Here is a 144,179-nt window from a genome sequence, read left to right as displayed (position 1 = left end):
ACCCCAGAACAGGGGCCAGCTGATGGGCAGACACTCGCTAAGGTGGTATTATTGCCTGAAGTCCAGACCAGGATGGTGGCCAACCTCGTGTCCTTCCAAAGGTAGAAAAGTTTGGGCATAAATGGACAGAAGGAAAAATAATCACTGAGGGACAAGAAATGATTGGAAGGAGGGAAATTCAAGGAACACGGATACCTGAAGAGGCTCAGAGCAAGAGAGGACAGTCTCTCTTAGGTCAATCAGAGCAGATTCCTAAAAAGACAAAGCCATTTGACAAGACCACTTCTGTTTTTGGAACCTGACAAGATCAAATGGAAGCCTGCAAACCTGGTGACCTAGTTCTGGGAAACATTTCCATATGTCTGAAGGGTGGAATGAACTAATTATTAATGATTGAATGGAGTTATAGTAATACCCATGTCTTCTGAGTTGTACATCACCTTGCAGTGAGGGATTTGTGTTTGAAGTCCACTGACTATGATATTGTGGTTGATTGATTGATTGATTAATTTGTGTAGTACTTTGAGTTGAGCCCAGGGGTGCTCTGTCACTGAGTTACATTTGTGGCTCTTTATATTTTATTTTTATGAGGCAGGGTCTTGCTAAGTTACCAAGACTGGCCTCCAACTTGGGATCCTCCTACTTCAGTCTCCCTAAGTTTCTGGGATTATAGACAAGTGCCACCTCTCCCAGCTGACATTGTGATTTATAAATAAAGAAAATATTTTGGAGCCATGCATGGTGGTGCATGCCTGTAATCCTAGTGACTCCAGAGGCTGAGTCAGGAGGATCCCAAGTTCAAGGCCAGCTTCAGTAACTTAGCAAGATCCTGTCTCAAAATAAAAAAGTACCGGGCTGGGGATGTGGCTCAAGAGGTAGTGCGCTTGCCTGGCATGCGTGCGGCCCGGGTTTGATCCTCAGCACCACATACAAACAAAGATGTTGTGTCTGCCGAAGACTAAAAATAAATAAATAAATAGTAAAATTTTCTCTCTCTCTCTCTGTCTCTCTCTCTCTTAAAAAATGAAATAAAAAAATAAATAAAAAAGTACTGGGGGTATAGCTCAGTGATAGAGCACCCCTGAATTCAATCCCCAGTACTATAAAACACACACACACACACACACACACACAGACACACACACACACACACACATTTTGGTCTTCATTCCCAGTTCCTGGCACAGAGTTCCTAAATGCTTGCAATTTCCTAGGTGATAGTGGTGTCTTTTGCTTTAATGAGGTGACTTTCTTGGTAGTTTTCTGGATGGGGACTGCTATCCAACATGATCAAGTCATAATTACAAGTTTGGATCCTTCCATGTCAGTCCTCATCCTCTAGGGAGGGGAGAGGGGCTGGAGATTAGGTTGAAAATAAAGCAGGCCTAGGGCTGGGGTGTAGCTCAGTGATGAAGCGATTGCCCAGTGTTCAAATCCCAACTCTGCTCAATAAGCCAGTCGGTCATACCTCCAGTATAAAACACTCCTAAACATTCTGAACTCTGGGGACTCAGGGTATTTCCAGATTGGTGAATACATCCACGTGCCAAGAGGGCGATGCATCCCAACTCCATGGGAACGGCAGCTCCTGCCCTGAGGACTGGTTCAGAGCTCTACCACTGAGCCCCAGCCCCAGCCCCAGGACTACACTTTTGTTCTTTCTTCTCTCGCATTTTTTCTTTCTTGCTGTTCATTGATGTCTTTTATCATATCCTTTAATGAACCAGGAGGCAAGTTCCCCTGAGTTCTGTGAGCCCTCTTGTTTAGTTATCAAACCTGAGGTAGGCACCGTGTGAACCCCAATTTATTATAGCCAGTTGGTGTGACATATAGGTGACAACCTGTGACTTACAAGGGGCATCTGGACTAGGGTGGGGGCAGGCTTGTGGGGCTGAGTCCTTCACCTGTGAAATCTAACTTACCTCTCAATGGTGTCAGAATTGAGCTGAATGGCAGGTCACCCAGCAGATGTCCATTGGATAAATGTGTGGTGCAGGAAAGCAACCCCCACATCTGGCCACAGAAGTCCTCTGTGCTGGCTGTTGAGAGTGCAGGAAGAAAAAAAAACAGTTTGCTTGTTCTGTTATATAAGCACTAAGTTACTCTCACTTGCCGTCAGCTCCTACGGACTCCCACGAACCCTCCTTCTCCAAGGGCTTTGATCATCTCTGTTTTCTGAGCATCCATGGCAAGGCTGACATTGGGCCAGCATGCCCACATTCCCAGCAACTTCTGCAGCTGGGGCCTGGATCTGTTGGGCTCAGTTGGTGGAGAAAACCTATCTCTTGTGTTTACCCCAGGACTTCAAAGAACCAGGAAATTATTTGTTCAGCCTAGACAGGTCTGAGCTTCAAGGTCTCCCACCGTCGAGCCATGCTCGCTACTTGGGAATATTTTACCCAGAAATTGGGACTGAGCCTATGGCAGGGAATAGGGGTGTGACCACTCTGCCCAGAGACCCACACCCTCTGATAGGCTCAGTTTCCCCCAACTCTCCCTGGACACCACAGTAGCCCCTAGCTCTCGTCCAAGGGCTCATACTTTCTAGAACAAATGGTCAAAGTCATTGCATTAGTTTACTGTTGCTGCTGTAACAAATTTGCACAAATGAGGGATTTAAAGCAACACAAACTTATCTTACAGTCCTGAAGGCCAGAAGTCAGAAGTGGGCCCCAAGCTCCTCCCCTGCCCTCCAGTATTGGCAGGGCTCCATTCTTTCTGGAGCATTCCTGGCCATTTCCAAGTCCTAAAGACCTCTTGCATTCCTTGCCTTGTGGCCCCTTCCTCTATTTTCAAAGACAGCATCTGCAGATCTCTTCCCTCCTCTCCTCTTCTGCCTGCTTCTGCTACTTCAAAGGACCCTTGTGATTACCCTGCCCTGGCCCCCAGTGTAAGAAACCAAGGGCATCTTTTTGTCTTGAGGCCATCTTAGAGCAGCCTTGATTTTATCTGCAAACTTAATTCCCCCTTGCCACCTTATATAACATATTTACAGACTCCCGGAATTAGGACATAGATGTCTCTGGGGGGTCATTATTCTGTCTACCACAGCAAAAGGCACCATGCCTCCCAGCACTGGAAAAAAAAAGAGAGAGAGTGAAAAAAAAGTCACCATGCCCCAGTTAGAAGGCACAGGTGGCAGTTAAGTTAGTTGGCTCTGGAGGCACTCACCTGGGTTCAAGTTCACCAGCAAAATGACCTTGGGCAATTTGCTTCACTTCTCCAAACCTCAGTCTCCTCATTTTTAAAATGGAGGATAATGTGATACATCTATACAATGGAATAATACTACTCAGCAGTAAAAAGGAATAGATTATGACTATATCACAGCAGGGTGGACAAATTTTTATGAGTGAATGAAGCCAGATTTTTGTTAAAAGCACATATCACAGGATTTTGTTTATATATAATTCTAGAAAACATAAACTATTTTATAATGTCAGCAGATTGGTGGTTACTTGTGCTCAGAGGGTGCAATTACAGGTAGCATAAATAAACTTTTGGGCAGAGTACAGTGGTGCATGCATGTTATCCCAGACACTTAGGAGGCTGAGGCAGGAGGATCACAAGTTTGAGGCCAGCCTGGACAATTTAGTGAGACCCTCAGCAAAGACCCTATCTCAAAACAAAAAAAGTAAAAAAAAAAAAAAAAAATAAAGGGGTTGGGAATGTAATGCAATGGTAAAGTACCCCTGAGTTCAATCCCCAGTATCAAAAAAGAAAAAGAAAGAAAGAAAATTTGAGGATGATGAGGTGATGGAGAAGTTCACTATCTTGATTGTGTAGATGGTTTTGTGGATGTATATAATAAATTGTTCACTTTAAAATATGTAGTTGACTATCTGTCAAAAATATGTATTGTTGGGGCTGAGGTTGAGGCTCAGCAGTGGAGCACTCACCTAGCACATGTGAGGCACTGGGCTGGATCCTCAGCACCACATAAAAATAAGAAAACAAATAAAAATAAAGGTATTATGTCCAACTACAACTAAAAATAACATTTTAAAATATGTATTGTTGATTGCACATTGTTTAACCCTCAGTAAAGCTGTTTAAAAGTGAATTCCACTATACCAACATCCATCAAGTCCCACAATGTAATTATGTGAATATCTTCCCGATACTTCAGTCAGGTAGGCCAGCACTGGCCACAGTCGTTCATTCATTCATTCATTCATCAAATGTAACCTCCATTAAGCAGCCGCAGTGCTAGGACATGAAGATGGACCTGCTGAGTGCCTGGTCTGAGGAGAGAAATGGATGAGGAAACAGGTCCACATGGTGAGGAATGGGCTCCTGAAGACTCACACACAGAAAGCCACCAAGGCAAGGAGGAATCAGGGAAGGCTTCAGAGAGGAGGAGGCAACATTTTTATGGGTCTTGAAGAATGTGTAGGAGTTTGCCATGAGAAAAAGAGTTATATATTGTTGTGTAACGAATTACCCACCACTTACAACTTCAAGGAACCATCTTATTATGCTCTTAAGAGTCTACAGGTCAGGGGCTGGGGCTGGGGCTCAGTGGTAGAGTGCTTGCCTTGCACATGTGAGGCCCTGGGTTCCATCCTCAGCACCAAATAAAAATAAATACATGAAATAAAGGTATTGTGTCCATCTACAACTAAAACAAAACAAAACAAAACAACAGTCAGTAGGTCAGGAATGTGGGCAGGGCAGAGTGGAGGGAGCTTGTCTCTGCTCCTTAGAGTCTGAGGTCTCAGTAGGAAAACTAGAGACTGGAGCAACTTAAAAACTGGAGGCTGAAATGATCTGATATCTCCTGTGTCTGGCCAGGGTGACCCAGAGACTGGGACTGCCAGCCCCTCTCCCACAGGTGTGGCATGGGCTCTTTCCCATCAGGGTGACTTGGAGAGGAAGCATTGCACTAGAGAAGAGGCTCTGCACTGCGTTGTGTGACAGCCTTGGAAGTCACAGGCAGAACTCCCCCTGCATTCTACTGGATGAAGCATCCTAAGCCCACCCAGATTCCAGGGGCTCTGATTGGGGAACTGCTCCACTGTGTTCAGGGAGGGTTGCTGATGATGAAAACATCTGATGTATCCTAGGAGCACTTATGTCACATGCCAACACCATTCTGAGTGCTCTTTATGCAGAAACTCATGGAGTCCCCCCATCATCCTGAAGCATGGGGAACTTCTACAAAGTCAGAAAGTGGGCAAGAAGGAGAGCTGAGATTTGTACCCAATGTCCAGGCACCAGCCATTATACCACACTGCCTCCTATCAGGAGAGACCAGCGTGGCTGAACCATGTGGTGCCAGTGGGGAGGGCTGGAGCTGCGTCTGTAGGGGGGCAGGGGGCAAGGGCCTGAAGACCCCTGCCAGACACATGGAAGAGCCTGGAGTTCAGGCCAAGAACAGTAGGGAGCCATGGAGGGGACTTCTGCTGGAAAATAGCGTGACCAGATCTGTGTCTCAGGATGAGCCCTGCAGGGATGGGCAGAGCAGGAACTGAAGGAGCCAGAGCCAGAGATGGGTGGGAAAATCAGCAGTTGTTGCAAGGGCTCAGGGAGGACCTTGATGTGGGGAAGACAGGACAGGCTCGATGAGGGGGTCAATAAGCGCTGTCCTTCAAATGGTCTGCAGTCCTTAAATATCTTGCGTTTGAATGACATTCTTTCTTACTTTCTTTTGATGCTGGAGATTGAACTCAGGGGTGCTCAACCACTGAGCTACATCCCCAGCAACCCCCTTAAAGATGTTTCTTATTTTAAGACAGACCTGTCTCTAGGTTGCTGAGGATCTCACCAAGATGCGGAGGCCGGCCTTGAACTTGTGATCCTCTTGCACCAACCTCCTGAGTTGCTGGTGTTATAGGCATGTGCCACTGTGCCTGGCTGGAAGAACATTCTTATAATATATATACAATTAAAAAAATCTAAATACTACAATACATTTAACATTTCAAAACCTATGTGAAGTATAATAAATAAAATGTTTATATATTATGTAATAATACAGAAATACATAATGTAAATATACAAATAACATAAATGTAGAACATAATATCAATGCATAAATAATGTATAGATACATAATATAAATTATATATATATATATATATATATATATATATATTTGTGTGTATTTGTATTATAAAAGTTATATATATATATATAATTTTTTGGTGCTGGGGATGGAACCCAGGGCCTTGCTCATGCTAAACGTGTGCTCCTCCACTAAGCCACACGCTCAGCCCCTAATTTATATTAATTATAAATTATAACAAGTTAAATTATAATATATATTATTATGCATTTATAATAATATGTATTGTAGTATATAAAATATGGGATATAAAAATTCTTACAATGTATTTTAAGCCCAGCTTAAAATAGAAAGCTCAAACTGTACTCCAATTTATTTCCTTATTATCTATTTCTTTACTTTGGTGGTCTCAGAAAGAGCCTTAAGTGTGCTGAGCGAGTGCTCTACCACTCACTGATTGACATCCCTCTTGTAATCTCAATTTATTTTATTTTATTTATTTATTTTGGTCCTGGGAATTGAACCCAGGGGTGATTTACCACCAAGCTACACTCCCAGCCTTTTTCATATTTTAAATTTTGAGAAAGGGTCAAACTAAGTTGCTGAGGCTGGCCTTGAACGTGCTGTTTTTTTGGTGCATTTCTGGGATTACATGTTTGCAACACCACGTCCAGCACCTTGATCTTTCTTTCTTTATTTTTTATTTTTGTTTCTGTGGTATTGGGGATTGAACCCAGGGCCAGTTGCACTGAGATACATCCACAGTCTTCAGTTTGTTTAAAATGTACTTACCTCCTGTGCAGTTTACTCTCCTCCCGTCTCTACCTACTCTCTTCGCCTCTCTGTCCTCTGGCATTCCTAATACTGCAGATCCCCTCAACCAGGCTCCTCTCTCTTGGGTGTTCTGAGTCCCTCTAGGTAAGGCCACAACTCCTGGTGGCCCTTCTGCCACAGCTCCAGAACTCACTGCATTCTGGCAACACCCCTCCTCACCCCCCAAATGATACAACTACACACACACATACATACACACACACACACACACACAGGTCTAGATGGAAACACTTCAAATTGTAAATAGCACTTATTTATTTATTTTTAGTTGGACTCAATACCTTTATTTCATTTATTTATTTTATATGGGGCTGAGGATCGAACTCAGGACCTCGCACATGCTAGGTGAGTGCTCTCCACTGAGCCATAATGGCAGCCCGGTATTTTGCATTTATTCAGGTGGTAGGATTAGAGGCATTTTTCTATAATTTCTACTTTTCTAATTTTTTTTTGCAATGAACTCCTATAACTTTCATAACTTAACAAAATAGCATTCTGGGGATGGGAGTAGGGCTCAGTGGTAGAGAGCTTGCCTAGCATGTGTAAGGCCCTGGGTTCCATCCTCAGCACCACCCAAAACAAATAACTACAAAAAATTGTCATGCCTCTTCCTCCTGCTCCCCTCTCTCTTGGATCACTGGCTCAGGAGGAAGCCAGGGACCCTGTCATGATGACACTCAAGCAGCCCCATGGAGAAGACAGCATAATGAGGAACTGAGGCCTCCTGCCAACAGCCCAGAGAGCGAGCCACACCACAGCAAATCCTCCAGCCCCAGTCCAACCCTCAGACAACTGCGGTCCTGCAGCCTCATGAGAGACTGATCCAGAAGCACCCAGCTGAGCCACTCTGATTTCTGACCCACAGCCTATGTGGAAGAGGATTTAACATATTGTGTTAATGCCACTTTTAATTTCTAGGGTCATTTGAAACAGAGAAACATCACTAATAGCGCATTATGAATGGATCCCTGGATTCCAGTTTGGATGTTAGGTTAGATGAGATTCAAGATGGGGAACTGTCATGGGGAAGAGGAGCAACTTCAAATCTGCTTGGGGGACGTTGAGCTTAGGGGTCTTGGGTGAAGGTGGCCTGTGAACCATGGGTATAAAGGTTTGAAGGTTAAAAGAGAAAGATCAGGAGAGGGAGAGGTGGGAAAAGAAACTTAGGGAAGAGTTCATGGAGCAGAGAGAGTACAGGGCTGAGGAAGGGCCCGAAAGAAGACCACAGTGGAGGTGGCCTAGGAGAAGCCATCAGAGAGGCAGAAAGAAACTAGGGAACAGAGTAGTGTTTGGGAGAGGGAGAGCTTTGGAAAGCCATGGACTGAGAGGGGACTGTAAAGTCCCCAGTTGCACCATGGTGGCCTTGCTGAGAGAGTAGCTCCAAGTTTTCAGTCTTCTAAGTTCTTCTGGCTGAGGACTTTCCTCAGTGATGTCAATCCTCAGTATCCTGGACACCCTCCCTGTCTTCACATGGATACCAAAATCTCTGGGTGCTCAAGTCCCTTAAACAAAATGGCACAGTATTTTGTTGTCACCTGTGTCTACTTCCTGTGTACTATCAACCACCTCTAGAGGACTTACAGTGCTAATTCAATACACATGCTATGGAAATCACTGTTATAGTGCAATTTTGTTTAAATCATGTTTTCTTGTTGCATTTCTATTTTTAAAAATCTTTTCTCTCCACGGTCCAATTGGTGGATACGGAACCTGAAGGTTGGGCCGACTGTCCATCCTCCCATAGACAAAGGACAACCCACCCTCACCCTGGGCCAAGAATGTTCAGGCAAATTCTCCAACCCTAGGAAACGGATCACCTAGAGCTTGTGGGGAGAGGGGCTCCTCACATAGGTGGCCCCTGTTCCTTGTGCTTACTCTTTTGGGAATGGGTTTGTTTTATTTTTTCATTTTTTTCCTTGTACCTTTCAAGAGCTTTCTCAATTTCTTCTTCCTCTTTCCATGCTCCTGTCTGGGGAATGAAGCGTAGAGAAACCAACCTCTAAACATACACTCCACTGAAACGCACTTATGGATCCAAGTTGGAGGGGCGGGGGTTCCTCTTAAGATCCAGCCTGTTCTTGAGTAACTTCAGTGGTGGCAACTTCAAGGGGAGGGAAGGCTCATTCAAAACTCCATTCAGCATCCACGTGGAACCAACTTTCCTTTCCTGGGTTCTCAAAGCACAATTTAATCCAAGCTTATTAACACATAATATTTTAATTTGCCTTTTCAATATGTTCTGCACTGTATAAGTGTAACAAATTTTATAATATCAGAAGTAAGGATTTCATATGTTAATTACAATGCTTTATGTCTTCAAGTTGGGGGTAACCTCTGTGGAAAAGAGATTGCTGTAAAGAGAGGCAGTTTCTGGTCTTTCCTCCCCCCATCCCCAAATTGCTGTATTGAAAGAAATCCAAAAGGAAAAAAAAATAAATTTCTTAGGTACAAAAAATGAGCTGAAATCTCATGTTCTCCAGTGTCTCCATGTGGGTTGCTCCAGAAGCAGAGAATGAGCTAAGGTTCTCAGTGTATGTTGTTTACTTGGAGCCAGGATGTCCCTGAGGGGAGAGGGAAATTAAGGGGAAGAGGAGCCATCAGTAAAAGATGTATTATGGATCCTGCTGCCCATCCTGATGGGAACTGTGGGACCCAGTGCAGGACATGTCCCACTTCAAAATTATCAACAGAGAGGGGAGGGTCTGTCAATCATTGGTTAAGAGCTATTTCCAGGGGCCATTAATTCCCTGGCAGTCCACTGCATGGTGGCAAACTTGGCCCCAGTTCCCAGATAAAGCCACAGACAAAGGAAGGCAGGTGCAGGCAGCAGAAGTTGGGCTGGAGCATGCTGAAGGGGTCAGAGTGGGGGAAAAGGTGTGGCCCAGAAATCCCCAGGATGATACAGCACAGACCCAAGTGCCCCTTGCACAACCTATAGCCCCAGCATAAGCTTGTTAATTCCTGGATTTTGCCAACATTCAATGCAGGTCTGAATTTTCCTGGGCCAGGAGAGATTCTGAATCTTCAGAGCTAAACCAGCCAGGAAATAATTTTGAGCATTTATAAGGCACTGGGTAGATACTTGGTAGGACTGGAGACTCAGTTATTAGTCTTGATTTTTGTCCTGTACATGCATACAGTGTGCAGACTGTCACATAGAGGTGCAATGTGAACCTCTAGTGGCAGACAGTGTCAATCTAGGGGGTTGCAAGAACACTTTTAATTTTTACTTTGTTAGTTATATATTTATTTCAGTGAGTATCCAAAATGTATTTTACCATTCAACTCTAGTTTGCTTTTCCTTTTCTGTAGCACTAAAGATTAAACCCAGAGCTGGGCATGGTGGCCTATGCTTATAATGCTAGTGACTCAGGAGGATGAGGCAAGAAGATTGAAAGTTCAAGGTCAGCCTCAAAAATTTAGTGAGACCCCATATCAAGATAAAATATTAAAAAGGCTGGAGATGTAATTAAGTGGTAAAGCACCCTTAGGCTCAATTGCCAGTACAAAAAAAAAAAGTTCCCACCCAGGGCCTCATACCTGCTAGGTAAGTAATCTGCCACTGAGCTACATCCCCAGTCCTTGGTTTTCATGGATATTATTGCTTAGGATCTGACTGAGTTTAGAAGGTGAGCCAATCCAAAAGGTTACTTATGGGTGAATAGATTAAAAAAAAAATGTGGTTAACACCAAACCGGGTATTAGCCATAAAAAATAAAATTCTGACACACACTGTAACATAGAAGCACCTTGAAAACGTTATGCTAAGTGAAATAAGTCAGGCTCAGAAAACAAAATCATGGCAAGATTCCACTTGCCTTAGGTATCTCAAGTGGGAATATTTATGGAGACAAAGTAAAATAGATATTACTGGAGGCTATGGGGAGAAGGGAATGGAGTTATTTAATGAGGACAGAGCTTCTGTTTGGGATGATGGAAAGTTCCGGAGATGTGTAGACGGATGGTTGTGTAACTTATTGCCACTGGAACCTGGAGTGAATGATGGTTAGGGGCTGAGGAGGCTGCTCAGTGGTAGAATGCTTGTCTAACCTGGAAGTCGCCTGATGCCAGGAGATGGGCACGTCCACCATGGTGTGTGCGGGGGCTATGACAGGTGCCGACCATGTCTGTGACAATACTGCAGCTCCAGGCCAGGAGTGGTGGTGCACACTTGAAACCCAGCAGTGCAGGAGGCTGAGGCAGGAGGATGGTGAGTTCAAAGCCAGCCTCAGCAACTTAGTGAGACCCTGTCTCAAAATGAAAATCTGAAAAGGGCTGAGGATGTGGCTTCATGGTTAAGCACCCCTGGGCTGAAACCCAAGTACAAAAAATAAAAATAAAAAAGTGGGGTTCCATCCTGGTAATGTTTTATATTGCGACAAGTTCTTCCTGGTGTATGGTGGGGGAGAGAGGAAAACATTGTTCCAACACAGGTGGCTCTGCCCACCATGCTCTCCAGGAGTAAGACCTGCCCTCCTACCTTCTTTGGTTATGGGACACCTGAGACTGCTTCCCTGCATTGAGGACACTTGTAGTGTTTCAAGATGTATATTCTTGATTCCTCAATGCAAAACATAAACATCACCAAGTCCTAACGTAAAGACACTGGCCATGTTGGTTTGTTGGGAGAGACCCAGGGCAGGTAGGGAAGGGGTCTCCAACATGGCACCTACCTGAGACATAACAGATGCCTCCTTCAGGGTGTCCATGCCCCCATACTCTCTCTTGCTCTTCGGTGACCCTGTCTCATTTGTCATCGCTGACAGTAAGGTCCCCCGTGAGTCTCATCTCCACAGAAATAAGGCCAAGGCCATGTCAGTCACACTCACTGCTGTGTCACCACCACTAACCTGGGGCCTGGGGCTACCCATCAAATAAACTCACAGCACATGCTGGTGCCTGACCCCGAGCCACAGGCTTGATGACTGTTCTCTTAACAAATTACAATCAGCCTGTGACATAGAGCTTCTGAATAATTTTTTTTAAATTTTATATTGTTTTGGGGATTACCAGGGATTGAACTCAGGGGCACTTGACCACTGAGCCACATCTGCAGCCCTATTTTGTATTTTATTTAAAGAGGTCCCATCGAGTTGCTTAGCAACTTGGGTTTTTTTATTTTAATTTTTATTCTTTAGTTTTAGGTGGACATCTTTATTTATTTATGGTGATGAGGATGGAACCCTGTTCCTCACACATGCTAGGCGAGCGCTCTCTCAACTGAGCCACAACCCCAACCCTTAGTGCCTCGCTTTTGCAGAGGCTGGTTTTGAACTCACAATCCTCCTGCCTCAGCCTCCCAAGCCACTGGGATTTCATGTGGGCATCACTGTGCCTGGCTTTATCTTATGTTTGAGGCGAGGTCTTGCTTATGTCGACCAGGTTGGCTTCCAACTCCTAGGCTCCAGTGATTCTCATTGTCACAGCCTCCTGTACAGCAGGGACAGCGGGGACTACAAGGTCATGCCACCATGACTGACTTCTTATTTTTAAACAAGGCTGTTCTGGAGCTGAGGCTGGGGCTCTGTGGTAGAGCTGCTTGCCTAGCTTGCAAGAGGCACTGGGTTCGATCCTAAGCACCACATAAAAATAAATAAAATAAAGGTTAAAAAAATACAACAACATGATTTTAAAAACAGACAAACAAGCAAGATTGTTCTGATGTCCCAATTTTACAGATGAAGCTGTGGAGGCTGGGGCTGGGTAACTTGCTATAGCAGAAGCTGTGGGTGCTCCACCCACGACCCCCTCCCATCCCGCTCAAGGCCCTGACTGTGCGGGGGGACAGAGAGCCAAGCCATGTTATTGGTATAGCCTGGGACACATAGGCTGGCAGAAGCTCAGCCACTTTCCTCAGTATCCCCACTTGTCCTGGGGAGTCTGTGTCTTGCAGCATAACAGAAGAGCCATGTCTTGCAGGCATGGTGGACTGTGTCTGGACAGCCAAGGGGGTGGGATTAGAATGAGGGTGAGCAAGAAGAAATAAGGTCCCTGTGGCCCCCAGAGGGAACCTCAGTTTTCCCACTGTCATTACTGGGTTTGGGCAGCCTAAGCCATCCTGTGTCACCGAATCAGAGCCCCCAGGCCCAGCACCACACTTGCCATCCCAAGCAATCCTCCCTGGGAAATCTCCAGTGGGGTGTGCCGGCTGGGTTTTTTGGTGTTTTGGTTTGGGGTTTGGTTTGGTTTTTCAAACACAAAGCAACTAAAACAAACACATAGCAATTAAAACCTCCAAGTGAGGGCAGCCGCTGTCCTCGGGCAGAGGGTGGAGCAGAGTCGGCTCCTGGGAAGCTTGCCTTGTTGTTCCTCAGTGGAACATGCTGGTGGCCAGTGGACTTGTCTGTTTGTCAAGTGTCAATGAAAACAAGTTGACTTACAAAGTACTAAAGTCCCAGATGCGGTGTTGCACGCCCGCAATCCCAGTGACTCGGAAGGCTGAAACTGGGGAATCGCGAGTTCCAGGCTGGCCTGGACAACTCAGTGAGTCCCTGTCTCAAAAACAGAAGGGGCCACACACGTGTGGGAGGCTGAGATGGGAGGATTGCAAGTTCAAAACCAGCCTCAGCCTCGGGGAGGTACTAAGCAAGTCAGTGAGTCCTTGTCTCTAAATAAAATACAAAATAGGGCTGGGGAGGTGGCTCAGTGGTGGAGTGCCCCTGAGTTCAATCCCCTCCCAAAAAACAGAAGGGGCTGAGTGTATGGCTATGTGGTCAAGTGCTTCTCTAGCAGGTGTGGCCCTGGCTCCACATCCAGTACCAAAAAAGAAAGAGGGAAGAGAGAGAGAGGAAGGAAGGAAGGAGGCAGAGAGTGAGGGAGGGAAAGAGAAAGTCCTGAAGTGGTGCTGAATGAATGGGTTTGGAATTGTTTCCAACACAGACTGCGGCACGTTGCAGGGACAGGAGGAAGATGTCTGCATCTGTCACACATGTGGCCAAACACACAATTGCCTAGAACCAGGCAGCAGAAACTAGAACGACGGTGGCCTCCAGGAAAGGCAGGTGGGTGGCTGAGGGCTGTTTTTAATTTTATCCCGTATGCATTCATGAGCAGCCAGTGTTTTTAAAAGTGTGTGTGTCCTCCTTACAACCCTCTGCCCCATCCCCAGGGTGCCCATGTTCCCTTGGGGACAGGGTATTGTGGTGCTCCATCTCGACCTCCTCACTCCAACCTGTCCCTGCTGGGTGGTGGGGCCCTGGAGACATTCTTGGCCTCTCTGGACTCCCATTTCCCTGTGGTACAAGGTGAGACTGGACCAGGTTTCCCCCAAGACCCCTCCCATCCCAATGTCCCATGTGCTGTGACTTGGTAAACCCAATCCAGGGCCAAAAGCTGCCCTGATGGGCGACAAACCTCTCCACCCATCCCACCCCACTACCCCAACCTGGGCTGCTGAAGCCTCCCAAGATGGTGGGACAGCACAGCCAAACAGCAGCAGTGCTTGGGCAGGTGTCCCCGCCTCCAGGCAGCCTCTGCCCCGCCTCTGCTACCAGCACCCTGACTGTGCCCTAAGACCCAACTATTCCCTGTGCGGACCTTGAGGGACTCTCCCTTCTAACCCAGGATAGTGCATATGCTTCCCCAAGCCCTGGTTCTGCAGCCCAGGGATACGGTGACACCAGGACAAGGGGCTCTCCCCACGATGGGGTTCCCTGGAGGGTGGTCCATTCCTTGGACCCCTAGGGTCTGGAGCCACCCAAGCTCTAGTCCTCCTCCCACCCATCCCAGCAGCTCTCCCCGGCCAGGAAATCCCTCTTGGGCCTATGTTGTCACCTCTGTCATGTGCGAACCCTGAACCCTGATGGACAGGAGAGCGCCCTGTTACTAAGACAGCCGCTGAGACCAAGCACATCTCCACCCTCATCCCACCCAGGAGCCACCTGGGAAGGGTGATCTCAGCAGACCCGAGAGCCCACAGCCTTCCACTCCACCCTGGAGAGTCAGGCCCAGGCCCCACCTGGAGGAAGAAAGCAAGCTCTTCCTTCCTGGAGGGCTGTGGGGCTCACTGAGCACCCACTTTTTTCCCTGGAGCCCAGAGCACTCAGGAAGCAGCCAGCGCAGGAAGGGCAGCCTGCGCCCATGGACTGGCTAGAGGCTGCCAGGAGTCCCCAGCTGGGTCCAGGCTCCCCCAGCCATTGGGAACCCAGGCCTGGGATGGATGAGGCCTTGGAAACAGTCACAAGCCCAGCCCTCAGCAGCTGAGGATATTGGCCAGAGCCTATAACATTAACCTTTACAGACATCACCTGTAAATGGGAGGATTCAGCCCCTTTCCTGAGAGGAGATGCAGAGGGGGTGAGCTGCAGGGGGAGCCTGGCAGAGGAGGTTACACTTGCCCTTTCCATCAAAGGGACACAGGCTGGAAGTGGGAATGGACAGGGGTTCTCCTTTCTCAGATGGGAGAACCAAGGCTCAGACAGGACACGCTGGGTCCTGAGAACTACAAGAAGCCCCATTCTCCAGGTTCCTCCTAACAACCACAGCAGTTGTCCGGGCTCCAAAATGTGGCTTGTGGAGCTCGGTGAGCAATTATTACACCTGCAAAGAACCACAAGGGTCTTTTGGCTCGATGGGCCTCGCGTGCATCTCCCTATCCCATCCAAGGGCAGCGCACAGCACCACTGACCCTTGCTGTGCAAGAACTCAGTCCAGGGCTGCCAGATCTCCTGATCACCTGGAGCCTGGGAGCCCAGCCCGGGTCAGCCCTGGGGGAGGGAAGCCTGGTCCTGAGCACACAGCCAGAGGGGGACTTCCCTGTGTGTGCCGATGGCCTGCAAGGAGGGCTAGTGCAAGAGGTGGCAGGGTCTCCCAGGGCACTGGCCTCCCCTTTGCTGCAGGGCACCTCTCTACACCCACCTCCTCCCATGCCACCTAAGGGACAGAAACAGTAGTTAGGGCCTCACTGTCTGCAATGACACAAACATGGGCTCTTGGCCACTTGTAGCTGTGTGACCTCTGGCAAGTTACTCAGCCTCTCAAAACTTCACTTTCTTCATCTGTAAAACAGGGGAGGAGAGCCTCTCTTTGTAGGAGAATAATGCTGCTCATCAAATCCCATCATTCTTATCTATAAACACATTATGGTTCCAGAAGCCTTGGTGCATGCCTGTAATCCCAGCAGCTCAGGAAACTGAGGCAGGAAGATCACCAGTTTGAGGCCAGCCTCAGCAACTTAGAAGACCTTGTATCAAAAATAAAGGAGGTGGAGGCTGTGGATAGAATTCAGCAGTAAAGCACCCTGGGTTCAATCCCCACTACCGCAAAAGAAATAAAAATAAAAAAGGTATTGTCCCTTTCTTGTTCTAATACACCTCAAGCCCCTGGCTATGGGGTTAACACAAGTAGTTACCCGGGAGTTTTCCAACCCTGGATAAACAGGGAGTCACCTAAGCAAAATCTGATGCTCAGGCCTAATTCATAAAGGAGAGAAGGGAGACAAGGCAGCCCACCTCACAGCCTTGCCCTGGCTTAAAGTGGGAAACCACTGATCTAGTCTACTGGCCTCCAGACAGATAGGGAAACTGAAGCACAGAGAGGTGGTGTGACTGGAGCAAAGTCACACAGCAAGCAAGAAGCAGGGCTGGACCAGAAGTTCCATGCTGACTCCTGCCTGCTGCCCCAGCTCATCTAACCCTTAGTGTGTTAGCAACACTCAAGGCCTCCAGGGCCAGACACAAAAGGGGCAAAGAGGACTCGGCTGCACTCTGGAGTCCTGGAAACTGGCAGGACAGTGCCAGCGATCCTTACTGTGTGAGAACTCAGTCTGGGGCTGCCAGATCTCCTGGTGACTTTGAAGGACAGTTAGAAACCTGAGTTTTTGTGCAAACTTTCCTGAATCTTAAGAATTACATTCTAGGGCTGGGGTTGTGGCTGAGTGGTAGAGGGCTCACCTAGTATGTGTGAGGCACTGGGTTCGATCCTCAGCACCACATAAATATAAAATAAAGATATTGTGTCCACCTAAAACTAAAAAATAAATATGAAAAAAGAATTACGTTCTAATTCCAAGCAAATTTTTTAAATATTTATTTTTAGTGGTAGTTGGACACAAGACCTTTATCTTATTTATTTATTTGTATGTGTTGCTGAAGATCAATCCCAGGGCCTTGCACGTACTAGGCGATCGCTCTACCACGGAGCCACAGCCCCAGACCCCAAGCAAATTTTAAACCTGAACAACCAACCAACAAAAACCTGGAGCTAGGTGCGCTTCTCTGGTTACCAGTTTGGGACCTCGGTTCAGGATTTCAGGGTAGGACCTGGGGATAACTTTTTGGCACCGAGTCAGGATAACATGAGAGTTTCTTGGAAAGTATCTTTCTCTATAAATCAGTGTCTGGTCCTGGTGGCTCAAATTCTGCCGTTAGCTATTTGCTCCTGTGAGCCAAACAGTGCTCTCCCTGGATATTCTTGCCAAAAGATTTTGAAGAGTTTATTACAAATATTTTTCTCTAGAGGACAGATCTAGGTAGTGTCCTGGACCTGGAAGAACAGAAAAAATTAATGGAAAGTGCACTTCATCCCATGAGAGGGAGGAACAAAAAAGCCTGTGCTGTGGCATCTTCAGCCTCCCTCCATTGCCTCAGTGTGTAAGAGGGAAAACTGAGGCCCCTTGTGGAGCAGACCCTGAGGTCACATTTCTATCTCAGAGCCCAAAGACCCTTCTTCCCCACTGGGTCAACAGTGACTTCTGACAGAATTACTGGATGCCTCTCCTGACTCCCTTTGCTTCCTGTGGATGCACCCACCATGCCCTCTGCTCCTGCATCACTGCACCTCCTGGTTCCTAGGCTGTGCTCACCTAAGGGGTCCCGGGTGGGATGCTGCTTCCAACGTGCTTCCCCTGTCTTCTCCCCACCCACTGTTCTTATGGGTTGGGCTCCACTCACTCAGCCTGACTCTGCCTCACCAGCTCTGCCAAACAACTAAGCCCCACTATGTCCTCTCCACTTTTTTTCATAGGCTCCACCCAGCATCTGGCCTCTTACCTGCACTGTTCTGCAGAGCCATGCCCACTCCACCCATTTGATCTTCTACATTCTGTCCATGTGGCTCATCTTCCACAGACATATTTAACACTCTGGGATTGCAGGATTTTCTCTCTAGCTCTGGAACCTTTGTAGTATGGCTTGTTTGATATAAGAATACCTCAATATTGTGATTAACAATGTTTCTCAAAAGTTAAAAAATAACATTAAAAAAATCTGAGGATGAGGCTCAGTGGTTATGTTCCCCTAGTTTCAAACCCTTGTACAAAAAAAAAAAAGAAAGAAAGAAAGAAAGAAAGAAAAAGAAAAGAAAGAATAAAGAAAGAAAAATAGGCAAGCAAGAAAAAATGTGGTTCCTTTTTCTTATGTTATGTGTTACAAATTTAGCATTCATGTTTACCTGTTGTGGAGGCTGTGAAAAGTCAGTCTTTCATACATACTTCCATGCCCACACCTGACATTTTGCTGTCAGGCTATTGCTTTATGTCAAGGTCTATAATATACCTGCCACCTCACTTAAATTGGAATTTTTTTTCAAATCCTAGGTTTCTCTGGAGGCAGGGTTCTTCTTCAGTCCTTGGAACCTGGCTTCTTCCTTCAGTGCTCATTTAGTTTCAAGTCTTTTTTTGGAGAAGACACACTTGAAAATTGGGGACAGTAAAGCTTGCTTAAACTCACTTTCCCAATGGCCCATCAGTGCAGGAATGGAGATTGGGACCAGTGTCAGCCTGTTGTGGAATAGTTCTCAGGAGAGCCATGGGAGCCCTGAGATTTTGGACTTGAGTGTTGGCATCAAGAGGAAAGATACTCACTCTCTGTGAACATTCTGGGGCAGATGAGGGACCCTGGAGATGACTCAGGCCTAACTCTGTCCCAATGGCTCAGATTAGGTACTATAGAGGTTTTGTGTTGTACTTTCCTTCCATCCCCAGAGACCTGAAAAACAATTGGTGACAAAGATGGCTGCTTTTCTTGACCTACATTGTTCCTGAACCTGAAGACAATGAACAGAAAGCAGAACAAGGAGGAAAATCAATGCATCTGTCTTTCCAATACTAGAAAAATAAACCCATCAAATACTGAAAAATATTTCCTTTTACTTGAAAATCAAAAAGCCCAGTGATTGGTAGTCTGGGCTGCTATGGCTATCCAGCTATTCCATCATGCCCCAGGGCCCTTCCTGTTTTTCATTGTGCCATCCATTTAATACAGCAATCAGGGGAAAAAGAAAAAGGAAAAAACAAAGAGCTAGAGGACCAGTTGCTTCCAATGTTATCTCACTGGCCAGCACAAAATCACAGAGACCCCTACCTGCAAAGGATATTGGGGAATACAGTTGTTTTTCACTTTTACTTTGGGTTTGTTTTTGTATTTGGTTGTGGGGACTGAATCTATGATTGCTTAAGCACTGAAAAACCATCCCCAACCCTTTTTATATTTTAGAGACAGATTTTTAGGGCTTTACTACATTGCTGAAACTGTCCTTAGACTTGTGAGCCTCCTGCCTCAGCCTCTATAGTCACTGGGATTATAGGCATGTGCCATTAGGCCTGCCTGTGTTTTTTTAGGTGCTGGGGTTGGAACACAGAGCCAGGCACATGTGAAACTTGTTTACTACTGAGCTGTACTTTCAGCCATAAACTTGTCATTTTGAATTATTAGCAACCCATTTAAAAAAAAAAATATAAGGTCCCAGTGGAATGAATGAGGGATACCTGCCACCTGGACCTTAGCAACCAGTTCTGCTGGGGTGGCTTAGTGCAGACCCAATGCATACTCACAGGGTGGCATGAAAAGATGGGCATCAAGTGAGGAATGGGTTCGGATGGGCTGTGAAAGGAGAACTGCTGGATAGGTGGCAGGCTGAGATATTGTTCTTTCATGTGTTGTGATGGGCATCTCAGGTGGAGAAGGGGTAGAGGGTGAGTGCATTTGGGTGGTTACCCACTGAGATACATCCCCATTTTTTAAATTTTTTTTTTCTTAAAATATTTTTTTCCACTGGGATGTCAGGCCTGCACCACTGAGCCAACTCTTATACAATTTTTAAAGTTATTTATTCCATGGTAATATGGATCTATTTAAACTTACAATATAAAAACATACTTATAGTATATTCACTTATTATAAATAAAGTTATAAGAATTAGGATATGTCATTTTTATAAAAATAGATGTCACAACACTTGTTCCCAGTGACCAAATATGACCCATAAAATGTTAAACACATATGGACATTTGATTTATTTATTTTATTCTTTTTCCATATTTATTATTGTAGACAAGTTCAAAACACTGAATGAGTGAATGCAGAGAATTATGCCAATTTCCCTAATTATTAATTGAGAATAATATTTTATTTTTCCTAGTAGTGGCATTTATTTTCCCACAAATACTGCATGTGGCATTTATGTGTTGAAGCTGAAAAGTTAATCACACAGAAACTGAGAACAGAAACACTTCCCGGATTTATGATAAGAATGAGAAAGTGACTTATTGTGTGTAAGGAGTGCAAAAAAGAATTAAGACCAGAAAGTAACTCTTAGGTTTTAGAGAACAATAAGGTGATTACAGTGTATAATAACTACTTAAATAAATCAAAATAGCCAGAACTTAGAAGGTTTCAAACACAGAATAATAATTTTAATGATATGAAAATTACCCTGATCTAATAATTACACACTACTTACACATGCCGAGTTATAATAATGGGTCTCATATCCAAGTACAAAGAGTAGATTCCAGGTAAAAATTAAAATAAATAGAAATAAATTCTTTGATGTTTTAGCCAAATATCTACATTACCTCAGATTTTTAAATGGTATCCTATGTTCATGAATGTTTCACTGTTTTGGTTTCCCTTACTGTCATGTCTTTTAGATCTACAAGTTCTAAAGAGTCATGGAATGATTTAGACTTATTCACATGGATTTCTCATGACTGTTATTTATTTTCAAAACTTGTTTACACTTTATTTTATTATTTTATTTTTATGTGGTGTTGAGGATTGAACACAGTTCCTCACATGTGCTAGGCAAGCATTCTACCACTGAACCACAATCTTAGCCCTGATGACTGGTACTTTTTTAATATGTGGCTGGAAAAAAGCTAAAATACATACCTACTATTTCAGGCACTTGACTTAAAATCCAACATGCCTTGTATAAAAAAAAATATTCCATCAGATTAACATCAAATTTTTTGTATCAATTTTAAGCATGGTTTCTTTACTGGAGAAATGCATTGCTTACTTCAAGCAGATGAATATTGGGACTCTTATGGAAGTTTATCTTTTAGGCTTGGGTCAAATTCTTGTCCTTTAATTTAAAAACCTTACAATGGAATGACTTTGAGTCTATCTGAACTGTGACTTTAATTACACCTTTATTCCAGATGACTAAGGAAAAAACAGTAATAATATATTTCTAATGATATTCAATAGCTGGACTTTGGTCACTTAAGATAGTTTTTCTGGTCATGATAATAACATATATGCAAGGTGGATAGCTACATTGGGGATTCAAAGACAGGCCTTAAATACTGTCAAAGAGCTTTCTACACATATTGCTAGAAAATTTTAATATAATGAAAATAATTTGAATCAACAACATATGTAGCCATTATGAAAAGAAAAGTTTTAAATCTATTAAATCACATAGATGATGAAGTACATAATTAAAAGATAATGGCCAGCATTTCTACTGAGTACTTTTTTATTTCAGAAACACATCCATATTTGATCCTTGTTCTTCTTTCATACACAATAGCTCTAGAATATGTGTAATAAGACTCCTTATATGTAATACAAGATGATCAGATTTAGCACCAACATAACACTTGAACTCAATAAAAGACTACAAATACAAATTAAAAAATCATCTTAGAGGATATGCTTCTCAGTGTCATCTTAGATGTTATATTAAAGGCATTAAGTCTGATAAAAAATGGTCAAAAGATAGATCTAAAAAATACATCTATGTGCACACCTACTACATTGAAATTCATTTTTTGAGAAGGTTGCAATTCTTTACTTTTGTACAATCATTCCATTTCAATTCATTGAAAATTGTAGAGTTTTCAATATATTCCTACTGCTTAATCAAGAAGAGAAAGATGAAATCAACTTAACACTCTACCTCAGAAAATCTCAAAAGAAGATAATATCAAGAAATATTTTGAGAATATATGGTAATTCTGAATCTATAAGAAAGGCTATGTACAGTGGGAGCACAGCTACTATTACACAATCCAGACATGATTTGGTAATAATATTCGAATGGCACCTGGAGAATATTAGAGGGAGTTGATAATTGAAGTGGGAAAAATGTGTGTTTGGTGAATCCACATATATCCCTAGTAATAGGATAGGCTGAGATTGATAAAGATGACACTATTTGAAACAAAGGCTTCTGCTTCATTTTCTCCTAGATATATACTATTAATATGGAATATAAAAATAAAGATCAACAAAATATATTATTTTATTAGTATAAGAAACATTTCCTCTGAAGTTCATCTTGAGATCTCAGCTAACACCATAATTTTCTTCTGCAACTTCACATGCCTTTTCTAGCACAAGATCTAACCCAAGAACTTTACCATTGGTGTCTTGGCCCTAATATATGTAGGGATGCTGATAATTATGGGGTTTATAGTTACAGATGTTTTTGTCTCAGAATTTTGGAGATGACATCAAATATAAATTAATAATCTACTTTCACAGGTTTGGAGAGGGGGCTTCTCCATTTTTACCATCTGCCTGCTGAGTGTTCTCTATGACATACACCTCAGCCCCAGAAGCTCTTGCTTGGCAAAGTTCAACCATATATTCTCACATCAGAGCCTGTGGTTCCTTATTTCTTGTGGGTATTCTGCATGTATGTGACCTGATATGATCTTATATTTATTACTGTATGCTGAATAATTATACAGATGCATTACTTTCTAAGGCATTTATTTTAAATATTTGGGATGTTCCAGGAATTCTTTTTTATAGGGTTCATGTCCTCAGGTCTTTCTAAAATTCAATAAATAGATAAACCTCTAACTAAAAAATAAATGATGTTATCACTATTAAAACGTGAACATTAATATAAACAAACAATATTTAAATCTCTTATCCCATAGGTATAAGGATTTAGATTACAAAGATCAATTTTTTGGGAGACACAAACTACCAAAATGCATTGTGTCCTTGGTGATCATTGTACTGGGAAGAAATTATTGGTTTCAGCATTGGACTCTCACCAAGCCATGGATTTATTAAGGGTAGGACACTGATGTTTTCTTCTGTAACCATGACATGGTATCAATTATATGTAAAAAGAAAAAAAATACAGAAAGAGAAAATGGTTCCCTCAGAAAAAGAAGGCATTACCAGCATTCTGTAATAGTGCAAAGAATATCCAAAATGTGGCCCCTGTCTACTGGGGCATCTACAGAAAGCATGAACTTGTATACCTTCTGGGAGAAAGAAAAAATGTTCTAACTTTCCAAAGAATTCGGCTTTATTATTTGAAATTATAAAAAGTAGCCATTGATAAAGCAATATTTCTTGCAGGACTGAACATTCAATGTACATTTGCAAGAATATAAAATAGATTCCCAGAGCTATTCAATACAGAAATATTGTTAATACATAAAGTTCAGGAATAGCCCAAATGTCCATCATTTGTTTAGTTCCAACTTTGGTCTACCTACACCATGGAAAGGTAAGATTTTTGCATATGTGGGGTGTTTTCCAGGTTGTTTCATTGAGTAATAAATAAGGGGCAGACAGGATATACAGGAGCACTCCCTTTTGGGGAAGAAAGAAATTTACCTAATAACTTATTATTGTTATTGACTCCTACCAGAACAAGAAACAGTAAGAATATATACTAAAAACAATTAAAACAGATGTTCATGAAGGGCAATGGGAAAAGATTAGTGGGGATGGAATAGAGGTGAGTCTTTAACATGGGTTTATATTTGAGCCACATAAACAACAACCATGTTCAAAACATAGAATTAAATCAAAGAACAAAAATCAAGCCCAACAGGTAAGAGTCTGACAACCCAAACATGAACCACACTATTCGGTGACTAATTTCTTTTTGTTTTTCTTTTTTTTAAGAGAGAGAGAGAGAGAAAGAGAGAGAGAACTTTGGAAAAAAATATATATATAGTTTTCAGTGGACACGACATCTTTATTTTATTTTTATGTGGTGCTGAGGATAGAACCCATTGTCCCGCGCTTGCCAGGTGAGCATGATACCACTTGAGCCAGATCCCCAGCCCCTAATTAGTTTCTTAAGCTTGCATGATTTCCAGGATCTTTTTCTCCAATGTGAACAATATTTTACCTACATTTTTTACCACATGCTTGTCGCAATGTAATATTTACTGATCAGTAATTACCCATAAAGGATCCCAGGATTCATATGCAATGTTTAGTGTCAGTGCAGCAAGGGACAACATGGGTTTTATGCTTTCTCCATTAGACTGGAGTTTACAATGGGAGGGGCCACTTCTTATCTTGAGTGAGCAGCCTGGTGAATACACAGATATGACTATTAATATGCACTGAAGAATTCTTTGAAAGTTTAATGCCAGGAACACATAGAGGACTTGACAGTTATTTCCAGGTCCAGATTTCAGAAGCTTGGCTATACACACTTGGGGCAAAATGACCAGTCCTAGACCCTGTGTGAATATGTATTGTAATATTGTGGTAGTTTATCATAAGCCTAGGCAGAAAAAGGTTGGGTCTTGAAGGTTATTCAGTCATGTGGGTAGAGCTATGGAATGGGATTATTGTCCTTTATTAAAAGAGAGCTGCAAAGATCTCTTTGATTCTTGATCTTGTATAAGATCAAGGCACAAGGCTATTCAATGCTCGGTGAGGACATTTATAATGGGTAGAAACTTCTGGCTGTGTCATAATGTGGTGGAAGAAACCAGCTAGCCTGTAGCACCTGTTCATTAGAGCATTAATTCCACTGATGAAGTCTTCAGCCTCAGAAACTCAACACCTCTCCAAAGACTCACCTTCTAATACCATCACCTTATTGGAGAGGAGTTCAACCAAGATACTCAAAGGGACACAAACCTTCATATTACAGCTTTCTATGAAAAAGCAGTATCTCAATAGTCAATAAATCTGTTGGAAAGTTGATCTTAGAAATCTGAGCTTTCAGAAGTCCACAAATAAAATTTGTTTTTGCTTGTAAAGTATGTAGTTTCTAGAACTCCCTTAGAGCAGTCCAATCAGACTAAAGTATATTTCAAATGATAATACTGTCTTTTCAATTGTTCCTCCATTATGAACACTTCTCTGATTTTTACACAGGTTATCAACTCTCTGGGCATCTCTCTCTGTATGTGCCTATGTACATGCACATACAACAGAAAGGAGCTTGGGGCTTTCTGCCAAGCCCAATCCTCATATTCTGCATTTCTACATGTCAAATTTGGGAACCACCCACTTGGCCCCATGCCTGCAAGGCAGGCCCAGGCCTCCTGTGGTGTTACTCTCTGAGCTACCTCTTTATGGTAGGAGTGAAGCCTGCTTCTCCCCTGTACTCTGGACTCTGCTCTCTCCTCCTCAGTCCTTGCCTATACCCTGGTTAGAGCCAGGCCTTCCATTGCACCTGTACCTCCTTTTACTGCTATATAACCTGATCATTATGTGCCAATGCTTTACCATGCTCATTTGTGCATTTCTTCCCCTCTGTTCCCACAGCTACAATGAAGCTGCCATTTGCTAGCTGTGTGACCTAAATCAAGTTAACTCGACACAGCTGAGCATCTTTGTCCTGCAACATGAGTGTAAACATGGCTTCTGCTCATGGAGTTCTTATTGCCAGTGAAGAGGGCAGGGATAAAAGTCTCAAAAACAATAGTCCAGTACATGGTCATCAATGGCTCCTGATGTCATTAAATGTTACCACTACTAGCTGTCAATCTCATTTCAAAACTTGGGAACATGAATCCCTGAAAAGTAAAAAAAAAAAATAATAATAATTAAGTTCACCTGGCCAGTGGGACCAGGTCTGCTCTGACTCTAGATTCTCTGCCCCAACCAGAGCTCAGGGCCAGGATGAATACAAAGGTGCCACATGAATAGAGGACTAATGTAAAGCTGGTAAAGGCAGTTTCATGAATGGACAAAAGGGAAAGAATTCTGGGAAGGAACCAAATCCTATATCTGACACCTGGAGAATCAGGAGATTTTACCTTCACATTGATTCCCTTCTCTTGAGAACAAAACTGTACTGAAAACAGACCCCTGAAACAGGTTAGTCATCAATGCAGACAATAAAGGACACTCTGGAAGTTACCAGGCTGTTTGGTGCATGTACAAGCAGTAAGAGCCACAGATCGGAAGACCTCAAATGGTTCACATGAGACCTCATTCTTCCTGCATCTTCATTCCCTGGCTCATACAATGGCAGGCTGAGCTTGGAAACTCAAGGTTCTGTGTGCTGGCAGGTGACATACCCAGAACATAGCATCTACACACCTTTTCACAAGTTTACTCATTCTACTCAGCCATAAACAAGAGTGGAATTATATCATTTGTGGGAAATGCAGGAACCTGGAGCACATCAAATTAAATTAAATAAATCAAATGCAGAAAGTCAATTGTCAAGTGCATTCTCTGATATGTGAAACGTAAAAAGAACAATGGAATGAAAAAAGAAGTGGATCTCGAAAAAATTGGAGAGAGAATTGTTGAGTTTAGATTGATGGAAGAGAGGATAAGAGAGATAATTCAGGCACTGAGAAATGAGACTGATCAATGATGTTATGCCCATACATGTATATGTCACAAATGAATATACTAATAAATTAATATAATGTCCTAATATAAATGACATTTTTGGCACCTGTGACTGAAATTCAGCATGCTTCAACATTGAGCAACATTTCCTTCACCAGTCCTTTATATATATATATATATATATATATATATATATATATATATATATATATATATATATATATATTTAAATAGGTTTCTGCTAAGTTGTTCAAGGCTTTGCCAACAGACAAAAAGCTGGGTGCCCACTTTTTGTCTTTGTAAAAATACAAAGGCCTGTCATCCCCCTGGCTTATGGAGCACTCACTAGGCAACAAGTGCCAACTATTTATGACTTCATTTAATTCTCATCACAGTCTTGAGAAGCAAGTGGCATCATCCCCATCTTGAAGATAAATAAATAAAAGTTGGGAGAAATTAAAGATCTATTCAAGCTGAGTGAGGTGGCACATGTCTGCAATACCAGCAGATTAGGAGGCTAAGGCAGAAAGATTGTGAGTTCAAAGCCAACCCCAGCAAAACTGAGGTGCTAAGCAACTCAGTGAGACACTGTCTGTAAATAAAAATACAAAATAAGACTGGGGATGTGACTCAGTGGTTATGAGCCCCTGAGTTCAATCCCAGTACCAAAGGAAAAGAAATCTATTCAAGCCTTAAAAATATATAAAAGCCAGAATACAAATATATGATATATACTCAAGACCTTGGTCCATTAACATTTATTTTATACTAATCATAACATCTAGGAACCTCCCTGCAAGCTTAATAAATCCAATGCTTGAGAGTACTCCCCAGAGATTTTTGTTTCACTGATTGGAGCAAAAGTCCAGGTATCAGGGTAATTGACTCTAATGCTCACAATTAGGAATGGAATCACTTTTCTATTAAAAATCAGGGAAGCATAGACAAAGAGATTAGATTCACCTGCTCAATAGTATGGGTCAAGTCGACAGGAAAACCAGGGTGTGTGTATGTACTTCTGTAGCTCTCCAAAGAGCTCTCTGTGGCTCCAAACAAAAGAAGACTCCACAAAGCTGGGGGCGGAATACAAGCCAACCCCTCTGCCACAACTCACCCCACAATACTCCAATACTCCTAGACAATAAGTGTACATATAGGAGACAATTCCAGATGGTATCTTGGTGATCAATGGACGACATGAAAAGAAATAGGGCACAACCAACTTTAGCAAAGGCAGAGGTGTGGCTCGGCCAGGATGGGGACTGGTCTAGAGGATAAACTTTTCCATGGCACATGAAGCCCAGGGCTTCCTCCTCCCCAAATGAGCCTTGCCTTATCACATATATGCTTGTTCAACTATGTATGCCCTTCTACTATTTTATATTTCTCTTGCACATGGCTTTGGAGGTCTTATGCTTTGGCATTTCTTATATTTTTTAATGCATCTTTCAAACTACCACAAAATCAACCATGTGGAATATTACCTGTACAGGTTACTGTTTTATTTTATTTCCATTTAGCTCAAGTTTCCAAATCTCTCTGAAATACACTCTTTTAGTTTTTATGATACTTTTATTATCCCTTTACATATTGACAATGGTTGTGATAAAGCAGTATCCTCTGATTTCAACACCTGGAATATCATTGACCTGCTTAAACTGATTGCACTTTCTTTTAATTCTCCATCATAAGCCTCCATTTTATTTTTTTACACTATATATAACTTTATATATAGTACAGACAAGCCCAAGCTAATATTACATGGTTTCTCTCAGAGAAAGGGCAGGTATCCCCTCTACCTCCATTAGTGAGTATGAGGGCTCATCACAGCTTCCTTAGTTTGGCCTTCCAGCATGGGCTCTGACTCAGCTCAATGTTCAATCTTCCTGTGATCTCCTCAGCCTGTGGCCTTCAGCTCATCTTCTTCTTTTAAAATTTTAGATTAATTTTAATATTTTACAGAGCCTGAATCACAAAAATGCCAGTTTGAAAATGGTGGCATACAGACAAAAACACTACCCAGAAACCAGGTGTTTCATGTGGGAACAAGCCAGGGAAGAGGACCCTATCACACATGATAGAGGGAGGACCCTCAGAGCCATAGTGGAACCATGGGAGGTGCCTGAAATCCCTCATCCCAAAGTTGAGGCATTGTAAATGGTTTAATGGGACTGAACCAATTTTATCATATAATCAGAATAATAGCAACTGTGATTGGTACATGATTCCAATTGAGATGCCTTTCCAAATATGACCATAAAAACATTTGGAGACCAGCTCTCTCAGGATTGGTGTTATCCACCAAAGAAAAAATGTAAAATTAAGAGACAGCTGACATGTTACACTGGGAAAGCCACAGTTCTGTGTTTTCCAGGGGCATGTTTGTCATCTTTCTATAGACATTAAAATTATAGGCCTGCAGAGAAAGAACTTAAAGATGTCTTTCCTTTAAACATGCAACTCTTTAGGCTATCACCTGCACCACATTTTCCATGGCCTCATCCATCTGAGTAAGTGCCTCTGCATTCTTAGATTCAGAAGTAGTGTGCAGTTGGGTCATGGAAAGGCTGTGGAAGAAGGGAATTTTAGCATACTACTGAGGTTTCTTGTAGATGCAGAAGAGAGACTTCAGCTCCAACAGTTCAACGCAGCCCAGAAAACTATGTTCCGTATGATACATTGAGGATATTTTCTTCTAACAATATTTGCTTCTTTAATTCATATCCTCCTAAAATGAGTCATTTTTTAAATAGGGAGTGATGATTAATTTTAGTTTCTCATTTGTTCTAAGTTTAATGAGTTCTACTGATATAACTTACATATAGAATGTCATCTAGAGATTTTAAACATTACTTATTTGTATACATATTATAAAAGAAGACATGAATTTTAACTTGATATTTTATAAACATTTATTTTATTTACATGTGGATCTGAGGATCGAACCCAGGACCTCACACATGCTAGGCAAGTGCTCCACCACTGAGCCATATCGCCATCTGTAATTTAGCATTTTTTATTTATAAACTTGCTTCTGTACTATTAATAAATAAAATAGAACTACTATTGATGTGAATTCTATAATTTGAGTAATTTTAAGTTTTTAAACTTTTAGAAGGAAATGAGATTCTATGTTCAAAACTTCATTTCGTAGAGGGCAATATCACAATGCCATAAACTACATATATTTCTTATAAAGTCTTTGGATCCAATTTAACTCAAAGAATTAAAAATTTCCTGACCCTGTACTCTCTCAGTTAGGAAATGACAAATGAGAGGATCATAATAAAAGGGTTTGGAAGCACACTGAAAATTTTTGAAAATCAAATGAACATGCTAGTAATTTCCTAATCCTGGATTAAAAATACACAGGAATATAATTTCCAAGTTTAGAGGAGGAATATTGGTGTTGATTAGTTCTTTATGTATTACTTTTATGTGTCTATATATATGTGCCTATATACACACATATGTCCTTTCCAATTTCTATTACAATGGAACTGTCTGACTCTAATTTTTCTTAAAGGAATCTCATCCTACCCTGTCACTGTATTTAAATTTCTGATGTTTTCACAAACTCAAGTTATTTTTTAGTTGTTTTTTTACTTGTTTGCTTGATTCTTTACATGAACAAGTAATTGTGAACCTATCTCCTTCTCTGGTCACTGAAACACAAAGAACAAGATGACACAGAAAAGCCAAAGTTGTGGGGAAGAAAAGCAGGACTTGAATTTTACATAACTACATCAATCAGAGAGACAGACTGCCCTTTTGGAATCCATGGGTTTCCCAGTAATGAAAGCTTGGCATCTGTGAAGAAGCACTCTCTGGCTTCCTATTTCTTTACTTTAAGATTAAACCGATCTTAACTTTATGAACCATATAAATTTATTGACCATCAACTATGTGAAAAATTTAAGGCTAAACTCTTGGATGAAGAGTTCTTTAAGCCACTGTGCATTTTCTAGCTTTCATGGTAATTGCTCTCTAATTTAGAAACTGTGAATAACAAGAATTTCTAGACAATTCTATAATTAGAAAGAGGCATATAATTTCAAATTACTCATATAAGCATATATTACATTAATATATCTGAATAAATGAAGCATGTGAGATCACAAAACAAAAACATGGGCCTAAAACTCCCCACACAGCTATGAAAAGTGCTGTAATTACAAAGCAAAATAATTGTCTTTTGGGTCCAAAGCATGAGGTTTCAAAGTCCTGTAGCTAATAAATGTCTATACCTTCTTTATTTCAAATTTATTGCTGTGCATGCATTATTATAATTTGTTTGAAGGATCATGTGTTGATCTAGTGTTTCATTTCAAACAACTCTCTTAAAAGTACTAAGAATTTTTCTTCTAATATCCATCACTAATAGTATTAGTACCATAGTTATATGGTGATTTTTGAGCCTAAAGGAGAAGTTTACTTAAAATTTAAAAATTATGTGTCACTGAAAAGGTAGAAGATATACTATATTAAAGCTGACTTTATTGTCTAGGAAATAGAAATGTCAGAGGAATTATTTCCAGGTATTTGGTCATTTTTGATGTACTGATCTGTGTATAATAAATAAAATTTAATTATATTTGCAGATTTATGGAACTACGCTTCAAAATAAATGTTCCTTGAGAAAGAATATTAGTGTATTTAGCTTCTACATCTATGTCTAGAAAATTTACATAATATCACAAAAATTACATGATTTGTGTAGAAATTCTATTCACTGTATATACTATTTTGAGGAGATTCATGGATTTGGAATATTTGCTTCAAATATATTTTGTCAAAAATAAACAGAACTTGGTCATAAAGCTTTTGGTTTTATATTATATCATTAATTTATGGTGACATTATTATTCTATTTCAAGAACAACTATATATAAAAAATAGTGATTCTTTTTCTTGGTGCCATGTCAGCTTCCATAATTCTTATCCTTTGTGAAAAAAATGATAATTTTGCAGTGCAGAATTACATCCTTATAAAGCCTATTTTATTTCCTCCAATTTTAATCATGGATCTAAATTCATATTAAAATGTATTGAACATTTTTGACTGTGTATTATAAACCCATAAACTAAGCTAACTATTTTACTTAGAGACCTGGATCTTCAAATATACAATTCTATTTTACCCACAATGAATTAAAGTAACAGTAAAAGAGAAGCATAAAATGAGATAAACATCCACAATGAAAAGAGGACAAAAGACTTCAAAGAACTTCTGGAAAACAGAAAGTCTGGAATCAGATGAAGGATGCATTTGAGTTCTAATTAGGGCTCCCCAGGAGGGAGATTAAGACCATGACTAGGCATCTTGGAAGTCTATAAGGTAGGGTGCTTTAGATCAGCACAATGGAAATAAAGGGAAGGAAGCTTGTTTGGGTGCACAGAATCTGGGTTTGCAGTCTTATCTCAAAGGAGGCTTCTGCTTACTCCAAGTGAAATTTTGGAGTTGTCTTGCACTCTCATATTGGGTCCTACTTGAGACATGGAGTGTGATTTACATGAGTCTCAAACATTCTTGAGTGTAGGAAGCCTTGAATGGTCATAGCCAGAAAAACTCTCTTCTACTGATGAAAATATTTTGAAAAGACCACTTTCAGCAATTGTCTGGGAAATGAATCCTTCTGTCCTTATGGTGCCATAAAGCACAGTTCCCTATAGTGACACCACAAAAATTCACTTTTCAGTCAAAGTTCTGTACTTAGTTTATGGTACTGGTGAGAGTCTGTTCCTGAAAAAAAAAAACTTATATAAAGGAAAACAGGGCAATTAATTACAGTTTTGACAGCTGTGTAGACTGAATGCCAAATTAATGTCATCTTGTGTTTTTTTTCTGCTCTTCTTTTTAGATCCCCTAAATGGACTTCTTTTGGTCTCTACAACTTAGCTGAGTGAGTGAAACTCATACGTATGCCCAAATCATTTGAGCCTCCTCACCATAATTTTCTCAAGACACAACTACTTCACTGGTCTTTTTACAATTCCTGTATGGAAAGTGAGTACTAAAAAGAAGAGAATTGGATCATCTGTTTTCAAATTGAATCATCTGATTTTTATCTCCATTGCAACATGGAATCAATGTCCTTCTGATAAGGAGAGTGAATTGACTTAGCTAGGATTGTACTTTCTCCTCTTGCTTTCTGGTTTTTTTTTTTTTTTTTAGTACATAGAATTTACAGTCCTCAGGTGCAGTTTAAATTTTAGTTCGAATCTTGTTAGACATCCTGTTGGAAAAGTGTCCTCTTAAATAATTAGGATTTCTAAAACTGGAGGATGCAGAGGCATGGTGTAAGAAAATGTAATTGCCAAGTGGGTTAATGGGAGTGATAGAGAGTGAAGACTCTTCAACTTTGACAGTCTAGCTCCTGGATCTATGTAGCCTGTCTCTTGGTAGCACAACCTGATATAATGTTATGTAATTTAAGAAGTGTAAGCAACATCATCACCTGTTCCAGTGTGGTGAGCCGTTCCTATAGACCATGGCCGCCATTAGAAGATGGCGCCGGCTTCCACTGTGGCCTGTGATAAACAACTCCTTTTATGGAGAATTGGCGCGCAATCCCTTACCACCCTATGAGAAAGATCCACGTGGCAGCTTGGGGTTGGTATGCGGGAGGCTTTATTAGGCTGTGCTTGGGCGCTCGGCGGGGGGTCGCTAGAAGATGATACTTGAATCAAGGCCTGAATAAACTGCTGAAAGAAGAATCCTGTGTCGTGTTTTCCCTTGCCGGCGAGGGGTCGTGACATTCCAGAATTCTACCAGTCCAGTACCTTTTTATTTTATTTTTTTTGTAAGTGAAAATACAGTGAATAACATGGTCATAGACCCATATAATATCTTTGTTTTTGTTAACTGTGGTCTGATTCACTTTTATGCATGGTCCATTGGCACTTTATTAGTGGTGCTTGCTTAGGATTTATTGTCCCTAAAAGCAAAATGTAAAAAAAAAAAAAAAAAAAAAAAATGTTTGGGTTTTTCTGGTTAAAATTATTTCTTCATTAAAAGAGGTCCACTTGTTAATTTATGATGAGAGAATGATGAAAAGAATGATGCTGTCACAAGAACCTAGAAATAGACCTCTCTTCCTAACTGGCTGGATATTTGTAAGAAGTATTTGATAGATAAAATGCAGTGACTGGAAACCACTATGGTACTCAGTCCTCATTCATCCTGTGCATCATCAGAGGCTGGATAAAAACAACTAGCCAAGTCAAGTTGTCAACTTGGTTGTCTTGTACAATGTCCATGATATATTTGCTTTGGTATTTGATAGCATGAAATCTCATGATATTTACACTGCATTATCTCTTTCAGAGATCCATCCCAATTACTGTACCCCCAGAATTTTATAGTCTTCAAAATTTCCTTCTAGACTCTTGACAAGTCTTAATTTCTTCCTATAAGTTTATGTACCTTCTTAGCTGAGGTAACTTTTTTTACAGTGTAATTAAGGATGAAGTGTGCTGCCAAGTATTCTTCTCTTTAGAAAGAGATTTTTTCACTTTTTATTTTTCAAGGCTAACCCTGAAAGATACTGTACAATGATGTTATTTTATTTCCATTTACTTCTAAATGAAGCTAACTCATATTTATTTCTAGTAACATTTTGTTAAAAGATGGCCAATTTCTCCTTCTATCTGATTCATAAAGGGACCTCTTCCCAAAGAAGGAAATGAATAGGTGTTGTATCAATTCTTTGCTCTGAAATTTATTGGGGTTTTCTTAGAAAAGTGTAACTTTGTGACTATCTTCTTGATTAGTTATTTGCTTAGTTATTGGTCACACTCTACAAGTGTGACCCTAGGTGAAATGCCAAGGATGATAAAGAGTAAAATAATTAGAAGCTATACATTTATTATGCTTTTGTAACTGAAGAACGGTTTGTGAAGTACTTTATGATTTGCATATCTCTCTACCTTCCATTTAAAGTCAAAAGATAAAATTCATCTTTATTTTTTATGTTTCACAAATAAACTTCTAAAAATAAAATTTACACCTATTTTTCCTAATCCTGTTCATGATTTTTCCATTTTCTTGATTATATGAATTTTTCATAACTCATACTAACTTGATAATCTGTGTCATTTCCTGGTTTACAAACAATTATTGATTTTTGTCTCTTTTTAGTAATAGTTGGCCTCCAGTGACTAAGAGGAAGACTCCTTCCTGTCTGCTCCTCCCAGCCCTGCTCCAGCCTCTCAGCTTCCCAGACCCTCATGCAATTGGTTGTAAATTCTCCCAGAAGTTGTTTTACTGTCTACTTTTCAGAAGTAAAAATAAAAAATAAAATAAAAACTTTAAAAAAAACTTTAAAATGCAAAATGTGGAGGGAGAAAGCAGCATATATATATATATATATATATATATATATATATATATATATATATATATATTTGTAATTAGGCTTTTTAAAAATTTTTAAAATATTTTTTCTGTTTTTAATGTGGATCAGCCACTGATACTTCATCAAAATATAACAGTTTCTTTGTTGAGTTCAGGTAACCAAGGAATAGCCACACCCTCAGAACAAAATAAAACACACACATAAAAAAAAAGAAAAAAAAAAAAAACAGAATCATCTTTAACCTAACGTTTTATAAAATGTCTCAGATCCTCGTAACTTGCACACAAGCTTCTGTGTTCAGTTGAATTGTAACTGCTTTTTGTATTTGGAGAGAGAGTGACTACTGAACTTGAAACCTTTTATTCTAGCTGTCTTGGTGGTTTCTGGTGAGATTAAGTAGGTGAGAGGGTGAAGAGAAAGTGGAGAGTTCTTCCCTATTATAACATGAATTTTCCCCCACAGTCTACTCTCAGCTGCCAGACCTCAAGTTTTTCTTACAGTGGTATACTTTAATTATTCTTACTTCCCCTTTACCAATAATTTTAACAGCAGTTTATCAAACTACACTTATTAAGAACAATTTTAAAAATAAAGTTATAGTTCACCTCACCAGTCTACACTTATTGCTTATGGTTTCACTCACCTGCTATGCCTGTTTTTGGTGTCTGAAAAACATACATATTATTTTCCATATTTTATCCAGTTTCTTACATGTATATACTGGAAAGAAAATCTGGTCTGGAAATATTCCATTTTGATTGAATGCTATATTCAAGAAAATAATATTTAAACATGCTAAATATATCTACAGAATTTCTCAAGTAGCTATGCTTAAACCAAATAGAATATCCTTAAAAGAAAAACTATGGTCAGCTTCAATAAAGCAAGAATAGAACTCAAGTATTTATCATTAATGATGGATTATAGATGATACATACAGAATAACCACAAGATTTAAAGGAAAAATAGTATTCAACCTGGTATTCTAAACTGAAGCAGACTGTCCATTAATGATAAATAATAATAGATTTTCATTAATGATAAAATTCTAAAAAAGCAATTTTCTGTGCCTCATTTCAAAGAGAGTTACTCAATATAGAAGAAAAATAAAACAAAAGGAGCAGAGTTTGTGGACAGAAATAGTGGCTCTAACTACAGAGCTCAAGAAAGTTATGCTGATTCTGCAGTAGACCTTGAAAATAGTTTTGTTAGCATACCTCAGTCCTACCTTTAAAATGATGCTTTAATAGAAATATTAGCTAGTAAGTAATCAAGTCATTGAATATAGCAAAAGTTAGAAAATTCTAGTGATCTATTTTTCATACCACACACACAAAAAAATGAGTATTAGAAAACACAGGAAAAACAAAGTGATAAAAAAGAAAGCAAAAACCCACTAAACAAATAATGGAAAATCAAGTTCTGCATATGAAACACAGTAAAATGTGCACTTTTTGTAACATTTGATGGGATAGAAGAAAGTAGTATTGATTGTTCTTGATGGTAAGAACATCCCTCTATGAGCAGCATTCATGTCCTGATATTGGATGTTAGAAAGGCTAATAAATTAGAGAAAGAAAGCATTCTTACTTCTTGTGTGTGTTTTGTGATTAAATCTATTTTAAAGTCAAATTTGTGAAAATGCCTACTGGTTTTTAACCTTCATAAATTTTCTGTAAACAAAGAATGCAACACATAATTATTTTTAAAAGGGAATAACTGATGAAGCATGAACACAGGTACTTGTAACTATTGAAAAATAGAGTGGGGTGTGGTGGTCTGTACAGATGCTGATACTCAGAAATAATAAAGTTTCCAATGTAGATTAAGCAAGAAATCACAGAATGCATATCATTATGATTTCATAAATGATAATCAATTAAACACTAAAGCCTTTTAATATTTGATTCATTAGTCCTGAAAAGAAAGAAGTGGCCCCATAAGCTAAATTGGTTTTCCTCCCTCTCTCATTGCTATTGGAAAAAAATAATGGGAACACCTAATACATTGTGAAGGGTCTTCTATGTATATATTTCAAGATTATGGTCAATATCAGACAACTAGTAGTATGTATGGCTAAATTTATTGCCTTTTAGAACTTTACATAGTTGCAGATAGAGTGGAGGATGCTGATTTGGTTCTAAATTTTGGAAAATACTGTTTTATATGGTACTGGGGATTGAAACCAGGGGTGCTTTATCATTCATATATATTCACAATTCTTCAATATTTTATTTTGAGAACTGGTCTCTCTTAGTAACCAAGGCTGGTCTTGAAGTTGTGATCCTTCAAGGCCTCAGCCTCTATGATTTTTGAGATTACAGGTATGTACCACCACATCAGGCCTGGACACTACCTATTAATTTTTACATGCATCTAATAATCAAAACTATTTTAAATATTCCTGCCTTTTCTTTTATATAATATATTCAACACTAACTTTCTGACATTGCTGGAGAGCATCTGCCCCTTCCCTCACTCCCACTGTGCTTGGGGCACACACAGAAAGAAACCAGAAAAACTGGTTTCAAAATATACTAAAATCCACTCTACAGCCATTCGTATCTAAACAGAAACAAACAAACAAACAAACAATTATACTGAAGCCAGAGACAGTGGCACAGGCCTGTCATCACCAACAGCTCTGGAGGCTGAGGCAGGAGGACTGCAAATTGGAGGCCAGCCTCAGAAACTCAGCGAGACTCTGTCTCTAAATAAAATATAAAAAAGGCTGGGGATGGGGCTCAGGAGTTAAATGTCCCTGGGTTCCATTCCTGGTACCAAAAAATAAAAATTAAAAAAAAAAAAATGCAGACTTCTTGTGCTCATGCTGGACATACCTGGAAATGGATGATTACAGCAAAGACAAAGATGGAGGCAATGAGGTTTATGAGGTAGAGGAGACTCTGGCAGGAGAAAACCTCTCTAAGGGCTCTGACTTTGTCTGTGCACGTGGCCCAGAGATGGAACAGTGCAAGATGGCACCCTCCAATTCCATGCCTGTTGGCAGAGGAGGACACAAACGTGAAGGGAAGAACAAAGGGCTGGACTCCGCTGGGTCTTGGGCCTCCTCCTGGCCAAAGCAGAGTCAGGAGAACAGAATCAGCCAGGAGACTCAGCCAGGAGACTCACGGCACCAACAGGAACCCAGGGGCCCTCAGCCACTGGGCCCCACTCCCAGCCTATTTGTATTTCATTCACAGTCAGCATCTCACTGAGTTGCTGAGGCCTTGCTGTTGCTGAGGCTGGCCTCCAAGTTGATATCCTCCTACCTCAGCTTCAACAACAGGCAGAAAGGGGCCTGGCCTGAGGAAAAGGCAACAGACCAGCCAGGGACACTGCAGCACAGGGCACCAAGGTCTGAGCACTTCAGAAATAGCATGAGACTGACTTTAGAACAAGAACACAGTGGGAAAGGCTGTCACCATGGCCCCTGCTGCCCAGGTCGGTGCTTCACTAGACGTGGCATCTGTGGGCAGAGTGGCTAATAGCTGGGGACTCAGATGTCCCAGTCTCTCCCTGGGACTGCATTTTCCTGTCACCCCAGAGTTGGCACAGCAGGACTCGTGTCACCTTCTGGATGGCCACTCAGATGGGCCATCTGTCCTGTAGACCACATGGACAGGATATCTGTGACAGAAACACTGTCCTAGCTTTCCCTGGCCCCCTGGCATCCCCATGGTGGTCTTCTGACAGCCCCTCTCCCTGCCGCCTCTGGCTGTGTAGGACAACCGCTGATGTCCCTGTGGTCAAGAATCTGGAGACATGAAACCTTGAGGATTTTGTAAAGGAGGAAGTTCAGCAATCACAGGGGGAGAGAGTAGGGACTTGTCCTGGCTCCTCTTGCCACCAATGACCTCTCTGAACTCCCCGCACTTGCTCCGCTGAGCCACAAGTGGACCCTCAAACACACCACTCATCTCTGCCCCAGGGCCTTTGCACCCGCCAGGTTCTCTAGATGGACCTGTAACACTCTTCCCCAGTCACCCCATCTTCCTTCTCTGCTCTATTCTGACCCGGGGCCCTGGGATGACACTGACGCTCACACACCTTACGTTCTATCCCTTTGTATTCTTAGCACCCACAGAAGCGCCTAGTGCTTAACAGCACCTTACTGACAAATGTCTGGAATGAAAGGTGGGTGACATCAATGGCAGGATGAGGGCCTTAGAAGCTTTCTGAATGTTTAACATGGTCATTTCTTGCAAATCACTACCCTCTGATATCTAGGAACTGGGTTGTTTCATGCACTAGTGTCACAGGGGGCAAGAGCCATGTGACATCTGTACTGTCCACCTCCCTCCCAGCCTGGACTGTCCCCCACCTCAGGGAAGAAGGACCAACTTCACTCTCCACCCTAGGGGCCCTTCCACACCCCACTTTCCAGGTCACAAGCTGAGCCATGGTGGCACTCCTGGTAACAGGAAAGCCTTCCAGCTGAAAGCTACCTGTGCCTGCTCGACCCTCCTCTTGCCCGTCCTGGGGGTGTCCCTGTGGCTCCACCATTTTGGCTCCTTACAGCACCACTAAAAGCCCCCCAGGTAAGATCTCTGCCCCAACCAGGTCCCAGAAGTGGCCAAGGGCAGCCACCTCCATGTCTCAGTTGTCCGTGGCCTTCATCTCTCCCTAAGTCCTAAGGCCCTCACTCTGATGTCACACTGGCTGGCTCAGGCTGGATGGCTGTGCCACCTTGCCAGCCATTTTCTCAGCCTGTCTCCCAGGGACAGCAAATCATTCCTTCAAAAACTGTCCCCTCACTCACCATCCTGCTCCAGAGCAAAGTGATCCTCTGGCTGGCTGCCACAGCCCAAGCCTTCGCTGACTGGTCCCCTGTGGCCACCACTGCTCCCACTCTTTTTGAAGGCAGCCCCCAAAGCCAGGAGGTCTTGGCAGACTCCTTAACTCCTACCCAGATTTCACCCCCACATCCACAGCTAGGGTCCAGCTGCTTTGCACCCCCAGATCCTCAATTCACCTTAGATTTTCTGAAATTCTAGGAAGAGTCTGGTGTCACCTTTGCCTACTCTTCTGTAAGTGTCGCCGACCCTCCTTCCTGAGGTCCAGTCTTTCCCATGGGATCTCTCAGGCACCCAGCAGGGACTCATCTGCAGTTTCCTCAATTTGATGACGTGGCACTGGAAGCCAAGAACCAGCTCCACAGTCAATTCCAAGAAAACACGAAAATGCACACAAATATTTTCCATGAGAGACTTCCCAGCAAAAAACCGATTCAGGGATCAGAGGCCAAAAGAAAAAGAAAAGAAAAAAAGTCAATTTCCCTCTCCTAAGAATTTTCACATGTTTTTCAATTTTTATTTTATTAAGATTTGTAAGCCAGGTGTCATGGTGCATGCCTGTAATTCCAGTGGCTCTGAAGGCTAAGGCAGGAGGATTGCAAATTGGAGGCTAACCTCAGCCAAATTGGGGCTCTAAGTATCTCAGCGAGACCTTGTCTCTGAGTAAAATGCAAAAGAGGGTTGGGGACGGGGCTCAGGGGTTAACTGTCCCTGAGTTCAATCCCCAGTGCCTTCCTCCCCAAATTGGCAATACTGCAGGTTGAACCCAGCAACAGTCATTCTACCCATAACTGTTTTGAGACAGGGTCTCACTTATTTGCCAAGGCTGTCCTTGAACTTGTAATCATCGAACTAACTGCTCCTTGACTGAACAAGTGGTTTGGTGTAGAAATGTCATTTTTAGAATCTTATTCGCTAAGAACAACTGCTAAAATATGTGCAGATGATTGCCCAAGGATATTCACTTCGATGCTAACTGTGACTGAGAAAGGACTGAAATGTCCACCAGAAGACAATTGGCTAAAATCAACACTTCTTTATCCTTGCAGTGCAGGTTCCTGCTAAGAAATTTGAGGCAGAATTACTCTGTGGCATGTTAACTGTCCTTGAAATATTCTTATAAGATATGAAAGTTTAGATATCATTTTGATTGTAAGTGTTGTTGTTATTGTTGTTGTTGTTATTGTTGTTGTTGTTGTTGTTATTATTATTATTATTATTATTATTATTATTATTTGGTACTAGGGATTTACCTCAGGATCACTTAACCTCTGAGCCGTGTCCCCAGCCCTTTTTCTATTTTATTTAGAGACAGGGTCTCACTGAGTTGCTTAGGGCCTCACTAAGTTGCTGAGGCTGGCCTCCAATTTGTGATCCTCCTGCCTCTGCCTCCTGAGCTGCTGGGATGACAGGCTTGAGCCTCTGCACTCAGCTATAATTTTAAACATTTGCACACTGAAAATTCAGAAGAAATGATTATGAAACAGTCATTTTTCCACAGGAGAATACTCTGCATACATGAAAACTTCCTGCAGAGGTACCCAAAGGGAGGCAGGCCCTTACCTTGGTCGGTTTTGATGGTGGTGGGATTGAAGGCCTTCCCCAGGATGGTTTCACAGATGTTGTTTGAGGTGGAGAGGGAAAAGCCAGAGCCCAGGCCGTGCCCTTTATAATGAAGCTCATCCAAAAGGAGGACGATCAAGTCCACCACAAAAAAAAAAAAAACTGCAGAATTAAAATAAATTAATTAATAAAATTGGACTCTGCGTTACTGGCCCCAGCGCCCTGGTTCCTTCCATCTTCAATGTCAGGGTTCTCTGCTATGAGGGCCAAATAGGAGACCCTTCTCAATCAGCCTCACGGGAATTCAGAAGCCAAAGCCAGGGTCTTTTGATTCTCTATTATTTATTTAAATCTATTTTTTAGTTGGAGGTGGACACAACATCTTTATTTTATTTTTATGGGGTGCTGAGGATGGAGCCCAAGGCCTCGCATATGCCAGGTGAGCCTCTACCCCTGAGCCCCAGCCCCAATATTTTTTTTTGTTTCTTAATTGTTTTGGGGTTTGCAGGTGGACAGCATGCCTTTATTGATTTCAATATTTCTCTTTGTAGATGGGCGCAATGTCTTTATTTGATTGATTTCTTTTTGGGCGGTGACCAGCCTCCAACCCGGGGCCTTACCCTGCTCAGGCCAGTGTTTAGCCTTGAGCCCAGCCCTGATCCTGGCCTGGCCCCAGCTCTGGCTGAGTACTGCTGAGGAGGAAGAGGGACAACAGGGTCACTCAGGAAGCGGGGCGAGAGTGGGGGTTCACCTGAGTGGTGATCAGAAGGCAGATCCCAGAACCCATCTTTGAGGGGTCCCTGTCCATGCCTGTCATCACATCCATAATGGACTGGCCGATGGTGACAATCATGCCAAACACTAGGGTCCTAAGAAAATCTTGAGCAGAGTGTGGCAGGAACACAGATGACAAATACTGACACTGCCCACGGGAACCTTGGTGAGAAGTGTCCAACTGTCACACGTCAAAGCGCATGAGAACTCAGAGGCTTTCTAGTGAAAGCACCTTTCATCTTTTTTGTGGCTTTAGGGATTGAACCTAGGGCCTTTCGGACGGTAGGCAAGTGCTTTACTAAACCTCAGACCAGTCATCCTAAATTCTTTTTTTAAAAAATTATCTTGAATTCTTAATATGGAAAAACATTTTTAAAAAATTGTCAAGGGTAAGGAGAAAACTTCTGGGGCTCTAGCTCAGTGGCAGAGGCACTGAGTTCCATTTTCAGGTCTGCAAAAAAAAAATTAAAAACAAAGAGAGAAAGAGAAAAAAACACCCAATTTGGGCTTTAGAAAAATAATGCAAATTTTTTGTTTGTTTGTTTTTATTTTGGTACTGGGGATTGTACTCAGGGGCACTCAACCACAGAACCTCATCCCCAGCCCTATTTTGGTTTTATTTAGAGACAGAGTCTCACCGAGCTGCTTAGGGCCTCGCTGTTGCTGAGGCTGGCTTTGACTCACAATCCTCCAGGATCAGCCTCCCGAACTGCTGGAATTAGAGGCGCGCACCACTGCACTAAGCCAAGTATATTTTAAAATGTCAAAAATAAAAATTAAAAAAAGAAAACCACTTATTAGTGTTTTAGAAGGATAATGCATTAATTTAAGGCATTGAATAATAAATGCATTACTTAATATTTAATAATGCATTACTTAATTCATTAATGATTAATGCATTAATACATAAATATATTCTACAAACTTGATTTGTGTCTGAAACTCACAATTTAAGTTAGATGGATTTCTCACTGAATTATTTAACCTACTAACTTAAGATCTCTAAGACATGCTGTATGGAAGATGGCAGAGTAGAAAATTGTAAATATTGTTTTCTAAATAGCACATTCCAGTTAACAGAGGCTAGGCTTGGCTGACTCTGAGGCTGGTCCCCATTATTGGGGCTGCCTATCATTTGATACAGCCAATACTCTTAACCTAGTTTAACAGCATGTAGAAACTGAGACTCCAGAACTATTATCCAAATTTCTTCCACATCAAAAAAACTAATCAACAGCAGAGCTGGACTGAGAGGATCACCTTTTTGCTCATTAAATCCTTTTAAATACAGAAGAAAAATAGCACTTGCTAAATAACTACCATGTGTTAGGCACTGTGAGAGTGATTATTTAATTTAATCCTTTTTTTTTTTTTTTTGATACTGAGGACTGAGCAGACGTGCTTCACCCCTGAGTCTCATCCCCAGCCATTTTTTATTTTATTTAGAAACAGGGTCTCATTGAGTTGCTTAGGGCCTCATTAAGTTGCTGAGGTTGGCCTCCATATAGTGATCCTTCTGCCTCAGCCTCCAAAGCTGCTGTAATTAGAGGCATACTCCACAGCATCTGGCTTTCATTGAATTCTTATGACAGCTCTGAAGTAGATGTCACCTCCTTCGTGAGGTACGGAAATCATGGCTGGTGAAGGGGTGACCTCCATGCACTGATCCTTCAAGTGCATCTTCTGGGGCATTCCTGCCCTCCCCTGCCCTGCCTGGCCTTCCCCCATACCCAGCACCTCCCAGAAGTGCTCTCTCACTAACAGGCCATGGAGCACCTACAGGGTCGGCAGGCAAAGCACACAGGCCAAACTGGGCTGTTTTAATGCCCCCAATTTTAGAGCCAATTCAAATTCTCAACTAGACACCAGAAATGTACCCATGATCTTTCTTAAACTTCTGGGCTCCAGTTGAAGAGGGCTTGGTCTTTTGGGGTGTCACCCACTTCAATCATCTTGGCGCAAGCCAAGAGCTGCATGATGAGGCCCAAGGTGACCATTGCAGAGATACCCAGCTCCATGAGTGTGTCTAAGGAAATGGGCAGCCACAAAGCCCCTGTGAGCTCAAGAAAGCAAGACATTATTTAATAAAATGAACCTACAGAATTGAATGTGACCCCTTCTCCACATTGGATGGGCTTCAGGTTGCTGGCAGCAATTATAGCATAACCCCCCAAAAACCAAAGATAAGAACACAACTGAGTCCCTCTGTCGAGCCCACCAGACCCCATGTCATTCTGTTTGGAAAGTCACATACCCCTCAAGAGCCTGCTGCATTCCCACCCCCATGGACAGATCTATTCTGGCTGGACAGAGGACAGAGAGGCCCGTCCTTCATCAGTTCATAAAACTGGAGAACATTCCAATCATTTCCTGAGTCTGCAGATGGGGCTGGCACATTTGGATCTAGTTGGGAATCAACCTTCCCTTTCCATCATGTTCAGATGAGCTCTGATTTTGAGTGACTGGAACCTCTTTGGAACCCCATTTTTAAACCGTGTCCATCAAATGCACCATCAACATACACAAGAAAATCATTTCTAGACCCACAGGTGACTGGTTAGATTCGATCCTCCACTGTCACTCGTGGTTTTGATCCATATATTTCACCTGTAGATATGAAAAAGATGCAGCTGAGAAACCAATAGAGAGTTCTAGAGAGTGTTCCATGTGGACTCACCATCTCATTTCAGGGATTTCAAACACTCTAGTTTTTTTAAGTTTTCAGAAATTCTCAATCAGAGACTTATCTTGCTCTTCCAGGTTTTGTATTGCATTCAAACCCAATTCTAAAGAAGATGGTGTTGCCCAGGCTGAATGCACCATTGATCAGGCTATTTGACATGGCACATGCAGACTTTCCAGGACACAGAGCTGCCCATTCTCTGAGCTCCACAGAAAAGCTGTAATTCAACTAAATGGTGCTGGTCCAGCAGAGAAGAGGCACAGTGAGTCTGAGCCTCCCTCTGTTGGAGGCCAGAATCCCTCACATCCAGTAGAAAGGGTCCACAGAATCTGAGGCCATAATACCAAACAAAGGATCTGGAAACAAGTAGAAACCAAAGGAGTGGCACATGGTTTCCCCCTCTCCCCCTTGCCCCAACAACAGCACAGGAGACCGGATTGACCTGACTGGAGACTAAGAAGATGAAAAGGGGGATGGCTCTCCACAGCACCTCCTCCTTCAATTGGATCTGCAGAAGAGGTAGAATCAGAGGACATGAAGTTTCCCAGTAAGTCATTAAAAATAGAGTCCCAGAGACACTTTCTCTGATCACCAATAAAGGCCAAGGTGGGCTGGAGACACAGTTCCATGGGGAAGCACTTGCCGAGCATGCATGATGTTCTGGGTTTAGTCTCCAACAGACAACCTCCCCCCAAAAAGAGAAGAAGCCAAACCATGCACCAAGCAGAGTCCTGAAAGGTGAGTCTCATGCTTTCTGTGGACAAAGCCAATGCGAAGATGTCCGTAGGTGTCACGTCTGGGAATGCTCATATTATACAGCATCATGATCTTCCCACTGCTTAAGTGAGTTCAATGGCAAAGCTGTACTCTTAACCATTGATATGAACAGTTTAGATCCTCAAGGAGGGCCAAGAGGAAGGCAAGTTCAAAGGCAGCCTCAGCAAAAGTAAGGCACTGAGCCACTCTATGGGACCCTGTCTCTCAATAAAAAACAAACTAGGTCTGGAGACATCTCTCAGTGAGTGGTTGCTACTGAGTTCAATACTAGGGATAAGTAAGTAAGTAAGTAAGTAAGTAAGTAAATAAATAAATAAATAAATAAATAAATTCTTTCTGTTGTTGATATTTTTAAAATAATATTTAATCTTTATTTTATTTACCTCTTCTCTGATGTTTAGTATTTTTTCTTCTACTAGTTTTGGGTCAGGCATGTTCTTGATTTTCTACCTCCTTGAAGTGGAAGTCTTGGTTGTTTTCTTTTTTGATGTAGGTATGTACTGATCTAATCTTCTTAAAATTGCCTCTGCTCTATGATATATGTTTTTTTTTTTATTTTGTGTTTCTATCATCATTTTTCTCAAGAATCTTTAAAAATTTCCATTCTATTTATTCATTGACTCCTGGCTATTTGAGAGCTTGTTGTTACATTTGCAGACATGCAGGATTTATCTGAAGTTCTGCCTGTTGCAGGTTTCCAGTTTTATTACATTGTGTTCAGAAAAATAGTTATTTCAAATGATTTTTAGCTTCTAAAATTTGTTAAGGTTTGTTTTATGACTTAATCTGTTGTCTATTCTGGAGAATGTTGTTGGTACTGTTGTGAAGAATTTGTCTTCTTTTGGTTTTTGTCGGAAAGTTCAGTTAAGCCTATCTGCTCTTCAGTGTACTTTAAATCCTGTGTAAAGAAAGAAGAAGAGACAGAAGCAAGGTGCAGAGGCAGAATGACAGGATGGTAGAAAGTCTCCTTGTCCAAGCTGCCAGCTTTACTTATAGTAGTAGGTTACCTTATGGCACTGGCATCAGTAGTACACTGTTGTTCATTGTGCCATTAGACTACAGATTTAGCAACATTATGCAGCTTCTTAGATAGTTACCTACTAAGGTTGCAATAGGAGACTTGTGTGGCTCTCAAGTAAGTCCATTGTTTAAAGTTACTATTATGTGGACAGCTTCAGGTGAAGCAGAACTTGGCAAAACAATGTGGTTGTCTAAAAAGAGAGTCCCTCCCCAAAAGCTAAGTGCCTAAGGTCAAGGTTGAGGCTGATAAGATTCTAGCAAAGAGCTTCCTCATGCAAGGCATTGCCACAACAGCTAGGTATTGCACATGTATTAGTTATCTTGCTGGTTTCTGCAAGAAACTGCAGAATATTCCAAACATAGGAAACAGGGTGCCTGTTACCTCCTGGGAGTTTGCTCACCAGAGGAATGCTGTCCTTATATTTCTATGGTCAAAACACTTACAATCCTGTGTCTCTTTTTTGATGTTTTTGGATGAAAGCTCCATCCATTTTTCAAACTTAGAAGTCCTCTATTAATATACATTGAAGTCTCTCTCTCCATTTAGATGAAGTAGTGTCTGTCTTATGTCTATGTGTTGTAGTATTATGTGATTTTATATTTATACTTATATTTTTTGCTTAATTGAAACCATTTGTCATTATATAATGACTTTAGTCTATTTTTACTTTTGGTATTAAGGTCTATTTTTTGTGATTTAAGAAACGCTACTTCTAGTTTTTATTTCCATTTTCTTGAGATATCTTTCTTTTATTCTTCACTTTTATCCTATGTGTTCTTTTAGAGGTGAAATGAGATTCTTGTAGGCAAAATATAGATTTTTTTGTTCTATGTATTATAGATCTTTATGTCTTTTTACTGGAGAATTTACCCCATTAAGGTGGTTCTTGACAGGTGAATATTTACTAGTGCCATTTTGGTTAATGTTTACTCCTTGTGCTGTGTGACCATTCTTCCTCTCTTACTGTCTTCTATTTTTGTTATCTTGTAATACATAGATTTGTATCACAACTCTTTGAGAGTTGAAAATTAAATGAATATGTAAATCTAATTGATATAGCATGTGCAAAATCAAATAATTAAAAGGTCTGAAGAGGCTTAGGCTTTTTACCTGTGACAATGTCTACCCTCCTGACAAATACTATTTACTCTTTTATGTTTGCTTTTTTCTTTGCATATTATTATTATTATTATATTATTATTATTATTATTATTATTATTATTATTATTATTATTATTATCATTTTACTAATCTTTATACATCTTAATACTATGCTTTAAAGAAATATGCATTTATTTAAAATATGTTATAAGTAAATAACAATGGTTATTTAGGGATCAGAACACTAATCTATAAATCAGTTGAAATAAGAAAAATCTTATTTTAAAGCTTTATATATCAAAACAATAACATTAATATAAGAAGAAATGAACGTTTTGGTTATTGGGGTAACTGGATATGATTGAACAGTTAAAAGAATTTTTCATAATTTGATTGAATTCCAACTGCATTAAAAACTAAAGTCAGCCAAGTGTGGTGGTTCACACCTGTAATCACAGCACTTCAGCTGGCTAAGGCAGGAGAATTACTTGGTATTAAGGTGTAATTTTTGTGACATAAGAATAGCTACTTCTGTTTAATTTTTGTTTCCATTTGCTTGAGATAACTTTCTCTTATTCTTCACTTTTGTCCTATGTGTTTCTTTTGGAGGTGAATTGAGATTCTTCTAGGCAAAATATAGATGGTTTTTATTCTGTCAAAAATCAGTACCTTGTGGTGGTTGATGCTTTTGGAAGTGCAAGGATCTCACATTAGATTTCTTGGTTCCTCTTAAGTAGAAGGGAATGGGGGACTTGACATCTCTTGGAATCCTAGCATGCAGAGCAGAAGGTCACAGCTACAGGGTGTGATGATCACCCCCAACTCTCTGTCCAGCCAGCTGTCTCTGCACAGTGTTGACTTAGATGAGCCATTTGGAATGGGAGTCATACTGGGGATGCTGGGATTTTGATTTCTCCTTATGTAGCTTAAAATTTTTATAATGAACACCAATCCTTAGAAATAAAAATATTAGACTATTGAGGGGAAATGTCCACTAGGTGTTCATCTAGCTGTTCCATCCAGTGGGACAGAGAACTGCAGGATGGGGACCCATGAAGGGACCTCTTGACAAGCATCTTCAGAGCCTCAGACAGTGGTCCAAGCCCAGGCTTTGGAGTCAATGGCTTGATTTTATATAAGTCTGTCTATATACATGTTTGTGTGTTTGTGATTTTTACAAAATCTTTTCATAAAATAAGTTATAGATGTCCGAATCACACAAGATGTTCCTGATAAACAGACTAAACCTCCCCTGTGTTCTTTCACTTTTCAGTTAACCCTTTAATAGAAGGAGAGGAGAAGCTAACACCAAATGGCGGTGAGGAGGGGCAGCTGCACTGGCTAGTTGCAGAGGTGCTGCATGGCCTGGTGAGGACCGGCCGGCAGCTGCCTCCTTCTTCTCAGCTCAGGTGTGAAGTGTAAGCCCACTGGGAGACACTGCCTGATTCATGCCTCATGAACCATGATGTGCTGGCTGTCTTAATCAGCATTGAGTTTTGGTTCCATGGCCAATGGCTAAATATTAACAAAAAGCAACTGGGTTCCTCAAATTGATTGACAGGGTGGCCCTCCCCTGTTTCATTAGTGATTGCTTCCATTTGGATCTGGGTGGTCCCTAGAGGCCAGGTGTTGATGGGGTTCCTAGTCTGGTGTTGATGAGGTGGGGAAACTTTGGGGACTTTGCAGAAGGTTCTAGATCATGGGCCTTGAGGGTGGCTGCAGGAAGCCAGCTCCCTCCTCTTCTTTGTTCAGGGAAAGAGTGAGTGGACATTTTCTCTACCCCCACGCTCCCTGCCACAGGGTGCTAACTCACCACAAGCCCCCAAACCTGACCACAGTCTAAATCCTCAAAAACTATATGCTAACAAACCCCTTCTCTCTGCAAGTTGATGTCTCAAGTGTTTGTTCCAGCAATGGAAGCCAGCGAACTGTCACCATGTTGTCTGGACTACAGCAGCAAAGAAAAACCCAGAAGGGAGCTGAGGATGGATTCCAGATTTCCAAACATGGTCATATTTCCCAGCGCACGTTGCACCAGGGCAACAGCATGGGGAGGGCCTGTCCTCTGCAGAAAGCCTGGGCTTTGCTTCTCCTCTTTCCTGTGGACAACAGAGCCTCCCTCTGCCCCAACCACAGTGCTCAGAAAAGGAGGGCTTTGAACTATGGGTCCTGGTGGCTCACCTCCTGAGGTCTAGGTCCAACAGCCAGACAAGGCAGGGAAACACTTGCCCCCACTGGCCAAAGGCACATGGCTTCCATGCAGAGAGCCATGTCCTCTGTCTTGTTCCCTTGGCTTCAGATTATGTGTTCTGAGCCTTTCCAATTTGCTTCTTTTTACAATCTTTTCTCTTTTGGCAATGCAACCATTTGTCTTCTGGTTTCATCTTTATTACTCACATTCCCTCAGGATGAGTATTCATTACAATATTTTAAATTAAGACCTGCACTGCCCTCCTAGCTGTGTGCATCAGGGCTCCCCACACAACACGTGTAATTCTTATCACAGGATTTCAGGCAGTTTGTACATGATATTCTATTAAAAACTCAGTTCCACTCAAGGTTGTCACAACCCAGGGATCACAGCTTCCTTCCGGATGATGTCCTGAGATACATTCACACATTCCTGTTAGCAGCAAGTTTCCTCCACAGGCCTGTGTTTCACATCTCATTTGATATAAAAATGCAACAGAAGGCATAAAAAGAAGCAGTTATTTATTTACATTATGGAATGGATTCTAGAGGGATACTAGATAAGCATAAATTATCACACCATAGCCACAATCCCTGCCCTTCTTCAGCCCGGAGGAGGAGGGTGAGGCCAGGAGCTGTCAATCACACAGCTGTTTCTCAGTCACTTCTAAGAATTGCAGACTTTGCTCTTAGAAAACAACAGTGACAACCACCTCCAAGAACTTGTGTGGTTCTCTGCATTTGAAACATTACCATTTGACCAAATATTTCAACAAAATTCCCTCTGAATGGAACCTGGACACCATCACCTACCTAGTGTCCCAGGATGCAGGGACAGATGGCACCCACAGCATGCTCTGCGGGTATCAGGACCCCTGACACTGTGGTGACTGTCTGGCTCACTCTCACTCAAGTCCCCATCAGAGTTCATGGCCCCCCAGATCCCCTCCCACATTCCATCCCAGGCCTTCAGCTGAGGTTGATGGGAACCCCTGACTTCAGGGTGGGCTATGGTAGTTGCTTAGGGGATCACATGTCATAGTTATATCCCCAGGGCCAGGGATGACCAGGACTTGTGCTGGGCCTGTCTGGGAAGAAAAGCTTCTATCAGAGTGACCACATCAGCAGATGGATGCAGATGTAGTCAGTTTCCATCCTCCTCCTCCAGGGTGCAGAGCACCTGAGAGGAATACAACCATGGGAAGATGGGGACAGGCTCTGAGGGGAAGGTTGGAGCCCCAATCTAACACTCCTTTTGCCTGTCCACAATGAACTCAACCTGCCTGTTAATTAAAACAATCAAAGAAGGCTTGGTGGTTTTCCTAGCCTCAAACATGCCTGGCCTAGGACTGCCCCTCAACAATAAAATTTGTACTGAAAATTAATAATTTCCAACAACATTGTTTTTCTTTTGTTTCTTTTCTTTCTTTCTTTCTTTTTTTGTATATTTTTTTGTGAAGTAGTGCTGGTGTTTTCCTACAAAAATCAAGAAAATCTATTTCTACAATTTTCATGATCTTTTTAGAGAATAGTGAACATAAGCCCTTAGTGAATAAACTAATACGTTATTAAAAAGATGTTTATACATCAATAAAAAATGATTATTTATCACTCTGCTCCATAGGTAGTAATTCTTTGAATACTAAGGAAAATATGTTCTAAACTTATTTTACTACAAATAATCATGAGAAAATTATCTGAGATTTTTTAAAGTCCACCTAACTTCCAATATGCTACCTATAAAATGAGATTACTTTTTTTTCTTACCCAACAAATCACTGGTTGAAATAAATGAAGATAGTCCAAGTAAAGAGGTATACTGATACACATTAAGGGGCAGATAAATTGTGGGTGATATTACTTAGAAACACAGTCCTATTGATCAGATAAATACTAGGCATTTGATGAGACTGAAAATTCCATATTCTTTCTCCATATATTCTTTAATACTTAATCCTTCCCATGTAGATCTTTCATTTCTGAGCTATGGTAGTTACTAACACTATCCTACCAGAAACAGATAACAGGGTCCATGAGTCATTTCTGTCCAGATCAAGTTCCATTATGCTCACAACAATATTTAGTAGAGTTGGGCATGACCAGGGCCAGTCAGGGCCTTCTTTTACATTTCTCAGCCAAGGTTAACAGAAAAGAGGTTCTCATTTTGGTTCCTAGAATGGGAAAGAGAAAATCCTGCATGATTGGCATCTACAGTTCATTTTTTTCACAGTTCTTAAACTACCTGCTCATGGCTAAGCTGAACTGTACAGTAGCTGAAGAAATTATCTTCAAGCACAGATTGGTTCATAATGACAATGTATATCTGCTAAATATTCAATTTGATGAGGTGGAGAGAATCAGAAGATGGACTACAATGGGAAGGGGTAATTGGAAGAAAAGCTGGCTTCCTCAGAAAGAAGGTGCTTTAACCTGTCTTCATTCCCAAATGAGAAAAAAACATTAGTCAAATGTGTTCCTTCCTTTCTCTCTTCTCTATTTTCTTCCTTTCTCATTTTATTGGTTTTTTCCTTCTTATCTCTCACACTCCATCCCTTCATTGATTTCTTTCTAAGAGAAGATGTCTCAGTTTACTCTTCATATTTACTTCTCACAAACTAGTCATTTGGAAAATAAAGCTCTATGGGAGCCATATACATTTATATTATGTATTGTTACTCTGAATTTTTTTTAGTTGAAAAATATATTTTAAGAGTATACACACTCACATAAAACATTAGTGTTTTTTGTTTAATTTAATTTCTTATACAACAAATCATACATGTCCAGGGTCTAGTGAGAAGCCTTACATTGTTTTGCTAGGAATAGAACCAAAAACAAACAAACAAACAAAAATGACAACAGTAATAAAGTCCAAATTATTTTCTATTACATTACTGACTTTTCTGTAATAAGAGCAGTTTATAATAATTTAGAGAAAGTTATTTTATCTTTTCCTGAGAAGTATTCAAACTTTCAAAGGAATTTTCACTGATTTTTTCACCCAAATATCAAAGGATGATTTTGTTCACTGAAAACTTTAAAGAAACAATGCATTTCAAAGACATTTTAAATTCATTCAATGAATAACAACAGACTTTGGGTGTTCAGATAAAGTAAGCATTTTCTATAGAATTTTTTTTTTTAATTTTAAAAGAAAAAGGTAATTGGATCATCAGAGTACAGCTTTGCTCCAAATATCTGAATCCACACATTGATGTCAGGATGGCCAAAGCTGGGGAAAAAATGAAATTTTTCTTGAAGAAACTCAAAGCCCTGGCTACCTATTTCTTTGTATTCATGTGTCTTTCAGGCATTGAGGGATTATTCTGGAAGAGGCAGCAGAGTTAATGAATATTGCAGCATTATTCAAAGAGTAGCCACTTATCTGAAAAGACTTTCTGTTATTACTGAGTTTATTCATGGGAAATAGTCATTTTTCTTCTTGGTCATAGATGTGTCAAAAACAGTTTAACAAGTTGAACTTGACAGTTTTTTTCTACCACAGCCTGGTTTATTAGTTTCGCTTGAAATGAAGCATTTTATTGAATTTATTAAAAATATGTCTGTAAACTATTATGTTCTACTCTGTCCTCAGCAGCAAGAGAACTGATGATCTATTTGCTTAACTTTGTTTCTTTCTACAAAACATCTCTAGGCTTCACATTTGGGTTTCCAGCTAAATTCAGCATGATGTTTATGATAGGGCTCCTTTTATTTCCCTATTTCTTAACACTGTAATAGTATCTTATATTCTCCTACTCTACAAATACCTAAATATCTTAGTGTAGTAATTATCCCAATACACACAAACACACACACACACACATGAAAAATGTTGATTCCACCTTTCGTGGAACTTAGCTTTTAATTCAGAAGTATTTCATAATCTTCATCCTGCTCTCATGGGGGCTCTGTCACTTCCCTTGACTGATCCTCTTATGTTTCATTTATTTCAAATGTTTTGACATTTATTTCAGGAGAATTATGTCAAGAGTATGAATGACATTACACTCCATTAGCAATAAATTGGATAATATTGGAGAGTTAGAGTGTTAAAATATTTTATCCCATCATTTCATACTTCCATGTAGAAACTCTGATAGAAATTATAGCTACTTTAAGTGTTGTATGGATCAAAAACTTAAGATGTGGACTAAAAATTTTGAGTAAAATACCCAAATTGAAGTCATGGCTGTGTTATTTAATGAAGTTTTAACAAGTGACCACAAAACACTGGACACACACACACACACACACACACACACACACACACACGTGTTTAAAGAAAGGAATCTTGGAGGTGTCAGTCCTCTTCTGGGGAAAACAAAAAAATGTTTAAAAAATATTGTTATTGAGGACTAACATTTGTCAAAGCAGGCTAATGTTAAGGTAGGCATTTCTCCTCTAAAGTCTTGAGTGTACTACATTAATTCTCTCAAGGAAGCATTTATCACAAGCCTAACAACTAAGAAAAAAAAAACATTATCAGAAGAATTCTCAGCCCAGTTCTACAAGAAATTGAAAAAAGAATGAACACCAATTCGTCTAAAATTATTTTATGAAATAGAAAATAGCAAAACTTTCTAACCTCATTCTATGAAACTAATATCAACCTGATGCAAAAACCAGACAAAGACACATCAAGGAAAGAACATTTCAGGCCAGTATTCCTGATGAACAGAGATGTAATAATTCTCAATAAAATTATGGCAAACAACATACAAAATCATATTAAAAATATTGTACAACATGATCAGTGGGCTTTGTCCCAGGGATGCAGGGTTGGTTAAACACATGGAAATCAATAAACATTTTTTAAGTAAATAGATGTAAAGACAAGAATCAAAAAAAATTATCTCAACAAATGCAGAAAAAGCATTTGACTAAATACATGGTCAAAACACTAGAAAACTATATATAATAGAAAAATATCTTAACACTACAAAAGCTGTTTATGGTAAACACAAGGGAAATCTTCTTCTTCTCCTCCTCCTTTTTTTTTTTTTTTTTGAGTAAGGAGATTTTACTGAAAACAGAACCAAAACCGGACAAAGGATTACAAACAGGAATGTGGACTCCTCACAAAACAAAAACAAAAACAAAGAACAAAAAGTGTCCGAAGGACAAAAGGGGGTAGCGAGAGTGAGAAAAAGGGTGATTTTTTTTCCTTCCCATTTCTTTTAAAAAAGCCAACACAAAGAAACACACGCACACACAACCCTTTGTTCCCGAGTAGAAACATAAATACGGAAGAATCTAAAACTCTGTTCTTCTTTCTTCCAAAGGCAAAAAAAAAAAAAAAATGTAAAAGAAAAGTCAGGCTGAAGGCTGTGCCGCACAGAGCCCCTTCCGCAGCAGTGTGTAGAAGGGGCGGCTAGGCCCTGGGTTTGTGTGACACCTGGCGGCAGCGCGGGGAACAGAGGCAGTACGAGGGGGTGTCATGCGCTCTCCCTCAACCCCCCAGAAGCAGGGGGTCCAGCTTGTCAAGTCCAAGGCGCCCTCTCCAAGTCCTGGGCACCCTCTTGGAGGGGGTCGCCAGGGCAGCACCATACCAACTCCTGGGAGCTCAATCCCCGCCCCCTGCAAGCCCGCCCCTCAAGAGGAGGCGGGCGAGGATGCGCCCTGTGCTTGGGCTCAGTACCAGGGCACCTAGTGCTGGGGTAGAAGCTGGCGGCTGCTGTTGACATGGCTGAGGACTTTCTGCTTGAGCTGCGCCACCTGCTTGGGCAGCAGGCTCCTGGTGGACGCCAGTTCCGTGTTCTGGCTCTTGAGCGCTTCTCTTTCTCCTCCAGGTGAGAGATGCTCCAGCTTGCCCTTGGGGCACTTGGAGGCTGCGATATTGTTGAGCAGCTGCTTGGGCTCAGCCTTTATGAGCTCCTGCATGTCCACGTTGATTGGTGACAGCAGGCTCTCTCCGAAGCTTGGCAAGGTGGGCACCATCTGTGGCTTTCCTTGAGCACAGCTAGGCACAGCGGCCCCAGTAAATCACTGGGAGGCAGCGGCTGTGGGAAGGGAACGGACTAGGAGGAGAAGGCGACAGTGGCAGCATCCCCAGCACCCCGGGCGCCATCCTTGTAGTGGCTCAGGTTTAGGAAGACTGGTGCCAGCTGGGAGGGTGGCGCGGATGCCGTGCCAGAGGGTCCTCCTGCGAGGCCGCAGCAGCAGCCGGGCTGCACCCAGCCAAGCTGGTGCTGCTTGTTCAAATCCTCCAGGGCCTTGACAACGTCCTCGGTGAACTCCTGCTTCTCCCTGGCCACCATCTTGGGTAGAAGAACTGCGTGCTCCTCAGCGTGGTTGTGACCAGCCCGTTGGTCTGGATGGTTGGTCAGCGTGGTTGGACCAGCCCCAGGTCGGGCTGGAGAGCAGGCTGTCGTGGCGACTGCTGGGGGTGCAGTCTGCGCAGGGGGGCCAGAGGTGGTGCCACCACCACTTGTTTGCTCAGGCTCAGCGTCAGCTGTCATTCTTCACCACTCTGCCTGCGAGGCTGTTTGGGGCGCCCCAGGGACAAGCGGGACAGGCACGCAAAGTTGCTGCTGCTGCCACTGACGCCATTGCCCAGGCTGCTCAGCGCCTCATCACCTTAGAAGGGTGTTTCCAGCCTCCGCATCACCATTGCGCCCTGTGCGGGAGGACTGTCCATGGCCTCCCTGGGGGCTCGCTCCCCTCCCCTGCCCATTCAGCCCTGTGCCCACCCAGGCAGTGGCCGCTGCACCTGGGCCTTCTGTGGCGGCTCCTCGGAAACATTATTCTTAAGGGAGAAAAAATTAAAGCATTTCCTCTAAAATTAAAAAAAAGGCAAAGGATGCCTTTTTTTTTTTTTTTTTTTTTTTTTTGCCACTTCAATTCAACATCATCCTTGAAGCTCTATCCAAAACCTATGTTTCTATTCATTTATCTTTATTAAATAAATGAATAGATAAATGAATAGAAACATAGGAAATCAAACTATCACTATTTACAAATGACATGATTCTATATTTACAAAATCCAAAAAAATTCACTTGAAAACGTTCTTGTCTAATAAATTCAGCAAAATAGCCGAATATAAAATAAACATCCATAAACCAAATAAATTTCTATATTCAAGCAATGAATTCAGTGTAATAAAAATTAGGAAAACCACCCCATTAACAATGGCCTCAAAAAAAGAAAAAGAAAGAATAAAATAAAATACTTCTGAATCAATCTAAAAAAGAGGTAAAAATACCTCTACAATGAGAACCACAGAACACTAAAGATAGAAATTGAAGATCTCCCATGCTCTTGGTAGGAAGAATGATCATAGTCAAAACGGCAATACTAACAAAATACTTATACAGATTCAGTGCAATTCCTTTTAAAAGTCCAATGACACTCTTAATAAAACTAGAAAAAGCAATCGTGAAATTCATTTAAAAAAATAGGAGAGCCACAATAGTCCTTCTCAATAAGCAATTCTCAACAAAATGATTGAATCAATAGACATCATAATACTAGACCTTAAACTATACTACAGAGAAATAATTAAAAAAGAAAGAAAGAAAGAAAAAGGAAACCCCATATCAAAAGGCATATAGACCAATCCATACTAGACAAAGGTGACCAAAACATAAATTGGAGAAAAGATAGCCTCTTCAACAATTGGTGCTGGGAAAACTGGAAATCCATATGTAGAAAGATGAAATATCCTGCTGTACAACACAAGCAGATGAAGTTGCTATTTTTTCAATCTAAAATAGAAAAAAAAGAAAGAAGAGCATAAGTTTGTGAGCAAAATATACAAAGAAAACACAAAAGAAACACTTTACAACATTGCTTTAGGAAATGTTCCTTTGGTTATGACATTAAAAGGACAGGGAAGTGAACCATAAGCAGACAAGTATAATTCCATTAAACCAAAAGCTTCTGCACAGCACAGTAAAGCATGAACAGGGAAAAGATTCAACTGTTGGAATGAGAGAAATTACTTACACATCACCTGAGAAGAGTATAAAATCTGAAACACAAAATAATCTCTATGAAAAATCATTAACTGAGCTGGGTACAGTGGGACATACCTTGAATACCAGTGGTTTGAGAAGCTGAGGTGGGAGGAACACAAGTTAAAAACCAGCCTCATCAAGTTAGCCAGACGCTAAGCAACTGAATGAGACCATGTGTCTAAATATATATATATATATATATATATATATATATATATATATATATATATATATATATATATATATATATATATATAGAGAGAGAGAGAGAGAGAGAGAGAGAGAGAAGCATGTTGTTTGCAAAGAAATGTAGCTAAGAGAGAGTTGAGTACAATGTGACCATGTCTTATTCACCAGTAAGTAAAAAAAGGGAGCATGATGAAACCCGGGGAGACCACACCTTAATGTTCAACCAGAATTAGATTCAAATACAGAAAGAAGACAGCTTTGTCACCCAAGGTACTTCACTGTGTTAACCCACCTCTCCAGCTGAGAATATGAAGGGAAAGGAAAAGTAGGGTGATCCACAGTCATTTTTCTTCCATTTCTTTCAAACTCATTAACAAACTAGCTGGAGAAATTGTTCACAGTTATCAAGTTGTAGTAAAAACAATTGCATTGGTTCTGTGTAACATTCACTGCTTTGGTATTAATGAACACAACATGGATATGTAAGCTCTCCAATGTGACTTGCTCATAAGTTTCCATATAGAATTGATATGGCATACACAAAGATGAATGTTAGAAGTCTTGATAAAAATTTAAAATTCTGTAATAAGGACAATTAAAAGAAAGACAAAATTTACCATGACACGTGAAGAGATCACAGAAGAAAGATATAGATTTCTGTGACATGATGTCAATTGTAGAGGTCACCTGATTTTATGCAGGGAGTCAAAGTTTTCATTTTGCATTGGGCCTGACAAATTACACAAGTTTCCCTAAAAATACCAGTAAAAATGTGTATATTTCCCTGGATAAAATGATGATTCTAGGATCTGGTAAGATAAATTTAAAAATGAACCTGAATATAGTAGGAGAAAAAGAAGGAAGAGTAAGAGGAGAGTCTCCCAAGATGTCCCACATGTGGATTCCTGACAAATGACATGAGAATTAAAGTAAAAGATCTTGAAAGAGTGAAAGCTGGAAAAATATGAGCAATAAAATAAAAACCATTATCAGTAAATTATAAGTGAAAGCAACAAATGAATATATATTTACTGATAAAACATAATTGACTTCATTGATAATAAGTGATGGGAACAGACAAATATTTCATATAGAAGAGTTCAAAACAATGCAGGAGAATAGCATCCCCTCCTGCATGTGGAGTTTAGTATCCTTGTCTTTTATGGGTGGGCAGATTCAGTGACTTGATTGCAACAAATAGTGAAGGAATAAGGAAAATATTACATTCCCAAAGGATGAAGCTGGCACAAACTACCTTGACAATGGATGGAATGTAGCGCTTCAAATATTTCAGTGACCATCAGATAAGCTCTTTATACTTTGAGAACAAGGCATTTCAAATGCATACTATTCCTTCCAAAATTATTTAATAAGTTCTCTTTATAGGTGACTAACAATAACCATTTTCACAAGCAGGAAACAAAACAAAAGTATACTCTCTCCCTCAGTGTTGAGTGCCTACCTTTCAGTGATCAAATAGAATAATTAGTTTTAATTTATTTTTAATTAACAAACATTTATTGCACATGTTAATGGAATTGAACATAATATTTCCAATGCAAGGCACACAGTTATCATATCTAATTATCCATCTTCTACTTTCATCCCTTGCCCTGCCCCAGCACCCTTCCTACTCTCCAGAAATCACTATGGGGCTTCTATATTACTTCTAAAAAATCAACTCTAGGGTGTAGGTGGAAAACATGGTAATAGAAAAAAAAATTCTGCAGCCACAAACATTTGCAGAAATAAACTCTTCCTACATCTCAGAGGCCATTAATGTTAACACCTGGCTGAGTCTCCCTTTATCTCATTGTACACAATCAGAAAAATGATCTCCAGCTATTACCTTCACTATGCTGACCTTAATTTTTCCATAAATCTTCCATTTGGCTTCCCACCACCTGAGGACAGGGGCTCCACTGAAATCATCAGAAACCACTATGGCACCAAATCACAAGGTCCCTCCTTTATCACCCTGTAGTTCACTTTTTAGTGGCTTTTAGAACAAAAGGTTCTGCCTTTCTTTTTTAAATCATCTTCTCCAGAAATCCATGTCATTAAATTTCCCTGGTTTTCTATCTCCTTAACTGGATGCCCTCACTCTCTGTCTCCTTCATATAATTTTCTTCACCAATGCTAAATATAGGAGTGTCCCCAGCTCAGAGAAATGCTCCCTCTACTTCTATATCTTCACCCACACCTAGGGTCATGCTCAACCTCATTGCAGTATTTTGCACATTCCCACACCTTCCAAATATTCATTTTGTTCCCAGTCCTCTCCTCTCACATTCAAACATGTTCATGTGGAAATCAAGGAGAAATCACAAACATCAACACAAAAGCCTTCTTTGAGACTAGCCTCATGTGGTTTTTCTGCTCCATACAGGATTGGGTATCAGTAACTACCCTAGAGTGCTCAAGTCAAAAATTCAGCAATTGTCCTTGATCCTTTCACCATTACACTCACACCAATCCATCCCCAAACCTGCTTATACTAAAGACAATATTATAAGCATATATGTGTGAAAGAGTGATACATGTACTCCAAATTATTGCTTTATAAGTATATAATTATATGTACATTAAATGTCTATAAAATATATAATTATAAATAAATAAATCAGTTTAAGCCACTTTTATTCCTGTTACCAAGTCATGCCATCATATCATATAATACATATTCTATGGATAATCATATCCATGGGGACAAGTTCTGCTAAATAGGCACAAATCCTCCCCATATTGAGGGACTTAAAAGATGCTTTTGCCAAAAAACACTGAATATTTACTTAGGCCTAGAGATGCCCAATGGACAACTACAAGTGAGATAACACTTGGCATCTCTGAGATATATTTATTCTATTTAATGGCTTATAATATCCACAGCATAGAAAAGAGAAAAAAATACCTGCAATATTAGTAAGAACTCCTGAAACATCCCAGGAACAACAGGTGTAGAAAGAGGCCATGACTGAATTGAAATTCTTATTCCACTTCTGAATAAATTTTGAAAAAAAAAAAATATATGTGTGTGTGTGTATATATATATACACACACACACACACACACACACACACACTTATATACACACACATACACACACATACATACACTGGATAGTTAGTGTACTCCCTTTCATAGCTGGATGATTAATTTCATACATACAATTAATGAATATTTGTAAGAAACAAAATTAAAAATCTGATTATAAAACAAATACTGAAGGGCTTTCTAGAATGTTTCTTAACCAAGCCAGCCAATAAGTAGGCAGATACTTTGGTGGACACTAGGAAAAAAAAGTCAAAAGTAGAGTTCTGACGCCGTCTAGTGTCTCATTAGGAGTTAGCACTTCTAACAATGGGAAAGTACACACATTAAGAAGAACAGTAAGTACAAGTAGGGATGAGACAGGAATTCTTGAAACCTCAGAGAGGGGTGGGGAGATGCAACTCGAGAAGCCAGCAAGGGATGGATCCTTAAGGAGGCCTTTATCTCACAGGTAGAAAAGGATTGGGGCAGATAAGTGACATGGTGAGGGGTGTGTTTTAGAATAATTGAGAAGGTAAAACATTGCCATGGATGGTAACATTAGATCAGATGCCTAAAGGGTGTCAGTACTTCATGTCCCTTTAGTGCCTGAATTTTTGCTTCAGACCAGGGTAAATGGTCTGAAGCAAGAATGAGAGCAGAGATTCCCTGCTGTTTTGAACATATCTGTGTCCTCTTTGCCTAGAACAGAGCCTGGTACTATAGTTTTATTTTAAAATGCGAGGGGTTATGTTTCCATATATAAAACTAAATGAAGGCTGTGGTTTTTCATAGATGTAGAGTGTTCCCCTATTACACATAGGCATTGGGTTCAAGCTTAACCATCACATAAAAATAAAATAAATGTATTGTGTCCACCCACAACTAAGAAATAAATGTTTCAAAGAAAAAAAACCTAAATGATAATACTGTCAAAATAGATGCCCTGCCCCATCCACGCCAAACTGCATTTCAGAGAATCATGAAGCTGGACCAGCCTGAGAGGAAGGCATCACATCGTGTTCTACTTTACAGATTTAGGGAGTTTTCCAAAGTCGCCCTGGGAAAGGGTTAAGGCCTTCTCCCCCATCTATGTTTTTTTCACTGCCTAGGTGCTAGAAAACACTTCCTGTGCCTGAGTGAGTGAGTGAAGTGTGCTGTGCTATCAAAACTAAGCTCCAGCAAGTTATGGCTGAATCACAGGCTTACCCTCTCTGGACCTCAAGGTCTCAGTATGTACACAGCAGGCACTAAGAGAAGTCTCTGTGAACATGCCAGTAAAATTATTGTTCCCCAAAAACAAAGTGTCTCAGGTGATATCCCCAGGACCTCTTCCAGAAACCCCATGGAACCCAATCAACCTGAAATATAAAAAAGTGCACAGCATCCCATGAGAGGGAGGAACCAAGAAAGGCTGTGCTGTGGCATCTTCAGCCTCCCTCCATTGCCTCAGTGTGTAAGAGGGAAAACTGAGACCCCCAATGGAACAGACCCTGAGGTCACATTTCTATCTCAGAGCCCAAAGATCCTGCTTCCCCACTGGCTCCACAGTGTCTCCTGACAGAATTTCCAGATGCCTCACCTGACTCCAGTTGCCTCCTGTGGACACACGTACCATGCCCTCTGCTCCTGCACCACTGCGCCTCCTGGTTCCTAGGCTGTGCTCACCTAAGGAGTGCTGGATGGGGGTGCTGCCTCCCACATGCTTCCCCTGTCTCCTCCCCACCCACTGTTGGGTGGGCTCCACTCACTCAGCCTGACTCTGCCTCACCAGCTCTGCCCAACATTCAAGCCCCACTAGGTCCTCTCCACTTTATTTAAATGGGCTCCACCCAACATCTTGCCTCTTACCTGCTCTCTTATGTAGAGCCACATCCACTCCATCCACTTGATCCTCTGCATTCTGTCCACGTGGCTCAGCCTCCACTGACATATTTAACACTCTTGGATTGCAGGGTTTTCCCTTCAGTTCTGGAATATTTGCAGTCTGGCTTGGCCCAATTCCACCAATATCCAATAACAAAAAATGGCTCTGCTCTTCTTCATTAGCCATACATTTCCATCAAGTTCACTCCTATGGCAGCCTCCCTGTGTCACCTGGCCTCTCTACTGCTCCTTGAAAACTCTATCTGAAATGAAAAAACGGGATCTTGCAGAGATGCCCATGGTTGTGACATCACTGAGTCTAAGGGACAATTACCTTTGGGCTCTGGTCACCTTTGAACCCCACATCTTTAATGTTTGACCTTGAACAACTCTGCTAACCTAAGTCAGAGTATCTCCGTTTACAAAATTCAGCTGATGATAATACTTTATTTACATAAACGTGAGCACTTTTCAACACTATCTGTGTATTATGGATGCAGAAGAGGCACTGGCAAGCAACTAGCAAGGTCCATGCCCTATATGTGAAAGAGCCCAGCCAGAATTAAAAAAGCATGTTTGCAAAGGATATGGCCTTCTGCTCTTTAGCTCTGTGGCCTTAAGCACCTTCTCTTACCCTTTCAGCACAGGATGGGCACAGCTACTTGGCAGACAAGAGTCATCTGTGATCTCTTCTCCAGCCAGCTGGGGCATCTCAGATGGGGGAGCATAAGTGTCTGACAATGGCCATCTTTCTCAAGGTTGAGTCTCAGAAGAAAAGCCTCTTTATAATGACTTATGTATAACTATTGTTTACTCTGACAGCCTGACTCAATGCTGTAGAGATAGGGCAGCAGTTGGGGACTTGGGTTTCAAGCTGCAGAAACTAAACTGGGTGCTTTTAAAAAAATGCTCTAGATGACACTGGGGAGGTCAAGGGAACCTGATGGCAAAACTCAATAAAACCAGGAGCTGGGTTTTGCCAGATGATCTCAGTGCCCCAAACCCCTTTATAGTCTTTCCTGGAACCCACAGATATAAAAGCACACTGGAAGCCTTTTTGCTGTTGCTTTGGTGCTGCTCAGATTCTTAGTCTTCAGAGAAGGGGGCTGGTTGGCTTGGTATAGGTATTGGCTGAGAGTATGAATTCTTCACATTAAAGTAGGTATTGAAGGATGAGTTGAAGTATGCTAAAGAACAAATGGAAGGACATTATAGGTAAGAACACCATTTGTGACCTCACAATGAAATTTGTGTCTTTTCAGAATCACACAACCACACCATGCCAGGTGCTTTTCTCATCATGTCATTCAATATCCACAAAACTTTCAAAAATAGTGCCATATTTTGGGAAACTGTTTGCATTGTTCTACAACAATGCTAAAAGCTCCTATAAAGAATTCAAAATATACAGTAGAATACTGAAAAACTGGCCAAAGATTGGGAATCTTGCCAAAACCCAGTGCCCCAAACACCAAAATTAACATTAGGTAGTATCATTTCTCAGGCCTTTTTAGTCACATACATTGGAGGGTAAATAAAAATGCAAGGGTGGGTAGAAAGAATGAAAAGAATTTTATTAAAATGGGGTTAAATGTGGGCTGGGTTTGTGGCTCATTGGGAGAGTGCTTGCCTAGTGCACATGAGGTGCTGGGTTATATCATCAACACCACATAAAAATAAATTAAATAATGGCAAAAATTATAAAAAAGTTATTAAATATGAAAATAAACCATTTTCACTTGAATTTAAGGAAAAAAATCAGTAAAAGAGAAGTAGTTGCTAACATGACATATTTATTTTGTGACCAAAGTGCTTGTTTGATATAAGAATACACTTATATTGTGTTTAACAATGTGTCTCAAAAGTTAAAAAATAACATTAAAAAAATATGAAGATGAGGCTCAGTGGTATGTGCCCCTAGATTCAAACCCTTGTACAAAAAATGAAAAAAAAATTGTAGTTCCTTTTTATTATGTTCCATATTGCAATTTTAGCATTCATTTTCACCTATAGTGGAGGCTGTGAAAAGTCAGTTTCTCACACATATGTCCATTTCCACACCTGACATTTTGCTGTCAGGCTATTGTTTTATGTCAAGGTCCATACTTTACCTGCCACCTCACTTTAATTGATTGTTTTTCAAATCCTAGGTTTCTCTGGAGGCAGTTTTCATCTTCAGTCCTTGGAACCTGGCTTCTTCCTTCTGTGTTCATTTAGATTCAAGTCTTTTTTGGAGAAGATCCACTTCAAAAAATGGGGACAGTAAGGCTTGCTTAAAATCACTTTCCTAATTGTCGCGACCCCTTGCCCGCAAGGAAGACGCAACACTCGGGAATCTTCTCTCAGCAGTTTATTCAGGTCCCTTGATATTTCTTATTCTTTCTTCTTCTCCTCCCGGATGCCCTTCCCAGCCTTAATAAAGCATCCCAAGCCCCAATGCAAAGCTGCCGCGTGGAGCTTTCTCACAGGGTGGTGAAAATCATGTGCCAACTCTCTCAGATAAGGAGTTGTTTGTCACATACCACAGCGGAGCCAGTGCCATCTCGTAATGGCGACCATAGTCTGCAGAAACGGCAGAAGCGGCTCACCACAGTTCCCCCTTTCTGTTTTATTAAAACAATACAGGCGAGAGTAGAGGTCCTATCCCACTGTGCAGAAGTGGCTGCATAGTATGGCTCAGTCCTAAGGAGGGCCCTTCCCCAGATCCGAGGCCATATCAGCCGACACCTTTTTTCGTGGGGCGGGGCGTGGACGCGTCTAACCCCCATGCAATAGGACATGCTCTCCTTGAGGTCCACGTCAAGGATCACTCAAGTGCAGTGCCTTGCCTCGCATCCTGTATCGTGACGATGGTGGACGAAGGGGGATAGCTGAGGCTGAACTGTGGCTGTTTATAATGACAAACAAGTTGACAGCACCCTGAAAGAAAGGCACGGACTTTAAAGCGATAGTAAAGCACTAGTGTGGAAACCCATCTGCGTACAATGGCAGTAAGACCAGCAGAGTGCAAGGGCTTTCCAACACTAAGAGAATAACAAGGAAAGTCATGTCGATCCCAGTGCAATGTTATAATAACTTGGGGTGTAACGACCATGACAAAGGTTTACTGTTTAAGATGCGCAAGCCAGACTTGAGGTGAGTTGCCATTTTCTAAAGCTGCAAGAGCTTGTATGATCATAGCCTTTTCTTGTGCATGGCGAGTTTTAAGGCGACAGAGAAGCCACAAACAAAGTATAACACTGAAGCAACACATTGCACCAAAAATGCCTACTCCCACCCACTCTTTGAAGAAGGAAAAAGCAGAAGATATCCAATCGGTGAATTGACCCAAAGTCACTGGTTCAACACGGGTGCTATTCAAAACAGCAATCTGAGTTAGTTGAGACTGGATCAAGTCTTCTGCTGCCATGGACCAATTTCCGGCCAAATATTCACCAATGATGCGGGAGGCATTCCTGGAATCATTAAATCTGACAGAGGTTATACATAAATGTGCACGTTGATCAACACAACCCAAAAGCACTAAGTCAGCCAATTCTTCTACCTGAGCTTGAAGTAAATCTATCCTTTGGTTGGCAGCTAAAATCCCTGACAAAATATGTTGATTAATAGAATTTTGGGATTCAAGTATGGTGGAAGTTTGTTGAACAACTTGATTAATAGTGGCAGCAGTTTGTACTTGACTGGCCATGGCCACTCCAGCTGTAACCGCTGCAGCAGCAGACACTGCCACAGCTGTCACTATAGCTGCCGTAATTCCAAAATCTCTGCGGACTCTAAGTAGCTCAACAATGGGGAATTTATCTGGGTCCGCAGTGACTGGGATTGGGACAAAAGTTGGAATTTTCATAACCACTGCTACAGTCCAAGAACCATTCCAACACTCAGATAAGAGACAGGTAACACTAGAACAATCCAGCATCCCCGACGAGGTATTATTAGCCAAAAGGAGCAAGAACGGGGATTGGACGCAGACAATTGCAGTAGGCAATGTGGCATTATATAGCAAAGAATTGAGCGAAACAGATGTGAGCCTATTACCTCGTTCACTTTTCCTAACAGTGCCAGAAACATTAGCCAGCCAGCTTTTGGCTCCCAGCAATTGAGCCAATGCAGAAATATCAGCTGAAGCCCCCTTCTCATTGGAAATCAGCCATTGAAACCAGGACCAACCTACTCCTGTAGAGGAGTTGGCACTATGGTTAAAATTATAAACATGCCTCTTAAGAGAGGGGGAAAAAGAGAAACCCTTAGCAACTTGAAGTTTCTCCCAAGAATGATCCTGACAAGGTGTAAATGTTGGGGGGAAACCAAGATTAGGGGTACAGTAAGGAGAGGCCTTGAAATGAGTGGCATTGTAAGTACTATTAGAAGAAGGAGGTACTGGGATTAGTACCTTGGAGATCATAGCCAAGGTAGTTATATTAAAAGCAGAGCTATTTACAGGGGTCCCTGAACCTGATTGCTTCCCCGAAACTACTTGGCTCAGTACGGCATTAATAATACTCCCTGAGACCTGATTGGACCGCAATGGATCCTCCCAGTTAGTCAAATTTTTGGTCTTAAGGCTAATGCAATTAGTGTTTCCAAGGCTGAAACAAAAAACTCCTGTGAGATTAACCTGAGATTGATTAAAAATGCTCTCCACGTCCCCTCTAGGAGAGGCACAGGGAGCAGACATCTCACATGAGGTAGAGAAAAGAGTGGGGAGGACACTAGAACTACCATGAACCGGCATCGGCATTGGCCAAGCCCGTGCCACTGCCCACCACTGCATTGGTGTCGTCTGTGCCATCGGCACCAGCACCAGAACCAGAGCACGTAGCAGAGTGAAGATCCTCATCACAGGGTTGCTGTGGTATCTCTTGTTGCTGGTCGGTTGATGTCAAGACTCTTCTTGTCAGGCGTTCAGGGACCCACAACGGCTCCGTGCGATCCTGGGGAAAAACACATACAGATCCTCATGCCCATGTCAGCACGGGGTCAGGGCCGTTCCATTGGCCTGTAAGAACATCCTTCCACTTAACATAACCAATCACAGAGGGCTGAGGGGACACATGTCTATCAGCCACAGAGCGACCATGAATATCCAAATTTAAAAAATTAATGGTAAAGAGAGCTAAGGACAGGCGTTCTTTAGGAGTGTGTTCAGCTCCTATTCCCCCTTTTTGTTTTTGTAAAGTTTCCTTTAAGGTGCGATGAGCACGCTCAACAATGCCTTGTCCTTGAGGATTGTAAGGCAGACCATGAGTAAGTTGCACTCTCATGGTAGAACAAAAGGATGTAAATTGTCTGCCAGTATAAGCAGGTCCATTATCAGTCTTAAGGGATGCAGGAGCACCCCATGCTGCCCATGCTTCTAGGCAATGAGTGATAACATTACGTGCCTTTTCTCCCAACAAAGCAGAGGCATGAATAACTCCAGAGCACGTATCAACAGAAACATGTACATACTTGAGGTTACCAAAGTCAGGTATGTGCGTCACATCCATTTGCCAGACAACCAATGGTTTTAATCCCCGTGGGTTCACTCCATAAGTAGGGGGATGAAGAAATGTGACACAATGGGGACATTGTAATACTATCTGACGAGCATCCGCTCTTGAAATGGAAAAACGCCTGCGCAGCGTTAAAGCATTAACATGGAAATTTTGGTGAAATAATTTAGCCCCCTCTAAGGAGGAAGCCAAGCATATCAACTGGCCTCTAGTGGCTGAGTCCGCACAGGCATTACCCTGTGATAACGGACCAGGAAGAGAAGTGTGAGCCCGTATGTGCATTGGATAAAAGGGAGCAGTGTGGCTACAGATAAGTTGTTGAAGCTGATTAAAGTAAGCAGATACATTATGGGCATTACTAATAGCTCCCACGGCCTCCAGGACTTTGAGTGCTTGTACCACATAAATGGAGTCCGAGATAAGATTAAAAGGAAAAGAACACTGTTTAAAAACCTCAATAACAATTTGTAGTTCAACCCATTGTGGATTACCAGGAGCAAATTGATGCTGAACAGGGGGAGAATCATTAATTACATAAGCTCCCATTCCAGACTTGGAACCATCAGTGAAAATATTAACAGCCCCCGGAATTGGATTGGGTGAAGTTACCTTAGGGAAAATGATGGGATGTTCTTTAACAAAATGGAGTAATGGATGGGAAGGGTAATGATTATCAATATCCCCTTGAAACGAGCAACATAGAATAGCCCAGTTGTCTAGAGTAGCACACAAAACATTAAGTTGAGCCTTAGTATAGGGTATAATAAGAGAAGAAGGTGATTGTCCGAAAAATTGAATGCTTTGGTGAATCCCTTTAAGTGCTAACGCTGCAACAGCATCAGGATAGTATTCTAAGGATTTTCCTGGGGATATATGTGGGTGGATCCATAGTAAAGGCCCATCTTGCCACAGTACTCCAGTAGGCTGCCGTATAGTGGCAAGCACACATAACTGGAAAGATTTATCACTTTGGAGCCTGCATAGAGTAGCATGTTATATAGCTTCTTCTACTGTTATAAGGGCCGCTCTAGCCTCTTTGGTGAGGCTACGAGGAGAAGCAAGATCTGGATCACCCTTAAGGGTAGCATACAAAGGCTGGAGCACACCATTAGGAATATGTAAATATCCCCTTATCCAATTAATATCTCCCAGCAGTTTTTGAAAATCATTCAGAGTTTGGAGATCTTGAGTTCTTATGGTGATTTTTTGTGGTTTCAGTTTATCATACCCAATTATTGCTCCCAAATACTCAATAGAATTCCCTGTTTGAACTTTTTCAGGTGCAATATGTAGCCCATATTGAGCTAACAGCTTTACTAAGTCTTTATAGGCCTCATTAACTATCTGCTCTAACTTAGCGGCCAATAACACATCATCCATATAATGAATAATCTTGATGGAGGAATACTTATGTCTGAGAGGTGCGAGTGCCTTCCCCACATACATCTGGCACATCGTGGGACTATTAGCCATTCCCTGTGGCAACACTACCCACTCAAACCTAAGATCTGGCTCCTCGTGGTTACACGAGGGAAGGGTGAAAGCAAAACGTTGTGAGTCTTTAGGATGCAAAGGAATAGAAAAGAAACAGTCTTTAATGTCAATAGCAATAATATGCCAGCCCTGAGGAATAGAGGAGAGCAGAGGTAGCCCTCTTTGAATGGGCCCCATAAGTTGCATTTGAGCATTAACTGCTCGTAAATCATGCAGTAGGCGCCACTTTCCTGATTTTTTCCTAATAACAAATATGGGAGTATTCCATGGAGAAGTAGAAGGTTGGATGTGACCCAAGTTTAGTTGTTCTTTGATTAAATTATGGGCCGCTGCCAATTTAACCGAGGGAAGAGGCCACTGAGGCACCCAAACAGGCTCCTCGGTGAGCCATGTTATAAGTATTTGAGCCTCAGTGGCCCCTAGGAAAAACCCAGACCAAATCTGTTAAGCTTTTGATGACCTTGCACAGGATGCCTACACCCCTGTAGGTGTTTTCCTAGTCCTAGACCTGGCCTATACCCCATATTTTGCATAATCTGTTGAGACACCGGAGAATAGTCATTACTAAGAGTGAACCCCATGTCTTTCATCAGATCACGACCCCATAAAGAGATAGGTAAATCAAGTACATAAGGCTGAAAGGTGCCATTGTGTCCTTCTGGGTCCTTCCAAGATAGATGTCTACAGCTGATTTGAGGGGCTTGGGCATATCCCAAACCTCTTAGTGATTGATCTGAGAGCTGCACCGGCCACCCCTTTGACCAGTCCTTTTGTGCTATTATACTACGATCTGCTCCAGTATCTAGCAACCCCAAAATTGATTTGCCTTCTATGGTTAAGTTTAAAGTAGGACGGTCATTCATATCTAAGGACAAATAAACAGAATTCCCTCCAGTGACTCCAATCTCATCACTTGTCCTTGAAAAGGAATCAGCAGGAAAGCGGGTATGCAGACTGGGTAGAATTAGCAATTGGGCAATCTGGTCTCCTGGGGAAATAGACACAATACCCCTTGGAGCTTCCACCATAACCTTTACTGATCCTACAGTATCAGGGCTAATGACTCCAGGAAAGACATGAAGACCTTGTAATATAGAGGATGCACGTCCAATTAGCAAACCTACAGTGCCAGGTGGTAAAGGCCCTTTGAATTCAGTTTCCACCAATTGGACTCCCATCTTAGGTGTTAATACGAGTCTGGAGGTGGAACAGAGGTCCAATCCCGCGGCACCTGTAGTGGCTCTCCACGTCTCATGGGATGGCGTAGAGATGGCCATGTCTCGGGTTCGGGTGTGACATTCTCCATTGCCCCATATATTTGTGGGCCCTGGGGTCGGGGGCCCCTTCGGCCGTTTTTTGGCCCAGCTGAAACAGGCTGTCCATAGATATCCCTCACTGATCTACACTCTTTTGCCCAATGCTTCCCCTTTTTACATTTTGGACACAGCCCCGGTTGACGAAGGCCATTGGAAGGGCCACCATGAGGGGGTCCAGTAAAATTATCTTTTTTAGGACATTCACGTCTGAAATGACCGGGTTGACCACAATGGAAGCATGTTCCGGCACCAGGACTGCCCCCTTTTGCCATCCGAAGGACAGCAGCTGCAAGACCTGCATTAGTTAAAGGTCCTCCAATCTCTCTACACACTTTCATCCATGCTTCTATGCCCTTATTTTTATAAGGAGTGATTGCTGCTTTACATTCCTTGGTGCACTGCTCAAAGACCAATTGCTTGATAAGGGGCATGGCTCTATCAGGATCCCCAAAAATCTTTCCAGCGGCATCCACCATCCTTGCTACAAAATCTGAAAAGGGTTCTGTAGGGCCTTGTAGAATCTTGGTCAAATTACCAGACACCTCTCCTCTATTTGGAAGCGACTTCCATGCCCGAATGCAAATGTTGTTAATTTGATCATATGCCTCAAGAGGAAATCCTGTCTGTTGATTTGCAAATCTACCCTGCCCCAAGAGCATATCTTTGTCCCAATGGGGATGTCCCGCCACATGGTTTTGGGTGGCCTGCTCTATTGCGCCCTCTAGCACGAATGCTCTCCAGTCCAAATATTTACCCGGGGAAACGCAAGCCCGAACAAGGCTAGCCCAATCAGAGGGAGTCATACAGTATCTAGATAGATTCTCCACCTGAGTCAGTGTGAAGGCGGCATCCACCCCATAAGTGCGTACAGACTCCGCCAGGGTCTTTACAATTTTAAAATCCAAGGGTTCATGGACTCTTCCCCTGTTGTCATCCTGAAAAACTGGATAAGCAAGACCCATCTCAGCGTGAACAGCCCTCCATGTTTGGGCATGGAAAGCTCTCCCCGAAGTGCCCCCACCATACGGCGGTGGATCCAGGGGATCGTTCTTCCTGAGCCCTTGTTTCTTTTTATTCCCTTCTCCTATAGCTAAACTCCCTAGCTGACAAGACAGCCTCCCGAGCTCTTCCTCCTCATCCTCCTCCTCCTCTGACCCACTTTCGCATGGGGGTGTACGCAGCATACAGAGATCTGGGTACAACCGTCTCCTCCCCCGTTTCATGCTCCGCACACTCCCATCCTCCTGAGTCACTTCGCTTTCTGCCGTCTCCGACTTTTCCTCATGTAATCGCTCTAAAACCTCCTGTCCTTTAGCAAGTGCTTCCTGGCGTCTGCCATCTGTAAGGCAACCACGGACCATTTTCCAAAGGGGTATCACCACACCCTCTAATATGCCCTGCTCAGATGCAAAGTCAAGATCTTTGCCTAATTTATCCCAACTAGGTACAGTAAGGCTGCCCGAAAATGCAAACCACGGTGCAGCGATATCTACCTTTTGTAAAAATCTCTGTAAAGTACTATGTTTCACTTCCAGTCCCTTGGAACGTAACAGGCCATCTAGGGCCAGAAGAAGCGGACTTGAAGATGTGGCACCCATGACACAACAACAAAAGAAGTACAGACAGCAGAAGCACACTGACACGATGAAAGAAACACAGAAAACGAAAGTGAAAGTAGAAGCAAAAGTACACGGTGCAGCTGCAATAAAATGCAAGGCTTCCTCTTTCATTACAGAGGAACTGCCCCGCTTTAGTCGCGGATCCCACTTACTAGGGACTAACCCCGCTTTGATCGCGGATCCCACTTACCTGGGACTAACCCCGCTTTGATCGCGGATCCCACTTACCTGGGACTAACCCCGCTTTGATCGCGGATCCCACTTACCTGTGATTAACCGGTGCACCACCCCTGACTACTGAGAGTTCTGGTTCCCGGGCTTCGGCACCACTTGTCGCGACCCCTTGCCCGCAAGGAAGACGCAACACTCGGGAATCTTCTCTCAGCAGTTTATTCAGGTCCCTTGATATTTCTTATTCTTTCTTCTTCTCCTCCCGGATGCCCTTCCCAGCCTTAATAAAGCATCCCAAGCCCCAATGCAAAGCTGCCGCGTGGAGCTTTCTCACAGGGTGGTGAAAATCATGTGCCAACTCTCTCAGATAAGGAGTTGTTTGTCACATACCACAGTGGAGCCAGCGCCATCTCGTAATGGCGACCATAGTCTGCAGAAATGGCAGAAGCGGCTCACCACACCTAATGGCCCATCAGTGCAGGAATTGAGATTGGGACCAGTGTTAGCCTGTTGTGGAACAGTTCTCAGGAGAGCCATGGGAGCCCTGAGATTTTGGACTTGAATGTTGGCATCAAAAGAAAAGATACTCACTCTCTGAGAACATTCTGGGGCAGGTGAGAGATCCTGGAGATGACTCAGGCCTAACTCTGCCCCAAGGGCTCAGATTAGGTAAAGTCAAGGTTTTGTCTTGTACTTTCTTTCCATCCCCAGAGACCTGAATAATAATTGGTGAAAAAGATGGCTGGTTCTCTTGGCATACATTACTCCTGTACCTGTCAAAGAAGCCCAGTGGTTGGTATTCTGGGCTGCTATGGCTATCCAGCTATGCCATCATGCCCCAGAACCCTTTCTGTTTTTCATTTTGCAATCTATTCAATACAGCAATCAGGGGAAAGGGAAGAAGGAAAAAACAAAGATCTAGAGGCCCAGTTGCTTCCACTGATATCTCCTTGGCCAGCACAGAATTATAGAGACCCCTACCTGCAAAGAATATTGGGGAATACAGTTTGTTTTTTACTTTTAGTTTGGGTTTGGTTCTGTTTTTGGTTGTGGGGACTAAACCTGGATTGCTTAAGCACTGAACAACCATCCCCAACCCTTTTTATAGTTTAGAGACAGCATCTCTGTAAGATTTTTAGGGCCTCACTACATTGCTGAAGCTGTCCTTAGACTTGGGAGCCCCCTGCCTCAGCCTCTATAGTCACTGGGATTATAGGCATGTGCCACCAGGCCTGCCTTGCTTTTTTTTTTTTTACATGCTGGAATTGGATCCTGGGAGGCCATCCTTACATGTGGTTTGAGTTACCTCCCTGCCTGGGTGAGAAGTGCTTAAACACAGCCTGTGTTAAAAAGCCTTCCCCACGATTTCCTAGTCCAAGGGCTTGTCCGTGCTGAGCCGTGCCTGGCCACTGACCTGAAGACCCAATTTCCGGCCCTGAACTTGGGATGCTGCCCCCCTTATCCTTCATTGGATGGGATTTTCCCTTGAATTTTTTGTTCCCCAATAAAAGCTCACTCCCTGGCATGCTCTCACTCTCTCGCTAGTCTCTTCTGTAAACCTCGCCACCACATTAGGTGGCTGGAGGCGGGAACTAGGAGAAGCCGACTTGGAGCTGTGCTAAAGGTAATGAGAGTCTCTTTAATTTAAAACTCACTAGCAATTTCTTATGCACCAAATCTTCTTTCATGAAGCTCACGCTGGTCACGTGGCAGAGGAACCCAGAGCCAGTCACATGGGAAACACTTGTTTTACTACTGAACTGAACTTTCAGCCCTAAACCTGTCATTTTGAATTATTAGAAACCCATTTTATAAAATATAAGGTCCCAGTGAAATGAATTAGTGATACCTGGACCTGGACCTTAAAAACCAGTTGTGCTCAGGTGGCTTAGTACAGGCTCAGTGCATAGTCACTCGGTGGCATGAAAGAATGGGCATCAAGTGAGGAATGGGTCCTCATGGGCTGTTAAAGGAGAAATGCTGGATAGGTGGCCAGGCTGAGATATTGTTCTTTCATATGTGTTAGGGTGGTCATCCCAGATAGAGAAGGGGTACAGGGTGAGTTCATTTGGGTGGTTACCCACTGAGATACATCACCAGTTTTTAAATATTTTTTCATTGTTGATAGATCTTTATTTTGTTTATTTATATGTGGTTCTGAGAATCAAACCCAGAGCCTCACACATGCCATGCAATTCAATTGTGCTACCACTGAACCACAGGCCCAGCCTCATCCCTAGCACCTTTTATTTATTTATTTGATTTGGCCCTTCTGGGATTGAACTCTTGGATACTCCACCACTGAGCAATATCACCAGCCTCATTTTGTATTTTATTTAGAGTCTCACTAATTTTCTTAGTTCATCACCATTGTTGAGACTGACTATGAACTCTTGCTCCTTCTGCCTCAGCCCCTTGAGCTACTGGGATTACAGGTGTGTGCCACTGTGTGTGGGTCCCCTTTTCTTTCTTGTTTTTTTTTTATTATTTTGATAAAGGGTTAAATTATTTCTCAGGAACTCACTAAGTTAATGAGGCTGGCTTTGAACTCTCAATACTCCTGCCTCAGCCTCCACATCCACTGGAATGACAGGCCTGTGCCACTGAGCCAACTCTAATACAATTTTTAAAGTTATTTATTCCATGGTAACATGGATCTATTTAAACTTGCAATCAAAAAACATACATATAATATATTCACTTATTATAAATAAATTTTTAAGAATTAGCATATGCCATTTTTATAAAAATAGATGTTGCAAAAATTACTCCCATTGACCAAATGTGACCCATAAAATCTTGAAAACATGGATATTTGATTTATATATTTTTATTCTTTTTACAGATTTATTATTATAGACAAGTTCAAAACACTGAATGAGTGAATGCAAACAATTATGCCAAGTTCCAAAATTACTAATTGAGGATAATATTTTTTTCCTAGTAATGACATTTATTTTCCCACAAATACTGCATCTGGCATTTATGTGTTAAAGCTAAAAAGTTGATTACACAGAAACTGAAACAGAAATGCTTCCAAGATTTATGATAAGAATGAGAAAGAGATTGATTGTGTGTAAGGAGTGCCAAAATCAGTTAAGACCAGAAAGTAACTCTTAGGTTTTATGGCACAATAAGGTGATTACGTTCTATAATAACTTCTTAAACAAATCAAAATAGCCAGAAATTTGCAGATTTCAAACAAAGAATAATAATTTTAATTAGATGAAAATTACCCCGATCTGATAATTTCACACTATATACACATGTTGAGTTACAATAATGGGTCTCATATCCAAGTACAAATAGTAGATTCCAGTTAAAAATTAAAATAAACAGAAATCAACTCTTTGATGTTTTAACCAAATATCTACATCACCTCAGATTTTAAAATGGTATCCTATGTTCATAAATATTTTTTTCTATTTTGTTTTTTCTTACTATCCTGTCTTTTATATCTAAAAGGTCTAAAGAGTCATGGAATGATTTAGCCTCATCCACATGGTTTTCTGATGACTGCTATTTTTTTTCAAAACTTGTTTACACTTTATTTTCTTATTTTATTTTTTATATGGTGTTGAGGATTGAACACAGTTTCTCACATGTGCTAGGCAAACACTATACCACTGAGCCACAGTCTTAGCCCTGATGCCTGGTATTTGATAATATGTGGCTTGAAACAATTTAAAGTACATACCTACTATTTCAGACACTTGACTTAAAACACAACATGCCTTGTATAGAAACTATTCTATCAGATTAACATCAAATTTTCTGTATCAATTTTATGTGTGTTTTTTTTTACTGAAGAAATACATTGCTTCCTACAAGCAGATGAATATTGGTATTTTATGGAAGTTCATCTTTTAGGCTTGGGCCCAATTCTTGTTCTTTAATTAATAACATTACAATGAAATGACTTTGAGTCTATCTGAACTGTGACTTTAAGTACAATCCTTTATTCCAGATGATTGAGGAGAAGACAATAATAATATATTTCTACTGATATTCAATAGCTGGACTTTGGTCACTTAAGATATTTTTTCTGGTCATAATAATAACATATATACAAGGAAGATAGCTACATTGGGGATTCAAAGACAGGCCTAAAATACTGCCAAAGAGCTTTCTACACATATTGCTATAATATTTTAACATTATGAAAACAATTTGAAGCAAAAACATATGTAGCCATTATTAAAAGAAAAAATTTAAATCTATTAAATCACATATATGAGGAATTGCATAATTAAAACATAATGGCCAGCATTTCTACTGAGGACTTTTTATTTCAGAAACCCATCCATATTTGATACTTGTTATTCTTTCATACACAATATCTCTAGAATATATGTAATGTGACTCCTTATATGTCATACACGATGATCAGATTTAGCATCAAGGTAACACTTTAACTCAATAAAAGATTATAAATACAAATTAAAAAAATCACTAGAGGGCATGATTTTCAGTGTCATATTAGATAATTTATTAAAGGCATTAGTTCTTGTAATAAATGTCAAAAGACAGCACTAAAAAATACATCCATGTGCACACCTACTACATTAAGATGCATTTTTGAGAAGGCTGCAATTCTTTACTTTTGTGCAATCCTTCCATTTCAATTCACTGAAAATAATAGAGTTTTCAATATGTTCCTACTGCTTAATCAAGAAGAGAAAGATGAAATCAAAGTAACACACTACCACAGAAAACCTCAAGATGAGATTATATCAAGAACTATTTTGATAATATATGGTAATTCTGAATCTATAAGAAAGCCTATGTACAGTGGGAGCACAACTACCATTACATAATCCAGATATAATTCGGTAATAATATTGGAATGGCACCTGGAGGATATTAGAGGGACTTGATAAACGAAGTGAGAAAATGTGTTTTGGGTGAATCCACATATATCCCTGGTAAGAGGATAGGCTGAGCTTGATGAAGATGACACTATTTGAAACAAAGGCTTCTTCTTCATTTTCTCCTAAGATATATACTATTAATATGGAATATGAAAAAAATGAAAAAGATCAACAAACTATATTATTTATTAATAAAAGAAACATTTTCCTCTGAAGTTTATTTTGAGATTTCAGCTAACACCATAATTTTCTTCTGAAACTTCACATTCCTTTTCTAGCACAAGATCTAGCCCAAGAACTTTACCATTGGTTTCTTGGCCCTAATACATCTAGGTTTGCTAATAATTATGGGGATCATAGTTACAGATGTTTTGTCTCATAATTTTTGAGATGACATCAAATAAAAATTAATAATCTACTTTCACAGTTTTTTGGGGGGTGCTTCTCCATTTGTACCACCTTCCCACTGAGTGTTCTCTATGACATCACCTTCAGCCCCAGAAGCTTCTGCTTGGCAAAGTTCAACCATCAATTCTCACATCAGAGCCTGTGATTCCTTGTTCCTTGTGGGTATTCTACATGTTTTTGAATGCTTGATTCTCATTGTCTTCTACTGCCATCATCAATGTGACCAAACATGATCTTGTATTCACTAGTGTATGCTGAACAATTGTACCAATGTATTACTTTCTAAGGCATTTATTTTCAATATTGGGGGTGTTCCAGGAAGTCTTTTTTCTAAGGCTTATGTCCTCAGGTCTTTCTAAAAGTCAATAAATAGATAAAACTCTAACTAAAAAATAAATAATGTTATCACTATTAATACATGAACATTAAAATAAATAAACAATATTTAAAACTCTCAGCCCATAGGTGTAAGGACTTAGATAACATAGATCAATTTGGTGGAAGACACAAAATACCAAAATGCATTGTATCCTTGGTGATCTTTGTACTGGGAAGAAATTATTGTTTTCAGCATTGGGTAGGACACTGCTGTTTTCTTCTGTAACCATGACATGGTATCAATCATATGGAAAAAGAAAAAAAAATAACAGAAATAGGAAATGGTTCTCTCAGAAAAAAAAGAAAGTACAAGCACATTGTGATAATGCACAGAATATCCAAAATGTGGCCTCTGTATATGGGGCATCTACAGAAAGCATGAACTTGTATACCTACTGGGAGAAAGAAAAATGTTGCAACCCTCCAGCGAATTGGGCTTTATTGTTTGAAAGTATAAAAAATAGCCATTGATAAAGCAATATTTCTTGCAGGACTGAACATTGAATGTACATTTGCAAGAATATAAAATAGATTCCCAGAGCTATTCAATACAGAAATATTGTTAAGTAATGAAATTCAGAAATAGCCCGAATGTCCATCATTTGTTTAGTTCCAATTTCATCTATCTATTTCATGGAAAGTTAAGATTTTTGCATATGTGGAGTGTTTTTCAGGTTGTTTCATTCAGTGAAAAATAAGGGGCAGAAAGCATATACAGGAACACTCCCTTTGGGGTAAGAAAGAAATTTACATAATAACATATTACTCTTATTACCTCCTACCAAAAAAAAGAAACAGTAAGAATATATACTAGAAACAATTAAATCAGTTGTTCATGAAGGGCAATGTTTAAAGATTAGTGGGGATGGAATATAGGTGAGTCTTCAGTGTATTTTAATATGGGTTTATATTTGAGCCACATAAACAAAAAACATGTTCAAAACAGAATTAAATCAAAGGACAAAAATCAAGCCCAACAGACAGGTAAGAGTCTGACAACACAAACATGAACCATACTATTCTGTGACTAATTAATTTCTTAAGCTTGCATGATTTCCAGGATCTCTTCTCCAATGTGAACAAAATGTTTACCTAAAGTAGCAATGCTTGCTGTGATGTAACATTTACTGATCAGTAATTGGCAATAAAAGATCACAGGATTCATATGCAATGTTTAGTGTCAGCAGAGCAAGGGACAAGATGGGTTTTATGCTTTCTCCATTAGACTGGAGTTTACAAGAGCAGCGGCCACTTCTTATCTAGTGTGAGCAGCCTGGTGAATATATAGATATGACTATTAATATACATTGAAGAATTCTTTGAAAGTTTAATGCCAAGAACACAGAGAGGACTTGACAGTTACTTTCCGGTCCAGGTTTCAGAAGCTTAGCTATACACACTTGGGGGAAAATGACCAGTCCTAGACCCTGTGTGAGTATGTATTTTAATGTTGTGGTAGTTTATCATGAGCCTAGGCAGACAAAGGTGGGGTCCTGCAGGTTATTAAGTCATGGAATAGGATTATTGTCATTTATTAAAAGAAAGTTACAAAGAAACTTCTCAATTTATCCTGTGAGGACAGAGATGGTGTACTTCCTTACTCTCATCAAGCTGCTATAATAATCTATGGTAGACTTGGTGGTTTATAAGCCACAGACACTCATTTTTCACAATGTGTAAGATCAAGGCACAAGGCAATTCAAAGTTTGGAAAGGATATTTCTAATGGGTAGAAGCTTCTGGCTGTGTCATCATTTGGTGGAAGAAGCTATCTAGCCTGTAGCACTGTTCATTATAACATTAATTCTACTGATGAAGTCTTCAGCCTCAGGACCTCAACTCCTCCCCAAAGACTCACCTTCTAATACCATCACCTTAATGGGGAGGAGTTCAACCAAGTTACCCAAGGAGACACAAACCTTCAAATTAGAGCTTTCTATGAAAAAGCAAGTTCTCAATAGTCAACAAACCTGTTAGAGACTTGATCTTGGACATCTGAGCTTTCAGAAGTCCACAAATGAATTTTTTTTTTTTTTTGTTTGTAAGGTATATGTTTCTAGTACTCCCTTAGAGGAGTCCAAACAGACTAAAATATATTTAAAGTGATAATTCTGTCTTTTCAATTGTTCCTTCAATATGAACTCTTCCCTGAATTTACACAGGTTATCAACTCTCTGGGCATCCCTCCATGTATGTGCCTATGTACATGCACATACAACAGCAAGGAGCTTGGGTCTTTCCACCAAGCCCAATCCTCATATTCTGCATTTCTACATGTCAAATTTGGGAACCACCCACTTGGCCCCATCCCTTCAAGGCAGGCAAAGGCCTCCTGTGGTGTTACTCTCTGAGCTACCTCCTTAAGATAGGAGTGAAGCCTCCTTCTACCCTGCACTCTGAACTCTGCTCTCACCTCCTCACTGGCCCTGCTTATATCCTGGTTAGAGCCAGGCCTTCCATTGCACCTGTACATCATTTTCCTGCTCTATGACCTGATCATTATGTGCCAACACTTTACCATGCTCATCTGTGCATTTTGTCCCTCTGTTCCCACAGCAACAATGAAGCTGCCATTTGCTAGCTGTGTGACCTTAAGCAAGTTAACTCGACACAGCTGAGCATTCCTGTCCTGCAACATGGGTGTAAACATGGCTTCAACTCATGGAGTTCTTATTGCCAGTGAAGAGGTCAGGGATAAAATTCTCAAAAACAATAGTCCAGTACATGGTCATCAATTGCTCCTGATGTCATTAAGTGTCACCATTACTAGCTGTCAATCCCACTTCACAACATGGGAAACATGAATCCTTTAAAAGGAAAAAAAATAAATAAATAAAATAATTAAGTTCATGTGGCCAGTGGGCCCAGGTTTGCTCTGACTCTAGATTCCCTACCCCCAACCAGAGCTCAGGGCAGAATAAATACAAAGGTGCCACATGAGGAGAGGATTAATGTAAAGCAGATAAAGGCAGTTTCATGAATGGACAAAAGGGAAATAATTAAGGGAAGGAAACAAATCCTATATCTGACACTTGGAGAATCAGGAGATTTTACCTTCACATTGACTCCCTCCTCTTGAGAACAAAACTGTAATGAAAACAGACCACTGAGACAGGTTAGTCATCAATGCAGACAATAAAGGACACTCTGGAAGTTACCAGGCTGGTTGGTGCATGTACAAATAGTCAGAGCCATGGATTGGAAGACCTCAAATGGTTCACATGAGACCTTTTGCTTCCTCCATCTTCATTCCCTGGTTCACACAATGGCAGGCTGAGCTTGGACCCTGAAGGTCCTGTGTGCTGGCAGGTGATATTCCCAGAAAATATCATCTACACATATTTTCACAAGTTTACTCATTCTACTCAGCCATAAACAAGAATGGAATTATATCATTTGTGGGAAATGAATGAATCTGGAGAATATAAAATTAAATGAAATAAATCAAATGCAGAAAGTCAATTGTCAAGTCTTCTCTCTCACATGTGAAAGGTAAAAGAAAAATGGAGTTGAAAAAAGAAGTGGATCTCAAAAAAAAATTGGAGAAAGAATAGTTGAGTTTAGACTGATGGAAGAGAGGATAATAGAGATGATTCAGGCACTGAGAAATGAGACTGGTCAATGATGTTATGCCCATATATGTATAGGTCACAATTGAACATACTAAGAAAATAATTACAATGTCCTAAATTAAATGACGTTTTTGGTACCAGTGACTGAAATTCAGCAAGCTTCACCATTGAGCAATATCCCCATCATAAGTCCTATTTTTGTATTTTTTTAAACAGGGTTTTGCTAAGTTTTTCAAGGCTTTGTCCAAAGACCTAAAGCTGGGTGCCCACAAAGCAAAAATACAAAGGACTGTCATCCCCCTGGCTTATGGAACACTCACTAGGCACTAAGTGCTAACTATCTATGACTTCATTTAATTCTCACTATAGTCTTGGGAAGCAAGTGGCATTATCCCCATCTTAAAGATAAGTAAATAGGAGAGAAATTAAAGATCTAAGGAGAGAAATTAAAGATGTATTCAAGCTAAGTGAGGTGGCACATGTCTGCCATCCCTGCAGATTAGGAGCCTAAGGCAGAAAGATTGTGAGTTCAAAGCCAACCTCAGCAAAATTGAGGTGCTAAGCAACTCAGTGAGACACTGTCTATAAATAAAAATACAAAGTAGGACTGGGGATAAGACTCAATGGTTATGTGCCCCTGAGTTCAATCCCAAGTACCAAAGGAAAAAGAAACTATTCAAGCCTCCATAAATATATAAAAGCCAGAATACATATGTATGATACGTACTCAGGACCTTGGTCCATTAAAATTTATATTATACTAATCATAACATCTAGGAACCTCCCTGCAAGCTTAATAAATCCAATGCTTGAGAGTACTCCGCAGAGATTTTTTTTTCTCTGACTGGAGCTAAAGTCCAGGTATCAGGGTGATTGACTCTACTGCTCACAATTAGAGATGCAATCACTTTTATATTAAAAATCAGGGAAACTTAGACAAAATGATTGGATTCACCTACTCAATGTTGTGCATCAAGTCCACAGGAAAACCAGGGTGTGTGTCTGTACTTCTGTAGCTCTCCAAAGAGATCTCTGTGGCTCCAAACAAAAGAAGACTCCACAAAGCTGAGGGGACACAAGCCAACCCCTCTGCCACAACTCACCCCACAATACTCCTAGGGAATAAGTGTACATAGAGGAGAGAATTCCAGGTAGTAACTTGGTGATCAATGGACAATGCCACACAAGGAAATAGGGAATAATCCAATCCAGCAAAGGCAGAGGAGTGGCTGGGCCAGGATGGGGGCTGGCCTATAGGATAAACTTTTCCAAGGCACATGAAGCCCAGGGCTTCCTCCTCCACAAATGAGCCTTGCCTTATCACACATAGGCTTGTTCAACTATTTATGCCCTTCTCCTATTTTATTTTTCTTTTGCACATGGCTTTGAAGGTCTCAAGATTTGGCATTTCTTATAAATTTTTTTCTGCAGCTTTCAAACTACTCCAAATTCAACCATGTGGAAAATTACCTGTAGGCCTTACAGGTTTTAATTGATTTTATTATCATTTAATTCAAGTTTCCAAATCTCTCTCAAAATACCTTTTTTTTTCATTTTTATGATACTTAATACTCTTCACACATTGACAATGGTTGTGATAAAGCAGTATCTTCTGACTCCAACACTGGAATTTCAGTGACCTGCTTGAAATGATTGTACTTTCTTTTGATTCTAAATCACAAGTCTCCATTTTATTTTGTATGCTTTATATAACTTTATATATAGTACAGACAAGACTAAGCTAATATTACATGGTTTGTCTCAGAGAAAGGGCAGGCCTCCCTTCTACCTCCGTTAGTGAATATGATGGCTCATCACAGGTTCCTTAGGGTTGCCTTTCAGCATGGGCTCTGACACAGCTCCATGTTCAATCTTCCTGTGATCTCCTCAGCATGTAGCCTTCTGTTGTTGTTGTTGTAGTTCTTCTTCTTCTTCTTCTTCTTCTTCTTCTTCTTCTTCTTCTTCTTCTTCATCTTCTTTTGAAATTTCAGATTAATTTATTTAATTAATTATTAACTTTAATTAATTAATTATTAATCATTGATTAATTATTACTTTTAATATTTTACACAGAGCCTGAATCACAAAAAAAAATCCATTTTAGAAATGGTGGCATGCAGAAACAACACTACCCAGAAACCAGGTGCTTCATGTGAGAAAAAGCTAGGGAAGAGGAGCCTATCACACATGATAGAGAGAGGACCCTCAGAGCCATGGTGTAACCATGGAAGGTGCCAGAAATCCCTCACCCCAAATTGGAGGCATTGTAAATTGTTTAATTTGACTGGACTAATTTGATCTTATGATCAGAGTAATAGCAATTTTGTTTGGACATGATTCCAATTGAGATGCCTTTCCAAATATGTCCAGAAAAAAATTTGGAGACCAGCTCTCCCAGGACTGCTGTTATCCACAAAAGAAGAAGTAAAATTAAGAGACAGCTTACGTGTTACACTGGGAAAGCCACAGTTCTGTGTTTTCCAGGGAGATTTTTGTCATATTTCTCTAGACAATAATATTATAGGCCTGCAGAGACAGAACTTAAAGATGTCTTTCCTTAAAACGTGCAACTCTTTAGGCTATTACCTGCAAAACATCATCCTTTGCCTCATCCATCTGGATAAGTGCCTCTGCATTCTTAGATTCAGAAGTAGTGTGCAGTTGGGTCATGGAAAGGCTGTGGAATGAGGAAATTTTAGCATACTAGTGAGGTTTCTTGTATATGCAGGAGAGAGACTTCAGCTCCAATAATTTTACTCAATCCAGAGGACTGTGTTCTGTATGGCACATTGAGGATATTTTCTTCTAACAATGTTTGCTTCTTTAATTTTATATCCTCCTAAAATGAGTCATTTTTAATAGGTAATAATGATTAATTTTAGTTTTCCATTTGTTCTAAGTTTAATGAGTTCTATTGATACAACTTACATATGGAATGTCATCTACAGATTTTAAAAATTACTTATTTGTATACATATTATAAAAGAAGACATGAGTTTTAACTTGATATTTTATAAATTTTTATTTTATTTTATTTTCATGTGGTGCTGAGGATAAAACCAAGGACCTCACATATGCTAGGCAAGTGCTCCACCACTGAGCCATATCTCCATCTGTAATTTATCATTTTTTATAAACTTGCTTCTGTAATATTAAAAAAATAAAATAGAACTACTATTGATGTGAATTCTATAATTTGAGTAATTATATTTTTTTTTTAAATTTTAAGAATGAAATGATATTCTATGTTCAAAACTTCATTTCATAGAGGGCAATATAACAATGCCATAAACTAATTATATTTCTCATAAAGTCTTTGGATCCAATTTAACTCAAAAGATTAAAAATTTCCTGATCCTGTACTCTTTCAGTTAGGAAATGACAAATGAGAGAATCATGATAAAAGGGTTTGGAAGCACACTAAATATTTTTGAAAATCAAATGAATGTACTAGTAATTTCCCATTCCCGATTAAAAATAAACAGGAATATAATTTCCAAGTTTAGAGGAGGAATATTTGTGTTAATTCATTCTTTATGTATTAGTTTCATGTGTGTATATATATGTGACTATATACATACATATATACCCTTTCCCATTTCTGTCACAATGAAAATGTCTGAATCTAATTTTTCTTAAAGGAACATTTAGGTCAGTAGAATCCCATTCTACCCTGATCACTGTACTTAAATTTCTGATTTTTTTTACAAACTCGGTTGTTTGTAAGTTCTTTTTTTGCTTGTTTGTTTGTTTGTTTTTTGTCTTTAGCATGAACAAATAAGTGTAAACATATCTCTTTCTCTGGTCACTGAAACACAAAGAACAAAATGACAAAGGAAAGCCAAAGTTTTGGGGAAGTAAAGCAGGACTTGAATTTTACATAACTACATCAATCAGAGAGACAGACTGCTCTTTAGGACTCCTTGGGTTTCCCAGTAATGACAGCTTGACATCTGTGAATAAGCACCTGTCTGGCTTCCTATTTCTTTACTTTAAGTTTAAACAGATCTTAACTTTATGATCCATATAAATTTATTGATCTTCGACTATGAGAAAACTCTAAGGCTAGACTCTGGAATGAGGAGTTCTTTAAGCCACTGTGCATTTTCTAGCTTGCATGGTAATTGCTCTCTAATTTAGAAACTGTATGATTACCAAGAGTTTTTTTTTAATTCTATAAATAGAAAGAGGCATATAACTCATATAAGCATATATTACATTAATACATCTAAATACATGAAGCACGTGAGATCACAAAACAAAAATTTAGAACTAAAACTCCTCACAAAGCTATAAAATGTGCTGCAATTACAAAGCAAAATAACTGTCTTTTAGGTCCAAAGCATGTGTTTTCAAAGTCCTGTAGCGAATAAATGTCTATACCTTCTTTATTCCAAATTTATTGCTGTGCATGCATTATCGTAATTTGTTTGAAGGATCATGTGTTGATATAGTGTTTCATTTCAAAAAACTCTCTTAAAAGAACTAAGAATTTTTCTTGTAACATCATCCATAACTAATTGTATTAGTACCATAGTTATATGGTGAATTTTGAGCCTATTGGAGAAGTTTGCTTAAAATTTAAAAATTCTGTGTCACTGAAAAGGTAGGAGATATATTATATTAAAGCTGACCTTATTGTTTAGGAAAGAGAAATCTGTCAAAGGAAATATATCCAGGTATTTGGTCATTTTTGCGGTACTGATCTGTGTATAATAAGTAAAATTTAATTTTATTTGCAGATTTATGGAACTGTGCTTCAAAATAAATGTGCCTTGAGAAATAATATTAGTGTATTTAACCTCTACATCTATGTCTAGAAAATTTACATAATATCATAAAAATATATGTTTTGTGTAGAAATGCTATTCACTGTATAGTGTTTTGAGGAGATTCATGGATTTGGTATTTTTGCTTCAAATATGTTTTGTCAAAAATAAACAGAACTTGGTTATAAAGCTTTTTGTTTTATATTATATCATCAATTTATGGTGAAATTTTTATTCTCTTTCAAGCACAACTATATATAAAAAATAGTGATTCTTTTTTTTTTTTAGTGTTATGTTATCTTCCAAAATTCTTATCCTTTGTGAAAAAAAGATAATTTTGTAGTGCAGAATTACATCCTAATAAGCCTATTTTATTTCCTCCAATTTTAATCATGGATCTAAATTTATATTTAAATGTATTGAAAATTTTTGATTGTGTATTATAAGCCCATAAACTAACTATTTTACTTAGAGATCTGGATCTTCAAATATACAAGTCTATTTTACTGACAATGAATTAAAGTAACAGTAAAAGAGAAGCATAAAATGAGACAAACCTCCACAATGAAAAGAGGAGGTAATCTTCAGTGACAAAAAGACTTTAAAGAACTTCTGGAAATGTTGTGCATCAAGTCCACAGGAAAACCAGGGTGTGTGTTTTTATCCAGCCTCTGATGCTGCACAAGATGAATGAGGACTGGGTAAAATAGTGGTTTCCAGTCACCATATTTTATCTATCAATTAAACACCTTCTGGAAAACAGAAAGTCTGGAAGTAGATGAAGGATGCATTTGAGTTCTAATTAGGGCTTTCCAGGAGGTGGATTAAGACCATGACTAGGCACCTTGGAAGTCCATAAGTTAGTGTGCTTCAGATCAGCACAATGGAAATAAAGGGAAGGAAGCACATTTGCGTACACAGACTCTGGGGTTGCAGTCTAATCTCAAAGGAGGCTTCTGCTTACTCAAAGTGAAATTATGGATCTGTCTTGCACTCTTGTATTTTCATACTTGAGACATGGAGTGTGATTTACATGAGTCTCAAACGGTCTTGAGTTTAGGAAACCTTAAATGGTAATAGCCAGAAAAACTATCTTCTACTAATGAAAATATTTTGAAAAGACCACTTTCAGCAATTGTCTGGGAAATGAATCCTTCAGTCCTAATGGTGCCATAAAGCATAGTTCCCTGTAGTAACACCACAAAAACTCACTTTTCAGTCTAAGTTCTGTACTTAGTTTATGGTACTGGTGAGACTCTATTCCTGAAGAAAACTTATAAGAATGGAAAACAGTGCAATTAATTACAGTTTTGACAGCTGTGTAGACTGAATGTCAAATTAATAGTCATCTTATGTCTCTTCCTCTGTTCAATTTAGACCCACTAAACATACTTCTTTTGGTCTCTATACTCATCCCCAAATCATTTGAGGCTCCTCACTATAATTTTCTCAAGACACAACTACTGCACTGATCCTTTTACAATTCATGTATGGAAAGTGAATACTAAAAAATAGAGAATTGGATCATCTGTTTTCAAATTGAATCATCTGATTTTTATCTTCAAATATACAATAGATTTTTATATTTGGATACAGTGGATACCATGGTCACAGACCAATAGTAATATTTTTATTTTTGTTAAGTGTGGTCTGATTCAATTTTAGGCATGATGTATTGGCACTTTATTAGTGGTACTTGCTTAGCATTGCAACATGGAATCAATGTCCTTCTGGTGAGGAGAGTGAATTGACCTACCTAGGATTGTAATTTCTCCTCTTGCTTTCTGTTTTCTTAGTACATAGAATTTAGAGTCCTCAGGTGCAGTTTAAATTTTAGTTGGAATTTTGATAAACATCCTGTTGGTAAAGGGTCCTCTTAAATAATTAGGATTTCTAAAAGTGGAGGATGCAGACGCATGATGTAAGAAAATATGATTGCCAAGTGCATTAATAGGAGTGATGGTGAGTTAAGACTCTTAAACTTTGACACTCTGGTTCCTGGATCTATATATTGTGTCTCTTGGTAGCACAACCTGATATAATGATGTGAAATTTAAGAAGTGTTAGCAACACCATCACCTGTTCCAGAATTCTACCAGGCCAGCAGCTTTTTGTTTCTATTTTTTAGATGATAATACAGTGGATACCATGGTCATAGACCAATAGTAATATCTTTATTTTTGTTAAGTGTGACCTGATTCGATTTTAGGCATGATGTATTGACACTTTATTAGTGGTACTTGCTTAGCATTTATTGTCTGTAAAAACAAAATTAAAAAAAAAAATGTTTGGGTTTTTCTGGTTAAAATTATTTCTGGGTTAAAAGACATCCACTTGTTAATTTATTATGAGAAAATGAAGAAAAGAATGATGCTTTAACAGGAACCTAGAGATAGATCTCTCCTCCTAGCTGGCTAGATATTTGGAAGAAGCATTTGATAGATAAAATATGGTGACTGGAAACCACTATTTTACTCAGTCCTCATTCATCCTGTGCGGCATCAGAGGCTGGATAAAAACAACTAGCCAAGTCCAGTTGTCGACTAGGTTGTCTTGTACAATATCCATGATGTATGTGCTTTGGTATGTGATAGCATGAAATCCCATTATATTTACACTTCATTGTCTCTCTCAGAGATCCGTCCTTATTACTGTACCCCCCAAATTTTATAGTCTTCAAAGTTCCTTCTAAATCCTTGACCAAGTCTTGATTTCTTCTTATTATTTTATGTACCTTCTTATGTACCTTCTTACCTGAGGTAACTTATTTTTCCACATGAAATTAAGGATGAAGTGTGCTGCCAAGTATTATGCTCTTTAGAAAGAGTTTTTTTTTTTTTTTTTCATTTTTTATTTTTCAAGGGTAATCCTGAAAGATACTGTACAATGGTGTTATTTTATTTCACTTCACTTCTAAATGAAGATAACTCATATTTATTTCTAGTAATATTTTGATAGAGGTTGGCCAATTTCCTCTTCTATCTGATTCACAAAAGGGACCTTTTCCCAAAGAAAGAAATGAATAGGTGTTGTATCACACCTTTGCTCTGAAATTGATTGGGGTTTTCTGAGAAAGAGTGTAACTTCAGTGACTATCTTCTTGGTTAGTTATTTGCTTAGTTATTGGTCACTATCTACAAATGTGACCTCAGGTGAAATGCCAAGGAAGATAGAGAGTAAAATAAGTAGAAGTTATCAATTGATTATACTTTTGTAACTGAAGTAAGGTTTGTGAAGTACTATATGACTTGCATATTTCTCTGCCTTCCATTTAAAATCTTTATTTTTATGTATCACAAATAAACTTCTAAAAATATAATTTACATCTATTATTTTTCTAATCCTGTTCATGGTTTCTCTAATTTCATGATTATATAAATTTTTATAACTGACACTAACTTGATAATCTGTGTCATTTCCTGGTTTACAAACACTTATTGATTTTTGTCTCTTTTTAGTTATAATTGGCCTCCAGTGACTAAGGGAAGCCTGCTCCTTAGTCAGACTTCCAGTCTGCTCCCCCCCAGCCCTGCTTCAGCCTCTCAGCTTCCCAGACCCTCATGCAGTTGGTTGTAAATTTTTCCAGAAGCTGTTTTACTGTCTACTTTTCAGGACAAAAATAAAAATCATAACTTAAAAAAAGATACTTTAGGGCTGGGGATATGGCTCAAGTAGTAGCGTGCTTGCCTAGTATGCATGACACAGGGTTTGATTCTCAGCACCATGTGAAAAAAATAAAGATATTGTGTCCACCTAAAACTAAAATGAATATTTTTTTTAAAAAAAGATACTTTAAAAAGTAAAATGTAGAGGGAGAAAGTAGCAACATTTTTTTTTGTAATTAGGCTTTTTATTTATTTATTTATTTTTATTTTTTTTATTATTAGTTGTTCAAAACATTACAAAGCTCTTGACATGTCATATTTCATACATTTGATTCAAGCAGATTAATAGGCTTTTAAAAAAATTTTTAATATTTGTCTGATTTCAATGTGGGTCACCCACTAACACTTCATCAAAATAACAGTTTCTTTTCTGAGTTCAGGTGACCAAGGAATAGCCACACCCTTGGAACAAAACAAAACACACACACACACACCAAAAAAGAGAAAAAAAAACAAACAGAATTATCCTTAACCTAACTTTTTATATGATGTCTCAGATCCCCTTAACTTTGCACATTAGCTTCTTTGTTCAGTTGAATTGTAACTGCTTTTTGTATTTGGAACGATTGTGACTATTGAACTTGAAACATTTTATTCTGGGCATCTTGGTGGTTTCTGGTGAGGTTACGTGGGTGAGAGGGTGAAGGGAAAGTGAGGAATTCTTTCCTATTATAACATGAAGTTCCCCCCACAGTCTGTTCTCAGGTGCCAGACCTCAATTATTTCTTACAGTGGTATACTTTGATTATTTTTACTTCCCTTTACCCATTAGTTTTAACAGCATTTTATCAAACTGTGCTTATTAAGATTCATTTTTTAAAATAAAGTTATAGTTTGCCTAACCAGTCTGCACTTATTGCTTATGGTTTCACTCACCTGCTATGCCTGTTTTTGGTCTGAAAAACAGATATATTATTTTCCATATTTTATCCATTTTCCTACATGTATATACTGAAAAGAAAATTAGGTCTGGAAATATTCCATTTTGATTGAATACAATAATCAAGAAAATAAATTTTAAATATGCTAAATATATCTCCAGATTTTCTCAAGTAGCTATGCTTAAAACAAAGAAAATATCCTGAAACGAAAAACCATGGTCAGCTTCAAGAAAGCAAGAATAAAACCCAAGAATTTATCCTTAATGATGGATTATATATGATAAATACAGAATAAGCACAAGAGTTAAAGGAAAAATAGTATTCAATCTGGTATTCTAAAATGAAGCAGATCGTCCATCAATGATAAATAAAAATAGATTTTCATAAATAATAAAAATCTAAAAAGCTATTTCCCATGCCTCATTTCAAAGAGAGTTACTCAATATAGAAGAAAAAAAATTTAAAAAGAGAGCAGAGTTGGTGGACAGAAACAGTGGCTCTAACTGCAGAGCTCAAGAAAGTTATGCTTATTCTGCAGTAGACCTTGAAAATAGTTTTTTAGCATACCTCAGTCCTACCTTTAAAATGATGGTTTAATAGAAATATTAGCTAGTGAGTAGTCAAGTGATTAAATGTAGCAAATGTTAGAAGATTCTAGTGGTCTATTTTTTCTCACCATAAAAAAATGAATATTAGAAAATACAGGAAAAACAAATGATGAAAAAAAGAAAGTAAAAACATACTAAACACAAATAATGGAAAGCCAAGTTCTGTATATGAAACACAGTAAAATGTGCACTTTTTGTAAAATTTAATGGGAAAGAAGAAAGTAGTACTGATTGTTCTTGATGGTAAGAACATCCCTCCATGAGCAGCATTCATGTCCTGATATTGGATGTCAGAAAGGCTAATAAATTCGATAAAGAAATCATTCTTAATTTTGGTGTGTGTTTTGTGATGAAAAGTATCTTAAAGTCAAATTTGTGAAAATGCTTATGGGTTTTTAACCTTCATAAATTTTCTGTAGACAAAGAATGCAACACATAATTATTTTTTAAAGAGAATAACTGAGGAAGCATGAACACAGGGACTTGTAACTATTAAAAAATAGAGTGGGTGTGGTGGCCTGTACAGATGCTGATACTCAGAAATAATAAAGTGTCCAATGTAAATTAAGCAAGAAATCCCAGAACACATACCGTAAATGATAATCAGTTAAATGCTAAATCCTTTTAATATTTGATTAATTAGGCCTGAAGAAAAAGAAGTGGCCCCATAAGTTAAATTGGTTTTCCTCCCTCTCTCATTGCAATTATAAAAAAATAATGGGAACACCTAAAACATTGTGTAGGGTCTTATATTTATATTTCAATATTATGATCAATATAATCAAACAACTCATAGTAGATATGGCTAAATTTAGTTTCCTTTTAAAACTTTACATAGTTGCAGATAGAGTGTAGGCTGCTGATCTGGGTGTAAATTTTGGAAACTACTGTTTTATATGGCACTGGGGATTGAACTCGGGGTGCTTTATCACTCATATATATATATACAAAATTATTTGATATTTTATTTTGAGACCTGGTCTCACTTAGTTACCAAGGCTGGTCTTGAAGTTGTGATCCTTCTGCCTCAGCCCCTATGATATTTAGGATTACAGGTATGTACCACCACATCAGGCCTGGACACTACTTTTTTTTACATGCATCTAATAATCAAAATTATTTTAAATATTTTTGCATTTTCTTTGATATAAAATACTCAATACTATCTTACTAAATTGGTTTTGACCCTAATATTTTTTTGAAAAGGCAAATATTCATGTTGAGTAGTTATACTTTTTTTTTCTTACCATAACAAGATTTACGCATTAGATTCTATCCTGAGTTAGCAAGTCAATTTCATCCGTGTTTTAGAAAAAACAAATTGCTATAAATTTTTTCCGGTAAGTGTTTTAATCGAAATACCTTCCTCTTAGTCATAATCAAACAACAACAAAAAAAAAAGATAGGAGAAAATTTAGTAAAGTCAAAAGCTAAGATCCAACATTTGGCCAGTTCTTGTTTCAACCAGATGTTTATGATTTGATTGTTTCTCTTTTAAATTTCTTCTTCTGATTTCTCTGATGGCCTTTTCTATGATATTTAATAGTCAGCTTCATTTAAAAGCACTTGCTTATGTGAAAAGTGGAAACTAAGGGAAATAAATATCTGAAACAAATTCATAGTACTCAATATGTTTCTCATGATTATATACAGTTTCCTCCCACCATTCTGTGATTTCAATTTATAGAGCTTTAAATGACTTCCATTCCTCACTATATTTCACTATCAGCACATTCAGAAAGAATTTCTCAACAAATTTATATTAAATAAGTAGCAATTTCTAGAAAACCAGATATAATTTACACCTGTGAAATTAAACAATATATGTGGAAGTTTGCTAAAGAATACTTGGCATATTCAAAGAATAAAATGAAGAAATTTATCAGAATTATTGCTTTCCTTTAAGTGATAGGGCACAGTTTATTGACATGTTGTTTCAAAAAGACATTAATATTTTCCTCAAGAAAAAATAGTTGTGATTCTTTAACATAAATTTTACTTGTTTTTTTTAACTTTTACCCATTTATCTTGCACACTGAGAAGGTTTCTGCTGGGGTAAAACACAGTGAGATACTGATCAATCAATTGTATTTTCAACTAATGTTGTAAAATGCATCTCTGACACATTTGCTTGTTTTCATTTTATATAATAGCATCATGCACAATCAGCATGAGAAAAGTTTGCTCATTAATTTTGGTATCAATAGTGGGTTAGGTACATTGAAAAGATGTTGAGAAAATCACATCTACAATGGTGGAATCTCCCAATTCTTTGTTTTCATCTTTCCTGTGGTGCTTCTGCTCTTGATATTAGTATGTTAACTTTAATTTGCATTGTCCATACAGTTTCTTAAAACATAAGACACTTAGAATTGAGGAAATCACACATAGTAAGTTTATTTCATAAACTGATATAAGACTCAATGAAAGACTTCAGCATTATTAATGTACATTTTATTAAAATTCCATTATATTACAATGGTATATACAATATTAAAATTTTATATAGCTAAAGGTTTTTTTTTTTTTTTTTTTTAACAATGAATGACAGGCACGCTAAGCAAGTACATAGTTCAAATTATTCATTTACTGAGCTTCATTCATTCATAATATAATAGTTGACAAAAAACACATCAGAGTGTCTGTTTTTGAAAAAAATTGTTTGGTGAATTACTAACAATGCAGCACAATTTTTAAATTTATTATTGGTTCATTATACCCGCATCTTACTTACATAGTAAGATTGTTATAATATTCAATAAGTTGTAGCGAAAATCATGAAATACCACATACCATATTGTACAGATTATATAAATGCTCTTATTATTTCTTCATTCTTTTTCACAAATATTTGTCAGGCACTTACTATATGCTAATTTGAAATAAGTTCATGATAATTATTTCAGATATTTTTTTTAAAAAAACTGCAAGACCTCATTTGAAAAGAGCAATATAGATTTCAGAAGTAACTACTGCTTCTCTAGTGAATAATGTGTATAGAAATCTGCTAAGGTCTCGGGGTATGCAAATATATTTGAGATGCATCAGAGAGTACATATGAAAAAACAGTACTATTTATTATGTTATTTAAATAAAGTGAAATATCATACCAAAGGTTAAAAAAAATGAACTTTTGGGAAAACAAAAGCAAAAGGGTGCACTAGTATTTGAAATAAGGTAATAATAATTTTTACTATAATTAGTTGTTTCTGAGTCTCATTTCACTCTTTAATTATCTATCCATTGTGTTAAGAACCCCTAGAGGTGTTAATCTATATAAGGTACATAAATTGTGGTGTGAGGTGTTATTGGAAAATATTAGCATTCAGTGAATAATGCTATCAATTTTCTGTTTTGCAATATTAAAGAACTATTTCAGATTTATTGCAATGGATAGTTTTGTTTAAAGGGAACAGTCATTTTTCAATGTAGAAATTACTAAGAAAAATTTAGGTGTTCTCTAAAAGTCTGTAACAACCATATTTGATGAACTTTGTGTCATAATGTATAAGAAAAGTTGCTTCCCTACCTCAAACCAGACATCATTGGAATAACCTTGTGTAGTATCAGCACATTCAAGTTTAGATGAGGACTTTTGCTTCTTTTCTCCTTTTACTTCCCACCTACAACATGGCTTATATTTCATAAGCATATTTCTATGCTTGTTCAACCTCTCACACATCTCAGAATTCACTAGAAGGGATCCCTGACAATCTAGAAACAAACATATCTGAGATAGTGTATAGATTAATATATGAAGAAGTTCAAGAAAATATTGATGTGGCCATGAGATGGTGTGGTAACTATATAGAAAGCTAAAAATTGAAATTGAAAGAAATATATTACTCCTGAGAATTACTATGAATCATGTAGTATTTGGAAGCAGATATTTTAAGTAGGAAACTCTTGAGACTGATGTCCACTGCATCTTTTATATGAATATTTGCTCTGCTTTTGAGGGCCACCAGATTTTAGCCAGTAAACTTTTGGCTTGATATAGCATAATCAGAAAGCCCAGCATTCTGTTTTTATACTTAGGCATGGTTTACTAAATATTCATTGAGTTTTTGCACAGACTTTTCCCTTATTTTAATATAACTAGCCTATTAGTCTTGTCACATTCAAATTCATTCATTCTTCAAAAAGTAATTTAATTAAATTCCCTATTCTCTTTAAAATAAAAAAAATCAACCTAAAATAATTTCTATACTGTAAAGCATTTTATTGTAGTATCTATAATCTTTATAACTACTAAGAAATGGCATTCTATGTCTCATTTTTACCATTGTCTCTCTAATATTACTTTCATTATAATTTGAGTATGTCCCCCAAAAGCTCATGTGTTTGGAACTTAGTTTCAAGGGGAGAGAGTTGGAAAATAGTGGAATGTTTAAGAAGTGAGATCTAGTAAATTGTGGTTAGATCATTGGGGGAGATGTTCTTGGAGAGGGTTAATGTAACTTTCATGGGGCACAACATAGTTCTTATTAAAGCCGGTTGTTATAAAAGAGCAAGTCTTTTTTCTGAAGTTCTCTGACTTCCTGTCTCATTATGTTCTCTCTACCTCTCAGATGAGCCCTCACCATAATGCCACCTCATGTGTAATGCAGGTGAAGGAGCTGTCACAGGAGCTGAGAAGTTTCTAATACAGTGCACTTAAATCTTCAGAACTATGTACTCAAAACTATATTTTTATTTATTTATAAGTTGTAGTTGGACAAAATACCTTTATTTTATTTATTTATTCATTTTTATGTGGTGCAGAGAATTGAACCCAGCTTCTTTCATGTGACAGGTGAGCACTCTACCAGTGAGCCACAACCCCAGCCTCTCAGAAAATATTTTTATGCATTTATATCTCTTTTTATACATTGACCTGCTTCTGGTATTTTTCTATAACATTATAAAACAGACTAAAAGAACCTCTGTGTCTTATTTCTAAAGAAGACAGTTGAGACTTTGCAATGTATTATCAAAAAATTTGGTAAAAGCTTTAGAATAAAAACTGTTATACATTCACTAAGTGACTTTAGTGAGTGATTAAATATCTTTGTGTCTAAGGCATCTTACTATGAGAGTGAGTAGAACATCTAAGATTACATTTTAAAAGCTCTGGTGTAGTTTAGATGGTAATGGCTTAGCATTTCTGATTCTTATTTGTTTTTATATTTCAAAGGTGATATCTTGTATTTCTTATATTCCTCATGGTGCTTAGGTTAATGTATTGCCATTTACTTTGTGACTCAAATATGTGGAATTTGTTTTGTTTAGTAAAGCAAAAGCAAGAGTGGTACTTCAGAATATAGCAAAGACTATTTGAGAATGTTTTTATTTTTAATGGGAAGAATTGTCTCATTGCTAATGATTATAGAGGGAATTTACATCTTGATGACACCCATTAATCAGAAATAGTCTGAATTGACTAGATCAAAACCATTAGAAAACCATGAATAAAGAGGCAGATTAAAAAAATAGGTTTGTCCAGCACCATTTTGAGTCTCCTATTAGAGTACAAATTATAGTATTTTTTTTTCTTACCAGTGAAAGGACTTAAACACATGTAGCTGCATTTTACGCCTCCTGTAATCATACAAGTCACCATCAATCATAATACCATTGTAGGAAGAGAAATGTAGATCTTCACAGGCAGAACAATCAAATACAAAAAAGCGAAATTTGCCTTATGCAAAAAAAGACCTCATTATTTATGCCATACTTCTTTTAGCTCCCAGGTTCCATATCTTTGAGCTCAAGATATTCAACCAGAAGAAAGTGGATTTGTTTTTTGCTAGATGAGTTAAGAACTGATATAATTAGATTGTAGAGTAAACATATTTTGATTTGGGATTCAGTTGTTTCAAGTATGATGGCTTGCCCAGGAAAGCAATGCAGGAAATTTTGTCCTCCACTTCACCCAAATTGTATGGAAAAATTACTATTTGTTTAAATTAAAAGTGGAAGCCACAGGCAATCTACAGCAGGTATTGAAATTTCATGATGAGACATCAAACTGTAGTTGTTTTTCTCATGTTTTTGTATCATTGATTGCTGTGGATTTTGAATATTTTAAATATAAAAACTATATTTAAAAATAAACATTAATATTCTTTTGTATTTTAAGGCTCATAGCCTAAGGTCATAATACCCAGTATAATTACCTCATATTTTTCCAATGTAATCCCAAGACAAAGGAGTTGGGATATATTTTTCATGAAGAAAAATTATTTTTACTAACTAAAATTATGTTGTTCCATGTATCATACTTTTCTATGAAGTATATGTTTGGCCTTAAAATTAATAGAAGTAAATGCCTTGATCTGACTACCAAAAGGTTTATATTATCTTGTCCTGGTGAATATTGTGGCAGAATATATAGAGGATGAAACAGAAAATATCTGAAATTGTGTATTTTTGTGGCTGGAAACTGTTGAAAGGTACATCATTGTTATTAATGAAAAAGACTGACTGAAAACAGCAATGTTCTTTAAGCGTACATACGTGAACAAAGTCTTTGTTAAGCAAAAATGCCCTGTGCAGCCAGGGATAGCTGAAATACATTATACTTAGACTCTGGTAATCTCAGTTCTTTTTTTTTTTTTAAACTCTAACTAGTAAATTTTTCTAGCTCAATAAATTTCTCTCTATTCCTTTTCTTGCTTTTTAAAACCAGAGGAGGAATACTTGTCTTTTTTAACTTTCTGGATTGTTTCCCCAATTTTACTGCAATAAAATATGCAGAAAACTTTTAGAAAATATTACAAAGCATACAAATGGAAGTGAATTATCTTTGCTTACTTTGTGACTCTTTTTCATTCAAATGCTGTTGTAGCTCAAAGTGGGTAACTTATCATTCTTCAATTACCTTTAACTGATTATATGTCCATTATTGCCCTAGCATTTGGAAACCACACTTCATCCACTATTGGTCTCTTGCTTAAGTCTTTACAAGTTTTTATTTATATATTGTTGTGTGTTGACCCAATTGATTTTACTTCTCATTTAAAGTAGTTTCATGTATAATTAAATTGGCATAAATATGTCTATATTGGAGAGTGCACAATGTCCCCAGATCTTGTTCTTAGGCCTTTGTTGCTGTAAACTCAGTTCTTCATGAATTATATGTAATGTTAATAAAATTGTGAATGATATTCAATATGATTTTTGTATGGATTCTGTGTATAAGAAGCTTTTACCCCATTGTACCTGAAAAGCCAACATTTTATGATAAGAAACTTAATCTTTACATACAACCTTCTCAGTTTACCTCTTACTACTTGGTCCTCAGAAAATGAGACTATAAAACATAGCTCATTGATTATTTTGTCATAAGTATAAGGCCTCACTCAACCTTGACTCCACATCCATTTCTCTAATTTCTGCCCTGAAATAACACAACCTATAGAATAACAAGGACATCAGAATTTACTAATGTACATGAAAACACTGATCATTGACCTCATTCCATGAAAAATGAAATGTCTCCAATGAGGATGAAGTCTAGAAGGCCATTGTGCACAAAAGAAAGATAAAGCTCTTCTTTCATGTAAGAGCTATCTTTAAGTTTGTGGAAATTCAGTCTATTCAAATCACTAGGAAATGTTAAAATGTTAAAAAGTTAAAATTTTAAAATTTATAAATCAAGATATGAAAATCTGGGGCTTATTTTCCTATATCTACATCCTTCTTATAACTCTTAATTTCAACATAAATACAAACAGAAAAAAATAATGATCTGACTTATGCAAATTGTATTCCACATTAAGTTTGATTAAAATGTGTAAAAGTATTAACAGATGCTAGAGTATTATTCACTCAACAGTATGTTTTACTGTTACATAGAACATTTAGTCAAGTGGAACACTATGATGTCTGTCATTTAACAACAGGATGCAATACATGAGTGTTAACACATAAACAAATATTCAGTTTTAAAGACATTTTGCATACATAAGTTAAATATAGGTTAAAAAATGCACTGTAAACCTGGTATGATGGTCCATGCTTGTAATCCAAGCAAATTGGGAAGCTGAGTAATTTCAGAAATTTAAATTCAGCCTCAGCAACTTAGTGTGGTTTCAAGCAACTGAGCAAGACAGTCTCAGAATTTGAAAAAGTGGAGAGAGGGCTTAGGAATGTGGCTCAGTGTATAAAAATACCTAAACTTAAACTGAAATACACACACACACAAAAATAAAGTTTAATATTACACTTGAGTGTTAAACATCAAAAATAGATTTCATATAATTCTTTTCTCAGTATTCAAAAGTGAAATAGTAATTTTTGATTTAGAAAAACAATTATATTCTTTCAAAGATGAGGTTTCTTCACTATGCATATATGATATTTCCACAAAATAACTTGATAATGCTTAATAAATTTAAGCAAAATTTAAAGACAACTACTTGTTTTCTAAACTTAAATGAGTTCTGTATTTTACTGATCCTCATATACATCAAGGTGTAATATATAGATAATAACTTTACTATACTCTAACATTTATTATAAATGTTTCATTGTTATATAAGGAATACATTTTGGACAAAATCTGTTCAATGTTCACTACTAGTATGAGTTTTCAGATGTTCTATGATTTAAAATTTAAGTACATTTTGGAAATATTATTTAACTTTTTAGAGTTTCTGGGCATAATGAATTCTCCAAAAATAAGCAGTGTTTAAGAACATGTAGCTACATTTTTTTTCCATTTGTATTTTCTCTAACCAGTATGTATCCACAGATGCTGAGTATTGCTGAATAAATTTTAGAGGCATTGTCACATTGTCAATTTTCACATTACAAAATTTTCTCTATGCCATGGTTATTGTGTTGAGGATTAAATGCTGTCCCTTTCTTAGAGTAATGGTACAATGGTCTCATTTGCAGAGCTTCTCTCCAGTGTGTTTTCTCTGATGTCTAGTAATATATGATATAAAATGTTTCTACATTCTCTACATTTAGATGTATTCTTTCCAGAATAAGTAGCCTAGTGGTGAAAAGAATTGATTTCTTATTAAAAACTTTGCTGCATTGTTTCAATTTGTAGGGGTTCTTTTCTGTATAAATTCTGTTGTTAATAAGGTGTAGTCTTTCTTTTTTTAAGTGTTTACTTTTAAGTTGTAGTTGGACACAATACCTTTATTTCACTTATTTATTTTTATGTGGTGCTGAGGATCGAACCCAGGGTCTCAAACATGCAAGGCTAGCACTCTACCACGGAACCACAACCCCAGCCCCAAGATAGTCTTTCTTTAAAAGTATTATTACTTTATTCACATTTCACATTCACCAGGATATCTTCTGCTGTGGTGAATAAAGTTTTATTTTTTATTAAATGCTTTTCCACATTATTCACTTTTGTATGGCTATTCTCCAGTGTGAGTTCTGTTGTGGTGAATAAGGCCTGTTTTATTGCTGAAAGCTTTGCCACGTTCCTTATATTTGTAAGGTTTCTCTCCAGTGTAAATTCTTCTGTGGCACATAAGGTGTAATATTTGAGTAAAAACTTTGTCACATACTTTGCATTTGTGAGGCTTCTCCCAAGTGTGAGTTCTGTTGTGGCAAATAAGCTGTGATTTTTGACTGAACGCTGTGCCGCATTCTTTACATTTGTAAGGCTTCTCTTTAGTGTGAGTTCGTCTGTGGCAAATAAAGCCTGATTTTTGAGTAAAAGCTTTGCCACATTCTTTACATTTGTAGGGCTTCTCTCCAGTGAGTTCTGCTGTGGTAAAGAAGGTCTATTTTTGACCAAAAGCTTTGCAACATTCTTTACATTTGTAGGGCATCTCGCCACTGTGATTTCTTCTGTGGTGAATAAGGTTTGATGTGTCACCAAAAGCTTTGCCACATTCTGTACATTTGTAGGGCTTCTCTCCAATGAGAGTTCTTCTGTGGTAAATAAGGTGTGATTTTTGACCAAAAGCTTTGCCACATTCTTTACATTTGTAGAGCTTCTCTCCAGTGTGAGTTCTGCTGGGGCAAATAAGGTGTGATTTGTGACCAAAATCTTTGCAACATTCTGTACATTTGTAGGGCTTCTCTCCAGTGTGAGTTTTTCTGTGGCAAATAAGGTTTTATTTTTCACCAAAAGCTTTGACACATTCTTTACATTTGTAGGGCTTCTATCCAGTGTGAGTTCTTCTGTGGCGATTAAGGTTTGATTTTTGACGAAAAGCTTTGCCACATTCTTTACATTTGAAAGGCTTTTCTCCAGTGTGAGTTCTGATGTGGCAAGTAAGGTATGATTTTCGACAAAAAGCTTTGCCACATTGTGTACATTTGTAGGGCTTCTCTCCAGTGTGAGTTCTCCTGTGGCAAATAAGGTCTGATTTTTGACCAAAAACTTTGCCACAATCTTTACATTTGTAGGGCTTCTCTCCAGTGTGAGTTCTGATGTGGTAAATAAGGTGTGATTTTCGACCAAAAGCTTTGCCACATTGTGTACATTTGCAGGGCTTCTCTCCAGTGTGAGTTCTTCTGTGGAAAATAAGGTCTGATTTTTGACCAAAAGCTTTGCCACAATCTTTGCATTTGTAGGGCTTCTCTCCAGTGTGAGTTCTGATGTGGCAAATAAGGCTTGATTTTTGACCAAAAGCTTTGCCACAATCTTTACATTTGTAGGGATTCTCTCCCATGTGAGTTCTCCTGCGGCAAATTAGGAGTGATTCTAGACTGAAAGCTTTGCCACATTCTTTACATTTGTAAGGCTTCTCTCCCATGTGAGTTCTGATGTGGCAAGTAAGGTGTGATTTCTGACCGAAAGTCTTGCCACATTCTGTACATTTGGAGGGCTCCTCTCCAGTGTGAGTTCTGCTGTGGTAAATAAGGAGTGATTTTTGACCAAAAGCTTTGCCACAATCTTTACATTTGTAGGGCTTCTCTCCATTGTGTTTTCCTCTGTGGTAAATAAGACCTTTTTTTTTACTAAAAACTTTGCAACATTCTTTATATTCGTAGAGCTTCTCTCCAGTATAAATTCTCTGGTGATGAACAAGGCCTGATTTTTTATACGATTTCTGTTGTTCACTCTCACTTGTAGTTTTCCATATTTCCTTTTGTGGTAAATAGTCAAGATCACAACTTTCATATTTTGCACTTATCACTTCATGTAATATATGTTTTAGGCCCTTTTCTGGTGAATATTCTTGGATATGATTAGGAGTCATGGCTGAAATAAACAAAAATTAAAAAAATAATACCTATTAGACTGGGATAAATATATTTTGCATACATAACATGAAATTAAGGTAAAATAAGTACATCAGGAGTGTAGCAGATTAGTAAGTCCAAAGTCACCATAAATCCAAAAAATATATTAGTTCAATAAAAATGTACAGAAAAAAAATTACCTTGGGAATATTATCCAAATTCTTGTAGAGACCACAGTATCCAAGAGGAGTACATCATTAAGATGAGTAATATAATAAAGTGTAGAAAAGAATCTTTAACACCCTTTTGTCCTTCATAAGATAGTATTGGGTATTTAGGAAATATCTACCACCTACCTTCACTGTCAGTAGAATAAGAGAAATGTAAAACATATACAAACATTTCCGGGTTTTTCAAAGTGTGTCCAAAAAATGATTTTTGTCTACCATGACATAGAGACATGAAAATAACTAGTAGATTTTGAGTGATAATACCATAAATATTCAACAAGGGCAAAGAGGCAATGGACTCTTAAAAAGAAATATGAGCAAAAAATTTACTGAGAAATATACATATATGTAAATAAAATTTTTTGTAACAACATTTTAAAAGACGATAAAAACCTTGCATAGCCTGTGGCCATAATATTTGGATGAATTCAACACATGACAATCAAGTATAATAAATTGATTTTTATATTTTTACATTCGTGTGATATGAGAATTTCCTTTATTGACAAATACAACTTTGTTTATTTATAAATATATCATGGTAATTTATACTATATATACAAGGTTAAATGACTAAATAGAATGAATTAACAATCATTATTTCATATAATTATCAATTTTGTTCTTACAATGTATTGTTTTCCTTCTACTAGTATTTATGAAGAACATAATACACTCACTATGTGGTAAAATAAAACTCTTGACCCTATTATGCTCAATAAAATAAAAATATGGAGACTTTTACTATAATATCAACCCTACGCAAAACACAGTGCCTGGTGACAAAATTTTGCTCACTAAATTTCTGACTTCCACGTGTGAATCAAATGCTCCTACAACTTAATAATTCAAAGTCCTTCATATATTTCTTATAACACTTTAAGAGACAAAATGTTTTATAACTAAATAATAATAGTATATAAGTACATATTTTTAAACATTTGACATTGATGGGCACACACATTGAGTCCCTAGCTTTAATACTGAGAAAAATGTTGGCACTAAACACAAAAGCAGGGGTATCTCTTCAATTTTCTGATTTAATTGTTCATGGATACATACTTAGTACTGGCAATTCTGGATCTTTATGTCATCCAACTTTTAATGTTTCATGTGTAATGCTTGAGATTACCCCAAAAATTCTATATCACAAACTACAACACAAGTCTTTTTAAAATTGTTTGAGCCATGCTCTTTCTAAATATCTGTGACTTCTCTCATACAAGACGTACTTTTGCATGACCTCCCAATTAGCAAATATTACAAAGATGCAGCACTGTTCTTGCCTATTTTTATTTATTTAAAAGTTTTTATACTTTTTTTCCCAAAAATGGAGTATATAATCTACTGATGGCTCCTTTAATGAACAAATGAAAAATAGTACAGCAAATATAAACATAGAGAAGCATGGCTAAATCCGAGACATAAAAACAAAAATAAAACATTAAGAATTTAACATTAGGATACTGACAGTTATGAATTACTCAAAGAACACTAAATAACTATTTAAAAAAGTTTAGAGACTGAAATTGAAAAATATTAACATCAATGAGCACAATGTTTATGTGAATAATTCTTTACGAAAAATGAGAGGGGCATTCCTAGTGTGCAAATCTGAAATTCAACAAATATGGTAGAGGCTTATCAAGCAGTAACAAGTTTAAGACAAGTCTAAGCAACTTGTAAAATACTGTAAAAATTAAAAATCTATAGGATATATAAAGAGAAGTGGGATATATATATATATATATTGTGAAAAGAATCCAAGCATGCCACAATAAAATAACAATGATCCAGAAATTAAATCACGAATCAAAATAAAAAATATTTAAAAATTACAAAGTAGAAGTATAATGATTTATTCACTTCAAAATATTTATGATTACTAATGCATTATTGCAAAACACAAAACAAAAGAAAAAATTTAATAACAGAATTGAATCTACAATAGAAAACGTGAAGTAAGTTCCATCAGAGAGCATGGAAAGAAACCAAGCATGATCTGCTCCTAGAGGCCCTATTTGTTTAAATATGGATAATGCTCCTGCCTTTACATCTCATCCTTTTGCACAATTTTTAATCAGTGAGATATAGTTTTAAATCATGAAATTTCTCATAATTTTTTGGATGAGCTTTTGTTGAGTGCACAAATTGTATCCTAATACTTGCCTTTTAAAACAGAAACAAACAAAGATCTAGCCTCTATTATATTAATATGCATTAAATATTGTATTATTTACAGTTAATGTGCTCAATATACAACATAAAGTTAATACTCAAAATTGGCCATCTGCATTGAATAGACATTTTATTCTCAAACAGCCATTACCAATAAAATTATGTAATATATGAGGTTCCACCTGACCAGCATGACAAGCTCCAATGGTTTTGCTCACATGGGGAAAAGCATAGACTGCTACACTTATGCTAACATGTCCTGTTTGGAATCTAGCTTCATGCTTGAAAAATAGCAATTACAAATGTACATCAGTGACTTCACAAGCTGATTTCTAAGTTTCATTTAACCCTGGAAGATAAGAGTTCATCTTCAAAAGAGGAGAAACATTAAAAGAGGACCCCACAATACTTAAATTCTAGTTACTTGTTGAGATATAAAATCATCAACAGCCTCAGCTCAACAGGTGTTGGCTAAAATGGGGTTAGAATGTACTCTAGATAACTTTGTTACTGCTTTGATTGCTAAACTCACACAAAACTCTGTAAATGCTTTGGTCTTAACAACAATTTTGCTCTGTTTTTGTACACCAGCTCTGGGAAATTCAGTACTGCCAGATCCTGGACTTCAACAACCCATTACAATATCTTGACTCACTTGCATAAAATTGTTATACACCTGCAAAAATATCTCATGGTATTCATTGTTGTCTTAGCAGAATAATGTGTCCTTACCATCCACATAGTATTTAATAGGTCAAAATCCTGTGTAATTTATTCATAAAAGATCTATTCCTTTTGATAAAAACTGTGATGATTCAGTGAAGCTTCTCTCTAAGGCAGAATTTAACGCTTTGACATTCTCCTTGCTGAGTTTACCTGGACTAGCTCTATGGGCTTAAAAAACTACTATGAAACTCGCCTATGCTATCATAAACAGTACTAGTCATGCCTCCATGGATGTAAATATGCTTAATGAAGAACAAAAACAACATTGTCATGCCATACTTGACAATTATGCTGCAATTGATTGTCTGTTATTGTTACATCATAAAGAATATCAGAAGTTTAATACCATGAGTTCCTTCAATTAAAGTTATAATAGTAATTTTATTTCAAAAAGCTTAGATTACCTTAAAGATATCATTCATAGGGTTCAACAAGATGATGGATTTTGGACTTCTTGGATTGGTTAACTTCATGTTTACTCAATTTCATCTGGGTCAAAAATATTCATAGGTGGATGTTTACTGATGTTGGAACTTGCTGTTGTCTATGTCTGCCCTATTTTTTGCCCCCACCAGCATTAAGGAGATAAGTAATATTATTTATTCAAAAGGCCTTAAAAAAGAGGGAGGTATTAGGTATTCTGATCTTGGAATAGACAGGAAAGTGTGGGGGTGATTGTAACTGGCACCCTGCGTACCACAATTGTAATGCCCAGCAGTTTCTCCCTGAAGATATTAAGACAACTCTACAGGTGTACTATCTAGTTTCTGTGGTAATTTCCTTAGGGAGAAGGGGCTCTATATTTGTATTAATTGTACCTAATCTTGGTTAGCTAGCACATGGGGTTAAAGAAACACTGGGTTAGAATGTAGTCATGGTATCAGAAGCTATGTAATTCTGGGGGATTATATGTGTAGCTGTTAAGAGGGGTGGCCAGTTTTTTTTTTCTTTTTTCCTTTTCACTGTGTGTGCGTTTCTCTCTTCTGTTTGTTCCTTTAAAGTTTCCTCACAAGAAGATTTTAAACAGATCATGCTGGCCCTCACAACAAAAGCAAAGTTTTGATGGTTAATCTGAATAAACTGGGACATCACTAAAGAAGAAAACAGAGAACAACAAGGAATTTGAAAATGTGATAAATATAGGGCAGTATGTGTTCAATGATTACAATCAAAATAAATAAACCTAAGCTTCTGAAAATTTCTTCTGCTGGGTGACTACTCTTTCAACATTTTTTAGTTTGGTTTTCTTCTTGACATTTGAATGACTCAACTGTGCCCGCTGCTATGTGTAGTCTACAATAGTTTACATCACTAAATTATACTAAGTACTACTTATCTAAAGTGAAGGATGTGCAACACACAAAGAAAGAGACAGATTAAAAAGTAAAATTATATATATATACAGAGAGAGAGAGAGAGAGAGAGAGAGAGAGTAAAATATCTGTACTAAAAATGCCCTTTTTTTTGAAACACAAATCTGAAACTCATTTTTATAGAGAAGTTCCCAGAATATACTCTGCAACAGAAGTAAATTAAATAATAATTAGTAATTAATAATTTTAAAGGGAAGTTAAACTTACCCAGGAAAGCCAAGTTTCTATAGTTCTCTAGCATCACATCTCTATATAAACTTTTCTGAGCAGGATGAAGGCATTCCCACTCCTCTTCAGTAAAATCAATGGCTATATCCATAAATGTTAACAGTTCCTAAAATAAGAATAGGTAAATAAATAACATATTGACCACAGGAATATTTGCACAGTCTGTAATGTAAATACAGTTGAAATTAGAGTTAGTAGACTATCATGTAGGTAGTTTTTTGGAACACAATTATACTATTATTTACTTCTGCAGAAAAAGTAATTTAAGTTCAAAAAAGTATACATACTCCACATTTATGAAACACAATATAAAACTCAGGCATTATCACAAAAATATATATTTTGTAATTTTTTATTTCTTGATCTAAATTTTACATATTTTCAGATGAGAAAATCATGGTAATTAAGAACGGGAATTTTCAAATTTTAATTGTACAACCACTAATCAGAAATTTACTAATGTGTAGAATCTTATATGTTATTTCTCTGATAGAGCTGACTATTCTGAATGTGTAGTGAGATCTCTAGTAAGAGAAATTTTGAAATGCAACAAGGTAGGCAGAGCACTTAATGGAAATATTTAATAGTTTATTTAAGTTCGAATATTTTATGGTTTTTATGTATGTTATTAATATGAAAAATAGCAACAACAATCCTGTTTGAATTTTTCCTTTTTATAATTTTAACATACAATATATATATATATATATATATATAATATATATATATATATATATACACACACACAAACTTTGATCGATGTGTATATTGTAAGATATTTATAATAGAATATATATAGAATATATATAGAAACAAATTATATTTGTTTGAAGATATATATATATCTTCAAACAAATATAATTTGTTTGTTTGGTTTTTTTATTGGTTCTTTCTAGTTCTACCTGACAGTAAATTGATTTTTATGGTATTATGCAAGCATGGGATATATCTTATCCTAATTAAAATCCTGTTCTTGTTGGTGGCTACAATGGTAGGATTCACTTACAGATATATAATATTTCTATCCTTGTCCCTTTTATTTATTTATTTATTTATTTACTTATTTATTTTTGTTTACCATTGTGCAATCTACTGATCTTCTTTTCTTACCCTTCCCCACTTTATAAGATTTAGATTTCACATATCAGCAATAACTTTCAATATTTGGTTTTAAAGAAATGGTTTGTTTTACTTAGCATAAAATCTCCAGATTCATCCATTTCCTGGCAAATGTCATAAAGTCATTCTTCTTTATGGCCGATTCATAGTTTATTGTGTACATAAGCAATATTTTTTATCCTGTCATCATTGAATGGACCCATTCATCATTGAATGGTTGGTTTTATAGCTTAGCTATTGTGAATTGTGCTGCTATAAATGTTAATGTGGCTGTGTCAATGTAGTATGCTGATTTTATGTCCTTTGGGCATATACAGTGCAGTCAAAAACTGGGTAAAATTGTGGTTCCATTTCTTTAACAATATCCATACAGGTTATTATGTTTCACGTAGACCTCTATACAGCTGGAAAAATTGGAATTCATCTATACCTGAGGTGAAAATAAAACATACAAAAAAATTATTAAGCCATAAAATGACTAGAATTTATTATCAAATCATACATCCCAATAAAAAGTAAAATTCAAAAACTAAAAGTAAAGAAAGTCTTAAGCAAAAGAGCAAAATTAGAAGCTATTAAAGATAAACATAACACAGAGTTACCAGTATCAATGTTGGTGCTTTTAAAAAGCAAATGAGCCCAGTCTAGTGATGGACAACTGTAGTTCCAGTGACTGAGGAGGATAAGAAAAAAGGATCATAAATTCTAAGACAATATTATATATAATATTGTCTTATATATATATTGTACTGAGCAACTTAGGGAGGCACTTAGCAACTCAGTAATACTCTGTCTCTAAATAATATATATATATATATATATATATATATATATATATATATATATATATATATATATAAAACGACTGAGGATGTGGCTTTATTGTTAAGCACCCCTGGGTTCAATCTTCAGTACAAATTTTTTAAAAAGCAAATACAATTAAAAAAGCACTAGCAAATTTGAAAATTCAATGAATAAAAATTATATCAATTATACAGTATATAATTGCAAATATAGGCATATATAATGATTTCTCACTTTATGGAAATACACTCTGGAAAATTTATCCTAAGAATCTTCTGCAATTTTCCAATACTCTGGGTGCAATGATAGAATCTAGATGGTATAGACTAGTACATGGCTAAGATATTTGCTAGATCCATGGTTGTACATAAAGTCTACTGCTGACCAAAATACCATGATGCCACATGATTGATGTTATGAAGTAAAATCAATCAGGGTAAACCTCATAATAAAATAAATGGTGGAACTACAGAAAACACCAACAACAAAACTCTTAAAACACGCCAAGATATTGGGAAAAGAGTGTGATAATAAAATGCTATTTTATCCCTTCACTCATAAAACATAACAACATATTTTGACACATTAAATGCTGAATATAAGTTATTACTAAATAATACTGAAATATATAAGAAAGTACAAAGCTCAAAAGTTTACATACAAAAGGTAGGGTTCATATGATGGTGCACACCTGAAATATCTACTATTCTGGAGTCTAAGGCATGAAGTTCAAAATTTAAGGCCAACTGAAGAAATTGAGCAAACCCCATCTGGAAATAAAATTTAAAACAGAGCTGAGAAAATGCTCAGCATTAAGACACTTTGGTTGAATCCCTAATATCACAAAAGAAAAAAAAAATAGTTTTTTTTGTTTTCAAAATTATACAATATAATAGACTTAAACTTATGAATTACAAAATATTAATACAAAAAAATCAAATGATTACATTAAAAGCTGCAAAACTGACAAGTTAAAAATAAGCCCTAATTTCCTCACATATAATCAAACACTTATATGAAGAAGAAATACAACAGAATGCATAAGAAAAAAAATTCTTGAAGAGTCACTTTAAAAAGGATATATCTAACTTTTCAATTATCATAAAAACTCAAAATCTTTAGAAATTAGGTAACATTGAATAAAATCACATCATATAGATGAATTAAATAGTATTGATGAATATGTGGAATAAATGCATTCACAAAAAAGGAAAATAATAATTTAACCTTTATTATCCATTTGTAGAAACTGTTTTGTAATCATATGTATATGATACACCCACAGAGGAAACAGAGACTAAAATTACAGCAACTTTTCATGAGAGTACATCCACATTCTTCCAGAGTTGAAACCAAGGGGCATGGCTAAAGAGGAAGAAATAATTATTAAATTTTGTAAAATGTAAATTCTAGGAGCTAGAATTTTTGTTGATGTATTATATCCAGTTTGACAAATACTATAAAATACCATGTATGTTTTATGCTGATGTCACATGAATGTTGCATTTCATATGCAGTATTTGAGAAAATAAAAATAAAAATACAGAAAATATTCAACATATTTACAAAGGATAGAACTATTATAAAAATGATCATTTTTCCCAAGGTACACTTTAATAATAACTGGTCATAATTTTACCATTCTTTGATTTTTGTGAAAGAAGAAATCAAAGCAAAAACTTCTAAAATTTTCCTGGAAAGATGAATGTATATAAAATTAGACAAGTACTCTCTCACATGTAAGAACAAATGTACTAGTGATCATTACCTGACACTAATACATGTTATAATACTAAAACAGTGTAGTAATTTTAAGATAAAAAAAATCACAATACAGAAAACTACATAGGGCAGTTCATATGTATGCAAATATCTTTTTATTGTTCATTATTATAAGTATATAAATCAAAACATATCAATAAAATATTTAATGTTAATGAATGCTACAATCCAACTTCAAGGTAGATGTTAGAATAAAAGGCATAGATTACAAAAGTGATTTGTGTGCAGAATGTGTGTGACACTGGAATTATACACAAGCATCCACCAAAGAGCAGATATAAAGAGAGATAATTTTAAAAAATAAAATAAAAATAAATAAAAGCAGAATATAAGCCTACCTCCATTTATGGTACACCAAATAAATATATACTCCTGTTTTGAGTCCTTCTAAAAACTGTAAAGGAATTAGAGGCACACAAATTGGAAAACTGAAAAAAAAAAAAAAAATATCGACCAAGATGAGATAAGTAGAATGCACTTGAAGATTTTTCTGATTTGAGCAATATGCAAAATTACTGGAACAAAATGCCCAAATACAGTGTTAATATAAATAAAGGAAGATTGGTTTGCATTTGAAATACATTATTTAACTCTAAATTGCCTGTAGTTTAAATGCTAATTTATCTGTACACACAGAGGAAGGAATAAGATATACATGAGTATTTACTCCAGGGGGAAAAATAAGTGGTTTTCTATGGCCATGCAAGATCTATGGGCTTTATTCCATTAGGCCAGAGTGGAAGAGATGTTAAATCTTAAGGTAATCCCTTAATTCCTTAGAGGGATTTGCCAACATTCTCTAAAAATGCAAATAGCTGTTGCTGACAGTTGGACTATATCTAGACAGTACCAAAAAATTAACAGGGAAATACAGACCACCACTGAAAGCCAAAGTGGCAGTTCAGCACTTCCTGATGTCTCTCACCCAGCTCACTTTACTAATAACACCAGACCTAACCAATTCTTTCTGTAAGTAATTTGTCCCGATATTAACTTTTTCCATTCAATGGACTACATCTGAAACCTCAAACATTGAAAGCACTGGTAACTGTGGAGGTGCAAATCTACCTAGATCAAAAAGGAGTGTTCTCACATTGGTGTGAAAACATTGCAATGGGCTAAAATCTCGAATATTAGTGCAGAAAAAATGGTTACAATCACAGATCCCTCGTTATTTCTAAAATAGGTGCACATCAATTTTTTTTTTTCCAGTGAGCATAAGGCACCCTGGAATCTAAAAAGCTTGCATCAGAATTTTAGTGCACCATCCAACTATAAGATCTTCTGTATGAGCACAGCTGTTAGAATGGCTACTCTCAAAAAGTGGAATAGTAAGTAGTACTTCAATTATATGAATATGGAAGAAAGAAACACTGTGCTAGACTATAAAATTAGTGAAGACATTTTTAAAAAATGGAAGTTGAGAGTTCTCTCAGTTATTTATTTGAGAAACTAAGCTCTCTACATTTATATTGCTCTTGAACAAGAAAAGCCCCAAGTACTGGTCTGGACTTATGAGAGGCATTAGATGTGCCAGCTGTGGGATCCTCATATTACATAGTTCTGAAACACAGTTCCAGGAGAATACCAGAGTAGGGAATGAGAATGCTCTCATATACATTCCACAAAAGGAAATCTGAGCATAAAGACACTCTGACAGGTTGTCTCCCTTTGGAGACACAAAGGAAGAATAGAAACACATGAGTTTTCCAATATCAAGTGATTCTTCTTTACTTTTCAATCATGTAAAATGCTCATAAACAACAACAAAAAAATTTTGCTTTTGATATTTTTCTATGGTACTGGGGATTTGAAACAGCAGCATGTTAATTCTGGGCTACATACCCAGCCATGTTTTCAAATTTTGAGACAGGTTTTTCTAATTGTCTAATTAGTCTACCTAAGTTCCTGATGTTTACCTGGAAATTGCAATCTTACTGACTTAGCCACTTGAGTCTCTGGAATTAATATGCATGAATCATTGCACCCAGAGAGAAAAAATACTTTAAAATCTCATCCAGTTTTTGGTATAACAATTGAAAATACCATGTTCATTTGAAATGTAATATGGGTAAAGAAACTGATAGTACTGCAAAAAAGTAACTGATAATACTGGGAAAGTGGGAAGTTGTCATTGAACAGGAAGCTAAAATTTTATGTATAAATACAACTCAAAATACTGGAGCATAAATTTAAAATCACACTCAGCAACTGTTTGAAGATAAAAAAAAATTAAAAGTACCAGGTATGTAGCTAAGTGGTACAGTACCTCTGGCTCAATCCACAATACCACAATCTCCAAAAAAAAAAGGAGAATGAATTAAGGAAGAAAGAAAAACTGAGATATCTATAGAGTATCTCACCCCACTCCTAGAGGAAAAAATACATGGAGTTGTTATTGGGATGATCTCCTCACTCCAGAATCCACAACACAATCTGAGAAGATTCGGAAATATTGCCACAAATGTTCTCACATAGAATTTAAGGTAGGGGCTGAAGATATTCTATAGGATACTATAGAACTTCCAGTGTCTACTGTTAATATATGGTCCAGTTGACTGGCCAGTGGAAATTCATGGCTGACCTTTCTCAGGAGAAGACACAGGATTGCAGAAACTAAAGATTACACCAGGGATTCTAGCCAACCATAGCCAGTTCCCACCATAGTTAGTGCAGCCAGTTTCAACCAGACTCACCATCCAGTCTCAGGATTTCACTGCACACTCATCATTTACTGTATTTTTAGGAACCACATGTCCTCTCTATAAATCACAAAGTACGTATACAGGAGAAAAAATAAGGTTCACTGAACATAAGTGAGAAAGCCTAGAAATGGATACCAACTCTGGCAGACTTCACACCAGATGGTCACAACTTGCTTCTCTTTACTGAATATGTGTACATTGGTCAATGCTTATATAAGGGGTCCTGATTAGACACAACTTATGTCTTCATATGCTCAATCTGAGCCTAGTGAGTTTTTTTGAGAGTCAGGAGATAACCTCAAATCCAGAAATAAATGATGTCTAATTGTAGGGTCTTGTCTGTACATCTATTTATTTATTTATTTTTCTTTTGAGGCTCTGGGAATTGAAATCCAGATCCTCAGGCTGCAGCGAAATTAAGGCAAGGTATCCTTGGAGAAGTAAAATCCAGCCAACCCAGACAAGCATTTGCATTTAAACTTCCATATGAGGCCTTTTGAATTTGAAGATTATATATGTAAATATATTATTTATTGATGGAAATAATACAGTGAAAATCTTGTAAAATTTCAGTTAACTTCTCTTGTATGGAAACAGAGTGAACATTAAAATTATATGAGGTGGAAAGATAATTATTTTTTAGAATTCATATAAAAATAGTAAAAATTGAATTTTATAGTATAACCCATAATTTCCACTATGTGAAAATTACCATTGTGAATTTAAAATATTACTAATAAAGTATATGTAATTTTGGAACAGCACCCTCAAAACCATGTCAAGACTCCAGAAAATCTCAGTTCACAGAACCATATTTGAGAGTTATGCTTGTCCTGAGTTCAGGAAGATGAAGGACATGATCACTTCTTTTATGCTACAGGTGAAAGATACATTTATTTTTTTTAACCAATATTTCTTTTGACATATAAAAACTAGAGAGAAACTGCCCTGAGTGAGGGCAAGGAGATTTAACCAGAAAGTGTATGGTGTGTGTGTGTATGTGTGTGTGTGTGTGTAATAATAATAATAATATATATATATATATATATATATATATATATATATATATATATATATATATATATATATTATATATATTATTATATATATATGTTTTTCCAGAGATCCAAAGTTTTGAGTATATTATTTAAATTGATTAATGGTATATTCCTTATTTTATGTCGTGGCCTTAGACCCAGTGGCCTGTCTATAACATTTTCTTTTTCTTCCTAGGATGAAAGCCCCTTAAGAAAGTGGGCTTGAAATGAAGATGAATCGTGTTGCTATCATAATGTCTTACTGTAATTCCAAGTAGGGGATTTGAAATTTTGCTTCTTTAAGAATAGTACTAAAGCACAAGAAATAGAAACAAGAATCACTAGATGAGATGAATTCAAACTGAAAAGATTTTTCTCAGCAAAGGAAACACTCAGTGAGGCAAAAAGTGATACCAGAGAATAGGAGCAAATTTTTACCACATGCACATCAAATAGAAACCTAATTTCCAGGATATATAAAGAAGTTAAAAAACTTAATAACAGAAAACAAATTTCCCTATCCTTAAATGAAATGGGCTAAGGAACTGAAGAGACACACTTCTTAGAATATAAACAATCAATCAATAAATAAAAAATGTTCAACATCTCTAGCAATTAACGAATTGCAAATCAAAACTACTCCAAAATGTAATCTTATTCCAATCAGAATTGCAATTATTAAAAATACAAGCAAAAATATATGTTGGTGAGGATATGAGGAAAAAGGCCCACTGTTACACTGTTGGTAGGACTCTAAATTGGTGACACCAATCTGGAAAAGAATAAGGAGATTCCCTAGAAAACTTGGAAAGAAACCAAAATTTACCCAGCTATCCCACTCCTCAGTTTAGACCAACGATAGCTAAAAACAGCATAATACAGAGGCATATCCACATCAATGTTCATAGCAAAACAATTCACAAAAGGTAAACTATAGAACCAATCTATATGCTCTTCCCTAGATGAATGGGTAAAAAAATATGGTCTATTTACACAGTGGAATATTACTGAGCATTAAAAGAGAATAAAATTATGGAATTGGGAAGTAAATACATGGAGTTAGAGAATATCATGTTAAAGCAAGTAATCCAATCCTCGTAAACCAAAGACAATAATGTTTTCTCTGCTAAGTGGATGGTGATCCACAATGAGGGAAGTGGGAGGTAGCATGGAAGAAATGAAGAAACTTTGAATAAGACAAAGGGGAGGGAGGTGATGGGAGATGTTATAGAGGTAGGTAAGATGGTGGAATGAGATGAAAATCTTGTTGTACACAAAGTAGAGTTACATGGGTTTTGTAACTATACATTCTGAACAACAAGAGAAATAAAATCTTGTGTTCCATTTGTGTGCTACAAAGTGAAATGCATTCTGCTCTATTAGCAAGTTAGAACAAATTAATAAATTAATTGATTTTTGAAAATTCAGGAAAGAGACTTGCCTTTCCCTAGATTTATATATATATATATATAATGTATATAATTTATGAACATTTTTTTTCATATTTCTATCAATTTTTTTAAAGAAATGACAGCAGAAGCATTACAATTCTTATTTCATGTATAGAACACAATTTTTCATATTTCTCGTTGTATATAAAGTATGGCGATACAAATTTGTGTATTTGTGCATGTACTTTTGATGATGGTCTCTATCACATTCCACCATTCTTGATAATCCCCTGCCCCCTTTGTTTTCCTCCCACCCCTCTTCTTTATTGAGAATCCATGGATTTCTCTCATGCTCCCCCTCCCTACCCCATTATGAGTCAGCCTCCTTATATTTGGCATTTTTTGTTTTATTGGAATTGGATAACATCACTTAGCATTATCTTCTCCAATGCTATCCATTTACCTTCAAATGGCAGATATGATTATATACCTAGAAGACTCAAAAAACTCCACCAGAAAACTTCTAGAACTAGTAAATAAATTTAGCAAAGTAGCAAGATATAAAATCAACACCCATAAAGCAAAGGCATTTCTGTATATCAGTGAAAACTATTTGAGAAAGAAATGAAGAAAACTACCACATTTACAATAACTTCAAAAAAAAAGATATTTTGGAATCAACTCAATGAAAGACGTGAAAGGTCTATACAAGGAAAACTACAGAAACCTAAAGAACAGAATCAAAAAACACCTTAGAAGATGGCTTTCCATCTACTTTCCATCTACTTTGCTCATCAACTATCAAAACTATAATTATTATATATTAGACAAAGGTGTCAAAACATGCACTGGAGAAAAGATAGCCTAACACCTTAGAAGATGGCTTTCCATCTACTTTCCATCTACTTTGCTCATCAACTATCAAAACTATAATTATTATATATTAGACAAAGGTGTCAAAACATGCACTGGAGAAAAGATAGCCTCTTCAACAAAACACTATCTCTCACCATGCACAAAACTCAACTCCAAGTGTATCAAGATCTTGGAATTAAACCAGATACTCTGTGTCCAATGGAATAAAATACAGGCTCTAATCTTCATCATGTGGGATTAGGCCCCAATTTCTTTAATAAGACACTGAAAGCACAAGAATTAAAACAAATAATCAATAAATGGGATAGAATCAAACTAAAAAGTTTATTCTCAGCAAAAGAAACAATCTGTAAGGTGAAGACAGAGCCTACATTTTAGGAGGAATATTTTACCCCGCACATATCAGATAGAGCACCGATCTCTAAGGTACATAAAGAACTCAAAAAAAAACTAAACAAATAATAATAATTGTGATGTTTATGATGATGATGATGATAATAATAATAATAATAATAATAATAATAATAATAACCCAATCAAGAAATGGGCCAAGGATCTGAACAGAGAGTTCTTAGAAGAGAATATACAATCAATTAACTTTATATATATATATATATATATATATATATATATATATATATATATATATATATATATATATATATATATATATATATATCTGATTGGTTATGGTCCTCCCTTTTCAGGACCAAGAACAGTTCTGGTTCAGTTTCTAAGGAGGGGAAACACGAGCAAGAATCATTCTCAACTCTCCTTTATAAATTATCAAATAAAGGCCAGAACTGAGTGGCGACTTTAAGAAGCCAGCCCTGCCGGCGACCCCAGCAGTGCGGAGTAAGGCTCCGCAAACCCTGAGGAGGTGAAGAAGGAATGGCCCACGGAGCCGCGGGACTCTGACTCTACGGAGCCCGACGTTCCGCCTAGGCGGGACAGCGGAGAGACTAGGAGTGGAGAGACTAGGAGTGTCCAGGAAGAGCAGCTGCGTCCCCCCACCGCGGTTTCCTACCCTGGTGGCCCGGCTCGAGCTCTGCGGTACAGAGAGCCGCCGTGGGGCAGCCCAGCCATGGCCCCCTATAGCCTAGAGACCCTGAAGGGCGGCACCATCCTGGGCACCCGTAGCTTAAAAGGGACAAGTTGCTACCTTTTGGGGAGGCTGTCTAGCTGCGACATGTGCCTGGAGCACCCTTCGGTGTCTCGGTACCACGTGGTGCTCCAACACAGGGCGTCCGACCCGGACGGAGAATGCGACGGCCAAGAGCAGGGCTTCTACCTCTACGACCTGGGAAGTACCCATGGCACGTTCCTCAACAAAACTCGAATCCCTCCCCGCACCTATTGTCGAGTCCATGTCGGGCACGTTTTCCGCTTTGGTGGTAGCACCCGGCTCTTTATCCTGCAGGGACCAGAAGAAGACCGAGAGGCAGAATACGAGTTAACAGTAACACAGTTGAAGGAACTGCGCAAGCAGCAACAGATGTTGTTGGAGAAGAAGATGCTAGGAGAAGATTCAGATGAAGAAGAGGAAATGGATAACACTGAAAGGAAGAGGAATACTAGTAACCAAGATGATGATATGGGTTGTACCTGGGGAATGGGAGAAGATGCTGTAGAGGATGATGCAGAAGAGAATCCCATTGTCTTAGAGTTTCAGCAGGAAAGGGAAGCCTTTTATATAAAGGACCCAAAAAAGGCTCTCCAAGGTTTCTTTGACCGAGAAGGAGAAGAACTAGAATATGAATTTTATGAACAGGGACATAGCACTTGGCTCTGCAGGGTGAGATTACCTGTGGATGATTCAACTGGGAAACAGCTGGTGGCTGAGGCCATTCACTCAGGAAAGAAAAAAGAAGCAATGATTCAGTGCTCACTGGAAGCTTGCCGGATCCTTGATACTTTGGGATTGCTGCGGCAGGAAGCAGTATCTCGGAAAAGGAAAGCCAAGAACTGGGAAGATGAATATTTTTATGATAGTGATGATGACACATTCCTTGATCGCACTGGCCTTGTGGAGAAGAAGCATCTTAACCGAATGAAGAAGGCTGGGAAGATTGATGAGAAGCCAGAGACCTTTGAATCACTGGTTGCAAAGTTAAATGATGCTGAAAGGGAACTCTCTGAAATTTCTGAGAGTCTCAAGTCCTCAAGCAAAGCTCTGTCAGAGTCCCCACCTCAGGATTCTTTAGATGCATTCATGTCAGAAATGAAATCAGGGAGTGCATTAGATGGTGTGTCCAGGAAGAAACTTCATCTCAGAACTTTCGAACTGAGGAAAGAACAACAGAGGCTTAAAGGGTTAATAAAAATTGTAAAGCCAGCAGAGATTCCAGAACTAAAAAAGACTGAAAGTCAGACTACAGATACAGAAAATAAAGCTAAGAAACTTACACTGCCTCTCTTTGGTGCTATGAAAGGAGGAAGCAAATTCAAGTTAAAAACTGGAACAGTAGGGAAATTTCCCCCCAAGCGTCCAGAACTCCCTCCGGCTCTAATGAGAATGAAGGACGAGCCTGAAGTAGAAGAGGAGGAGGAAGAAGAAGATGAAGAAGAAGAGAAAGAAAAGGGGGAGCACGAAGAGAAAATGGAGGATGGAAACAGCAGGTTGCCACAGGAGATAGAGCCAGAAACTTCATTCAGTGCAGGAAATGAGTTCTCCCACAGATCTCACATGTTCTAAGGAAACAAAAAACCATGAAAACATGTCTCAAATCAGCCACATGGAACAGAAGAAAAATTATCAAGAGATTAATGAAACATCTTCATCCTGCAAAGAACCATCAGCACCAAAGAATGAATATGAGAAAAGCAGAGATGAATTGAAGAAAAAGAAAGCTCCTGGTCCAGGCAAATTTCCCCCCACACTTTCTTCTAAATATCCCGAAGATGACCCAGACTACTGTGTGTGGGTTCCACCTGAAGGCCAAAGTGGAGATGGCAGAACTCATCTTAATGACAAGTATGGCTATTGATTACATCAGAGTCCCAGAGGAAGATCTTGTGGACTATGTGACATAGAGTATTTGGAATAATATGTGAAGTTGAATGGCCAGAGAAGTTCAGATGATCTTATGTAAAATCTGGTGACTGACTTTTTCTTCCATGCTCTTGGCTTCTTGAATTTATCTTGTTATCCAGTTCTCCTGATTTGGGAATTTATGTTTAAAAGTATTTATTTTTGTATATATATATATATATATATGTGTGTGTGTGTGTGTGTGTGTGTGTGTGTGTATGAAGGGAACCCTATATTTTGAGAAATAGTAAAGTGAGAAACAGGGATGCTATTATAAAATGAAAAGTCAAAGTGCCCCTAATACTGATTGCCTGTTTGATTTAAGATTTAGGGACTGTGGGTTAGAGGTGTAGCTTGTCTAGCATGCTTGAGTCCTTGGGTTCCATCCCCAGAAACACAATTAAAAAAAAAAGATGGAGAATTGTGCTTTCCTAAGCATTAGGCTATGTCTGGCAGTTAGGGTGTAGAATTCACTAATATTGCTTCCTCAGATGTGAAATATGAATATTTCATGGATCTGACTCTGGATGTCCTTGTCATTCTTAGAACTAAATTTAGATTGACAGTGAAAGTTTCCTACTGCCTCCAACCCTAATCCTCACTCTACATTTGAGAATAGACCCTGACTTATCAGGACAAGGTTAACCATAGATAGCACCATCTCATATACTCGGGCCCCAGTCTGATAAAAACTCATCCCATTGAATATCTTGGCTCTGACTAATCAATTAGTCATCCTCCTCTTACAGAAGGGTGCAAATATTGTTATGGAATGAAAAGTTGAATGTGTTCCGCCCAATGTGTGTTTTCTCACCTCTGTGTTTTCCTCTTGGGAACAAAGAAATGTAAAAAGATGTCTTACTCCACCCGTTTTCCCCATAATTAATGCCTCACTTTACTTCCATAGATAGAAAGCGGGAAAGTAAAGGGATGCAGCAAGGTAGAGAGCATTTGGGTTAGGCTTAAGGCAGACATTGGGGAGAAATGCTGTGGCCCAGCCAGAGAGTGAATGAGACTGGTTGCTTTTTTATTATGCATTACGCAGTATATACAACAGTAGGCAGGAAGAAGTAATGAGCCATTCCAGTTACCATGACAGATGGGGGAAGTTCTTGTCTACTAAAAGTAAGTCCTTCATCTTTCAAAAGAGTGTTGGTACTCTGAGAAACGTACTTTGGACTTCATTCAGACCAATAGGGAGAACTGATTGATGATATAAGAAGTGTCAGGAATTTGGGGGCAGTGTTCATGACATTTGGATTAAAACAATGGACAGAGGTCTGAGCCACATCAGTGGTCTTTGCATATGAAATTCTATTCAAACACAGTTGTATGTGTGAGCCTAATATTTGAATGGTAAAAATATATCTGCTCTGGGTGAAGTGAAGGTGCAGGGATTGGAGCTACTACACACACACATCCTCTCCTCCAGTGACCCTAAGGAATCCCAGGAGCTATAGGAGGATAGACAGCTTTAGGAGGACAGATTTCTAAGGTTCTGGGAATAGTAGGTATGCTTTCGTGTCTACAGACACTGAAAGCAAGTGGGATTCCACATGCCAAAATAAAATCTAAATATGTAATTTGTGGGCAGTGGACTTGATTTAAATGACCTACACATGTTTCTTAGCTGCCTTTTACTAAATAGAGACTGGGAATAGGACTAAATTCTCTGAGTCTCAATTTTGTTATCTCAAGCAAGTCTAGCAAAGCTTCCAGCTCCTAGAACCTCAAATGTACTTAAGGATTGGATGAGATGATGGAGGTGGATTTAGTACAGGACTTTATAGATGTTAGTAGTTGTTATTTTAAAAAGGGGACACAAGCCAGGCATGATGATGCACACCTGTGTAATCTCAGCAACTGAGGAGAAATTTAAGTTTTTAGTTACAGTACTTGGATCTTAACTGCAGACCAATTGAAGCAGAATCCCTGAGGTGACCCCTTCTACAAGGGGTCTCTGATGTACAACCCAGGGTGACAAACCTCAAGAGTACTTTTTTCCTTCAGCCAATTTTTTTCTATAAGGGCCAGGTATTTTAGGCTTCGTAAGCTGTATGATTTGTTGCATGCAACTACTCAGCTCTGCTTTTGTAGTACACTTGTAAATAGCATTAACAATATATGAGTGAGTGTGACTTCTTTCTAATGTGTTTATTTATAAAAACAAATAGCAGGCTGGTTGGCAGACCCCTGGTCTAGACTGATTCATCTTCAAGGTCTTATTTGGTTCAAAATGTTCCCTTATACCTTTTTTTTAAAAAAGCGTGTCCCAGTTCATGCATATTTGGAAGATTTGTATTCAGAATACCAATTATCTCCTCCTGAATATATGGGTTGCAGTTTATGGTTACCAGAAGTTAAAGTAAACCAGTCTCTCTGCCACGCGACCAGCGCGAGCTTCATGAAAGAAGGTTCGGTTCATAAGAAATTGCTAGTGAGTTTTAAATTAAAGAGACAGACTCTCATTACCTTTAACACAGCTCCAAGATGGCTTCTCCTAGCTCCCGCCTCTAGCCACCTAATGCGGTGGTGAGGTTTACAGAAGAGACTAGTGAGAGAGGGAGAGCATGCCAGGGAGTGAGATTTTATTGGAGAACAAAAATTCCAGGGAAAATCCCATCCAATGAAGGTTAAGGGGGGCAGCATCCCAAGGTCAGGGGCGGCGATTGGGTCTTCAGGTCAGTGGCCAGGCATGTCACTGCACAGACAAGCCCTCGGACCTGGGAAAGGGTGGGGAAGGCTTTTAACACCGCTGTGTTTAAGCGCCTCTCACTCTCCCTCTTGCCAGGGAGGTAACTCAGATCACGTGCAAAGATCGCCTCCCACAAGGCTCCTTTTCTCAGAAATAAAAGTAATGTTATTTAGTCATTAGAAAAAAAATACTTGGTCGCAGCAGGAACACAATAGTTAACTGCAACCAGGGTGTCCCTAGTCAGCTGTCCTGGACAGGAATTCTGAACCTTGAATTCTCCACACTCAACCTATAGTGTGGAGAAAGAGTGAAAAAAGGTGAGAAGACTCGGGGACCAATTAGGAGCCAGTGGCAGCAGTCCAGCTGAGAGATTATGATGGCTTGAATTCAGTGGAGATCGAGAAGGAAAGAGACACATGGATCTTAGCAATATTTGTAAAAGTAGAATGACTTAAGTTGAGTGGTGGTGGGGGTTGTGTAGGGTAAACGAAAGGAATCCAGGAAGATTCCTAGGCTGCTAATTTCCACATCTGAGTGGATGATGGGTCATTCATTGAGGGGGGAAATAAGAAGGGCTGGTGTAAAAGTGGAGGGGTCATGAATTCAACACTTTGAGGCACCTAAATAAAATGTCCACCAGGCAGTTGAATACATAGGCCTGGATCTCAGAAGAGAGGGCCTAGGAGCAGTTATGGCTGTCCAACAAATGAACCTCAGCATTGGGATGGGGGGATCCAGTAGGATTCATTAGAATCTAGGTGACAGACAGGAATTATGCAGAGAAACCACTGTCTTGGGCAGCTGATCTTCCTATCTTGGTGCAGGGAACAAATTTTTTTCCTGGTTATAGGTACTCATTTGTTGTAAGAAAAAGATAAAGTGTGGTACCATGTGAACAGTGGAGAAAAAATGTCAATGCATGTATTTAACATCAAAATAAGTCTCTTGATTCACTATAGGAATTAGGGGCCTAAAACTTACCTAAAAGGTCAAAACTTTTCTTAATTGTTTTTTTATTTAAAATTTCCAAAAGTAGCTAAGATTTATTTAATGTCCCCAGTGTGTCAACACTATGCTAACTGCCTGTATGATTCATTTAATCTTAGATCACTGAAGTAGTTCTATAGTTGAGGAAACTGAGGCCCTGAGAGTTAAGACTTGTCTAAGGCCACTCAGTAGTCTGTGAATTAGACTGAAGCCCAAACAGTCTAATATCTAAGTCCGGCTCTTAACCCTCCAGTACATTGCTTTAACATTTTTAATATACTGTATTTTAATTTTTTTTTTATTTTTTTAAATATTTATTTCTTAGTTTTAGGTGGACACAGTGCCTTTATTTTATTTTTACGTGGTGCTGAGAATCGAACCCAGTGCTTCACACATGCTAGGCAAGCGTGCTATCACTTGAGCCACATCCCCAGCCCAATATACTGTATTTTTTACAGAAGTATTAGATTCACAGCAAAGGTGAACAGAAAGTACAGACTATTTCCATCCATGCCCTGTGCCCCACACATATAGTTGTCCCAGTCCCCACCAGAGCCTGCATTTGTCACACTCAAACCTACACTGATATGTTATCACCGAAACTCCATAGTTTACTTTAGGGTTCTCTCTTGGTGATGCACATTCTGTGAATTTTGATAAATGTAAATGACATGTACCCACTATTACAGTACCAAACAAAATAGTTTCACTGCCCTAAAAGTCCTGCATGATCCACCTGTTCATTTTTCCCTCCCCACCAATCCCTGGCAACCACTGATCTTTTTACTGTCTCCATAGTTTTGCCTTTTCTAAAATGTCATATTTGGGTATTACCTTAATTTTAAAAAATTCCCTAAATAATTAAACAGGCCTCACAGAAAAAAAAAATCAAATAAATTATCTATGTCATTTTCTAAACATAGCTGGACATGGGAAATATAGGTTTGGAGCAGAGAACATTTTTATTAGAAACACAGTGTAAAAGAAAGAAAAAAAAAAACATAGTTATTTGTACCACATTGTACCACAAGAGAAACGAAACGTGGAATTCAGAAAAGAAAGATTCAAACTTTTATAATTGGGAATGTGGATGACATGGATGCCTAAAGTGAAAAGGTTATTACAAGCTTTTGAAAGAAAATTCATGTGAGTGGCACAGTGTATTCCAGGGGCTTTGTCAGCTGTGCACTACAGAACATACAGGTATTCATAGCCTCATGAAGAACATTATTCATCTGTTCCCTCTAAAATTATTCCCATAGTACAGATGAAAAAACATGGGTATCTGGATATTAAATGGCAATTCAGCAGCCCACAGAAAACTACCCAGAGACAGAACTGTATGAAATTTCTTCAAAGACCATCAATGTATTGTTAGCTCCTGACACAGGGATGTCAGTCTGAGGAAATATTATTTTCTCTCCATTTTGAAGAGAGTGCATTGAGAATACATTTCGGGGGCAACATAAAGACTTTTTTTTCTTTCATGTTAAGAAACTCTTCAGAAACAGAGCTCACAAGACAAGATTTCTTAGAAGGGTAAATGCCTGGAGATTACAGAATTAAAAAAAAAAAAAAAAAAAAAAAAAAAAAAAAAAAAAAAAAAAAAAACATCAGTGGCCCTGAGTGACTCAGGAAGGAAATAAACCTAAAAGGCTTATTAGAAACTAAAAAGCAAAAAAAGTAACTATTTCTAAAAATAAATATGTTCATTAGTTGCTATCTCCACAACATGTCATTAAGTAAACAACAATTTATGTATGAATATTTCTAGGATTGGCCAAATTTTATTCCATATGATTTTATATTAAATCCCAAAATCCAGATAATAGAATTCATGATTCTCTGCCAAAAATATTACAGAAAAAAAATTTTTAAGGAGTGGATGTTTAGTAAGTATGTCATTTAACAATTTTATTACCATATGATTTTAAAGAAATTTATTCATTTTCCTGCAGCCATAGTGTAGAGAAATTTCTTATTTATTTTTCCTGTAGTAATTAACAAAGATAAGTCCTAGAATCCACTTTAAATAACCTACCCTTACAATCATACAAGAAACCTAAAATAAATGATGAGTAAAGAAAAAAGTCAATTAAAAATAATTTAAACCTTGTTTTTTTTTTTTTTTTTTCAAATCAATCTCTAGCTGCATTTTTGGATCCTTTTCTCATCTTTTAAGCCAAAAATATATAAACGACAAAAGTCTGAACTTCAAATTTATACATGAAATATGTTTATTAACTATAAAAATTCAAAATATTTAGAAATTTAAGAAATATAAAATAAAAACCCATCATGGGAAAAATTAAGTAATATTGATGAACATTTAAAACAAATTAATAATCATTAACTCAAAAGGAGTTTAAATTAGTATCTATTTGTGGAAAATATTTTACTATTGAATATACATGATACTCCCCATCACAGAGACTTACTGAAATTAGAGCATATGTGATCATGAGAACATGTAAGTATGCAATGGTAATCATCCAAACACTTGAACCCCAAGGGCATGGCTCAATACAATATACATCTTGGAAGAGATAAATAATAATCTGTAGGAAAAATGGTCACTGGGGCCAGTCACATTTCATAATATATCCAGTTTAAAAAAGAGCATAAAACACTATGTATAAATTTTACATAGGTGCCTTAGGAAAGTGGTATTTCACATATGTACATTTTTAGAAACAAAATATGTAGAACTTATGAGAAAATAAAAGTCACACAAAGCACATAAAAGACTGAATTATACATCCCATGTAAATAAGAAAACTCATCATTACAAAGGTTATCATTTCCCCCAAATTTACTGACAATAGATCTCACCAAAACTGCTATGCACAAATATGAATATATCACAGTGAAGTCTACTTTTATGTGTATTCTATAAAGCAATAATTTAAAAAACTATAAATAAATATATGATAGAAGAAACTTAGAGAATAGGGAAAGGGGAACTACTGAATATTGAAGGGGAGCAAATTATATTTCATGTTTTATGGTTATGTCAAATAAACTGACTATTAAATACAACAATAATGTAATAATAAAAAAAATCATCAAGCTTTACTTTAAATGAAGTAAGAAACCAAAGCATAAATTTTTAAAATTCATCTACAAAGTTATATGTAACTTTAGCCAAAAATCTTTTCAATTATAAGAGCAAAAAAGGAACTTATCATGGCCTACTATTCATATATATTGTGAAAATATAATATTACAATAATAAAGAATCACAATATAAATAAGATTCCCATATGAATACATATGTATGTAAAAACGCTATGGTTTATTGCAATAGCAAATTCTAGATAAATCAAACCATAACAAAAATAATCTCAGCAACTTAGCTAGGACCTTTCTCAAAATAAATTTAAACCTGTTAGGGCTGTTTACTGGTGAAGAGTCCTTGCTTCCCCAATGCTGAAGTATAACATCAGAGAAGTGTGCCAAGGCAAGTTTAGAGTGGAAAGTAGAAGCTTTATTAAAGGACAGTAGAAAGGACTTCTCCCCAGAAGAAAAAAGGGACCCAAGAGGTAGAATCCATGAAAGGGATTTTTTTTAAACTAAGGTCTTTTTAGCTTTTTTATAGCTAAGGTCTTCCTTCAGCTATCCTGCATTCCTGTCACATTGCTGTCCTTTGTTCTGTTTTCTTGCAGTGTTGGAATGTAGGTGGGAAGGCCCAAAGTGTGGAGGACAGGTGGGCTGAAGGAGCAATCTGGGCAGGAAAGTCTATTGGATTAGCATCTCCATGTTTGCGGTGAGCTGCTTCATTAAAATTTTCTTGGGATGGGCTCAGGGCCTTGGGGACATTTTCAATTACCCCTATCCTGGACTCCATCCTCAATATGGTGTTTATTCTTGATTTTACTGGATATTAGACCCAATTTACCTAACTACACTAACTACCTATCTGTAAATCTGGCTCCACTACCAAGGATATGGCTAAGTAGTACAGTATCCCGAGTTCACCTAACTTTAAACAAAATAATAATAATGAAGAAAGTAAAAATAAAAGAATGTCAAAATGAAAATTAGCTAGCTAAAAAGGAATTTAGGTATCCAAAAATGACAGCTCCTTTCTTGCCGGAAAATGGACCTTGGAGATTTGATTTTGATAATTATTCCACCTGTCAATCTCCAACATCTGGTAAGACACTGGGCTGCAGGAACACTCCTGCCACATAATATTTTATGCAGATTCTGAGGATGCCCTTTGAGCATAAGGAAGGCAGCAAAGAGTCTCTGCCACTGACATGTTCCCCATCTGGTTGGCCAGCAGGACTGAGGACATAGTGGCCAAGTGGAGGAGTAAAGCCTGTAGACTCCAGAGACTGCCCAGAGTCCCAATGTGCTAGCTCCTGTTTTCAACACAGCCAGTCTTGTGGTTCCAATAGTCTTCCTCCCCCAGCCTCTCTTGCTAGGCCAATGCACACTCACCATTTCCTGGTTCTCAGGAGTAGGGCTACTTGGGATCCTCAGTTCCTGCACAGCAGAACAACCTGTGACTCTGAAGTATGAGACTACAGATGGCAAAAATGGAGGACTCAGGAGATAAGAAGTGAAAGCCAACCCTCCTCCCCCCTGATGACACATGATTGGACAGTTCCCACAAAATGCTTTTGATTGGAAGGGGCTTCAGATCATGAATCTGAGAGAAGTGAGCCCTTTTTTGAGTGACAGGGAATATTATCCAATCCAGGCATGAATAAGGGCTAGAATCTCAGGTCGTTGAGTGCTGTTTTTTTTTTTTTTTTTTTTTTAACTGAGAAATGTACCCAAGAGTCTCAGGCTGCTATTATTTTGAGGCAAGGTTGTTTTCCCATTAGTGGGAACTAACCCAACCAACAGAACATTTTCATTTAAACTTACATATAAAGTCATTTCAGTTTATGGATTATATATGCTTGTATATTATTAAGGAATTAATATAAAATGACAATAATTATCAAATTTTATTTATTTATTTTTTGATCTCTGTTCTTTTTATGTTACAGATTGAACTTTGAACTGGGAAGAAAACCCCTAAAGTAAAAATGCCCAACAAAAACAACACATAAGGGGCTGGGATTGTGGCTCAGCAGTAGAGTGCTCACCTCCCATGTGCAAGACCCTGGGTTCAATCCTCAGTACCACATAAAAATAAATAAGTGAAATAAAGGTATTGTGTCCAGCTACATCTAAAAAAATATATAAAAACATAAGGTACAAGGTGAGAAACCATCCTCTACCTCAGAGCAAAGACTGTCCAAGGAAGGGGGCATGACTCTTGTCCTTGGAAAGACACACAGAGCACTCCTAGGCTCATACCCAACCTGCTGAGTTGTTTATCTACAAATAACAGGAGAGATCTGCTGTGCCTGGTGTCCCAGACTCAGTCAGGCTAGGTGGGGATCCATAACAACCCCCTAGCAGCCACCAATCAGCATGAGACAGGGAAAATTCCTGGGATTCCAAATGAAACTTCCAGTAGTTTATGGTGATTGATAAAATTTTGGGAAACCATATAGTTCAGCATATAATCCCCTCATGGCCTAAGCCAATCTGTTCAAATGAATCCCCATCTTGTACTAACCAATCATGCTTACCCAACTTGTTCCCACCAGTGAATGTGCTAATCATGTTTTAGAGTTGTTTATGATTTTCCCAAGGTGTGTGATGATTTGCTAAGAGATGCTATGATGTATGTGGGGTTCCTGCCTTTCCCAAAGAGTTATAAAACTGCTGCAAACCCCAGGCTCAGGGCCTCTAAGCCATCAGTTTCTGTGTGCATGGAGGACTGAGCTAGCTTGGAATAAACACCTCTTTGGTGCTTACATATTGGTCTCTGGTGGTCTTTTGGTGGTCCCGCATTTGAGCATATCAGTCTCTCCTGAAACCCATGGAAAAAGAATTCAGCACTCCAGTTCTCTAGGACTGTAGTTTTATAGCACAAAAAGTTACAAAAGGGGGGTGACTTGAGAACTTACACGAATAACAGGATTTTCACAAGCATAATACAAAGACACATAGTAGATTAATGGTCTAAATGATTTAGCACTTAGGGAGTAAATTTAGATCAAAACATCAGAATTTATGATAGACCACTAAAGTTTCAGAGTGAGTTTTTATTTGGTCAGGGAAAGCCAGAATTTATGAGTCATCACTAAAGTTTCAGGGAGGGTTGTTTTCTCATCAGGGAAAACCAGACATGGGTGAGTTCAAGGCACTGGTAGGCATTTAAAGCAAATCACAGTAATTTATAATGAAGCAGAAATTAACTTTTCATGCCTTTGTGATGAGATGGCTCCCAATCTTAAAAGGAAATTAGGCTGGATTTTTCACTTGCTATAGCCATGGCTTTTAACGTATATGTTTCATACTTTCACAAGTATGAGAATTAAATTATTAATATTAATTACTACTAATTTTTTAAAAGACTGAATAAAATAGGAAATTAGATATTTGTTATTAAATGCATAAAAATTTTGATTAATATATTGATAATATAAACATGGAAAATTTTGACAATGATAAAAAGACATTTAATATAAGGGATTCAATATTATAAGTCCCTCATGTTCAGTGGGTCAGTCCTTCAATGATATTTTTCATTTTTTTAGGTCATTTTGAATTACACTTCTGCAAATGTTTGTTAAGTATACAAATTTAAGATTTTGTATTTTGTAAAGTAGAAAAATGGCAGATTTGAGCTCCTTTCAGGATTTTAAAACTTATAAGCCATTTGGGGCATCTTAGCACTTTTTTTTTTATATTTGCACACAGTCCAATTCTAGAGAAGAATGAGTTGGAGATATAGTCTACTGTTCTGAGCAAAAGAGAAATTGCATTAGGATATTTCTAAAGCTTTTAACTTTTGTAACTTTTCAGAATTTTTGGTGATTTGAAAAAAATTATTTATTTTAAGAAATGAATTGTTTGAAATTAATTATTTATCTTTCCTGCATTATTTTCAGTTTCATTGATTTTTTTAGAAGAACTAACAGAACAGAATTCCAAAAGAGTTCCATGTAAATTTAAAGGTATGTTTCTGATAATTGAGATAGAAAGCAGAAGCAAAACATCATCTAGTTTGGTGGTTCTGCCTCAAACTAAAGAGTTACTTATTTATTTCTGCTATTATTCACTAGGTTCCTGAGGTTGCAGAAATCACCAACCAACACACATAAAAGTCTTGTTAGTTTGATTCTCACAACCAATTCAAGCTAAAATACACTAGTATCACTGTAGTTTCAGACCAAAGGGTGTTTCTAAATAATAAAAATATGTATACATAATTATATAAATAAATATAAAATAAAATATAATATTAGATAGATTTTTTTTCCTGAATAATCATTTTTACAATATCCCTTTAGACACAGTTCTGGGAACAAAGTGTCACAAATGAGACATAAATCCTACATTGCTACACAGAGTAATTAAGGCACATACTAAGAGCTTGGTATAAAACTTAACAAAGTGACATAAATAAATAGAGAACATCATAGAGATTTATACCTAAGTGCTAAATAGCAAATTCATAGTCTAAGTACATGAAGAGACAAGTGATCATAGCAAATTTTATAACTCAGTTGCTGCTAATATACAGAGATAGAGATATTTATTAAGAGATGGTTTTATGCAGATTTTTGGTTTAAAAAGGGAAAGATCAAATAATGGAGGTGATTTAAACATGAGCAATAATATTTTTCTGCATTCAGTACCTTTTTTGCAGATATATGAATTATAATTAATTTCAACCAGAAAAATGCAGAAATAGTGAAAAGATTATTCACTAGGAGTAAAACTACTTAAAAAGAGAACCAAAACTTCCATTCCTGTCCAAATGTTTATTCCTGACAAAAAGACTGCTTCTTTTGAACCATTTCTGTAGATATGTTTTTTGTTTTTTGTAATAAATATTTTGGTGATTTTTTGCATATTACTTAATATATTTATGCTTCACATTTTCTCTTTTGTCCTATTTTACTACCTATATTCTGAAAGAAAAAAAATTTCTAACTCCTAAACTCACTTGATATTTGAGATATCTTTTAATTAATTTTTAAGCTTATATCATTTCTATAATGAATACTGTGCTTTCAGTAAAGAATGACTATTTTTATGCACCTGGCTCATTTACAGGAGTTTTGTTGTGTTCTTTGGTTTTATTTACAGTGACATTTAAAAAAAGGTTAATGTTAAACCAAAACACAAAAGACCACTAACTCAAATTTTAAATCAAATTAAATCAAGATTGTATTGTGTACACAAAAGCTGGCCAGGACTGTCTCTTACAAGATTCCATGCTAGAGATCATCCACCTGATCATCAGTAAAACGTTTTTACAGCACAAAAAGTTACAAAGGAGGTGGGTGTCTAAGGTACTTACAGCTAACAAGATTTTGACAATCATAATACAAAGGCAAATAGCAGGTTAAGGATCTATGTGGCTAACATTTCAAGGTGGAAAATAAATTCAGCTCCAGACATTAGAATTTATAAGTTGCCACTGAAATTTAGAGAGAATTGTTATTTGGTCAGCAGGAGCCAGAATTTATGAGGCACCAGTAAGGTTTTAGAGAGGGTTGTTATCTGGTAAGGGATAGCCAGGCATAGGTGAATTCAAAACACAGGTAGAAATTACAAGCAAGTTTAAAACATCAAAATATTGTCAGGCCAAAGAGAAATTTTCGTTTCCTTACACAAAACAGAAATACACTTTTTACCTCTAAAAGCTCTAAGAGAAGACTTTATTTATTTTTGTATTTTCTCATATCTAATAGCTTCTGGCATTCCTTTGTTTGTGACTATAAATGCTTCTCTTCTGTGTTTATGGGGCTTCCAAAACAAAAAAAAATATATATATATAGATAAGCCCTTCTCATAGGGAAGATTTTGCAAACATCGCAAGTAACTACCCTTTAACCCACAGGGTCTGACAACCATATTATAGGGTATGAAAGACACTCCAATATGCTTGTTCTTCCAACCATTGTTTGCAAAGACTGACAAAAGTCAATTCATTGCACAGAATGAGTGAGGTGAGTCTCTGCTCTGCAGTCCAGAACAGGATGTAAAAGAGCCCCCAAAGTGAGTTTAAGACAGGGCTTTACATGACATAGCTGACAAAATCCTAAAAACAAAAGAAAACATAAATTCAGAGAGAACTATACCCACATAATCTCATTTGACAGAATCAAATTCATAAGAGGAACAGAGGACAGAGGTAAATCTAAAGGGATTTAACTATATTTTCTTTTTTCTAAATTGCTATTAATGTCTCCCAGGATTATAGAGTTCTGGATCTCCTCAGTTACTACTTTATCATTACCTTCAACCTACAATGCATGAGGCACACTGAATTTACCCTCATACTCATGTACTTATCACTTATTTTTTTTTCTATAGAAAAACATATATATATTAATATATTTTTCCCACATTGCCAAGATTCTACCCTGAAAATTTCTGTGATATCACTTCCCTGAAATGCATTTTCATTATTTCATGTCAGTTCACCTAAGTATTCTATATCATGTGTTGGAAAAGTTGAGACAACTCAAAGGCACTTCTTATTTGACTATTTATAAACTATAATTAAATGTCAACCTCAGTACCTCCAAAGAACTTAAGTCTCATTCACCTTTCTCATTCATAGTGCTTTATTTTTTAAGTAGGTAGCAGAAATTTTAGTTTGAAGAAGAGTACGTGATTTAAAGCCATTCAGTGTACTTTAGAGGATCCCAAAAACCTATGGTTGTGGTTCTTAAACACCCTTACCACTGAAAGATCTAGATTACACTCCAGGTTGCACACTGATACTGTGCTTCCATGGGAAATGGTTTCTTGGTTGTGAATATTGTCTTTCCCTTTCCCCTATACTCTTGGAAATGTGTGCATTGTGTGAAGTTTTAGAATCACTATTTTCAACACAGTTAGCATGGACCCATTTGTTAATAGAAGGAATCTATATTCTGAAAAAAAAGACCTTCACCAAGGCCTAAAGAAGTGATAAAATAATCCCTGGAAAAAATAACAGTCATCCATTAGATTATTATTTTTTAAATACTAAGAATAAGTTTACTTAGTAATACATTACCATACTAGGAAAAGTGATATAAATGCAATTTTAATTTTTAAAGTTGTTTCTGATTACTACAAAGAGAGTATAAAAAGCTGGGTACATGGGCTGGAGTTGTGTCTCAGTTGTAGACTACTTTGCTAGAATGTGCAAAGCACTGAGTTTGATACTCAGCAATAAACATAAAGATTTTTTTTGTTTTATTTTTTAAATACATGACAATGGAATGCATCACAATTCTTATTACACATATAAAACAATTTTTCATACCTCTGTTTGTATATAAAGTATGTTCACATCAATTCCTGTCTTCATATATGTACTTAATTTTTTAGAGAGAGAGAGAGAGAAAGAGAGAGAGAGAGAGAGAGAATTTTATTATTTTTATTTTTTAGTGTTCTGCGGACACAACATTTTTGTTTGTATGTGGTGCTGAGGATAGAACCCCAGCTGCACGCATGCCAGGCAAGTGCACTACCACTTCAGCCACATCCCCAGCCCCATATATGTACTTTAGATAGTAGTGTCTATCACATTCCACAATCCTTGCTAATCTTTACACAACACTCCTACACTGGCCACTTCACATAAACTTCCCTCAGGGATTCAATGCATTAATCAAATAGATTTTATTCAGCCTATGCAGTGCTGTTGGAATGGCTATTATAAAAATCTAAAATTGTCATGTGTGGTGGCATATGCCTGAAATTCTAGAAGCTATGGGAAATGACACAGGAGAATTGTTAGTACAAAGACAGCCTCAGTAACATAACAAGGCTACAATCAACTTAATGAGAGTCTGTCTCAAAATATAACATAAAAAAGAATGTGGATGTATCTCAGTGGTATGCAACTCTGGGTTCAATACCCAGCACCAAACCATACAAAACCAAGCAAATATCTCATAATTAATAGGGATTCAAGGGTACAAAAATATGTAAAAATATTGGTGACAATATAAATTTAATAAATATATTTTTTATAAAAGTGTTAAGGTTCTTTAAAAGCCCCAATTAAAAATGCCACATAATCCACTAGGAATAATTTGGGGTAGCAGTGCAAAATCGTACATGCCTGTACTCCCAGTGGCTTAGGAGAATAAGAGGTAGAAAACTAGGGATTTATTTTCAAGTTAAAGACCAGCTTCAAGAACTTGGCAAGGTCCTAAGAAACTCAGTAAAACACTCTCTCAAAAATAAATAAATAAATAAAAGTGTTGGAGACTGGGTATGTAGCACACTGGTAAAGTGCCCTGGGGTTAACCTCCAGTATTTAAATAAATAAAAAAAAATAATAATAATTGTCATTAAAAATGCCATACAATCCAGTAATAATAACAACTTTTGTTATGTATGTAAAAAATTTGGAATCCTTTTGCTAAATATATTGCCGCACATCTATTTTTTATTGCACCTTTGTTCACAGTATCTAATAAAAGGAAACAAATAAAGTACCTTTTAGAGAGAAAGTATATCAGAAAATGCCTTCCAGTTGCAAAGCATCCAATTAGTCCATCCCTTCAGAAGCTACACACTTAAAATTCAAAGTGGTCCCTAGAAGACAAGACTCAGAGAGTGGTGTTTTCTAAATACTCCAAAAAATTTGGAATCTCTGGGAACCTTGTTTCAGATAGTCTAAAACTAGGTCATATGGGAGGTCAGAATGAGAACACAAGACATAGTAAATTCTTTAATGGGGAATCTTAACTCAGACACTGACATAACCAAAAGCAGAGTTGCAGATAAAAAATAGAATCTGTTTCAATGATTTCTGGGTTATGGATTCAAATCAAATATATATTAGAAAAAAAGTTAAGGCTACTGGTTAAAATCTACATAAAACAGGTATTAAAAATGTACCAGATGCTGGGTGTTTTAGTGCAAGCCTGTAATCCCAGTTGCTGAAGAGGCTGAGGAAGAATTATCAAAATTTCAAAGGCAGCCTTAGCAGAAGTGAGGTGTTAAGAAACACAGTGAGATCCTGTGTCTAAATAAAGTAAAAAAAAAAAAAATCCTGGGGATTTGTCTTAGTAGCCGAGTGTTCGTGAGTTCAATCTCCAATATCCCCCATGAAAAATGTACCAGGGGGCTGGGGCTGGGGCTCAGTGGAGCTCACTTCTCTGGCACATGTGAGTCACTGGAATATAAGGTCTATCAACAACATTATATATATATATATATATATATATATATATATATATATATATATATATATATATATATAACCAAGATATTGACATGGACTTTGATCTAAATTGCGTGTAATTTAGCCCTTAAGATTGAAGTTGGTTGGGGCTTGGGATGTGGCTCAAGCGGTGGTGGGCTCGCCTGGCATGCGTGCAGCCCGGGTTCGATCCTGAGCACCACATACAAAGATTCTGTGTCCGCCCAAAATTGAAAAATAAATATTAATTAAAAAAAAAATCTCTCTCTCTCCCTCCCTCTCTCTCTCTCTCACACACACTCTCTCTTTAAAAAAAATAAAAAAAGATTGAAGTTGGCCAGGCATGGTGGTGCATGCCTGTAATATCAGCTGTTTACAAGACTGAGACATAAGGATCATGAATTCAAAACCAGTCTCATTAATGGTGAGGCACCAAGCAACTCAGTGAAACCCTGTCTCTAAGTAAAATACAAAATAAGGGTATGGATGTGGCTCAGTGGTAGAGTCCCCCTGACTTCAATCCCCAGTCTCCCCCCCCAAAAAATGGGGCTGAGTAAATAGCTCAGCTTGTAGAGTGCTTGCCTTCTAAGCATGAGGCCCTGGGGTCAATCCCCAGTACAGAGAGAGAGAGAGAGAGAGAGAGATTGAAAGTGAATGTAGTTTAAATTCAACTTAGTCCCACTTTTATTTTTTTCCTGTCACACCAGAATAAAAGAGTTTCCTGAAATATTTGGAATGTTTGTGTGGGTTATTTATTTATTTATTTTTTATTTACTTATTTTTATGTGGTGCTGAGGATCGAACCCAGGACCTTGCACGTGCTAGGTGAGTGCTCTACCACTGATCCACAACCCCAGATTGCCTGACCATAAATAAATAAACAAACAAACAAATTAATAAATAAATAAACCCTCAATTGATGACCCATTATAGTTTTTAAAAATCCTTAATTGGGACACATAAATCTCATTTAGGAGAGATTCATTATTTTTAATGTCACCTACTTTTATTCTGCTTTCTTCTCATATGAAAATCTCAGAATGATAAATTAAAATCTTTTAAAAATGCCCTCCAGTTCTTGAAGAAAAACATTATAAATGATGCATACATTTGAAATAAAACATGGGAAAATGATTAATAATGCTGAAAGTGGAGTTTTGAGATTAACCAAAATTTCTCAGTTTGTAAATTGAATCTGAGTGCTTGTCTCATAAATTTTGAAGAAAAAAAAATCCATTTAAGCAAAAAGAAATAGAACGCCCACCAGGTGGTATGAGGAATGATACCAGGAAAAAAAAAAAAAAAAAAAAAACCTCATTTTTGTGTGCCATCTTAGATGATTTTGGGCAGAACAGGAAGCATAATGCATTTAGAATAGGCTTTGGAAAAGGCATCCTGACTACTATATGGGTTCGCTTTCATTCTTTCTATGACCCATCTTTTTTTCTTCAAATTCAATCAGGGATCACCCCTGGGACAAAGGACTTTGTTGAAGGTGTTCCCACAAGTGGGCTTCAAGGTCTTTTACATTTGAAATAGGCCTTAATGGTGCTCATTAACATCTTTAGGTTAGCCACCAGGCGTGTTTGAGTGAGGCCCATTATCCACATTACATGGTTATTATACTATCTATTCTATTTTATACTTATTTTCTGTGAACAGAGAACCCTAGTTTTGGATATGGGAACAGAGAGCTAGAAAACTAGGGGTTTATTCTAAGACCTATGGAGAGCTAAACTGAAGTTTTGGATTTCAGATTTTTGTTTTGGATTTGAGATACTGCTTCTGCTACATTTAAAAATCTCAGGACTCATGAAGAGAATGAGTTAAAAGCCAGCATCATCAAACTTGTGAGGCCCTAAGAAATTCAAAGGGACCCTGTCTCTAAATAAAAATATTAAAAAAGGGGTGGGAATGTGAATCTGTGGATGAACACCTCTGGGTTGAATTTATGGTGCCAAAAAGAAAACAACATACACATAATAATAATAATAATAATAATAATAATAATAATAATAATAATAAACAAACAAGCAAACAAACCCTCATGAGTAACAAGCCTTAAAATTAACAGCCTCTCTCATGCATGAATACAATAAATGGATTTGTAGTTCTCTCCTGGTAATTATCTCAGTCTTCACTATGAAATCTGGAGACATGCTGGACTCATGGCACATGGAAGCCCACAAAGGGCTTTAGAAAGACGCTGAAAACACCATACAATTATGGAATAAAATGCGCAGGTTTTCAACTGCTGATCTAAGCCTCACTAAACTAGTCAGAGGTGAAGGCTAAGCTACCACAGAGAGACCCTCTGGCCACAAGACTCTGGAGAGGACCACGAGGAGTCCCTAGCCATGACTGCCAGTTTCCACCATTGCCACTCCTGTCAGCTTTAAGCCCCCTTCCTACACAGTCTCAATATAACAAGGCACACTTACCATTTCCTGGCTCTCAGGGTTCTCTGCGTTCTCCCTGTGGTTTGTTTTCAGATTCTGCATAGCACAGACACCTGGGCTCCGGATCCAGAACAGAAGCCTACAAAAAGATTGAAAAAATGGCGGGTTCCAGACACCAAGGAAACAGAAGATTGTGGAAGCCCTCCCCCTCATCACTGGCTGCATGAGGATTGGACAGTTCTCACCTAAGTGACTGATTGGTCAAGGCTTCAGGCACTGCCTCCAACCTGAGCCAAGTGGGCACAGAATCAATGTCTGAATGACAGGCTGCTCCATTGTCATTGTTAACCGACTACAGATCAGGGCTGAGAATATAGCTTAGTCAGTAGAGTGCTTGTTTTGCTTATATAAGGCCATGGATTCAATCCCCTGCACTACACACATACACTCCCACCAAAAAAAATACATTAAGCAACGGACTTTGGGGACTAGGGTTATGGATCAGTGGTAGAGAACATCCCTAGCATGCATGAGGTACTTGGTTGAACATGAAGCACCGTATTAAAAAGCCACCCAAGAGGGGGATGTGGCTCAAGCTGTAGCACACTCACCTGGCATTCGGGCGGCCCAGGTTCGATCCTCAGCACCACATACAAACAAAGAAGTTGTGTCCGCCAAAAACTAAAACTAAATATTAAAAAAAGCCAATAAAGAAACTACTAATAATACTGTGTCCATCTACAACAAAAAAAAATTCAAAAAAAAAAAAAAATTGTATTGGACTTGTGCACCCTCACTACAGAACTCATAAACACTTTTTATAAATAATATATACATATATGTCTTCAGAAAATGTATAAAATTCTCCTGTGATGTCTTTTCAAGTAACTTATATTACAGGTATGCTTCACAACCTGAAATCCTCCCCATCTCACTTATTATTATTATTATTATTATTATTATTATTATTATTATTATTATTTAAGGCCTGTTAATTGCATTAAATGCCTCTGTATGGGGTTATTTTAAGGCAAAGTTTTCTTCCAATAATAGGACCTCGCCCAGCGAGAAATGTATTGACACTTATAACTGTTTATAAGGTTAAATCAATTTATGAATAAATACGTGTATATATATTTTTATGAAAATGATATCACAATTACTTTAATATATATATTTTTTTTTAATTTTTCTATTCTTTGTCTCATAAAAAAAAAACAGTTTTAACTTTAAACTCTTCAGCAATGTTCTTATATCCCTTCCCCCAAAAATGTGACTCACAAGTATAATTCAAATTATTGAGACTCATAAATTTTTGATCCTTTATTTTAACTAGTGAAGTCTAAAGATTTTCTTTTTATTTTCACCTTTAAATGAAGCCCACTTTTTATAGCTTTCTTGTTGTGTAACTGACATTTAATATTCTGCAATTTTTACCCCCATTCTGATCACTTTGGACTATTGATGTTTTGATGGAGGGGATCTCAAAGTGGTCATGCACAAGGTAGGAAATGGATATAGTAAGATATAAGACTGGTGATTGCTGAGTATGTAGATTTTGCTATACAAAATAAGTATTGGTGGATGATATGGGGGTAGGGAGAAAAAGAGCAATGAAAAAAAGAAGAAAAACTTGAACAATAGAGGGGTTCACATGCTACAAGTCTACAATGATAGCATGAATATAGAGGGTAGTGTCCTTGGAAGCAGCAATAAAATTTGAGGGAAAGAAAAACGTAATTTTTTGCACAGTTCCCAAGTGAGAGAGCCAGGTGAATGGGTTCTGTGTTCAACTCTTCCCACCTAGGAGTGGAATTTATAGTTCATAGGGTATGTCTCAGTAAGTAGTAAAACACCATTTCTATGTACCTTTACATTTTTTCATGGCTACAAGCTGACTTTGACAATTCCAGTCACATTACATCTTTGCACTTGTTAGCTATTCATTAATTAATTCATTCATTACATTATTTATTTGTTTTTTACTAATTCACTTTTTCTTTAGTTGTCATTGTTTTTACATTACTGGTGATTACATAATTGCATAAATATTCTGAAGGTTGACTTTTGGTTAAATATTGTTTTATGTGTTTATTCATACATTTACTTATCATTGAAATGTTTTTCCTTTACCAAGCATGCTTTATATTAGACCTCAATCTTCATTTATGAAGACTAGATAAAATCACATTATTCCAAATAACTCAAGGATTTATCATCTTTGCAGAACCCTAATCACCTGCTAAAGTTGACCCAGTCTGGGTCATCTAAAAGCTGTGTCAAAACTCCTTTTTTCTTATATACACTTTAATAAAGAATTTCTCTCTCACTTTTATATTTTGGAGAGTAGACTAACTTCCCAAGCAGTAGTTAATAACCTAGATGAGTTTTCCAACTAGCTCACTATTACGTTTAAATTATTTAATCCTTGACACTAAATGCTGAGAGCCATAGCTAAGTAAGAATGACTCATGGCAATTTCCTTGTCAGCTTACCCCATGTTGCTTAGACAGAGGACTCTCCATTGTGGAAATGGGCTTGCTTGGACCCAGGTCATTTGCAGTGACATTGCATGTATGTTTGAGTAAGGTGACCCTGCTCAAGGACAAGGATGGATCCGGGTTTAGGGAGGATCCTGCTGGATTAGGGTGGGTCCAGGTTTAGGGTGTATCCTGCTGGGAATAGGGAGTATCCTGCTGCCTCAGGCGCCTGCTCCTTGGGTTTAGGGCGGTTCCAGGTTTAAGGAGGACCCTGCTGGGACTAGGGCGTATCCTGCTGCCTCAGGCCCAGCCCACTCCTTGAGTTCCCTTTGAGTTCTCACGGGATTCAGAGAGTATTTTGGGATGCAGAGCCCAGTGGAAGTGCTTTTTCCCCAGAACGTGCGTGTAGAGTGCTGGTGACAGTTCAGGAATAAAGAATTGCTGTTTGAATCTACAAGGCTGTGGGTGGCTCGTGATTTTGTGCCCAGGCAGACTGCGGCAACTAACAGTGCCACTGATTATTTTTTTTAATTTTTGCAAGATCTCTCTCTCTCTCTCTCTCTCTCTCTCTCTCTCTCTCTCTCTCTCATGACAAATTGAAATCAGATATGCTTTTTTACTAAGAAACACTCTCAGCCTTTAATAAAATATTCTATAAAAAAAAGGGTTTCACTGATTTTCTTAGAGCCTCACTAAATTGCTGAGGCTGGCTGACTTTAATCTAATGTTATAGAAGTTTGCAATATATATGTGTATATATATGGAGAGAGAGAGAGAGAGAGAGTAGTGTTCATTTGACTCTTTCTCTTGGGGACTGTGCCAGAGTTACCTTTTTCTTTCACTTCTACCTTATTTCTGCCTCCAAAGAAACTACCCTTTACCCTCATACTACCATTGTTCCACCATTAGACTTTTTAAATCTGAACTCTTGAGTTGGTCATTCTTTCTCTCTTCCCTTCACAGCACTTTTTTCTCTACCCGTACCTATTCCACCAATACTTTTTCATGAATACTCACTACTACATACTCAGTATCCACCAAGGTCACATCTTGATCCATCCCTGTTCTGTCTTTTCCATGGATCACTTTAAGATCCCCTCCACCCAGATATCAATAGTCCAGAGTAAGGTCAGGTAAGGGTGTTATATATACAGGTTTTTTAAAGTCATTTACATAACAATAAGCCTATTAAAATTGGGATGTATTTTGTCTTAGGTTAAAAAAGAAAATCTACAGACTGCACTGTTATACTGAATTGTTTAAAATTTATTAATCTCAATAATTTAGAAAAAGAAATTCTATAAAAAGGAGAATAAAGGAAAGAACATAATATATAAAATTGACAAATTTGAGGACACACCAAGTGTACATATCAAGGAGTGTCATATATCAGTGCTTTCAAAAGACAAATTAATTTGAAATAAATGTAGTTGATGTGAGATGTAGTAATCATTTTTTAATTATATATAATGGTAGTATACATGTATATGTACAAAATGCATCTCATATAATTATGAGTATACATTGCAAAAAATGAACTCTACAGTATTTATTTAATTTTTCTGACAACAGAATGCATTACAATTCTTATTACACCTATACAGCACAATTTTTCATTTCTCTGGTTTTATACAAATTATATTTACATGAATTCACTTCTTCATACATATACTTTATATAACAATATACATCATATTCCACCATCATTTTTAACCCCATGATCCCTCCCCTCGCCTCCCAACCCCCAAAAGGTCATTTTGATAAACAATGATATATGCTATAAAGTTATAGAAAAGAGTATATACCTTATAATAATATGAAGAGAAAAAGTTTTGTAACTAATACATAGCAAAATAATAATAATAATAATAAACTTGCCATTTAGACATTAATAAATTATACACCTAGCACTATTGACATCTTTTCCCAAAAAATTGACATCTTTTCCAAAAAAAGGGGGGAGTTATTTGTGGGGGAAAATGGTATTCTATGCTTTCTTAATATCAAGAATAAATTATTTTCAGAAGTAATATATATTTCAATATAAAAATAAAATAGAACCAGGTTCCATGGCACACACCTCTAATCCCAATGGATTGTGAGGCTAAGGCAAGATAATCCTGAGTTTAAAGCCAGCCTCAGAATCATAGCAAGGCCCTAAGCAACTATGTGTGACCCAGTCTCTGTGTGCCCCTGATTTAAATTTCCAGTAAGAAACAACAAAAAAAAGAATACAATGTTTTGATGAGGACACAGAACAAATTATCATGAACTAAAGATGGAGTAGAAATTGCTGTTATTTCATCATGAAAACTGTATATATATATATATTTCTCACCAAGCAGCTTAGACCTGTAGAAATTATAGCATGTGTGTACAACGACAGTGTACAAGTATGTGATAGCATAAGACTAGAGCTATACTTGTCAATACAGTAGAAATGTGCAGCCTAGGAGGAAAGAGGAGGTGATTCAGAAAAATAAAAATAATAAAGTTTGAGAAAAAATGGTTCTGGAGCCCAGAAAGATTTTCGGTTTAATTAGAGTACAAAATATCACATAAGTATTATACTGAAGTTACATCTGTTAAATACATCACATGTATAATGG

The 144,179-nt window shown here is 38.0% G+C and overlaps 1 protein-coding gene and 1 pseudogene across 1 annotated transcript; one reads left to right on the top strand and one right to left on the bottom strand.

Annotated features, from left to right (window-relative positions):
- Positions 1-55,488: 55,488 nt before the first annotated feature.
- Positions 55,489-81,304, bottom strand: LOC139704179 (transcription factor JunD-like; annotated as a pseudogene).
- Positions 81,305-88,012: 6,708 nt separating this feature from the next.
- Positions 88,013-120,855, top strand: LOC139704178 (kanadaptin-like). Its single transcript, XM_071607241.1, is given in 4 exon segments — positions 88,013-88,068; positions 118,540-118,607; positions 118,610-120,393; positions 120,395-120,855. Coding segments are annotated over 4 exon segments (2,244 nt in total). The 3' UTR covers positions 120,731-120,855.
- Positions 120,856-144,179: the final 23,324 nt, after the last annotated feature.

This window comes from Marmota flaviventris, unplaced genomic scaffold (genome assembly GCF_047511675.1).
Source record: "Marmota flaviventris isolate mMarFla1 unplaced genomic scaffold, mMarFla1.hap1 Scaffold_43, whole genome shotgun sequence".
Taxonomy (NCBI): Eukaryota; Metazoa; Chordata; class Mammalia; order Rodentia; family Sciuridae; genus Marmota; species Marmota flaviventris.
Note: the sequence above shows the minus strand (reverse complement) of the source record. Positions and strands in the feature narration are given on the sequence as shown.